Source organism: Phaenicophaeus curvirostris, chromosome 1 (genome assembly GCF_032191515.1).
Source record: "Phaenicophaeus curvirostris isolate KB17595 chromosome 1, BPBGC_Pcur_1.0, whole genome shotgun sequence".
NCBI classification, from domain to species: Eukaryota; Metazoa; Chordata; class Aves; order Cuculiformes; family Cuculidae; genus Phaenicophaeus; species Phaenicophaeus curvirostris.
In genome coordinates, this window is record NC_091392.1 from 86,911,857 (window position 1) to 87,039,911 (window position 128,055).

General features: G+C 44.4%; 3 protein-coding genes across 3 annotated transcripts; 1 reads left to right on the top strand and 2 right to left on the bottom strand.

Annotated features, from left to right (window-relative positions):
- The first annotated feature begins 15,477 nt into the window (after positions 1 to 15,477).
- B4GALT4 (beta-1,4-galactosyltransferase 4) lies at positions 15,478 to 36,113 on the top strand. The gene is made up of 7 exons (XM_069867161.1): positions 15,478 to 15,592; positions 21,507 to 21,975; positions 23,271 to 23,503; positions 26,978 to 27,165; positions 31,828 to 31,950; positions 34,607 to 34,711; positions 35,097 to 36,113. Exons 2-7 carry the CDS (start codon positions 21,708 to 21,710, stop codon positions 35,236 to 35,238), a joined length of 1,059 nt encoding a protein of 352 aa, XP_069723262.1. The 5' UTR covers positions 15,478 to 15,592; positions 21,507 to 21,707; the 3' UTR covers positions 35,239 to 36,113.
- Positions 36,114 to 36,717: 604 nt separating this feature from the next.
- LOC138725872 (beta-1,4-galactosyltransferase 3-like) lies at positions 36,718 to 51,141 on the bottom strand. The gene is made up of 6 exons (XM_069867174.1): positions 50,644 to 51,141; positions 43,121 to 43,356; positions 42,055 to 42,245; positions 41,203 to 41,325; positions 38,357 to 38,461; positions 36,718 to 37,530 (listed from the first exon to the last, which is right to left on the bottom strand). Exons 1-6 carry the CDS (start codon positions 50,879 to 50,881, stop codon positions 37,389 to 37,391), a joined length of 1,035 nt encoding a protein of 344 aa, XP_069723275.1. The 5' UTR covers positions 50,882 to 51,141; the 3' UTR covers positions 36,718 to 37,388.
- Positions 51,142 to 56,665: 5,524 nt separating this feature from the next.
- LOC138725925 (galactosylgalactosylxylosylprotein 3-beta-glucuronosyltransferase 1-like) lies at positions 56,666 to 84,890 on the bottom strand. The gene is made up of 6 exons (XM_069867287.1): positions 84,636 to 84,890; positions 66,897 to 67,046; positions 66,038 to 66,576; positions 64,424 to 64,720; positions 63,817 to 63,924; positions 56,666 to 60,113 (listed from the first exon to the last, which is right to left on the bottom strand). The coding sequence occupies exons 2-5, from the start codon at positions 67,006 to 67,008 to the stop codon at positions 63,838 to 63,840; spliced, it is 1,035 nt and encodes a 344-aa protein (XP_069723388.1). The 5' UTR covers positions 67,009 to 67,046; positions 84,636 to 84,890; the 3' UTR covers positions 56,666 to 60,113; positions 63,817 to 63,837.
- Positions 84,891 to 128,055: the final 43,165 nt, after the last annotated feature.

The window sequence follows — 128,055 nt, forward strand, 5'->3', positions numbered from 1 at the left end:
CAAATAAGATGACTTGCAGAGGAAAACATGAAGAGGAACTTCCATAAAAGTGTAGCCATGGAAGCATTTATATCAGTTGAACACAGTGTCCCATGGGCCATACATTTAATTTTAATTTAATTCTTTAATTTTAATTTTTAAATTTAATTTAATTTTAATTTAAATTTTAATTTTTAAATTTAATTTGATTTTTAAATACAAGTTAATTTCTAGTGTATTTGTTTTCACAATACCTTCACTGCAATAGCCAAGTTTCCTGCGTGTCCTTTATACCCTTGTAGCACAGTGTCCCTGGTACCTCCAAATCCACACCACACAGGAAGAACCTCTGCATGTCCAGGATTGCTTCGAGCATCTTCACACATACCTTTGGCCAACCTCTACTCTCCCCTTCCCTATCCTGCGATTCCATCACAAGAGCTTTGTGTCTCACTGTTTGCTGATCTATCTTTGTTGGCCTGGAGGATTAGTGAGAACGTGATTTGCCACACTGAATAAATCTGCAGTAAGCATGTGGACTGACAAGCTGGATGATGCCAATACACCCTCTCTGGGTCCAACAATGCCTAGCATTCTCTGCCACTCTCTCAGCAGAGCGTCTTCTCTTTCTGCAGCCCTGATTCTCACAGCGCTAACAAAGTTACTTAAGTATCTTTGAGACTGATGCTACTTCAGCAGATTTGATTACAATCAGCACGTAGCACCTGGATTTGACAATTACACATTATAGAACCGGACTAAAACTGTCAATGGATGTGACTGATATCATTAGAAAAGGTGCTCATACAGGTTTTGCTGGACAACTACTCATACATCTTTTTGAGGAGGCATTTTACAGAGAAGAAGGCCTGGATGCTGTGGGACTGATTGATACCGAGCAATTCTAACAGAGAACTGAAAGATAAACAAAGGCCAGTTGGGTGAGGAGAAAAGACAGCCTTCTGATAAACAAAGGCCAGCTGAAAGGAATACAAGAGCTAGTTCAGTGGGAACAAGTACCAACTGAAAGAAAAACAATGGAAGAGAACTATCAACATAGTTAATTTTAGTGTAGCTTGGTTTCTTAGCATGCGCGGTAGTTTAGCCAATAATATGTTAGTAATAGCATTATGGACAGCTACCTTTAGCCAATAATACACTGTAGATACCCTCATGGGCACCCAGTTATGTAACTAAAAAGGGTATATAAAGAAAGAGCTAACTCAATAAGATGTCTTCGATCTATCAGATTGAAGTCCATGCATTTAATCCCCTCAGATGGTGACCCTGACTGAGATGCGACTTGCAGCCTGATTCTGGAGAACGACTGGAGCTACTGAAGCTAGCCAGAGATGCTCAAGATGACCGGACCTCCTGAAGAGAGCCGGAGATACCAAAGACGATGGAGATACTGCGTTACGCTGGGAGATAGAGCACATCCTATCATGGTGTGTCCAGGGGGGAACACTCGGCTGACCGGTCGCCCAAGTAGACGTAGAGTTTGAGAAGAAGAAGAAGAAAAAAAAAGTCCTGGGACAGGTAGGCAGCCGAGATAGTACTCATAAAGAAATGGGCGTGAATATGTGAGCAGAAGAGAAGTCAGTGTTGAAAATGTTTAAGCATATTTTAAAGAAAGGGAGTGTGTGCATAGAAGGAAAGGCCTTAGAACTTTTATTGACATGGTTAAAAAGCAAAAAAATGCCCCCAAATAACTCTCAAATGTTTGATTTAAAAAAACATGAAAAGACACAGGAGGACAGTGATATTCCCTATTCGGAGTCGAGTGCAGGGCTGTCAGCGCCTGCCGATAATCCCTTTGATCTGGGGCCAGCAGCCCCTGAGAGAACTTTAATTTATTTTCGTCCGCAGAGGTGTGGTGACCTTAACCAGCTACAAACTTTTCCTGGGATTTGTTCATGGGAGGCTGGAGACTCGAAAACCTGTAGAGAAAGTACTAACTGCTCCACTACTGCCGTGGGGGGGGGGCGCTCGCTGCTGCCACCGCAAAACCCAGGCAGTTTTGGCATTACAGAAGGGACTGTTAACAGATGTGATAAGAAATGACTCGATTAAACAACGTTGGTAGTAGTTCAAGAATCAAGACAGTTTAAATAATGAGATTTTACAACAGGTATGGCCTTTTGGTTTATTAAACACTTATAAAGATACCAGATGTTGAAAGTTGAAACAGGCATGACCCATATATGGCATTTATAGACAGACTGAAGGATGCGCTTGACATGCAAGTAGACAACCGAGCAGTTAAAGAAGCCTTAATTTTGCAATCAGCGATAAAAAATTCTACTGACGAATATGGAAAGATATGGTGCGGCCTGAAAACTCCTACAACAACAGCTGGGATCATTTACCTATAAAGCACAGCTGATGGCTGCCGCCCTGACTGTACACCGGACAGAAAGACTTTTTTTATAAATGCAGGCTTTACTGGAATAATTCAAACAAGGGAAATTATATACGGGGAGATGGAGGTTTTGGCTCAACTGACCAGTCCGTGATTCTATGAACGTGATTCAAAAATCATGAACCTGCGAAGTATGACACTCACAGAGCAAAGAAGAACAATATATTACCAGAAGTGAAATATTTGTTAGACAATCGATATAAGCCTTACTAGATAATGCATGTACATATTTTAAGGATTGTATGTGCCCGGTACCGTGTGTAGTTTAAATATTAATGGCATCGAAAAATTGTGGATCCAATAGTGATAAGCAACATTGTATGAATGTATTCAGCTAACTTTGAAATGAGTGGTCATGTGTGTGTGTGAAGCACTTCAAACGTTTGTAAGACTTACAGATTGGTTTTGATTAATCTTGGAAGTACACCTTTGTGACCTTTCAGTCTCAAATGTCCACTAAGCCAGCAAACAGATTCACCTGGGGTTCTTTGGAATGAAAGGCTTCAGAAGGAAAAATTCTAAAATGCCTAGCAAAAAAAAAAAAAAAAAGGAAAGAGAGAGAAATTTTGGATTGTCAGTATCTTTCACTATTTACAAACAAACAGAAGGAATTTAAGACTCCTTCATTCTCCCTCAGATCTAATTTGTGACAGTTTTAGTGGAGGTTTTCTTTTTCTTGCAAAAACATTTGCAATATTTGACTTAATTTAATTTCTTACACTTTTAAAAAGTTTTCTCCTATGTAGTTCTTTTAACAAGTAATTTCTCACAACAAAAGAAGAATGTTGCCTTCTTCTTGAAGGCATTTTTAGTGCTTGACAGCAGATTCCCCTTAGATGCAGCTTCATAAGGACTGGGTGAAATTTTCCAGCTCCTGATGGGCATATCTGCAGGCTTACTCTTGAGCCAGGCAGACTCAGCAGGACAGTACTGTAGTCATCTGGACTGCTCCCCTGTTGCTTTCCTTACCATTGTCAGCGAAATGGCTTTGAAATGTTAACCAAATAATTTAAAATAACTGTTCCTTCTTTTGCGGATACAGAAAGTTTTGCATGGAAAAACAACAAATAATCATAGAATCATTAAAGTTGGAAAAGATCTCTTAAGATCATCCAGTCCAACCATCAACCTAACACCACTGTGCTTACAAAACCATGTCCCAAAGTGATTTCTGAGATTCTAAGAACTCCCCATAGAATCATAGAATGTCCTGAGCTGGAAAGGACCAACAGGGGACATTGAGTCCAACTCCTGTCCCTGCATAAGACAACCCCCAACATTCACACCATGGCCGTGGGTGTTGCCCAAATACTTCTTGAATATTATCAGGCTCAGCACCATGACTGCTTCCCTGGGGAGCCCATTCCAGTGCTCCACCACCCTCTGGATGAAGAGACTTTTTCCCCCTCTACTCCTCTCTTGTGAGACCCCATCTGGAGTATTGTGTCCAGTTCTGGAATCCCCAACATAAGCATATGGAACTGTTGGAACGAGTCCAGAGGAGGCCACAAAGATGATCAGAGGGTTGAAGCACCTCAGTTGTGAGGACAGGCTGAGAGAACTGGGGTTGTTCAGCCTGGAGAAGAGAAGTCTTAGGGGAATACCTTATAGTGGCCTTCCAGGACCTGAAGGAGCTACAAGAAGGCTGAGGAGGGACTTATTACAAGGGCAGGCTTTAATTATTACAAGGGGCAATGGCTTTAAATTTGAAGGGGAAAATTTAGATTAGACATTAGGAAGAAATTCTTCATGTTGAAGGTGGTGAGGCAGTGGCACAGGTTGCCCAGAGAAGTTGTGGATGCCCCCTCCCTGGAGGTGTTCAAGGCCAGGCTAGATGGGCCTTGAGAAGCTTGGTCTGGTGGGAGGTGTCCCTGCCATGGCAGTGGGGTTGGAACTGGATGGGCTTTAAGGTCCCTTCCAACCCAACTCATTCTGTGATTCTAAATATCCCCTGGTACATCTTCCTGCCATTCCCTTGGGTCCTAACTCCTGACAAACCCCATCTTATTTTGCTGTAAAGAAGCACTAAATACAACTCATTTTGAGGGGCTACGAAACTCTCAACTTCTGATGAGCACCGGCAACACAAATGCTGTGGCTTCCAGCCCCCGGGCACTTCAGCACTTCTTGGCAATGGCAGCATGTGACAAAGCTCTGGCAAGCAGCCACCAACACCCCAGGCACGCTGGAGCCATTGGCACTCTACGACCTGGTGCTGATAAGAGTTTTACTTCTTGAGTTTGCTCTGAAATCCTAAAACAAACAAGCAGATAAGGCCCGCACAGCCCGCTGCTCCCTCGCTTCTCCCCAGGGAGCTGCCCCAGTGGAGCAGGCAACCGCAGGGCCGCTGTCCCCTCTCGTGGCGAGGTCTCGGTGGCGGGTAAGGTGCCCACTTCATCCTTACACTCTGTGTTTGGTGGCGGGGTCTGGCGTCAGCAGGTTCACTGAATCACAGAATGACATGAGTTGGAAGGGATCCACAAGGATCATCGAGTCTCCTGTCCCTGCATTGGACAACCCTAAAATCTGCAGCATGTGACTGAGTGCTTCGTCTAAATGCTTCATTAATGTTGTCAGGCTCGGTGCTATGACTGGTTCCCTAGGAAGCCTGTTCCACCGTGCTGAGTGAAGAACCTTTTATCCCCCTCTATTCTGCTCTTGTGAGACCACACCTACAGTACTGCATCCAGTTCTGGAATTCCCAACTTGAGAAGGATATCAAACTGTTGGAACAGGTCCAGAGGAGGGTTACGAAGATGATCCGAGGGCTGGAGCACCTCTGCTTGAGGACAGGCTGAGAGAGTTGGGGTTTTTCAGCCAAGTGAAAAACCTTTTCCTAGTAGTCAACCTAACATCCCCCTGGCACATCTTCCTGCTGCTCCCTCTCATCACCTCTGTTTGCAGCCTTTCCTATTTCAAAGGCGAGGTCAGGCAGAGAGCTGGAGCCAGCTCCAAATTAGCAAGAATTTTGACTGTTGCAAAGCTTCATAACAACATTAAAATTAGACCTTGGAAAGTAAGAGGATGTGATCTCTGGGAAAATTTATCCACACGCACGTCAGTGGGAAACCCGTTCCGTCCCAGCTCCTGCCTGGCTGCACACATTGATGGAGCTGACCCTTCCCGCGGCCCGGACCCTATACAGGCTGCTCCTTTTCTCTAAACCTCCTAGACGAGTCCCGGAGAGTTTGATTTGCCGGCGTTTTCGGTCCCGCCCCCACCCCCCTTTTCCTGCCCCCGGCACGCGCCGGCGCGCCACCACGGGGCGGGGGGGGCCGGGAGGGCGCGTGCGTGATCCCGTCCTCTCGCATCCCATCCCATTCCATCCCTTCCCGGCCCCGCGGGACGGAGGAGTTTGGGGTAAGGGCGAGAGCGGGGGGAGAGGGGCCGTGGGCCGGAGCTTGACAGCGGCCCAGGAGAGGGGGCTGCGGCGGAGAGGGGCTGGGCACACGGTGGAGGGAGTGGGGAGAGGGACCGGGACCCATCGTGTAGGGAAGGGGGAGAGGGACCCGTGGTGGAGGGAGTGGGGAGAGGGACCGGGACCCATCGTGTATGGAGAGGGACCGGGACCGAACGTGGAGGGAAGGGGGAGAGGGACCCATGGTGGAGGGAGTGGGGCTGGGACACTTCGTGGAGGGAAGGGGGTGGGGGACCGGGACGCACCGTGGAGGGAGAGGGAGTGGGACTGGGACCGATCGTGGAGGGAGAGGGACTGGGACGGGGACACATCATAGAGGGAGAGGGACTGGAACCGGGACCCATGGTGGAGGGAGAGGGGTAAGGAACTAGGACACATTGTGGGCTGTTGGGGACGGGGACCCATCATGTAGGGAGAGGGGCAAAGGACTGGGACATGTCCTCGAGGATAGGGACTGTGACTGGGACCCATTGCAGATGGAGGGGGACTGGGACTTGGACTGAGACACATCGTGGAGGGAGAGAGTGTGTGACTGCGACCCATGGTGGAGGAGAGGGCATTGGGACCCATGGTGGCGGGAGAGGGGTGAGGAACTGGGACTGGGATACATTGTGGACTGTTGGGGACTGGGACCCATCATGTGGGGAGAGGGGCGAGGGACTGGGACACGTCCTCGAGGGTAGGGACTGGGACCCATGGTGGAGGGTCAGGGGTGAGGAACTGGGACACATCATGGAGGGGAGGGCACCAGGACTGGGACCCATCATGCAGGGAGAGGGGCGAGGGACTGGGATTGGGAGCCATGGTGGAGGGTCAGGGGCGAGGGACTGGGACACATCACAGAGGGAGAGGGGTAACAGATTGGGACATATTGTGGAGGGACTGGGACACATCTTGGAAGGGTGTGAGGGACTGGGACATGTTGTGAAGGGAAGGGGGCGAGGGGCTGGGACACGTCGTGGAGAGTGGGAACTGAGGAACTTGTTTAAGTTGTGGAAGGAGAAGGAGAAGGACGAGGGACCAGGTGATGTGGTGAAGGGAGAGGGGTGAGGGACTGAGGCACATCTTGAAGGGAAAGGAATGGGGGACTGGGTTACCTTGTGGAGGGAGGTAGGTGAGGGACTGGATTAAATTGTGGAAGGAGAAGGGTGAGGGATCAGGATACCTTGCAGAAGGAGAGAAGCGAGGGTGTGGGTTAAGTCGCAGAGGGAGAGGGGCGAGGATTACATGTTGGAGGGATAGGTGGAAGGTGGAAATGGGTGGTTGGGTATAGCTGAGTTCCAGAGGATGTTTCCAGTTTTAAATCCTTAGCTGAAGAGTGGAGAGGGGTTGCCTAGTTGTGCCTCGTCCTTGGAGCATCTGGTAGGTGGAAGAAAATTTGGCTTCCCTTCTGCCTTGCTTCTAGGCATCCTTCTGCAGAGGTCTCTCATGAACAACAGAGGCAGGGCTTGGGGGGGTTATCCTGCAAATAAATTGCTGGTGCCTTGCTTCATTGCAGTGTAGCATTGCTGATATAGTTGGGGATGGTTGCATATCTAAAAATTTTTGCGCCAGGTGGAATTACTTAGGGTATTGGGCTCAGAAATCACACACAAGTCAGGAGGACTGATATAGTGCACTAATGTTTTCATTCTAACCAAAGTTTTTCAGTGTTTTTCTGTTAAAGTAAATTCAGTACTTGGTATTCTTTTCTCTGTTTCGCACATGGAGAAACTGGAGCACAGGTGAGCGATGCTGTTCACTAAAATGATGACTAAATAACTGATGAAACAAACATCGTTGAACATTGTTCTAGGTGTTATTTTGGAGGAAACAGAACAGTGATCAGGAGGCTAGTGAGGAGAGTTGCACAGGTTCATGGGAGCCCTCATTTGATGAAAGTTCACCAAGTGTGGTAGTGATGATGGAAATGTGTTTATGGGTCTTGAGGTGAAGCAGAAATGCACCTGCTACTTGAGGAATTTTGGTTTCTGAGTCATAATACAAATGCTCTTATAGTATAGCTCTGATATGACTAGAAACTTAATAGACTTAAGATTTTTACAGTCCTTTAGTAATAATAGTCATAAAGGAGAATACATATATCTGATTTCTTATTAATACCTGCTTGTCACGTAGTGTTGACAATGAAGGTATTGATTTAATATTTGTTCCATCTTATCACTTAACAGCTAGGGAAGTTCCAAAGGAACAGCTGAGTCAGTTTCAAAGGGTTCAGTTTTCAACAGAGAAGATTAGAAAAAAGGAAGGTGAAATCTCAATGTCATTGAGATAACTAACATTAAAAAATTCTAAAGAAATAAATTTTATGATCCGTTCATTTTCTTTAAATATTTATCTTTTTTTATCAATAAGGTTGGTAGTTAAGTGAGGTGCTCTTTCTGTAGAAGATATTTTCTTCCCTACAACTCAGTAACAATTCTGTAAGGCTTTTGTTCATTAAAAGTACTCTGATTAAATTTAGAATACTGAAAAGCATGGTTTCAGGACTTTACATTATTCTCTGTCACCATTCAACTTAGATAACGTTTCATGAACTTCACTTTAACACTGTGAAGTATTTTCACCCAAGATGCTGTTACTGTAAATTTTTTTTTGTAAACATTTTAAGTATGATCAATCATGTTTTTGATTTATGTAGGTATTTCTTTGTCATTTTTATAACAGCTGTATTTAATTTTCACAAATACTTTTCAGTTAGAAGTAAGAAATTAGTTACTTCAAATTTGGAAGGCTTGGATTTTTTCTTTTTCTCTCTAGTTTGAGTTTCCACATTCTTCTCTTTTAAATGATAAGTAGGAAAAAACAGAAGTTGAGGTGAGGGGATGCTTGATTTCTCTTTTTCTGTTCTATGATCCTAAATGTAAGTTGCGTGAATGAGTTTTGTGAACTTGGGATTTGCTAGTTTGAAGGTGGTATGCCTGGAGATTCTGAAGCCTGGTCAAATGACTGCCTGCTTTGAGGCAGGAGTTCAACTGAAAACCTGCTTATTTAGGCAAATACATAGTCCAAAAGTCGCACGGGTATGCAACTGGGCTAGCCATTTTTTGCTTTAGAGGTTTGGGGTTTTTTTCTTCTGTGTATAAATGGGAGCTTGAGAATTTTGTAAACAATGGGAGAGAGCTACCATCACCATTTTCTTTATAGTTTTTAACATATTTAGGGGGTTTTGTAAGTTTTGTGCCTCTGTGGTTTTTTGGGTTTTTTTTTCTGTTGGAAGTGCTTTGCCATACCTACAAGTAATATTGTTTATAGCTATGACTGTGTCATCTTGGTGTCCTGAAATATTTTTTAGCATATATGGAATGATGCTGCTGAGAGCAACAAGTGGGTAATATTTATTTGTCAGGCAGTGAACTGTGGGATAAATTTATTGTATGTTATAATTCAGATAGTCCTTTTAAATGGCTATTGTGATGATTGTAAATGTATGCAATTATAAATACTAAAAAAATGTTAGGATCTGTTGTTGCTGGGGCTTCTGCAGTGCTACTCTTGTGTCTCCCTCAGTCTCCGGTCCTGTAGTTGACTTCTAAACTCTGATAACTAATTTTATTTGTCACTGAAATGGGGAGGGTCCATACCTGCACAGTAATGAGAAGCGAAGGGTTTGAATGGAACTTTGCCTACTCTACTTCTGAATTAAGAGTTATCTCTCTCGACCTTTTCTTGTTCCAGGAAAGAGCTAGAGCCTGGCTGCTGCTTGGGTGAGGACGAAGAGGATTGTAGCGCAACAGGAGCCCTTTAGCCCTGAAGGGGTAGGAGAGGTGGAGTCCATGTCACATCTCACCTTTATATCTACAGACTACCCAGCAAGATCCAGTGAGATGGGGAAAAGAGATTAGGAGCCGTGTGGGAGGAAGAGCGATAACACTGTCTCCCACTGCATGAAATATTACTGAGCTGCTTATCCAAGAGGTTTAATAGTATCCTGATTCTCAGGAGTATGTTTTTAGAATTACACAAGCATTTGATTAAAATTGCTTGTTAGTAGGTTGAACTAGGGTTGTTGGAACAGTTTTGCATTCTGTCAAATGCTGTTCTAGGCCATTATGCTTCCAAAGGATGTCAGCTAGAGCTCTTAAATTGTATGTTTGAAATTTTTCTCCTGCATAAAAAAAATAAAGCAGATTGGTTGAAAATTGGCATAGATGTAAATTGTATTCTAACATGGAAAAGGTCTTGTGCATTTAATAGCTTAACAAAGTCATGCCATCTGCACAGTTTCTTGGTGGATGTCTTTGCAGTAGGCACTGACAGTTTATAATCCTTACTGAGGACTGCAAAAATCAAAAAACTAAAATCTATTCATGCCGAAGGAGGCTTCAACTGAAATGTCTTTGGTACAGTTCTCGTGCTGAAGTGCCTCCATGAAAAACAAAGAATGGGATTCAGTTATGCTTTTATAGTACACATGCAACTTTTATTAGTTTCCATTTTCTTTTTACAATTTTGTTCATAGATATTTGTAAACTGAAAAGTACAAACAGTAACTACAGGTCTATACTTCTTACTTCAATGTCTGTCTTGTATTGCTTTAGCTGTCTGTTGTTGACACCAGTTGATAAAATGTATTTTGAAATACTTTAAACTAAAATAAGAATGTGCGCTGTTGTAGTATAGTGCTTTCCCAGGTGTTATTTTTTGTTCAGGGGAGAGGTGAGTGAGGAGCTTAACTAGAAATGCATTGAGGTTTATTTGTGAAGCGGGAAGGTCTGTGACATTTGTCATTCATACTGACTCAGGCCACTCCAGCAAGGCAGCAGCTGCCAGAAAAAGATAACTTATTGCTGAGTTGAATCATGACCTTAGCTGTCCCTTATGAGATCCCTGTGTTCACAGAAATCTGGTTTACTGTGTGTTTCTTCAGGATATTCCACTGACCTTGGAGGGAGAGGTGTTTTCTTAAAATACGCTGTGTTTCTTTAAAAGATATTTCTGTGTTAAGCAGTTACGTATGATACCAAAAATGCCAGGAAATAAAACTCTCCAAGGCTCTTTTTGGAGTTTTAGAAAGTGAACATCCTTTATCGGGCCTGGGTAACATGCAGGAGGATTCTCCATCAATCGTGTGCAGCCAGACAGGAGCTGGGGACAGAACAGATTTCCCACTCACATGAATATGGATAAATTTTCCCAGAGTTCTTATGCATATTCTATTACTTTCCAATGTCTCATTTTAATGTTATGAAACTTTGCAACAGTCACAACTGTTGCTCATGTGGAGCCGGCTCCAGGTCTCTGGTTGACCTCACCTTTAAGCTAAACTCCAAACAGAGGTGACTAAAGAAGAAGAGGCATCTGTTCTGCACAGATCATGCTTCACATAAGACATTACCGTCTTCAAAGGATGAACAGTGGCTGCAAAAAACCACCATTTTAAAAGAAAACCTGCTATCAGAGGCATATTCTGTCTAACTTTGGAAAAAAAACCTGCTTAGACAAAACTTAACTGTACTTTAGCTTAAACCAATATATTCCACTTTTTGTAATAGTTACTAATTGTATCAGATAGTTACAGGCTGTGCCAGTGCTGTTTGCTGTATGCCTTGCTCCATCTCTTTGACTGCACTCAGTCCGCCAGTGCTGTGTCTTTTACAGTGAGGTCAGTGGCTCAGCTGTAGTTGTGTGACAAGAGAGGCCATTCATAAATGTGCTTCTTGGCCTGGAGACATTAGATTGCATTTCCTCGTATAAAATCAGAGTTTGTTACATCTTGGGAAAGTGAAAACTATAGTGGAGTATTGGGGTGGTGCCTGGTCAGTTGGCCTGTGCTTGATAACAATGTCGGGTCATTTGCTGCAAAGGCTCTGTACTTGCTTAGTAAAGAAAGTGTAAGCTTTTCCTTTGGTCATCTTGGGAGATCTTAATGTGATGTTTTAGGCACTGAGTATTTGCCAAGAGCTGGGCCTTTGTTTTATAACTACAATGTGACTATAGAAAAATGCCCACTGCTTCCTCACCAAATTGTCTGGAAATGTTAAAAGTAGCTGTATATCCACTATCTTAATAGTTGAGATAAACATAAAGCTCTGTAACAAAAGTAATGCTAAAGCAAAGATTCCTCTAGGCCCCTGTATTGAGTGAAAATGTCAACTGAAATGTCTTCTGATTTGCATGGCTGTGGCAGAATAGTTGTACCGTGGAGCCGTGACTGTCTGGATGAGAGTCAAGAAGTGTCAGTCAGTTAATCTGAGGCTGTAGAAGTGTGTAGTTAGTATTCTGGATGTCGGTAGAGGAAAATGAAGCTCACAGTGCATGCTGTGGCTGGAGAGGACTCTGTTACCTGGGGATGCCTGTCAGAAAATTAGTCCCATTCTGAGCAAATAGGTATGAGTAATTTTACAGTAAATCATACACCTCAAGCAACATGCTGGTTCTTTTAAACCACTTTTATAGTTATATTTCCCTTCATCTAATGAAATGCTGTATCGGGTATAGCTGGCAAGGTGTGGGCAGGAGGGGTGGTGGTGCAGATGTGGCTTCTGTGAGGAGAGTCCAGGGGCTGCACCTGTGCTGAACACAGCCTCAAAACGGATCCACTGCTGGCCTAGCTGGTGGTGCATGGTGAAAGGTATTTAAGAAAGAGCAAAACGCTATGTAGTAGCTCTGAGAGGAATCAGGGGAGAAAGGGAAAGGGAAAAAAAATGAGAAACAGCTGTGTGAACACCAAGATCACAGAAAGAGGAAGGAAGGAGGCACAACTGGTACGGAGCTGATATCCACCCTGCAGTTCATGGAGGACACCATTCTGCAAAAGCTGGATGTGCCCTGAAGGAGGGTGCAGCCTGTGGAGAGCCCGTGCTGGGTCAGGCTCCAGCAAAGACTGCAGCTGGTGGAGAGGAGCCGATGCAGGAGCAGACTGGACTGGGACCGGCAGGGACTGTGGTCCATAAACACATGCTGGAGCACTTTGCGAAGGACCATACCCTGTGGGAAGGACCCACACTAGACTGGGGGAAAATGAGAGGAGGAAAGGGTGACAGAGAGGAACTGTTATGGACTGACCCCCATTCCCCTGCACTGCTGTGGGGTGGGGAGTAGAGGAGGTTGGAATGAGGAAATTAAGTTGAGCATGGGAAGAAGGTAGTGGAGGGAAAGTGTTGTGGGGCGTTTTTTATCTCTCACCATCCTACTCTTATTTTTAATTTGCAATAAATTAATTTCCCCCAAGTTGAATCTGCTTGCTTGTGACAGTAATTAGTAGGCGATCTCCCTGCATTTATCTTGGCTCATGGGCTTTTTCATCTTATTATCTCCCTCTGTCCTGGTGGAGAGGGGGGAGTGAGAGAGCGACTTGGGAGTGGGAGGGTGTCTGGCAGCCAGAAAATCAGTGGTACACATTCAAAGGACAATGGACTTCACACATATGGATGCTAAGGGACTGCTTCTTTTGTCCAGTGCATTCCCACGACGAGCAAGTTGTTCAGCTTTTGGGTTATAAACCAAAGCAGGCTGGAACACAGGAAGAGCAGTTTTTGTTTGGGGTAACAGCAGGCAGAAGGAAAATGGCATCCCTGTTGGGGATAAGCGAGATACTGAGATGCTCCTATTTTCTGTCCTGTGTGTCAGAGTTAAAGATGTATAGATGGTGTTCTTTCATTGCTTTGCTACTGTGATGTTCCTTTTGTATGAAATAGATTTATTGTATTTGCCTGCCAAGCTTTACCTCATTTATATGTGTTGCAATCACTTCTTTTGTGATGCCCACACTCACACAGATAGTCAGTTGCATAAGCTACATGTGTAGGTTCTCATAGAATCACTAGGTTGGAAAAGACCTTTGAGGTCATGAAGTCCAGCAGTACCTCTCCCCTACTAAATCATATCCATAAGCTTCATCTACCTGTCTTTTAAATCCCTCCAGGGATGGTGACTCCCCCACCTCCCTGGGCAGCCTCTGCCGGTGCACGAGAACCCTTTTGGTGGAGAAGATTTTCCTAATGTTCCATCTGAACCTCCCCTGGCACAACTTGAGGCCATTCTCTCTCATCCTATTACTTGTTACTTGGGAGAAGAGACCAACATCCACCTGATATTGTCCTGGTGAGTTATGTAATTTGGGAAGCTGGAGCTAGTTCAAGTTCAATTCTAGTTCAAGGCTGTTTGTAGAATGTTACTAGTTAATGCACGGAAACATATATTATCATCCTCCTTAAAATAACTGTTCTAGTCAACTGAAGGCTGAGTGGCTCTTTTTCTGCTGGTAGTTGTACCGGGTCTTCTGACATTCTTCACTGGGAAGGGTAAACTGAGGATCAAAGCTGGAAATGCTGCTTTCCTCCCGATCTGTGTAAGCCCATGCGTGCAAGAGAGCTGATGCCAGTGCACAGTGTCCTGTGTCCTGTTCCCCTCTCCTACTTTGGGGACTGGAGCAGAGAGGAAGGTGAGACAATGACAGCCAAGATCCAGGCTGGTCTGACTTTGAGGCTAACCAGTTAAAACACGCTGTAGTCTTGGAGGTTTTTTTTTCCTACATTACTAAGTGTTTGAAACAAGGAATTTTTCCACCAAAACTGTTGTGCGATACAAATAAATAAGACCTTTGTGGCATAGTAGAGGCTTACTGGGGAAGCCTTGAAATGTCTGCCTGCTTGGGATGTACTTAGTGCACAAAGAGTTCAAACAGGTTTGAGTTACAGGAGACTAAGACTTGTCATGAGACTGTAGCTATCCTTTCTCTCCCTACCTCTAGCAGTCTGTCTTAGCCACATATCCTTAGGCATCATCCTTTCTAGATGTTTTGTCATTGTCTGCGTGTTCACTGGAAGCATGAGAAAATCTCACCCCTTACCTGATATAGGCATGCTCATAAATTCCTTTTACCGTAGGTGCAGCTACTGAAGGAAGTGTTTGTCAGCTTAAAATTTCAGCAGCTAAGAGGAAGCTTAAGTAGGTTGGCAGCGAAACTCTTCCTGGCAGCTGCGTGCCAGGCTGGAACTCGGCCAGCACGGCTAATATTGTGGTGCTGCTGCTGCCCTGATAAGCCTGGTAGAGCTCTAGTTCGGCAAGATAGCAGAGAGATATCTCCACTGTTCCCATCCTCCTGATTTTGTGAGGTTGCTAGAGGAGCTTTACAGGGCGGAGTGGTGGAAAAAGCACCAGCGAGGGACAACCTTGTAATAGTAAGTTCTCTTTTGCGAAAAGTCCAGTCAGTGAGCCAGGTTGCTTGAAACACTTTTGCACGGAATATTACGCTTGCTTCTTCCGTGGTGGTGCTGTCGTTGGTAAGTATGTTCGGGCAGTGATAGAGAGGAGTGCAGTGCAAGCACCTGGTCTCCTCTACAGGTACGGAGAGGAGGGTGGGCAGCATGGTCTGTGTAAGAAAAGCAGTGAGAGCGCCTGGTCTTCTCCACAGGTATGGAGAAGAGGGTGGGCTTTGTGGTCTGTGTAAAAGAGTGGCATCTCTAACATTAAAGATCTCCAAATGGAGCAGATAGTAGGAGGACTGATTAAAATTGTGGTTTGCTTTCAGGAGCAAAAGCTGGAGCCTTTGTTTCTAATCATGCATTTCATTGCAGCAGTTCTTTGTGTGCAGCATTGCTCCTGGCATGGTGCTCTGTCAAAATATGCCTGAGTGTCCCTTGCTGGTGCTGCCACGCCAGGAGGGACGGAGAGAGCCTGTCTGCCCTCCCGGGACATGAGCCAAGGGAGGGACCTGGGGGACGGCACTGGGGAGCCTCTCGGGACTGGGGAAGGGCGACACGCCTTGCCTCTTGCGTGTTTTTTAAGTCATCCTGCAGGTTTTGAGTTGACTCATTGCATGTGGAGAGGTAACAGAGGTCTCTTTATGGTGTGGGGTTTCCTGGTAGAGTGGTGGCTGCTGCTTGCGTAGCACTTTCCATGCTGCCCTACAGGAATTGGGGATGTGGCAGAGTGGGGAGGGCTTGGATGCGCTTGCTTTGGCTTGAAGTCCTGCAGAAGTGGGGTGGAAAGAGCCTTTGAGGATTGGGTTTCTTTTGTTGTTGTTTTTCTGTTGTTGTTTGTTTTCTTTTCGTATAAATAGCCCATGACTTCATTCCTCAGTGCAGTTGGTGCTGCTTATAGCAGGAAGAGGTAATGGGATATAAAAGTGTTGTATAAAAGAGGTGTTAAAAACTATTAGCTTAATCCTCTGCTAAACACCTTATCTACTGAAAAGAAGGGAATGCCTGTGAAAGGAGTAGATTTAGACTCTTGTAAAACTTGAGGACTTGAACTGCCTTCCATAGAAAAGCTGATGCGGTTCTGTGATCTCTCTGCCTTGTCAGTTTTAAGGATTTTATTCAGTCTTGGAGGGTTTAATGAAGAAGGTTGCTATACTTCTTCACAATACTCCCAGCGCTAACCCACTGCTGCTTTATTTTTGGCCTAGATAAAATACTAAATAATAGTCTGCGTAGTACAGAGCTGATAAATTTCCTGCTTCATTTCCTGCTTAAACTTAGGAGAGTTTTTAAATTTAGGTTGAAGTGAATTCTTTTTGCTGCTGAACCTGTTTTCTGTCTATGGAATTTGTGTGTGCGCTTGAGGAGGTTTCAGGGGCTTGTGGAAAATCCTGCATAATGGGAAACCTGACCTAACTTGGCAGCGTGAGGCAGGTAGTGTCAGAAAGTTAGTTTGTGTAAATTAAAAAAGACTGTTCCATGCATCTGGAGCCGTTCTGCAGATGTTCCATACAGGGTGAATTATTTTATAGTCTGGGTTGGAAGGGACCTTAAAGATCATCTAGTTTTAAATACGAACACATGAAAATAAAATCTAGGCAGGAAGTATGTTCTCACTGATTATTTATATTGTTAAACATAATTTTTTTTGATGAGTAATCATGTGACTCTAGGCGTTAGCATAGTTATGACAATTTTTATTTAAAAACTTATGAGAGAAAGATAATGAATTTTTATCAACTCCAATTACGTAGCATTTTGATTATAAGATTTCTTTCCCTCTCTAATGTCTAGTTCAGGGCTAACAGTTGTCAAATTTTCCTGCTGATATCGTCTTTGTTTGCTTAGGAAATTTGCCTAGACAAAAATGAATGGCCTTTAATCTAGAATTTCTAGGTATGTCTGAGCTTGGCAGTGCTAGTGGCTTCAGTCTGGCTGCTAGGCAAATGCCTGCTGCATATAGTTGGATTAACCCTCCAGCCCTTGCATGGGGAACCAGCACACACATAGGTTGCTCGCTTGCTCTTTGCTTGGAGAGCATGTTGGGACTCCAATTCACATGCCTTTCTGCTCGGGGGGGGAAACCCTGAATGAAAACAGATGGCTTGATTAAGGACATGTCTTGTCCATGCCGGAACCTTGCTTGCTATTTGGGACTGCCTGGGTGGAGAGCAATTTGGGGCTTTGTGTTCATGCCAGCAGGCTCAAGGGTCAGAACTGAACCCTTATGTTCATGGGGTGAGTCGTAATAGCACTACATTTCTGATTGATTCCTACATGTAGCCCATTCTGAATAGTGCTACGAACCTTGCAGCAAGCAGGCAGGGTTTGGCATATGTTAAAAAACATAGCAGGCTACAGAACTTGCGTTGGCAGACATGCTACAGAGCACAGGGATAGTTATCAGTACAGATACGATCTTATAGAAGACAGATCATGCAGTATTTATGTGCCTTGAAATGATCACAGAGTGTGTTTGTAGTGCCTGTCTAGTATGTCTTCGTGTAAGTGGAGACCTTCTTCATTTTTCATTGTTTTTGGAATTCTGGCTGATGTCATAATTGGATAACTATGTTCCTGTTTAATTCTTTTTCATGGATCTCTAAATGAGTGTCATGGTGTTTATAACCTTGTGGCTCAAAGCACTGTGCCCTTGTAGTCAGTTGTAGCTTTCTAAACTAGGTTTGGTTATGCTTCACTGAGAATTTATTTTGCAAGGAGAGTTGTACTTCCTGTTTCTGTGCAAGTTTCTTGGTACTTTTGAAGGTCAGATGTAGCTAGAGAGAGGTTTGAGAGCTAGGAGGAAAGTTTAGTTGCACCACAGGTGTTCTCTCCCATATTTGACGGACAGACACCTTGAGTTACAAAGTTTATAGAATCATAGAATAACCAGGTTGGAAGAGACCCACCCGATCATTGAGTCCAACCATTCCTATCAAACACTAAACCATGCCCCTTAGCACCTCGTCCACCCGTGCCTTAAACACCTCCAGGGAAGGTGACAAATAAGGAAGAATTCAGAATAAGGAAGAACCGTATTTCCAGCATCTTGAGGATTGTTTGTAGCAAGATTTAATTAGTATAGAATTTTTGATTGAGTTATTGTTCGCACATGTTTTACTGTCTGACTGAGTGGCCTTATTTTTCACTTCCCTACCGATGTATCAGCCATGATTTAGGGATATCAAAGATGATGAGAAGGGCTTCTATAAGTATGTAGGTAACAAGGAGGATGGTGGGAGATGTGGGCCTGTTGCTCAATGAGATGGGGGACTTGGTTATGCAGGACATGGAAAAGTCTGAGCTACTGAATGCCTTCTCTTCCTCACTGTTTACTAGCAAGACTGGGATTCAGGAATATCAGGTCCAGGAGACAAGGGTTAAAGGCGGGAGTAAGGGAGATATACACTCGGTGGAAGAGGATTACTTAAGGGGTCAGGGAATACTTAAGCAAGCTGGATATACACAGGTCCATGGGCCATGGTGGAATACGCCCATGAGTGCTGAGGAAGCTGACTGATGTCATTGCGAGGCCACTCTTGATAATCTCTGATTAATTGTGGCAAGTGGGAGAAGCACCTAAAGACTGGAGGAAAGCAAATGTCACTAGTATGTTCAGGAATGGCAAGAAGTACAACCCAGAGAACTATAGGCCAGTCAGCCTCACATTGATACTTTGGAAGGTGGTGGAGCAGCTAATCCTGGAAAGCCTTTCTGGGCTTATGAAGGACACTAAAATCATGAGAAGTGTTCAGCATGGATTCAGCAAGAGGAAATCATGCTTGACCAACTTTATATAAGTTTCTTCACTGATTAAATGACTGGCCTGGTAGATGAGGGGAGAGCAGTGGGTATTGACTGCCTGAACTTCAGGAAAGGTTTTGACACTGACTTCCATAAGATGCTCACAGAGAAGCTGTTTATGCCTGGGCTGGAGAGTGAAGTGGATGAACAGCTGGGCCCAGAGGGTGGCTGTCAGAGGCATCGAGTCTAGTTGGAGGCTGGTAGCTATCGGTATACTCTAGGGTCAGTACTGGGTCCAGTCCTGCTTAAGGTTTTAATTAACGATCTAGATGATGGGTGTCCTAGGTTCAGCTGAGATAGAGGTAATTTTCACAAAAAGCTGAGAAGGGACACAGGTGAGGCAGCAAAAGAATACTTAATACCATGATGTCATATCCTGTATATAAGGAGATAGTTGTCTGGGGGCCTTGATAATCATAGCTTGGGTGTGCATCTTGGGATTCTGGACAGGAGCTCGTGGGGTGTTGGTTTTCTGGGCACCGTGTATTTTGTGCTATGTATCGTTCACTTTGTGTGTTCTTTTGTTTTTATTGCTTGTCTCCTCCTTTGTCCAGCTAAATAGTTTTTATCCCAACCCACAAGGTTTACCTTCTTTGTTTCCGACTCTCCTCCCTACCCCACTGAGGGTATGGGAGCATTATTAACTTAATTATTTTCAGAAACAAGCAGTTTGTATTTGTGAAATGTGTTGCTGACTGCCTGTCAAAGTTGATTTCCAGTTGTTCATTACAAGCTGACAGCATGTAGCTTAGAATTGCTGGTCCTCTGGATTTTTTTTTTCTTTCTTAGGTATATCTTAAAAATTTCTTTTTTTCCATAGGTCAGGTGGGTGTTGGGTGTTGCCTGGTGGATGGTGTTTTCTTTCCTGTTCTGACAACAGAGATAATGGCTATCAACAAGAGCAATACTATTTCTGTTCATTCTCAGGTTTACTTTTAAGAGTGGTAGAGATCCATGCTGTCTGTACTTTACAGGCTGTTCTGATGATTTCCCATGTGGAAAATCAGTGGAAAGGATGCAATTGAGAGCACTAAGCTAATTTTTACTGTGGATTTTAAAACAATGAAGCAAGGACTCAGGTGGTTCCCAGTGTTATTTATCTAAGAACAGAAAGAATTAGTTGGAAGTGTGATCTGGAGGGGTAGGGTACAAGGAGAGGAGGATGAAAGGAACTCAGGCTTCCCTGCTTGTTTGTTTTAGTGATTCTGTCCTTGTGTTTCTGAACACCTGAGGGGAAAAAAAACCCAGCAAAACCCCCACCAAAGCCTGTGTTTATTACTATGAGTGCATCTTTTCTTGAAAACCTGTCCCCTCTTTCTTTTTTTATTTCCTTCCTTCCGTTTTAAGTAATATTCTCTTTTCCGGTGTAGCCTCTTTTTCTTGTTTTTTTACCTGCATTTTTCTCTGTCATTGAAGTGGATGTGGAAATCCTTCGCTGTTACTGGTAAGGTGACTGAAAACTCTTCTGTTGCTTCCTTAGAACAGCACTGTCTGGTACATATTGATGGGGAGAGCAGGTTGGCCACTCCATATAGTGCCTGCCAGAGGGGACAGCAGCTGGTTATTCCGAATGAACCCCAAGAAGGTTGGGCAATACGTGGTGTAGTTCATCTTCTCGGAGCCAGACCTAGAATGGAGGTTTATCCTTGTGAATCAGCAAACTTTTTTAGAAGACACCTGGGCTAAACTAATGGGAATGCAGAGTTATGTTATTCCTTCTGCCTGCAATATCTCTCCAGGGTCTCATGTATATTTTGAAAACTGATGAAACAACCTTCCACATTTCTGAGTCTCTTCTCTTTGATCCAGCCTGTTTCTTGTGCATTTTTTTTAATCACTGCCTTTGCTTCACTTAGCCTCAATCCTTGTTCTTCTCACAGGTGGCAGTTTTCTTGTGTTTTCCATATCAAAGCTCTCTTTTATTAAAATTTCATTCTTTCTCTACTATGAGATGATAATAACAGAAAGGCATTGGCATGGTAACATTATAGTGTGATGGCAGTAAAAGGCTGTAGAAGAATGCAGCTCTTGAAAGCGGGCAAGAAACACAACAAAAGGTTGTATCCTCACAGCCCTTACACTGGAAAACTGAACCCTTCCCTGGAAAAGCAGGAAGCATGTGAGGAATGCATGTGAGGAAGCTGCTACTGCAGCAGCATGTGAGAGGAGAATACTGGGCAAAGACTCACTTGGTGGTACTGGCAGACAGCAGATACACAGGGAGGATTTCTGATGCTAGTCAAGTATTGTGCATTGCACAAAGCAACACAGCATCAAGAATACTGTCTTTCAGGAGAACGTAGCTTAATTCTGTGGACATTCTTGTGGTTTTCATTTTGGTGGGGGAGCAGACTTTACTCATAGCCAGCAGAATCCCTTGCCTTGCAGCTGTTGTTAATTTTGGTAGGAACAGAAATACTAAAGCCTGTGTATTGCCAGGCACTGTTCGCAGAAGTAACATGGGGTAGCGGTTGCACTTTCTGATCTGGGGAGGGCGGGGAACCAAAAAAAAACTGGGAGTGGAGAACAAAGCAGCAAAGTAATTTGTCTGGAATTATGTAGCTGGTTTATGGTTGAGGTAGCACCAAAGTTCAGTGTCTTAGTTTGTACTTGTCATTTCTTTCATATTTTGTCGTAAGTTCTGTTCATGAAGCCTGAGAAAGGTACACCAGCGGAGGGGGTGGTAGAAACTAACTCTTTCCTTACTTTGTTTTTTTTTTGTGTCTTTTTTGTCCAGGTTAAATCGTATTTTCTGATATTTGAAGAGCAAACATCACCATGGCTTCATGAATTGGGAAACTGCAAGAAGCGTGGTAGCCCTCCCTACCTCCAGCTTTCCTTCGTTTTTATCCGGACTATTGATTTCACCCCCAGTCAGTGTACAGTGGCCTGCCTTGGTGTCAGAGCAGAGGAAGCAGTCTGCGGATTAGGGAGAGCCATGGCCTCGAGCTTGTATGTCTTTCACCTCTTCTATAAGTTCAAAATGGTGCTGCTTGTCATTTTGTGTTTGATGGTGCTATGGGCTACGTTCAGTCACTTTGTGGACACCAGACAGGAGATTTCGAAAGCTTTGAGCATGGTGAGGGATTTCAGAAAGGTGGCTAGCCTGGAGGGCAGGCAAAAAGAAGAGAATTTTGAATCAACTGTGGAAGTTCCCGTGGTGAAGTCATTTCAGGATCCCTGCCCATCTCTGTCTCCATACCTGCGTAAGTGGTGGTCCTTTCCTTTCTAACAAGTTACGTTAGCTTTTGCGCCATTGAGGGTGGGAAAAAGGTTGGGAGTGGACGTAGCTGGGACAACTGACTCCCAACTGACTGCAGGGATATTATGGACCATTTATCCTGCTCTGCAATAAAAGCTCAGGGAGAGGAGAATGGGGAGGTGTTTGAGGTTACGGTGTTTGAGGTTACGGTGTTTGAGGTCATGGTGTTTGTCTTCCCAACTGCCATATTTGCTGAAGCCCAGCGTCCCAGGGTGTGGCTGAGCATCTGCCTACCAAGGGGAAGTAACGAAATTTCTCTTTTTGCCTTGTTTGTGCACAGTTTTTGCTTTTCAAATTCAACTCTCTATCTCAACCGCGGGTCTTTTCACATTCCTTCAGTTTTTTGATTTTTCATTATTAGATGTACTTTTGTCTCTATTTTGACAACTGAAGGACTTTACACCGGCGTTGAGTTTAACACTACGTATGGTGAAGGTTCAAATAGGTGACTGTTTCCTTGGTTTGGCCATTTTTATTAGTCCACTCTTTATTTGTTTTGGTATTGCTAAGCACCAGGCTTCTGATTTGGTGGACCATGTCCTTGAGTCCTTCCTTTTTGTGAACCTGATTAATTAGGGATTTGTTTAAGAAGATGGATTCTTCCCTCCTCTCTAATGTAGTCCAAAAAGCTGCTCTCTAGCTGCAAGTCTCCACCCAGGATGTATTTGCTTGAGCAAACACACTGTGGCTGTAGCCACCACAGTTGCCTGTATTGTTCTCTTTCATGGGTTTGCTCAGTCCAGATGGGCTGGAATGACAGCTCAGGAGGAGCTGTCAAGAGAAGTGATGGAGTTGGCTACAGAGAGCCTTAGTACATTTTTTTTTTTTTCCTTACAAATTTATAACCTTAAGCCTTTGATGCTTTTGTTCATGCTTTAAGTAGAGAAGACTTCTCACAGCCACAGTCCTGTGTCTCTTCCCACTTCCCATCTCCACTCCTTTGCTCTGGCAGCTGTTTCTGACCAATCCTCCTGCGGTAGGATGGAACTTCCCTTAAAATTTTTTTTAATATTTTTTTTAGTCATCTTTTCTCTATAATAAGCTTAAGCAAGTATGCTTGATATCCTGTGTCCACTGCCCAAGTAATCTCCTTGTAGCAATAATTTTCTCTTGGAAAAGCAGGGAAATCATCTGGGGCTTGAGCCTGGATTTTGTACACCAGTTAGAGCGCCTCATTAGGTGACTGTGTGAGCCACAACCAGGAACAGCTTAGGAAAGCTTTTTGTACTTCTTTGACAGGAGGTGCCTACAAACTCAACTTCAAAGCATCTCTCACACTAGAAGAAGTGCAAAAGGAGAACCCTCAGGTAGCTGAGGGCCGGTATCACCCTGCACAGTGCTCAGCATTACAGCGTGTGGCCATCCTCATCCCACACCGCTATCGAGAGAAGCACCTGCTGTACCTCCTAGAGCACCTCCACCCCTTCCTACAGAGGCAGCAGCTGGACTATGGCATCTACGTTATTCACCAGGTGAGGCAATTGCGTAAAGACATGTCTGGTTTGGGCTGATGTCAGTATTTTGCAGTTCAAAGAAAAGCATGCTTCTGCCACTGCTGTCTAACATCAGTCTTCCAATCCTGCTTCAAACACTTCTGCTGCGTGCAGCGGTGCATGCGGCCATTGCTGGTGGCACTACAGGATCTTAGCTGCTGTTAGCAAAGCTGGGAAGTGTTAACAAACAGCGTCTTTAACTGCTGTCCATTTCTCAGTCTAAGTAACATGATTTCTGAGTTAGCGTTCAAGGTTAAGCATCTTTTGCATTACTAATGCAACTTGCTTCTGTGGTGGTGCACACATATGTAACTAGGCTGACCTGTTTTCTGTCTAAATTTGGAGCTGTAAGGATTGAAGGCCTCGGTTTGTATCTGGCTCACCTCTCCCATCTGCTTGCCTGCTGTTGTGATTAATATATCACGTGGTTGTACTTCCTTCTGCTTTCACAAACTAAATGTGTCAGCTACTGCTTTGTAGGTGCTTTACTTGCCCAGGAAGGGCTGTGGGAAGAAGTGGTGACAGCAGAGCATTTGTTTCCTGTAAGATCTATTAATTTCTTTATTTACTCTTTTCGTAACTGTGAGTCAGTGGCTAACATTTGAGCACACAGGGTTGTGCTACATTGCCTTTCATCTAAGGTGCTTGTGTTCTGGTCACATGAACTAAAAGCAGCATAGATTTCTCTTTTGTAATATGTCATCTATTTCTTGATCCTTTATTGTTTTTTCTTTCTTCTACTATAATTTACCTACATGTTCTTCTTTGATGCTAAACAGATTTTTCAGACGGCAGGAGAAAAACGTGATAAATTTCTCTTTCCTTTTGTTTAAAGAGGTTAGAGTCATTCAATCAGTGTGAGGGAGTGTATTCTAGGTGAAAACTTACACTTCCGCTCAGTGGCCAGCAGAACAGCAACAAAAGTCATGGCAGGATATATACTTTGAATTGGAATAGACTGTTCTTTCATCCTGTGGCCTGTAGAGTGGAAAGACTGAGCCTTTTTTCCTGCATTACAATGTACTCTAATTACACATGTAATGACTCACTCCAGGTAGCAAACAATGGATTAGCAGTGAATCACCGGGAGAGTCCGCATGTATTCTTTAATTACTGAAATATGTGAGAGAATGGCTATTGTCATGTCAGCAAAAAGTAATACAGAAGTGGGAAATTGCTGCTCCAATCAGAGAAAAATGTTGACTGTGGACGTGTTCTGTCAGAGTTTTTACTTGGAAGACTGGAAGCTTTTGCTTAGTCTTTCTATGTAGCTAGACATCCATAGAAAGACTGGAAAGTGGATCTGGCAAAACCTTTTTATGCCAAATCCATTGTCACTCTCCATTTTTGATGTCATTAATTGTTTTAAGTATCTTTGTATCTTTTGAGGAAAGAAATAGTTAAAAACAGGATTTGATTTTTAAAATACTCAGAGTTTGCTTTAGAGGAAGATTAACAAATAGGCCTTTTACGTTTTTCTGTGAGCCATTGAAGGGCATATTCCAGATCTTTACTTTATGGGCTACTTGTAACATCTAGAAAATCTTGTCTCTCTGCACAAATGTGTGCGTGGGTGACTGCAGTGCTGAAAAAAAAAAAAAAAGTTTGCAGTCTTTAAGGGTGAGTAATTTCTTTCGCAACCTAAGTTTGTCTTGTCGTCAGTTTTCTTTTTTCATAGAAACAAAGGAGGACAATGCCGTGATAAAAGATGAGAGTAAACTTTGCTGCTTGTTCAGCATATGTAGCTTAACGTTTAAAACTGCCCATCTTGTAAAGCAATTCTAGCTATTGTTCCGCTGCCTTTGGTGGGGAGTAGGCTGCAGTGCCTGACTGTACTGCTGGGGGAGACCAAACCGCAGCAGGTGGTGAAAGTGGGTGCTGAACTAGGCTGGGTTTGATACCCGATACAAGTGAAGTTCTCCGTATGTTTTTTACCAATCATCTGAGTTGTTCTGTTTGCTCAGTAACGTGTGTTTCCATAATCAGGAGATTTTCTGTCGCGTATGTTCATACACAGGACACAGTAAGAAAAAAAAAAGTCAGGAATTTGACATCATAGATTTTGGGTGAATGTATCCATATTTTTCTTGGAAAGTGGATATCTTCCCTCACTGAGAACGGAAACAATTGATTATGCCTCTCACTTTCTCAGAGCAAGCTCTGGGCTGTCTTTCCTTAACTGCAGGTATGGAGCCATAAATCTTTGTGCAGGAGCAGACTGCTGTTAGTGATGATGAACAAATTGCTTCTTCAGAGCAAAGTTACTTTCTAGAATGTTAAAACATGCTTTGCATATAACTGCTTTTTCCTACAGCTCACCTTCTCTGACTCTGGGGAGGCCAATTTCCCTCTCATTTTCCATGGAGCTCCTTTTAGTCCAGGCACCTTCTATTAAAATTACCCATTTCTCTTGAAAATTGCTTTTTGTTACTCTTTCAAGTACATCAGGCTTCTAGTTCGGCAAAATGACTGTCCTATCAGCTTTTGGGAGTATGGGGCTTGGCTCTCTGACTCTCAGGTGGGAATTTGAGGCAACTTGCCACCTTGTGGCAGAAAGCCTTCTACAAGCTGGCATGTGTGTACAGCCCAGTGAATAATAAATAGCAAGTTAAGCACACCTGTTGCTACAGAGTGAATGGTGGCGTGATAATAAAACAGTCAGGGATGCGCATGTGTATATATGTGTGCATACCTAAAAGGTCAAAAATAATATTTTTGAAAAGCTGAGATGCACTAACTTATAGCAAAAGCAAACAACTAAGACTAGTAGAAGTAAAGTGAAGGTCTGTGCTTGAGAGAAGTCCCTGTACAGCATAATAATTAGGTTACAGATAGGAGTGAAAATGAAGAGATACGCTTTTAATTTTCCACTCTGCCACCTGCTGTGTGACCTCAGGAAATACAGTGAACTCTTGGAGCATTGCTGTCCTCTAAACTGAATGGACAAGCGTAAATCATCTGTGGCAGGTGCTGGTATCTATCAACCAGTTGGTATGGGAGTAGTGTTGGTGGTTTTTTGTTTTTTTTTTTTTTTAAAAAAACCCCTACCTTAAGCCTTAATGACACAGTTGTATGGAGTACCAATTTCTAAACTGTTTAGTGATATCGCTTTTTGTTACGTAGCCTGATGGGAACTCCAGGACAGGAGCAGCAATAGCAGGGAAATTGCATCATGCAGCATGCATATTTCTGGTGATCAGATAACTGTAGGCCCTCCTGACTCTGGCTGTGTTTGTTCATGACAAGTAGAGACCAAAGAAACACTTTGCATTGTTGGCCACTCTGATGCTGTATCTGATATTATGGGGTAATTCTTCATGTAGTTACAGCTGTGAAGACTGTGATGCATGAATGTAGTCGTGAACTCTGCGATTATAACAAATGCCTGGGAGCAGTTCTGGTTTAAAAGGTTTAACACCTTCTTCAGAGTTTTTTTTCTGTTCTCTTCCACAGGCTGGCAGCACCAAATTTAATCGAGCTAAACTGCTGAATGTAGGATACCTAGAGGCCCTAAAAGAAGCAAACTGGGACTGTTTCATTTTCCATGATGTGGATCTGGTGCCAGAAAATGACTTTAACCTTTACATGTGTGACAAACAACCAAAGCACCTTGTAGTTGGCAGGAACAGTACTGGATACAGGTAGGAAACCAGGAATATGGGAAGAATACCAACTGGGAAACATGAGGTTACTGATAATGTTCCTCCTTCTGACACCAGATTTCTGGTGGTAACGTTCTACCTGTCTGAAGCGCCTTCTGACAAAAGATAACTGTGTGGACATCATTGTCATCGTTCTTATTTGTGGGGTGAGGTAAAAGGCATTTTGAGACAAACAAAACATGACAGAGGTTATGTGAAGACCTTGAAGACCTTCTGTCAAAGCTAGAAATATGTTTGCAGTCTCCTGGTCCTGTGATTTGACAGTGTGATCTTACTGTTGTGCTAATAAAACTTGCCAGTTAGCTTTTGCTGTTGAAGAAGTAATGTCAGATATGGAGAACTTGGGCGTGAGAATGTTCCAAGGGATAGGAGTGTCCCTTAATTATTTGCTGTACAGCTTCTAATACAGGATTGTTCTGATTTTTAAATGGGTCCCCTAAGCAATAGTGTGACATAAATAATTTAAAGTGAAAAGTCAGGCTCACTCCACCTTAGAGAAAAAAGGCTCCTGTGCTTGGTGGATTTAAGGACTATAGTGGCTTCATTGAATATTTTCTTCAGGAGTCACCTCTTATGTCATGTCACTCTAAATATTAATTCAAAGTGGGCTTTTCAAAAGCTGACCATGGAGTACTTTGAAGTAAAGCTCTGCTTCCCTTCTCAGTTAAGTGCACGAGAAAGAGATGAGATGTTCAAATTCTTATACAGAGTAATAATCACTTCCCAGCTATTCAGTGAAAACGGGGACAGGTACTAATGAACTAGGTTCGTAACAAGGTTTTGTAGCCGTGTGCCAAGAGAATGCTGAGAGCCACAGGATCGTTGTGCACCAAAGCAACAGAAACATTGCTTTGGTTATTTGGCAGGTGTGTACAATCCAGTAACACGACACAAAACTTGAGGTGCTTAACCTTCTGAGCCTTAGTTACTGCAGGTGTTTAGCTTAGCTAAGCATGCAGGTGGACTTTTGATGGTGGTTTTTGCTTTTACTGAGGGGTTGTCTTATTCATTTCTTCAGGTTTTTCTTGTTTGTGGAGAGGAGCTGTTAGCTACAGGTCAGCTTTAAGCTTTGGCTTTAGAGAGTCTTACAGGGACAAAATGCTTTTGTTGGGAATACCCTCCACTAGGGTGTTGTAAATTGCCTGCACCTGGATACCAATTGGTTGAATTAAATTTAGACTTATTTTTCTGTGTCACTGCCTCTGTTTGCATGTCTTTAAAGTGGGGGTAGTAATACTCTACTTCCAAGGGAATTCCTGTGAAGGAATTTAGATCATGAGCTCAAGAGTGATACCTAATCTGAGCTGAGGTCACAGGTTGAAGACCCAAGTGGAGGACAGTGTTTTGCTTAGGCTGAAGTGAGCATCCTGAGACATGTTGCTCAGATGGCATTGAGAAAACTCATGTCATACATGATGTGCGTTAACACAAAATATTCTGGGCAGGAATGGGGGTTTTCTGTGGTTTTCTTCGGTTTTTCCGTTTGTTTTCCTTCCATGGGGTTATCCTCTGTGCTAATCTTAGCAGCTATGTTCCTCTGGAGAGCAAGTACCCTGTATTTATTTATACAAACTACAACTTGAGTTTAGATTCTTTAAGAAAAGGTTTATATGTTCAAAGTTTGAAGGTAAGGGCGGGAAAAATTTCCTAGCATAGCAAAGCTGTTTCCTTGAGAGTGCTACAATGTCCTTTCCTAATAACCATTTCTATTGGTATGGTTTCTTCTGTCCAATTTTAAAAATCCCAAAGGAGCTGATGTTCTGCTTGGGGAGGAGATGGCTGAGTGCTGTTACAGAGAAGCGTTTTTGCAGACGATGTCATGCAGGAGTGAAATATGCTCGGCCCCTGCCCATCCTGTTCTACCTGAGGAGGGTTGAGTGGGCAGCAATGTCCTGATTACAGCTCTGGCTCCTTCAATGCCTGCCTCTCCAGTGGTGTAGGGGAATCATGGGGTGCATAAGCAAGCAGTGGGGTGGGTGTATGGATGTGTGCATCGGGTAGTCAGTTCTCAAACCCCACCAGGTTGCTGGAACAGGGAGGTGTGGGTCTTTTGGTGCAACCTGAAAGCATGGTCGAGGAGGGCCTTTCTCTGCTGTTGCTTTTTGTAGGACCTCTTTGCTGTTCATTCTACCTATTCACTGCATTTCTCTAGAGCAGAAGTCTCAAGGCAGTGATGTGTAATTAAAACTTGATGAGGTCAAGAATGGTCAATTCCTATGTGCAGGAAGCCAAACCAAGGTGGTTGGAGGCCTGCATTGATGCACAAAGAGCTCCTGAGAAAACTCATATGGAAAAAGGAAGCATGAAAGAGATGGAAGCAGTCAGGTGACTTGCAAGGGCATACAAGATGCTGTATAAGCATGCTGGGATGGGGTTAGGAAAACCAAAGCCCCTCTGGAACTGAATCTCACAAGCAACTGCTGTAAAAGGTTCTGATCATTGGAGCAATGTCCAGCTAAAGGTCAATCACTAGTGATTTACTCTGGAGTTTGATACTGAGACTGGTACTATTTAATATTTTAGTTAGTAACCTGGGCAGATTTCACCCTCAGCAAGTTTTCAGAAGACAGAAGTCTTGGAGGAGTGGTTGGTGTATTGGGTACTTTGTCAGGTTGGAGAATGTGGCTAGTGGGAATCTAAAGAAGTTCAGCAAAGGGAAATACAGAGTCCTGCCCCTGAATCATAGAATCATAGAATAACCAGGTTGGAAGAGACCCACCGGATCATCGAGTCCAACCATTCCTATCAAACACTAAACCATGCCCCTTAGCACCTCGTCCACCCGTGCCTTAAACACGTCCAGGGAAGGTGAATCAAACACCTCCCTGGGCAGCCTCTGCCAGTGCCCAATGTCCCTTTCTGTGAAAATTTTTTTCCAGCCTAAACCTCCCCTGGTGGAGCTTGAGGCCATTGAAGAGGAACAACTCCATGCACCAGTAGGTGCGGGAGGCCAACTGTCTGGAAAGCAGCTTTACAGAAAAGGGTCTGGGTCAGCAATTTACCCATTTGATGAAGGCCGGTAGTATCTTGGGCTGCACTAGGAGGGGTGTTGTCAGCAGGCTGAGAGGGGAGATTGTTCCCTTCTACTCAGCACCATTGGGATGATACCTTGAGTGCTGTGTCCAGTTCTGGGTTCCCCGGCACAATAAAGCATGGACATACTGGAGTGAGAGCAGAGAAGAGCCATGAAGATGATGAAGGGATGGCAGTATCTGCTGTGTAAAGAGACGCTTTGAGTTCTGGGAATCTTCAGCCTGGAGCAGAGAAGTCATAAAATCACCAGGTTGGAAAAGACCTCTTGGATTGTCTGCCACTAAACCATATCCCTGAGCACCTCATCCACCGGTCTTTTAAATATCTCCAGGGATGGGGACTCAACCACCCCCCTGGGCAGCTTGTTCCTTGTCAACATGTGTAGATACGTGATGGAAGAGAGTAAAGAAGGTGGAGACAGACCCCTCTCACTAAAACAAATGCAAGAGGCAATGGGCAAAACCTGAAATACAAGGAATTCCATTTAAACGTGAAAAAGCTTTTTTTTTTATTGTGAGGGTGGTCAAATACTGGAAAAGGCTACCCAGAGAGGTTACAGAGTCTCCATCCTTGGAAATACTTAGAACCTGTATGGAAGTGGTCCTTGGCGATGTGCTGTAGCAGACCCTGCCCTGAGCAGAGGGGGTTGGACTAGCTGATCTCCAGAGGCCCTGTACAACCTCTGCAGTTCTCCCAGGATGCTCTGACTGGAGCAAAAATCAGCCAGGAAAAGTAGTCTATGAGGAAGGTTGTGTGTGGTGTTTTGGGGTGGGTTTTTCTTTTTGGTGTTTTTTAAATCAGATTCACAATAAACCAGGAATAATAATAAGCATTGCACCTTTGATTGTCTGGCATGTAAATTGCCATAAGAGATACTTTGTAGCCCTGGCAATTTGTTCATCTGTTTAAATTCATTTACATGTAGAAATCAAAATGCAGCCTGCAGCCATGTACACATCGCATTGGAAGTTGGAGGTGGCAGCGTAGTAGAGGCTGTGTTGTAACGCTTACCTTAAGAGCCAGAAAAGAGGAGGGCATCATAAAAAGCAATTAGCAAAATGGTATAAAAAGTTAAGTAAGCATGGTATGTAAATTACCTTTTTACAACAGATGCAGTTACCACAAATAGGAATGTATAAGTTAGAAATTAATCTCCTCTAGAGCTGAGCTCCATTACATGAGGCTGCTGAGTAACCTGCGCTGTACCTCAGCCTGGAATTGGTCCTGCACTATCCCATAGCACGTGCCCCCTGGCTGTGATCAGATTTTATTCCAGGTTTTTCAGATTCAGCTCTAAGCTATTGATGGCTTTGCTGTCGTCATTGCAGAGCTTCTGCTGTAGCTTGTTCCCTTTTCTACTTAGCAGAGTCTGTGAGGGGAGGTGCCTTTTTGGCTGCCAAGGAGAGTCATGCAGAGAGGGAAACTGTTGAAGAGTTCTGGCCTAAAGCAAAGCACTATCTTTTTGTGAAAATAAGAGGAGGAAAAAGATTTACTTCATGGATTTGTGCACCCTTAATTCTGTGAGACAGGTCTAGATCCAGAATTTTAGGGTCATGTTTTCATTGTTGGTAGAACTTATGTTCATTCTCTCTTCATGTGTACTTCTAGGTTACGGTACCGGGGATATTTTGGAGGTGTAACTGCTCTAACGAGAGATCAATTTTCCAAGGTGAATGGATTCTCTAACAAATACTGGGGTTGGGGTGGAGAAGATGACGACCTTCGAATCAGGTAATAAATAAATAAAAAGCTAGAGGGAAATGGGTGTGAGAGGGGAAGGCATTGCTTCAAAAACTCCACCTGCCCTCCAAAGGTGGAACACTTACAGGAGCCTTCAATTCAACGCAGTATTGGGGTGGGGATTTGGAGTGTCAGGATGCACTTCTATGAATGTTTTCCTCTTTGAAAAGGTTAGGCATGCCTAAGACCTGGTCCTCCTCCTGACAGCTTTCATCATTGGATGTGGGGTTTGTTGTGATTAGCTTTTTTGGGAGGGTGGGTGGTTTTATTCGATTGGGGTTTTTTTGTTTGTTTCAGCCACACAATATTCCTGTTCTCACTCAGAAACTGGTTATAACTGAAACAATAAGATTGAAGTCTGGAGCGTGGTTTGCCAGTGAGACAAATGTATTGAGTTCCAATACTTTGGAATAGCGTGGGAGGGTTTGGGTAGGACTGGGTTTTTTGCATTCATCGACTACTGTGGTTTATTGCAAGTAGGGCTTAGTTTGTATGTGGGTGGTGCTGATAATAGTTAAGATAGTGAATAACTTTAATTTTAGAAAGACTGCATGTATATGCACATGCCCTTTGCTCTTGTTAAAATCAGTTTTGCAGACATGTCTGTCAAAGTAGAAGGTTGTTAGTTAGAGTACTTTAGTGGGGACAAAGGAGTCAACAAAACTTTTATGCTGATTTTTTTACCCGTTTCCTAGGAGGAAACTTCTTATCTTGTGTTGTTGTTGAGGAAGAAAAAAACCAAACCCATAATCCAGCAAATTCTGCTGGCAGAGCCTGTCAATTTGTAACTTGGTGTACTCTGTCATTCTTAAGTGTTAAGCCTTTTCAGTTACTGAAGTATGCAACCAAACATTCGTGGGACATAGAAGTAATCCTCCAGCAATATTAAATAGATACACTGGTGACATCAAGTGTGTTAAGAACATCCAGCTGGAAGTTTTTGTCTGTGTCAGTTCAGCAGATCAGTCAGCTCTGTCTTAAGACATCTAAAACATCTGAAATGTGGATTTCTGTCCCTTCTTAATCACTACTTTCTTTTTTCTCTCGACCTTTAGCTAGACACACCAACTTCTTCTCTGTGGCCTCTTGGGAGCTGGCTTCTGTAGTGGTGGGGAGTGACTTGGTACCATCTTATTCCTCAGCTTCTTGAGAAATGCCACAGTTAGTTAACGAGTGAACTAAGACGACAGTGGTGTTTCAAATGTTCCTGTGGGCAACAGAGAACCAGTTGTGCAGCAGATCAGCAGGATTTACTGAGGGTGTCCACAGTGTTCGTAAGTGGTTGGAATCAAAAGCAATAATTGCCTACATGTGGCACCTCCTAACTTTGGAGCTGTTGTGGTCATTTGTGCGGAAACTAAATGGTACTACCCCGTGAGCAGGCTGTAGCTGGACTTGGTTCACGTCTGTCCTCTTGGATAGATTTTGGACTGGGCTGGTTAGTTTGTAGCAGTTAGGCAATGGGAAGCTTGCTGTCTTGGTGGGTTGTTGTATGGGGATCCTTGCAGCCTTCCCTTGCTAATACAGCAGATGGCAGCATCCCCTTCAGTATCTTCAAGGACTCGGGGCCGGGGTTCCTACTGTTTTGCCTTGATGCTAAACGCGGTCTCTTTTGGGCCCCTTCCAACGGTGTGCATCGCTAAGAGATTTTTTCAGATCATTTGTTTGATAATTTACTGCTACAATCAATCACTGAAAAGCTGTAAGGGCTTAGTTTCTTCAGTTCTTGGGTTGCTGTTGCTTTTTCAGCTGCTGGTGTGTCATGACTCATAGAATCACTAGGTTGGAAGAGACCCACCGGATCATCGAGTCCAACCGTTCCTATCAAACACTAAACCATTCCCCTCAGCACCTTGTCCACCCGTGCCTTAAACACCTCCAGGGAAGGTGAATCAACCCCCTCCCTGGGCAGCCTGTTCCAGGGCCCAATGACCCTTTCTGTGAAAAACTTTTCCTAATGTCAAGCCTAAACCTCCCCTGGTGGAGCTTGAGGCCATTCCCTCTTATTCTGTCCCCTCTCACTTGGGAAGTTAGCCCTTTCTGCTGACAGAGCAAAATTGACACGCTCCGTAGATATTCTCAATGCCAAAAGCTCCAACCAAGTGCCTGGTGTCAAACACTTAAATCCATGCATGGAGCATCATGTTTCTGGCACAGTTCGCATATAAAAGTTTTGCAGCTGTCTGCTAACTATCAAAAACGGAAACAAGTGGAGAGCTATCAAGTGTAGGGGCTTTATCGAAGGAGCTGAGGTGAACTTGTTGCAAAATGTGTGGAATCTTGCTAGAGACCCCCTCAGTTTAATACAGGGCTGTGCGAACTAGATGAGACAATACTGATTTAAACATACTCTGTTGTATAATGTGTGCTTAAAGCTCTACAGTATCTCTACTGTAGTAGTTACTGGCTTCTATTCAAAACACACTGGTATCTGTCACCATACTGGACCTGTTCTCCAGTAATGCAACTCTGAGCCCCATTTTTCTGGCAGACTGGGTTGTGGAAGATGCAGATGAGCTTTCTGTAGGTCCTTCTGCTTTCTTCCATGGCACCTACAACAGATGAAGTCTCCAAATGTTGGTGGTTTTTTTCCTTCAGAGCTTGTTTGTAGGTGATGTCTTGCTCACGGCCCTATTGCTTCTTCCAGGGTTGAGATGCAGAAGATGAGAGTGGTGAGGCCGTCTGCTGCTGTAGGCAGGTACACGATGATCTTCCACAAACGAGACCATGGTAACGAGGAGAATGGAGGGAGGTGAGTCAAGAATAGTGTTCCACCTGGCGTTGTCTTGGTATGTGGCTGGGAGCCAGATACCTGGCCAAGTTCTTCGCTCTTGGCCAAACAGGCATTTTGTGGTACCCAGAGGTGCTGGTTGCTCCCCTGTGACACTACTGTTCAGAGCTGGTAGCTGTTCTACATGAGATCTGCCTAGAACTGACTGTTCCTTAGTAACATCCAAAGTTACATGGATATCGCTTGAGCATGTGACTTCAGAGATTAAACAAAAGGACTGAGGGCAGGAAAAACATGACTTTACGTTCCTTGCAGAATAGCTGTAGCTCTGTCTCTAAGTTTACTAGATCTTGGAACTCCTCCTATCTATGCACGTCAGTGACCATTTTCTCCTCTTTGCCCTCAGGATGAAGCTTCTACGTCAGGTGTCAAAAACGTGGAAAACAGATGGGCTGAACTCTTGTTCCTATAAACTGCTGTCAGTGGAACACAACCCTTTATATGTCAACATCACTGTGGATTTCAGCATGCAGCCCAAGATCTCATAAGGGCAAACACTATACAGGTTATAGGAAATGGCAACAGATCTTTCTCGTGGCTGCTATTAGAGCAGGTGACTCCCAGCACTCTGCTTGAAAAAGTACTTCAGTAGCACAGAAGAAAGTTTTCTTCCCAGCATCTAATTGAGTGGTTGAGAATTTCCTTTGGGGTGGACTGGAGACACAGACTGACCTGAGGTCCTCATGTTCTTCTATGCACTTTCTGCTGGGACATTTGCAAAGGAGTCCTCGTTTGGGCTGGCCCAGTTGGAAGGGCTTCAACCAAGTCTCCTGAAACAAACCTTGTTCTAGCAACTCTTCCTGAACTTCTTATTCGTCATAGGGAGAAGGCAGCCTAGCGCTGCCAACGCCGCCATGACTTCAAAAGGAACAGGCCAGTCTTTTCTCGTTAAAAGCACAAGAATTCCTCACCAGCTACAAACTTGCTGAGAAAAAGCTTTGGTTTTTTCCAGCCTAAGGAAAAACTGCTTCTGTGCAAGGGAAGGGCAATGATGGGAATAGGCAAGGAAATGTGAAACATCTCAATAAATACACACATCATATTTAAAAGGCTTCTCTGGTTCTTCATGAGCTCAGCTCATCCTGCTGTGGGACTGCTGAAGGGTCCTGTGGCAAAAGGACAGTCTCTGATCCACAGTAGGCTGCAGCATATATGCCATCTGGAAAGATCTGGAAGGAAATAATGCAGTGGCCAACTACATCAGAGGGAAAGAAAGTGCTGTCTCTGTTTTTAATGCTTTGGGCCACACTGCTAACTGAGTGCATATTTGTATGCATACCTGGGCCATTAAAAGTTGTGATTCTTGTTTTAGAAGACTGGTGAAAGTCTGTGCTTAACCAACTGCTCCACTACTACCACTGCAGGATTTCTGCTAAAATCTTGATTAGAGCACTTTCCTTACTGTATTACATCTGACTTGTTGGATGTGCATCCCTTGCAGGTAGATGTTAAGCCGGAGTTGAGAAGGTTTCTCCAAAGACACAATATATTAAGAATTACATGATAAAACAATTTCTGCTTACTGGAGTAGTGAAGAATGGTTCTTTAGCTGGTTGATGCATTATTCCAGTAGAGAAGACTAGAGCTTCATATCAATTCTTAGGTGTTATTGGAATAGATGCAGCTTTTCAGTTAACAGGGAATTTTGGTGTCCACAAAAAACAAGCAAAAATACCCTGTGTCCTGCTTGCAAAAGACTTGGACGTGGTTGGCTTGTGCTACTGACTGACTTTCTGTAATCTTTCTCTATAAAGGGCAAGGTCTTAGGCAGACCCTGTCAGTCTCATTCAGGTAAGTACAAATGCATTCCTGCCAGGGTTGTCAGAGCTTTACTGTTGTTTGACTTAGTTTTGTCCCTAGTATTTAATTTCTCAGAAACTCTTAATGTTAAAGACAGAGCAGCCTTGAAAAATAAATGAATGTTTGAGTAACGGCTGAAATAATAGCTCCTTACTCTGAGCAGAAGGTTAGACTGAGTGGCAGCCTCAGGTTCCATTCAGCCTAAACTACTTACAGCTACAATAAAAACACTTAAACACTGATAGATCAGGCCAGAAAAAAACATGGACTTAAGCTTTGGTTTTGCCTGGTTTCAGGGCAACTTTCTCCTTTATCACACTCATTAAATATTCTAGAAAATCTTAGCCTGAACACATTACTCAATTTATTTTACTCAAATTAACAAAGGATATTTACAGAATTGCAACTGGCTTCACCACTTTCTGAAAATACAGCATGTAAAGAACTGTCTGACAGAATGGCTTGCATCCCAGTTAACGCTTAAGTAGAAAGTGGAACAGAGCTATTCTACTTTTGAACAAATGTTCCAGAGAACTTGGGTCAGCTTACTGTCAAAGGACACCTTGATCCATAAGGCCCGAGGGCTGGGTCTGGCTCAGCTGATAGTTTTACAGTGCTCTGACTGTTTTTACAGTTAACCACATCCTGTTTTTGAGCTATCAAACCCTCTTCCTGAAGTCTTTTCTTCTGAGTCTTAGACAAAGAAAAGCAAAATGCATGAGAGATGGAAGGATTAGTTTCAGGTGGTGCAGACTCCACACCACAACAGGAGGTAGAGGCTGAATGCCCGCATGCATGCTGCCATGCTGAGCCCAAACAGACGTTTGTTTTCATTCTTTTAAGAAAATGGGGGAACATATCCAATGTCCACAGTGATGTTGGTATAAAGTGGATGCTTTGTCCTGGAAAGGAGCTTGAACTCCAGTGAATTCATTCCATCATCCTTCCATGTCTTTCTGGTGTTGTGTCGGGAAGTAGGCCTGAAGAAGGAAGAATAGCTGCAGTTAGACAGAAGAGTAAAGGTGATAATTGTAGCTGAAGCTGCAGAAGAAATAGACTTCCAAAGGGGGTAAGGGCTTTGCAGATGAAGCTACTAGCAGAAAAGCCCTGAGAAAATTCTTCTCACATAATACAGACTAGAGAAAAGGCATTTTATAAAACTGAACAGATTAGAATAAGTTCATGCTGAGTATTCTGAACACAGAATTTGGAATGGAACCTAACCTGGCAGGGAGACAAGTGAGGCGGCAACTACAGGCTGCAAAAAAACCCAAGAAAGTGGCACCAGCTGAGAGATACCTGGGAGTGCAACACAGGCTTGCAGCAATGGAGTATATAGGCTGCTGTTGGCAGGCTTTAAGACAAGGTTGTTACAGAAACCCAAATGTTGAGATAAGAGGGAAGTCTGCAATCCTGGTATCAGAAGCCTCCACCACGCTTGACCCCACATCCTCTTCCAGCTCTTTTCTGTAAAAACTGGGTCTTTGCTAAGGTCTCCCACAGTACCTTCCTCGGGTCTTCAAACTAGCATGCTGCTTTCCACTATTTTAATGGTAAAATTGTAAATCCACATAGATTGAATAGCAAGTTTTTAGTACAGGGAAGTTGTAACAAACAGCAGAGGCAGGAGCAGAATGATTCAGTTGAAACTGACTGGGAACCTTCTTTAACTAGCCACATTAAAGTAGAAAAACAAGCAGTGGCATTAGGTACACTTACTGCCTGTTCTGAGGAAGGTAACTGCAACAGTCAACCTGCCATAAGGCAGAGAATCACCTCCTAACTGCTCCCCACCCCAAAAGTTACCTGCTCCAAGGCTCTTGTTTCTCTGTCTCTTCATTGTAGTCCATAACTTTGTAGCGTCCAAGCTGAGGTGATGTCCGGACTATTTTCATTCCTGCCAACTGAATCCTTTAAAACAACAAACAAAATACTTGTTTAAGCATAAAGTTGCCATTTCTAGGCTTAGTTACAGGGAAGTTCAAAGTCAGAGATGATTTTCAGTGTTAATGCAACCAAAGCAAAACACAGGAGCTGAAGGAAGCAAGCTTAACACCACAGTGCCACATTATCTTTAACAGGTTGAAACCAGGCTTGGGCAAGAAAGTTTCCAGCTGCAGTGTGCTCTAGCAGGGTACAAAGAGGATTATAGCAAGCAGGGAATGAACAACAGCACAGAGAACATTCAAGAGCAATTCCCATGAATCTGACAACTGAGCATTATTTTCACTTCCTTCTAAGAACAGCACTTTTACTGCCACGAGGTTCATCAACAAAACTTCAGAAAAAAACAAATGCTAAACTCTCAGTTTCTGAAAGGAATCCAGTCCTGAGTTTCAGATCCAGATTAAGCCCCTCTTGTTCTTTGAGAAGTGCCATTCATTCCGGTGGCCTGATTAGAGGACTGGTTTCATAAAAGATTAGTGATAAATACAGGTACCAGACAAATAGGAGCTGCTCAGCCTCAGGCCAGATAAAGAAAAACAGAACTGAAGGCTCAGAATTCTAGAACAGAGCTCCAAAAAAACAGCATTTTGTGCAACTTTCAAGCAACCTCTTGCTGGTGGCATCTGTTAGTTTACCAATAAAAAGTGCCTGTAATGCTGCTAGGGCAGCAAACCTGTTATCACAGGGCAGCTCTTACGCAGAGAAAATTCCTGCGCAGAGAATGAATGTTTGCTCAATTGAGGCTATCTAACTGGCATGTTTGCCACATTTGAGTGCCTTCCATTCAGATCTAGTACAGCAGCCAAGCAGCATCAAAGCAGGAATGTTATAAAGCTGAAAGAGGCCACAGAACTGAAAATATATGTTAATATTGAGCCATCAAACAATTACAATGCTTCATTGACAGCATGACATACTATTATTTCAGATTGAGTTTTAGACAAAGTTTCTTGTTTTCTGAATACAAGCTTAGTGCACATTCAATCAAAAAGACAAGAAAAAGCAAGAGCACTAAACTAGCTTTGCTGTTCCATTTTTTGCATTGCAAGATTAAACTAAAACCGTAATGTAAAAAAGTTAATACATTCATTTACTGTCAAGAACCCAGCAGGCTCTCCTTGTAGTTATTAATGTTAACACCTAAGTATTTCCAATGAAAGTAGTGTTTTCTTCTCACACAAAACAGATTTAGATGTTTGCCAGAAGTAATATTAGACACTACTGTAGTCTGCCCACTGTAAGCAGCAACCAGGATGTTTTTTTCACTAACTCTGCTTCAATAAACAGCATCCCAGAAAAAAATCTTGGGACTTTTTTTGACATTTCAATATCCAGTTTCAAATACTAATTAATTTTGTTGCTACCTGGTAAGAAGCACCTCCTAAAAACCAAATTCCAGGTAGGTGCATCAAGGTGGCCATTCTAAACCAGCCAGCTCATTCCCAATGTCAATATGTGAATAAATAATTAACAGGCACTGTCCAAGGCCTCCATGTACCTGCGGGGCCAGAACATTGCTAATCATTAGTACAAGTTCTCAGGGAAACAACACATGATTTACTTCCCTTCAAGAAAGGGCTCCTTTGGGATCTACTTGCCTGAAGAGATTTCTGTGAGGAAGTGCACTCTCACTTGTAACTGGCATGACTCTCTATCACTGGTTCGAAGATCACATTAGATGCCTAAGCTGTACAGCTGAAAAGACCCAGAACTGTGGTGTTTGATTTAAATATGTATTTTCCTGGCATTCTATTCTTTCAGTAAATGCTTAATTTCTAAATAGTCGTACAGCCTTTTAGTTCTCTTTCTCTGAAAGGAAAAGGAAGAATTCTGTGTTACAAAACCTGACTTTAAATTCTCAGAAGACGACTGCTTTGTAAGAACTCCTACAGTCCTCAAACAAATCATTCCACCAGAACTGTAACTTGTCAAATGGTACATGACCAAAATCCACACGAAGTCTTATTGTCAGTTTAGTTTCATAAACTCCGCATGAGCTTGCCTCCATGCAGGATGATGAAGGTGCACTGTGCAACTATAAAGCTGAATAGAGAAGCTACAGCCATGATTTTGTACTTGAAAAATTTGCATGAGGCAGAGTACGGGGAACTGAACTCATTGTATTCACTTCTATAGCACACTGCTGCCATAGCAACTGAAGTACATGAAAAAACATCAGATCTTGCTGTCACCGACTCAGTGGTACACGGGCTTCTCTATCACCCAACACTCCAGACAGAATTCCTTGTGGTCCTCAATCCCAAATATTGGTGATTAGATAACCTAGATGCCCAACATAACTTAAATTCCCAACTGTCTGAGAATTAATAAGTACCTTCTTGGTTTTCTTATTTGTCGAGCTTGCAGATTCTCTTCCTTCCCTCAGGGGTGTTAATGTCAATGGAATTACTTATCAACTACTGGCAGTTATAACCCCTGGGATGTGCTCCAGAGCAACTGAAGGCACAAGGATGTGAAGTCACATTCTGCCCTCCAGAGTTTGAGAAAAGCTTTGTCCTCCCAGCACACAATGACTGAATTCATAGACTCTGACTTCTTTTGACATTAACCATCTCCAACGCCAACAGCATTTTGGGTTATAATGCTACTGCAATAACATTAAGGAACAAGATCTTCTCAGGGTAACGCCACATGTTTCACAAGCCAGCCTGGCTTTATTTCAAGCCAGTCCTGTCCATTAGTACCTTGTAGCAATGTCGTCATTTTCACCACCGCTGCCCCAGTATGTGTTTGGAAACCCATTTATCTTCATGTAATGTTCTGGAGTCAGAGCAGCTACGCCCCCAAAAAAGGACTTATATGGCAGACTAAAAGAGAAAGAAAAAAAAAAGCATCAATGTTGAAGGTTAATTCCAGTCCTCCACAAACTAACAATGTTATCCAAGTCAGACATGTATTAATCGCGTATCTTACAGACAGCCATGACAGTGCCAAAACCCAAGAGACCAATGCCAGTTTAATTTCTACCATGTGATGTTCCCTCTGTTGTTCCCCCTGCCAGTAAACCCAAGTAAATCTGGTTTTGAAATTTACATCTTGGATTAGTTCAAAATACCTGCATCCTATCACACATCTTCCATGTAATCCAGCAATTTCCACCCTATACTTCTATTCTGGAAGGAAAGGCAAATAGAAATCTGCCAGTCATTTGCTACCAAGCCGAGCTAGATGTGGAACAGGGAATTGCTGGCAAGGAACTGTTTGAGATTGCATGTTTAGGTCAAGAATACCCTTTTCTGAGGAAGTCACTAGCGTAAAACAAAAAACCTCAACCTCTTAAAGGTACGTTTCACTGTCCCCGTTCATACTTTCTATGTGGAAAGTGAACCAATTAGGATAACATACATTGGTAAAGCATCAGAAGAGGCTGCCATGGGAAGCGGTGGAGTCTCCTTTCCTGGAGGTGTTCAAAAAACATGTAGACATGGCACTTTGAGACATGGATTAGTAGGCACGATGGTGTTGGACTGGATGACCTCAAGAGGTCTTTTCTAACCTTTATGATGCTATGATTCAAAGTGAATGGAGGCACTTACGTGTACTGAAACTTATCCATGGCACTAGCCATATGCTTGGGATAGTATTCATCACAAACATAGAGATTATAATCATTCTCAGGTACTAGGTCCACATCATGCAGGAGAAGGCAGTCCCAGTCTTCATCCTTCAGGGCTTCCCTGACACCAACATTGAGCAGCTTTGCTCGGTTAAATGTACCATTCCCCACCTGGAAAAGAAAACTTACATTTCTTCACTAAAACAACAGAGAGGATAACTCAATTAAAATTTATGTTAGCAGAAAAAGTCTTGTTGAGTTCAATGACACTGGAATGAATCAACGCTGGCTGCAAATGTCATGCCTCAGACTATGAAAATTTTACTCTCTCTCTTCACAATATCCTCAGCAATGGCAAGCTTTGCTGTGTCAGGGGCTACATACTATGGTCACCTGAAGGCACCTGACTTCTAAGAGCTCAGTAAGCCAATTCTCAGGTGTACCTCCTCACATCAACACTATTGCCCTAAACACTACTCATGAAAGCTTAGAAATAAGAAAACAGATCTTGATCACAATTAAAGCTGCTTCTCCCTCCCAATCAGCTATCAGGTTAAATTAATCAATCCAAAACTTGCTTGCTCACCACTGATCATTTGCAACACAAGACCAAATCAGTTAAAAATGGCTGTTTGACCTGCATAGGTTGACCCACAGCAGGGTCAAGTCAGATGATTTTATTGGATGCAGCCTAAAAATATCCAACTTCAGCATTTAGTCTCAGTTTTTCTCAGTAGCCACACTGACAAGCTACAGACAAACCCCATTCAACTCTTGAACAGCTGAAAGTACAAGTTACCACCTAATGACAACTTCATCACTAGAAGCAAAAAAACCAAGCAGAATAAATCAATACAGGAACTATGATCTTGACAAGTCGTATGATATTTCAATCATTACCAGCCACAGAGATGGGACAGCATAACTGACATGCTCTAAAACCATGCATAAAAGCATACTCCCATGTTAGAAGATTCATATTTCTTGGTCAGAGCTTTACCTGGGAACCTCAGCTTCACCACTAGGCACATCCGATTTAGATTTACCTGCTGAATTAAGTAGATGCTGTAACTGAGCTGCTGGCGCTGCAAGAAAGGATGAATATAGTAGAGAAGATGTCGAAGGTACTTTTCCTGGTTCCTGTAGGCTACAAGGATGGCTGATTTGTAGCGGGCCAAGCAGTGAGGTGGCCTGTAGCGGCCACCAGGCTGAACAAAAGGATTTTTTTTTATGATCTTTCTCTCACTAGGGAGCAACCTGAAGTTGATGGTTAACGGACCAACTGTAAGGAGAGACAAAGAACAAAAAAGTAAGGTTAGCAATGTTTCCCTTCCTTTGTTCAAACCTTCAGATTAGTTACATGTTTACGACTTATGACACCAGCCCTACCCTAGCACAAAACAGTTAACATCACCACTCAGAGGTGCCCACAAAATGAATTCCACCACTGCCTGCTGGCTACCTCCACACTCGGGGGTGCTGGACACAGCACCAGCTCAGCAGGGCACCTGCCAGAAAGGCATCACCCCGAGTCCCAGCACACAGCCAGCAAACTGCAGCAGACTCTTTCACAGCTTGCTTTTTCCTGGTATTGGCTCCCTACTACACAAGCAAACCTTCTGTCTTGTGTTGCTTAGATGAGATCCTTCAATAAATGCATTCACTATAAGAATAGTAGTGAAAATGAATCAAGATGAACAGACACATCTGCTTTTGCTACCCATATGGAAAAACTCTAAGCCTTTTTCAGAGGAGATTATGGAACAAAGATGTCCAAAATTACATTCAGCAGGCTGGGGCAGAAACACTTTAAAGGACAAATATAAATGCTTTAGGAAATGTTAGCTTTATTAAAAAAGAGTTTCAAGTTCAATTGGATATTATAATCACGTCACAAGGTCATGTGACACACGATGATAAAGAGGCAGTACTTCAGACTTTGGGAGAAGTAGATGACAGAACCGAGAAGGAAGAAGAGACACGTTACACATTTTCAGGAAAAGCCGCAGGGCAGCAAAAGAAACTGCATATTATAGTTCCTCTACTCAGTACCTTGATTTTAAATGCAAAACATATCCAGTGCATTAAACTGGTTTTACCTAATTAAATAGTAATTCTGCATTTTAATTTGCATTCTTCAGAGAGAAAAAGTTTAACAAGTCACAAGTAAGAAGCAATCAACACAAAGTGTCAATCACCATTTTAACACAAGTCCTGTATCATAACAATATGAACAAACAAATTCTATAATAATTTAAATGTCTGTCTTTCTCGGTAGTGAGAAAATGTTGCAGAACTAGCAGAAGAGTTGTGTTTGTACACAAATCAAAGTGTACACAAATGTGTACACAAATCAAAGTGGTTGGAAACCATTAAGACACGATCAACTTCTAAGGAAATAAAGGATAAATGCAGAACAAGATTAAAATCGATTCTGAAATGGACTAGGAAGAAACCTTTACCTAAATCACAGTTAAGAATAGATGATTTCAAACGACAGCTTTAAATAGGACTAAGAATTCTCTGCAGGCCATGCTACCCAAAGACAAAATATTATTGTGCACCAGAAGCCCGTCAGGCAAGTTGTTGGTTTTTGTTTTCATTTATAGCTATTTAAAAATGAAAACCAAATAAGAGTGGGCTTTTATCACCTCCCAAGCTCATACCTAACCCTATGGCTGACTTCAAGTCAGCTTTCCCTATGTTGTAAGTCAGACTCCCTCTTAAACCACTAAAATAAATTATTCTCTTAAAAAACTTATGATACTGAAGCCTGAGAGAGAAAGGGCAAGTATTTAGGCCTGGTGTTTAGCAGCTTTCTTTTGAGCAGGGAAAGGTATGGGTGTGTCTCAAGTCTAATTAAGTGCTTAAGCAGGTGAGTCCAGAAGATGCTTCTTCCAGCCCATCCGCCATTCAAGTCTCTGCTACAATTCTAACAAAAAAAACCCCAAACCTGAGCCTGCATTCACCCACATCCTGTTGAACTGACACACAAGGAAGCAACATCCCTCCACTAACAAAGCTCAGGGACTAAATTCAGCATAAGATGCAGCTATGCATTCAGAGCTGGGAAATGTTTTGCTGGCATGTGGAAGTTGGAATACCTCACATTTCTGATGGGCAAACCTATACTTGGTAAGGGTCTCCGTTTTTGTCCTCAAGGAACACACATAAAGGCATTTCCCTGAAGGTCAGTCACTGATCCCATTCCTCCCATTGTCAAAAACAGTCTGGCCACTGAGAATCTCACTTCATGGTATCAACTTTGTTGGGCGGCTGGATTTTTGTTCGCTTGTTTTTAAAAGGAAAACCTGAATTTTGCTTGTCAGACAGGCCTTGCAATAGCAGACTCTTAAGCATCACTTTTTAATCCTTCCCCAAGCATCTAATATGCAGGGAGTACTACATTTTGACTGTGCTACTCTCAGTAGGAAACTGGAGTTCACTGCCATACTTTTGTACCTGAAACAGAAGAGTAGTTCTTCAGAGAACCATGCTGTGGGCCCACAAATCTAGGTCACATTTACTGTTAAGATTTTATGATGTTATTACTTACTTCTATGCAGACAGTTTCCTGTTTTGCCTTTAGGGCCACCACATTTCAGCCCAACATTTTTTTTTTGTAACCTGTAATTTATGTTGTTTTTTAGATTTACAAACTCCCTGATTATCATTTTTTTTTAACTAAAGCACCATAAACCACTGATTTCATGACAACTGAAGCTTGCTAAATAAATGCTATATTCAGACTGGATTTCAACTACAGATTATTGCCTCAAGGAAAATATAAAAAAGGGAATTAATCCCTTTTATTCTCCCACAAAGGCAGGGTTTTGTTTTCTATAATACAATCAAGCTCTTTGTATTGCAAAGTAAGATTCTGTAGGCATAATCCTTAAATTAAAAAAATGTCATATCTAAATTTGGACATAAGGGTATAAGCAAGACAATGTGCAATAGTTTCATTCCTGTTGTCATCTTCCATACCCAAAAATATGATTCAGGAGGGCAATATCTGCATTTCTTAGGGTTTTCAAGATGTCACATTCTCCCAGACTGCCTGGCTCCCTACCTCAAACAACTCAGCTCAGAAACTCAATCTAGTATATGCCAAGGAAACCCAGAAAAAATAAGTTTGTTTGTGATTTATATTCCAAAACCCTCCAGCTTTCCTAAACTCCTTGGCTACGAGCTAAATTCTAGCTCTCAGGTCTTCTTCCTGCCTAACTAAAAGGCTAATGCCCTGTAATCCAATTAAATCCCAGATGGGAAAAGAGCAGTTGCAGGCTAGACCAAATAGGGAAAAATAAAACTGACGAAGTGCAGCTTTGGGAAAGGAGGAAACCCCTCTTAGGCATGCTAGAAAGCACAGGATCCCAATTCAGACAAACAGAGAATCAATAGCCTGAAGCGTCCAAGCAATTTCTCCATAGCCAGGCTCCTAAGCTTCTTTTGTGCCAGTACCATCACACAGAAGGCACTTAGAATCATAGAATCATTCGGTTGGAAAAGAGCTTTGAGAACATCAACTCCAATTGTACCTGTCAACTACTAAATCATATCCCCAAGCACTTCATCTACCTTCCTTTTAAACACCTCCAGGGATGGTGACTCAACCACCTCCCTGGGCAGCCTCTGCCAGCGCTTGATAACCCTTTCTGTGAATATTTTTTTCTTGATGTCCAATCTAAACTTACCCTGGCTCAGCTTAAGGCCATCCCCTCTTGTCCTATCACCTGTAACTTGGGACAAGAGACCAACACCCACCTCTCTGCAACCTCCTTTCAGGCAGTTGTAAAGACATCAATAAGATCTCCCCTCAACCTCCTGTTCTCCAGGCTAAACAACTCCAGTTCCCTAAGCTGTTCCTCATAAGACTTGTTCTCCAGCCCCTTCACCAGCTTCATTGCCCTTCTGTGTATGCGCTCCAGGACCTCAATGCCTTTCTTACATTGAGGGGCCCAAAACTGAACACAATATTCAAGGTGCGGCCTCACTAGTGCTGTGTACAAGGCGAGAATCATTTCACTTCCCTGGCCCTGCTGGCGATACTATTAATTAACATGAAACATCAGTGTGTAGAGTTAAAACTCACAATTCCCTGTCTGTATCGTCAGCTAGTGCCAGCATACTCCCTGCTTGGCAACACATTTGACTATTGAGGGATCTATTTGCTTTTGTCCACATCTATTGCATCCTAAGAAAGAAACTACATGACTTGTAAACTCCTTGTTACACATTTAGAGTTAGCAGCTTTAATTACTGAGTTCAACCAGAACAAGCAGCATTTACACTAGCTAAGCAAACAGGAACATGTAGCATGGATGAACATCACTGAGGAAAGGCGGCGACAGACCAACAGCCTTCATTTAAGCATCAGTTCCTAATGACAGAACACAAGGCCGCCTCAACTGCAGCTGAAAATAAATCTCAGCATTACTACCTTTTAACTTCTCTTTCAAATCCAAGAGAAGAAACTCTAGTAGAGCATTCATGAGGAAATGTAGCAGGAGCTACTCATTACCATAATACAGGAACACATTCATGAAAAAATTATGACAGATTGGAGTCAAAGAGAGTAACTACTATAAGAAGGGCTTGGAAAAAAATTCTTCCATAGCATCAGCATATTTAAAACAGCAAATCAGAGACAGAACTTTCAACTAATTAAGGTTTGGCCTCAAGGGCCAAACGGACTTGTTTAGCACAAACTATGCATGAAATAAGGGAATGCTTAAAAAAAAAAATACAAAAAATCAACAATAAAACCAAACACCTCAACCTCCTAGCATAAATCTTCCTGGTAAGCGGAAAAGATGAACTGAAACAAACAACAGATATCGCATACAATGCGAGAAAGTCACATTTTGAGTTTAAATGCTACTTGGTTATGTATGAATAAGCACAATTCCAGCAGGCAAACACTTTGCTTTTTCCAAAAACAATGGAGGAGGAAACAGGCAACTGGTTATTTGTGTAGAAACTTTAACCTTTAGAAGAACTTGAGTAATTTGTTCATAATGTTAACGAAGACACTGACTATCTAGTACAATGCTTTTCAAGGTGTCAATCACAAAACCTTCTGTGGACACCACTAAGCCTTAAAAAAGTAACATTAGTCACCAAGAGCCTAGATACTCCAAGGCAGAGCTGTTTGGCAATTCTACTTTAATTCTTACTCCACAGCCCTGGAAGAACCAAGATGCTGTAGATTCAGGAGGCTGGAAAAAGATTAACTGCAAGCTGATCTTACATTCAAATAGTTAGATCAAATGATCTACTATATACGTAAGTGGCAAAAATGCTGCACTACATAAAAGCCTTGATGCGAAAACCATTTAAGCTATTTGGCATTCTTCCAGTTACTTTAACACGCTTTGGAGTGGACATAGTGACTTATCACCAGCTCCGAACTGGAGATTAGAGTCCTCAAGAATCAATTTGGAATCCCATTTAATGGAGTTTATGAAATTAATATTAAAAGGCATCGTTCTCTCTGATACAACGCTTCTAAAAGAAATTAGTCCTGCGAGAGAAGATAACAGCCAAGCAAGACAACCAATCAAAATGAAGTATTTATAGATCTATTCATATGTGCCCATGACATACAAAACAAAGAGCAAGTACCATACAGACCAGCATCCATTTCTCGGGGGGCTGAGAGGGCACTCACCCAGAACTCACAACTCAGTTCACTCACTCACTTCTGGCATATCAGAAGGAATAACTTACTACTTCTACTTAAAAGGGAAATCTCACCGAGTTAAATTTAAGTTGTAGCAGAGAGATCATCTTAAGCTGGACCTGTATTGATGCTCCAAATGATTGGTGCCTCACAGCAACCATGCTTCATATGCTCAATTCTAATTTTTATGCAGCAAGACTTCCACAATTACTTTGCCTCATATTTTTTTTTTCTCTCCCAGTCAACTTTACCATTTGTTTCTTTCCATAACTAACATTCTGTTTTCATTTTAGCCCTGAAGTAAACACACGCAGGCCAACTCCTGTTCTCAGCACCCTCAGAGGTGGGCAGAAGAGGTTTTCCTATTTCACAGTCCTAAGAGCACTGGTTATTTTAGTGTAATTTTACTCTGTGCCTGCTTCCTCTATATATGTCACTACTCTTGCTTATCTGATGGTTTGCAGGCAAGCTGCACAGAACTGCAGCTAGTTTTGTTTGGTTTTATTTTTTTTGAGACCAAAGCTTTCTGACCTGACTCTTCAGGACAGCGGATTCTCATCAGTGGTGGACAAGCAGCATGCAGGCACATTTCTGCTGTTCTTTTTCAAATAAAAAAATTAAGTTGGAAACAAACTGCCCAAAGAAACTGACAGGCTGTAGCTAGTAAGGAACAAAGATTGCACTCGAACAATTACAACTGGCACCTGCACAAAAAGGCTCTGCACTGTTAGTATGTCCATATTTACCCAAGTAGAGCGGTTTCCAAGGGAAATGCTGAAGCATGTACCTCCAAATTATCACACAATTTCACCATACATGTATTTCAATTCAACTGCACGTATTTAACTCCAGCAACAGAAGAATGAAGAAAGCTTCCCAAAAGAACAAGCATTGATTGCAGTCTAAAAAAGGCTCATCCCAAAGCATCCCAGCAAAGTTCTCCAACCTAATGAAGCAACTTGCCACAAGTAGCCACAGCAATGGGTTTCCGTAGTATTTCCACCTGTGAACCAAGGTCAGCCATTTGCTCTTACTGTGCTTCAGGTGTGGTGACCACCTTTCCTAGAAAGCAGGGCAACTACTCAGTGGTGCTCCCAGACTGGTTATACGCAAGACTTAAGATACATAGAGACCCAAGCAGTACAGAAAACCAGACAAAGGAAACTTACTACACAGTACCCTAAGAAGCTGGCATTCCCAAACCATGCAAGTGCATGTTTAGAAAATTCACCCCTTCTTGGCTGGCTGAGCCAAACTGATTCGCTATTAGTGGAGATGCACCACTTTACTATCAACAAACTTAACTTGCTTTTTGCAAATTAACCTGCTACCGGACTTGTACGCCTAAAGGAGAAGTTTCTAAGTCTAAAGGATGCATAACAATCATAGGCCAAAAAAAAATGACTATGAAGAGCAAAGGGCCAAGCTACATTCTCACACAAACAACAGTTAAAGTCAACATAATCAATTTATACTGAACTACAGGCTTGCTATAAGGCTGAGACAAAGTACACAAGAGTTACAGGGAGATAAGAGGTTGAAATGACGCAGTCACCAAAGTACAATTGTAGGAATGTATTATACAGGACCACCAAGGAGAAAAAGTGTTAGTAACACAAACACCATGCACTGTTTTCACTCTTGTTCTACACCCTTTATGCAACCAAATCCTAACCATTGGAAGTGTATAGATAGGTAAAATACTTTTCCTCATAAAGCCAATAAGAATGAGCTAATTGGCAGAAGAAAGTCTTGTCACTGTCAAGTATTACATCAGTACATCACTTTTGAAGTGGAGAAGTCTGAAGAATACACAACTTACAAAGTGTTCAGAGTTACCACGCACTAAAGCGTCTGTTTCAAACCCTGCTGGTTGATACCTACCAAATATCGGTGACTGCACGGAGCAGTAGGGCATCGCGTCTTTGTTAGGAGCCGGGGTAAACAAGCTGAGGTTTGTGTACACATCCTTAGTTTTTGAGTAATCCAGAACCTGATGGGAGTCTGAAAACCCACGGAACACACTTGAAGGTCCCCCTTGGTAGATTATCAGGATAAATATCGCTTGGAAGACAAACAGAAACAGCAGAAAACCGGGATTGTCAACGCGAGAGAGGGACATCGTTTTTTAGCCCATGCTCTGCAGTCAGGCCAGGGAGGAGTTTGCCTTCCAGGAGACGATGTTCCACACTACATCGCTGGCCATGGAACACCTCCTCCTCCTCCTCGTCGTCCTCTTCCAACTCTCGGAGGTTGCAGCCCTGCTTTTCTAGCACAAACTGTCAGGACGATTCGAGCCAAACCTCCCCTTCCTTCCTGCCACAAGCCGGCCTGAGAGGAGGAGAAAAACTGTTCAAGGCTAACTGGGAGCCAAGGGGGTGACGGGGGGAAGCACAGAGGAAGTAAGAGGGGGAAGCAGAGGGGGAGGAAGGGGGTGGAAGAGGAAGAGGGGTGAAGAGAAAGGGAGAGGAAGAGGAAGGGGGGGAGAAGGGGGGAAGAAGGGGGGAAGGGGGGGAAGAAGGGGGGAAGAAGGGGGGAAGAGGAAGGGGGCGAGTGGCCACGGGGGGACCGAGGGGCCTCGGGGGAGCTGCAGCACAGGGCGCAGCGATTCCCTCCTCCCGAGGCGGCCGCGGGAAGCGGAGCCGGGCTCGCCTGTAACCCCCCCGGCCCGGGGAGCCTCCCGGCTTTCCCCTGCTTCGCCCGGGGTCGAGGACAGAGGAGCGGGCGGAGGGCGATCCGGCAGCTCGGGGATTCCTCTTGCCGCGGTTCGCAAGCGGGCGAAGGCGGGGTGGGGGGGGGCCTGCGCGCGTCCGGGCCGCCCGACGGGACTACAGCTCCCAGCATGCACCGCGGGGCAGGACCGGGGGCGGCCGTGCTGCGTCGCCGCGCGGCTCGCTGGGAAATGTAGTCCCGCGGCGGGGGGTGCTGCTAGGGCTCTGCTCCTGTCTCAGCCCCGGCTCCGAGCTGCTCAGTGAGCTGAGCGGGGAAAGCTGAACACGAGCCGGGACGCCACGCTCTGCCGGAGCCTGAAGGGACGGCAGCAGCGTGAGCTCTGCAGCCAGGGACCTCCTGTCGTGGCCTTGCCACCCGTAAAACAGAATCACAGACTCCCCGGGTTGGAAAAGACCTCTTGGATCATCGAGCCCAACCATTCCTATCTGCCACTAAACCGTGTCCCTCAGCACCTCATCCACCCGTATTTTAAACACCTCCAGGGATGGGGACTCAACCACCTCCCTGGGCAGCCTCTGCTAGTGCCCCATGACCTTTTCCATGAAGAATTTTTTTCCTGGTATCCAGTCTGAACTGTCTGGGTCTTACACCTGTCTCTTTAGCAGCTGATTCCTTGATGAGATGGGGCTTGTTCTGCTGTCAAGCTGTCTGCCCGCTCTTGGAACAGATTCTTAATGCGTTGCCCATTTTCACTTAAATTTGGAATCACAGAATCATTGAATGGTTTGGGTCAGAAAGGACCTTAAAGTCAACCCAATACCAGCTCCTCTGCCATGGGCAGGGACACCTCCCACTGGATCAGGCTGCTCAAAGCCCCATCCAGCCTGGCCTGGAACACTCCCAGGGATGGGGCAGCCACGACTTCTCTGGGCAACCTGTGCCAGGGACTCCCCACCCTTACAGTAAATATTTCTTCCTAATATCCAATAGAAATCTCCCCTATTTCAACTTAAAACCATTCCCCTGTGTCCTATCCCTGCACTCCCTGATCAAGAGCCCCTCCCCAGCTTTCCTGTAGCCCCTTTCAGTACTGGAATGTCGCTGTAAGTGTCCCCAGAGCCTTCTCTTCTCTGGGCTGAACAGCCCCAACTCTATCAGCCTGTCCTTGTATGGGAGGTGCTTCAGCCCTCTGATCACCTTCATGGTCTCCTTTTTACTCACTCTCACGGATTCATAGCCTTCCTGTGCTGAGCACTCCAAGAGCTGAACAGAGCACTCAAGGTGAGGTCTCACAAGAGCAGAATAAAGAGGCAGAATCCCCTCCCTCGACCTGTTGGTCACACTTCTAAGTGATGCAGCCGAGGATACGACTGGCTTTCTGGGCTGCAAGCACCCATTGCTGGCTCATGTTGAGCTTCTCATCCACCAGCACCTACAAGTCCTTCTTTTCAAGGCTACTCTCAATCCACTCTCCTTCCAGCCCATAACTGTGCTTGCGATTGCCCTGACCCAGGCGCAAGTTGGAGGAAGTCTTACAGATTTTTGATTCCTACAAGGCTTCAAAGAAAATTTAGCAGCTGGGTTTGCACTGAGGGAGCAGTAAAAAGGAAATTTGTGGGAGCAAGAAGGGGCAGGCACTGGTAACTCAGCCTCCTACCTTGCACCAAGACGTAGCTGCTGGCTGGGCTGTCGGCGCGTGTGCAGGCCCATCGGTCAACACACCTGGCCCCAAACCAGGCAAAACACGTGCTGCTGTTTGCTCTCCAAACAAAGTGGTGCGGGACAAAGATGTGGAGAGAGGGTAATAACATTTGTATAGGAGCTGGGACTACTCTTATTTTAGAGCTGCACTAAAATGTATGGGACACATGTATAGGAAACTTAACCTCAGTCATTCTGCTGCACAGAACAACCCGTTATTCTAATTAAGTGGATTGCTTAAGGCTTGGATGTAAATTGTCATCCTTTCATGTTTAATTTTAAATTAATTGCTCTTTAAAATGAAAAAAAATGCTTAACGTTTCTTTTGCTTGGGTAAATTCTTGCTTTACTGAAACCAACCCAATGCTGCTGTTGCAAAGACTGCTTTTCTCGCACACTGCTGTGAGTTGCTACTGTTTACATTCTTCCTGTGCCATTCCCTCCATGACTATGACAAACCCACCCTGCTTGTCCTATCCTCCATAAAGCAAAGTGACACTCAGGACTTGAGAGTAGCCTTGAAAAGTGTTCTCCTGAAAGCTCCATTGAGTAAAATGCCATGGACAGGAAAGAATTAATCTCTGTGTCAAGCATGAAACAAACAGAGGAACCAAGATTTTCATGGTATGACCAGGGGTTGCGGAGGACAGTTGTTTAGAGCTTTATGCTTTACTTGTGGTCCTCCCTCAGGTCACAGTAGGAAATTGCAATGTAGGAATAACTTGGGCAAGGCCTGTCTATCTTCATCTGTCTCGTAGGCAAGGAGAAACCAGACCTGCTAGAAGTGTCCTGTGCTGGCAGCTCTGCTAAATTCTGACAATCAGGGCTTAGTTAAAAAAAATTGTCACCTTGTGGCTGGTCCTGGGTATAACCAGCAGGTCAGTTGGAAAGGCAACAGCTTATCCCTAAGATGTACTTTTACCTGTGTGTATGTATGCTCTCAAGACTGGGAAACTACCATGCAAGATGAACTATGCGCAGAGGAACCTAACAGCATGTTTCTTTGCAAGGTGGGAGAGCTAAATCTCCAGGAATGTCTCTCTCAGGAGCCTTCCGAAATGAAATGCAGTTCTTCTCCTTCCTCTTCAGCAATCATCACTGAAACAGGTGGTTCAGAAATTACCTCAAGCCTTTTTCTCACAAGAGAACAAGCAAGTACGGACTGGAGAGCAGGATACAAATCAGAACTTTATGGTGTCAGTATGTCCAAGGCTTGTCAAGGTCACAGTGCTCCTATTGTAAACACAGTTGTCAAAAGCTGGGGGGTGTTTTGAATTAAAAATGAATAGGATTGCTTAAATGCAAAAAAAAAAAAAATTAACTGCTTCCACAGAAGTGTGGAAGGTAGGTGGTGGGCATTTTAGCAACCCCTGTGCATGGTTTTATTGAGGGCAGTGATGGAGGAAAACAATGTGAGAATGGATCTGTAAGAAGCAGGCACTGGACTGTCTTCACAGTCAAAGGTCTGTCTGCCTCATTTTCACATGTCTGCCTGAGAAATTAAATGGAATGCATACAAAAAAAAAAAAAAAAAGACAAACACCATCTTCAACAGAGCTTGAAATTGAGTTTGTGTGAGAGCCTTTGGATTGTCCCAGGGGAGGGGGCTTCCCCTCCCTCTAAGTGTAATTTCATCTCCAGCCAGCCCCAAACGTGATGTGAGACCGAGACAAGTACCTTGCGCTGTTTAATAAAATTCATTTTTTCTTGCTCTTTCCCCTTCTCCTCCCTGCCTTGTCTCCTGGGACCTGCACCAGATCCCTGTTGAAAATGCAGCAGAGTGGTTGGGAAGCTTGGCCTTGAAAACGCTGGGCCCAAGGAGAGGGGGAGCAATGTGCTGGTGTAACACAGTGATACCAAGCAAGCTGCTCAGAGAGTGCTGTTTCATGTGTCTTATCCACTGCCCTCCTGCTGCTTAGGGTTTCTATGAAGGGAAGAGGAAGGTAGCATTAATAGTTGTATGGGGGTAGAGGCTTTCAGCCATCATAGCCAAGCAGAGCTGTCCCTCTTTTTTAACGTGACAGTGTTTTCTAGTGGGGTGGACGTTTCAGGTGCCTTTGGCCACAGCAGTTCTTTCTCAGCCTTTTCCAGGACCTTGGCTTGTAAACTTCACATTGTGCTTTAAAGCACTTTGTAAATGTAATATTTTTTTATTACAAAGAGATGGATTTGTCTTGTACTCTAGTATGCTAAATTCTTAGCAATGCTTCCTCAAGAGTCTTAAAAGTGCATGTTTCTGGGAGGTGGGTTCCCTTGTTAAAAAAACTCAAAGGTAGATAGCCAATGTGGTGTACCTTGGCCAAATGACAGAGTACATCAGTGAGCACATTAGAAACAGGATTTGAGTCTACTAGCTTCTCCCAGACTCGTGGATTAGCCAACAGTATGCTTCTATCAAATAGTCTCCTCCATCCTCCTCTGGTCTGGAGAAAGAGGAAGCAAGAAACATGAATTTTTTCGTGACCTGATTCCACTGCATGGACATCTAGTGCCTCAGTGCACGTTCATATCTTTTTCCCAGTGGATTGTAGCTTATGGAGACTGGCAGAAGCAGAGACAGAAATAGTGTGCAGTTGGTTAGGATGATTAGACCTTGTAATTATTTAGCTTGTGCTTCCTTACCCTGTTGGTGCTGCTCCTGGGTGTCTCCCCCTTGCCCCAGGAGATGCAGTGGGGCTGTATTGCAGAGGGCCACAAGCTGCTGCCCTCCACTGCTTCCCATCATTTTCTGTCCTGAGCAACTGGTTATCCTCCAGAAGGAACGAAGTTGAAAAACATCTCTTGAGTGGTTTCATGGCCTCCAGAACCACTTGGGAGAGACTTTTCATGGAGCAGACAGGCAAAATGGATATATGACCTTGGATCATTTTTTTTCCTGAGACTTGAGATGCGATCTGTACCCACATTCCTGCAGGACATCCCTTGTGTCTTACCATAGTGCTGCTAGGAGAGCTTGTTCTGGCTCTTCCCAGAGGGGAGGATGCTGTGCAGGAGCTGACTGGCCCTACAGAGCTGGCATTGGTACCATGCATCCTGCAGAATAGACCTCATAGTGTCACCTAGCAGACCTCTGCAGAAATCAGGCAGCTTGCTCGCTGCCAGCAGCAGCCTTGTTTAGCCGTGAACATACAACACAGCTTGCCGTTGCAGTAAGACAGTTTACGACACTTTTCCCCTCTTCCTTGTGATGGAGAACTGCCTGCCTGCCCTGTATTTTGACAACCACCCACTTTTGAGTTGTGGTCAGCACCTTTAGAGGGCAATCTCAGTAGAGATAGTCGCCACATCACCAAAATGGCAACTTGATGCTAGAGATGCCATAAGACTATGGAGTCTAGGTTATATTCTCCCGTCTCCTTCTGTCTCTTTCCTCCATCTCCATAATGCAGGCAGCAGTCTTGGGGACCTGAAATGTTTTTGCTTGAATTTCTCTTGTGGCATTTGGGTCAGATAAAGACTGAAGGGAGTACACTTGAAATGAGATCAACTAAAACCAATACAGACTGTGCTTTCTTGGAAAAGAAGTAAACACACTGCAAGACAAGACAATGGTGCAATATCGTACTATTCACTTCATATTTAATAACGCTCTAGTAACATTCAATATAAATAAATAACCATTAAAAATTACTTTCTTGACATTCTCTTTCCTTCATCAGTAGTATTTTCTGCAACAGGAAATGTTAGTAATATTCATTGGTTGGTTAATTGGATGAATCTCAAGAGGGCATGAATATCAGATACTAATATGCTAGTAAAAACCAGGCGCTGGGATGCCTTCTCTTCTTTAAACACTTCAGGCTTGATCTGCAGCTTCCCTTCTTATTAATTCACTGTATTTGATTTCCCTAATGACTGTAACTCTGACTGTTGTTCCACTCCTGGGCTCTCCCACTCAGCTCTGCTAACAAGCAGCTACCTTAACTTGTGGTGTCTGTTATTCACCTACCCTTAGCTGATAGACCTTGGCCAGCAGCAGTCCTTGCTCTCCTTAGGCTGCTCTGCAGGGAAAAGAGTATTTGTGCTGAGCTGGTCCAAATGTCTGCTAGCCTGGAATATCAGCTGTGTACATCCACACTGTCCATACAAGATCTCAATCCTGCACCATTTAGTGACTGACAGAATTTCTTGATTCACAGGAACTCTTCCTCCATGGGGCCGGGCTGGGGCAAGAATGGAGATGGTGCAGTAGGGCTGGTCATGAGAGCAGGCTCTGACTGGCACTTAACTGACAGTTCAGCACATATCACTGAAATCTGGGTCCCTGGTGAGAAAAACAGGAACAATAATTTTGCTTTCTTATAGGAATGCAGAGAGAACAACTCCCTAAGAACATGTGTGTGCAGGGATCCTTTGCAATAGGAACAGACCCTTGCTACAAACACACACCATGAGTGCCCAAACCCTACGCTGGACCTGTGTGAGACTGACAGCCAAGGAATTAATCACCACATCCCCTCCTGTTCATACGGGCAGAAACCCTGCCCATCTCGGAAGGGAAAACAGAGGATCATAAATCCTTTATTCATTCACTCTTGCTTATTCATTGAAACTACAAAGGGGACTTAATCTTGGTTTAATGCTGGGTGGAAGCGCTGAGCTGACCTTGCTGGTGGCAGGGATGTATTGGCAAAGTCCACTGGAGTGCAAGGCCTGTTACCTCCTGCAGAGGACAGGGCACAAAGCTCTGACAAACGGAGAATGAAAAGTGTTTTATTGATGCTGGCCTTCAATCATGCTATCCAGTGCCAATATGCCAGAGCCTTGCTCTGTACGGACCTTTCTAGGACACCAAGAAGACACTGTTTTTATGGCCCATTCAGTATTACTTCATGCTGAGATGGCTGGAAGGGTGGCCTTGTATTGATGGGTGTGTTCCTCCAGAAAGACTCTGGCTTAAGCCTCACTAAACACAAACTCCTTTTCTCTATTTGCTGCCTATTCTTTGCTTTTTCCTGCCTTTCTCTCTGGTAGGACACATTCATCCCCTTTGCCCCCTCTTGTAGTTTAGCCCCTCTCCTATGACAGGTTGGGTAGCTGCTCGTTGGACTAAATCCCTCTCTCAGATACCCTTTAAAGAGTCCTTTTCATGGAGGCTTCCCAAGATCCTATGTAGACTATCTGCTGAGTGACGCACTCCTTCGCACATGTTTTTACCTCGCTATGATTGCTCGGGAGCCAGAAACTTAGTGCCACACACGTCTTTTGCATAAAGGAACTGTAATTCCCTATGCTGTACTCCCCCCCTTGCTGTGTTTCTAATTATTTTGCCCGTTTAAGATACCATTGGAAAGAAACCCCAGGGAGTGCAGAACATATGACATTCATCATTGAACGCCAAGCTCTGCTGTTCTTCTGTGAGAGTCTAGGGTGAGGGGGGGAAATATTCTTTCTTCGTGAACATGTCAGGTGATTGAAGCTAAAAAACAAAACTAAACAAGGAATAGGCAGAGAAGAATTCTAGTATAAATAAATCAACAAATAAATAAGTCTCCTGCCAGCCCAGGATTTCTTAGGTGGGAGATTGCTGATAACTTTCCCCCAGCTGTGAAATCCTCGATGTGCTTCGAGTGCCCAAAGCCTTGTTTCTCACAGCCTGAGTGAAGATGGTTTTTAAGATGTGCTCAGAGGGGTATCTGGGTTATTCAAGGAATCTTCCTGGAAAAGTCACAGTGACACTACTCCCCATGCATACACATGGTACCAACACTTGTGCTTTTAATCCAGTGCATCCTTCCTTCAGTCCTCATTTGCCACCTCCTCCTTTGTGAGCTGCCTTCCACCTGGCGGTCTTCCTGTTTTATTGAGGGAAAGGGAAACCTTTCCATATGACAGTCTCCTCTCTCTTCACAGCACCACACATACACATGCCTTTTGAAGTTCAAGTGGAAAACCTTGTCACATTTGCTATTTCAGTTGTCATCTATGTGCTCAAGATCTGTTTCCTGGTGATGTCTCTCCACACTCCTTGACATTCTCACCAGAGATGAGTGCAGGCTGAGGATTCCTCTTCTCTGAGCACTTCTCACCCACCTCCATCTCAGAGAGGTGTCTTCCTCTCTGAAAGTCTAGGAACCAAGTCTGTATGTGTGATTTGAGGCTGCTGAAGTGCCTTATGGTGCTGCAGCAGGGTTCCACACTAGAAACAACACTTTCGAGTCCACCCATATTTACCCACCCATATTTCTAATCTTTGCAGTGAGACTTGGAGGCATCAAGTTTGAGGTACAGTACCTGCCGGATCTCCCTAAGTGGGAGAGGAACTTTATCCAGAGGACTCTGAGTCTGGGGATCTGGGACAACGTTTCCAAAACAACCTGAAGTAAAGGCAGTTCAAGTTCTCAGCTGAGGCTTAGGCATCAAATCCCTTCTGAAATCTCAAACCCCAAATGAGGATTCAGAACAGCTCCCTTCCCAACATTAAAGGCTGATTCACGTAGGTATGCGAGTGCATCCTTCAGAGGGAGAGCCCCTCTCAAGCTAGCTTTATTTTTAAGCTGTATTGAGAGCCTCCAGCTGACAGGTTCACGTTTGTGCTTTTGTGACAACTCCTGTCCTTCAACTGCTGCAGCTCGTAGCTGCTGTACTGAAGCTCAGGTTTGATGATATGCCAGGAGGGGTCTTCAGAGGCACCCACACCCATCCTAGATTTCAGCTGTGGTACAGCCAAGAATGGATATTGAATCTAATAAATTTTAACAAATGGTTGAAAACACAAAGCCCACAGGGGAAGGGAAGAACTGCTCTTCCAGGTGGGGAATGGGAGCCAGGGCATGATGTCAAAGGTGAGGAGCTGTAGGATCACAAGGCACCACATCAGCTCTGTCCCCACTTTTGGGCAGTGGGAGCTGATTGGCGTGGCTACATTTGGGGGTGTTTATCATCCTCCAGCGGTGGAGCAGAGGGCTGGGCAGAACAGGCAGTGCGCGCAGCTGCTGTGGTTGCTGACAAATTTTGGGAAGGATCACTGCCCGCTGCCTCTGTCAAAGCAAACACAACGTGAGGTAAGAAGGAGATAGAGGTGTTAATACCACATACAGTTCAACAGGGCAGGACATACATTTACAACAAGGCTGTCCCTTGGCTCAGGTAGACACAAACCAGCGTCAGTCACCAGGTTACTCAACCACAAAACACACAGCTTCAGGCTGGGGATATGGCTGAAGTGCTGCTTGTTCTATCTGCACTACAGAGTTCTAGCCAGGATATTTCATTTATGAACTAGAAAAAAGAATTAAGGATTTTTTTTCTCCATAAAATCATTATTTTAACCTCTCTGATATTTTTTTAAAGAAAGAGCAGGAGGATGAGATTTGAGGACCCCTGTTCTGTCTCTCTGGAAGCTCTGGAATGCAGGTGAACTTTCCCTGTTTCCTAGCATGACAAGGCAGCAGGAGTCCTATGGTAACCTAAGCAAGCTCTTCTCTCATCTCTCTCAGATGCCTGTAAATAGATGTAGCAATAAAACCAGATAGTTTTTATGACACCAGTCTTGAGCTATAATTTTCAGAGCCTTGACAAAGAAAAATATGAAATTAAATTAATTCCTGTCTTCTGCTCTCAGAAGCCAAAGACTCTGTTTCTATGGGGTTTTAATACAGGCAGCTGGGACATATGCTATGATGGCTTTTGTTTGCACTGTAGCCCCTGTTGCAATACAGACAATCCCAAGGCCTTCTGACATCCCCCACATTCCTCTTCCTACTCTGCATGCCCCTACAGTGTTTCTCAGAGAACAGGCTTATGGTCATTTTCAGCAACAGCTCCATGGTGAAAGCCTTTGTTCAGCTAAAGATGGGCTCAGAGACCCCTTTTTGTCCCTCCTGCTCTTTCGCTTTGCACAAAGAGGCTGGGGAAGCAGCTGAGGAACTCATCCCCAAGCCTTAATCCCAGTATATCCCAGTACACACTAATAGTTCTCAGGGCAGCCAAAAAATCAGATTTGCTAGTGCAGAAAGGAAAAACACTTCCCTTTTTTAAAATACTGAGATTTTCTTTTTCTTTATGATGTCTCTTGTGAAAAGCAAAACCCCGATGTGTTTTATTGCTCCCCTTGTGCAGATCTGCTCTGATCTGGTGCATAGAGTTTTCTTTCCCAGACTCACAAACACTTCTGTGGTTGAGCTGAACACAGCTAAGAGTGGTGGGAATGCGAGCAAGGAAGAGAGTGGACTCCAGCAGGGACAAAATAACTGCTGTTTATGTAGCAGTTATTGAAGCCTGATCTCCACAGTTCACCTGATCAGCAGGTTGCTTTACATTGTTTCTGTGCCAATCCACTGAGAAGGCACGCACGCCAAAGAGCCACGTGAGTGGTCTAACTGGAGATTAACAGAATACCAAATCCCGCATCAAGCAATGTCTGCCTGGCTCATATCTGCAGGCATTAAAGGGGGAAAGAGGCCTCTGGGAGGTCTGGGATTTGACTGGCTTGATCTGATCCTCAACAAGGACAAAGTGCCAGGAGGGAAAGACAGAAATATTCTCCCTATTGTGTCTAAGAACAGAACATCCTCAGGGGAGCAATTTTACCTCTTCTTTTTTTTTTTTTTCTTTTTTTTATCTCAGCACTGGCTTATCTAGATCATGTCTGTCAAGGTTCTGAAGTTCAGCAGCTGTGATAGTAGGGACCTCCAAAACTCCCCACAGCTGTCAGCAGAGATCTCAATTTAAAAACTTTAAATGGGGGGAGGATCAAATGATTTTGCTTGACTGTCCAGTCAAGCAATTTACCTTGCAGGTGTCTCCTGGAGTGCATGCCACCTGCCCACTTGGCAGTTCACAACAGCTGCCCCACAGGGCAGAGAGTGGTACCGAAGGGACTGTGGTCAAATTCTCGACTAATGCAAATGGAAAGTTCCTTCAAAATATACAGACCTGGCCCAGCTAAGACTCTGGCTAGAAAGCACGCTGAGAGGATGGCTCTGGCAGCAAGTTCTCCTGGTGAATGGGTGGCCGAGTCTTGATCCCTTGGACTGGTCGCTTCCCTTTCTCACAATAAATGACTTATAAGGAGCCATTCTCATGAGAATCCATAGTAGATGTGTGGCACTTCTCATGGAGGATGGCTGAGTGTTTGGCCAAGGAGTGAGGGTGAGGACAAAAGTGCCAACACATAAATGGAACATTTATGAAAACATCACATCCACACTCTGCATCTGTAGTGGAGCAGTTAACCCCTCCTCTGACAAGTAGGCAAGGCAGATCTAATCTGTCTGAGTTCTTATAAGCCTGCTCATCCTTTACAAAGTAAGTGGTACTTTCAGACCAGTTAACTGGATTCTGAGTCCTTACAAGCTGAGTTTGGGCAATCATAGCTTTGATCTACTGTAGACCCAGCATGAACAGGTATGTAAAATGAGCCTGGTACTGCTAGTGGATTTCACAGAAGCACAGGTTAAAAGAGGGGCTGCTGCCTAAGCATAGGTGCCTGGAATAATTTACAGATCACTAGGGTACTTGAGTTATTAATGAAAAGCTGGTAGATATGGTACAGGGGGCTAGGTAGGCTACCCCAGGGTCCCATTCCCACCATCTGCTTCTGGGCGCACAGATACTGGGATTGCTTTGCATTCTTATGGCTGTCACTCAGAGATGATGAGATGATGTGGAAATGCTGTATGCAGCTACTAGCAATGAACACTGCAGATCAGTGCAGATGTTGAAGTACTCATGACTGCCTGTATAATAGCTGTCAGTTTTATTTCCACTAGCAGAGCTAAGGTGTATATTGGGGTCAGGACTGAAAGCAGCCCTGGAATATCTTCCAAAGTAGGAGTAAATCATTCAGCATCCTCTATCGTGCAGGAGATATGAGTCATTCCAGACAGAACTGGATACTCCTAAATTGGATACCTTTATTCTTTTGGGACTTCCGGGCTAGGAATCTGCCAAGGGCAGACATTGGGATCAGAAGGCATGGCAGCTGGCAGAGGAGGTCATAGCTTCCCTGAAGCCTGTTCTTCATCAGTCTCTACTTCAAAGAATATAGTAATGATCTCTGATACATTCCTGCCCTCGCCTCTGGTGGTTGTCATCATGCCCCCTCTTGCTGCTGAACACGGCTCTGTGGACCACAATGGCACTCCAAGCGCCTTCACTATTTTTCCTCAGCAGCAGATGTATTCTGGTAATGTTGGTACTGAGCCCCACTAACTTAGTGAGAGTCTGTGTAGGTTGCCCTTTGCTGGTTCTTGTTTTGAGGTGTTCTAGGTGTCCCTGCTACACCCACACCACAGCTGTTCGTGCAGGATGAAAGCTGAAGGGGGATGCACAGAGCACTGCAGCAGTAGCAGGGCTGCAGGGGAAAAGCTCATCTGTCTGCAGGTGCGTGTTCTATTTCCTTGCACTGTAGGACAACTCCCACACTAAAGAGAGTTTGTAGCTGGCAGAAATAGGGGAGCAAGGAATTTTGCTTGTCATTATTACTGAGTGAAACCACAGGATTGTTCTGCCACTTTTCTCTCTGTCTGTATGCAGGCAAAGCTTCCATGTGGATATTCCAGCCTTGAATGAGTATGAAATGCAGATCATAGACTGTAAGTGGGTAAACATGAGAATCTACCTCTTGTGCAAAGGGTGGCATGGTAAGAAGCCACTGGGACAATCATACATAGTAGCATAAATAAGGAAAGGGGTACAGATTTTTGCCTTGCCAAAACCAATAAAGACAAAGGTACTCACACTCTGGAGCTGGCTCTCTGCTTACACCTCTACTCTGGGGTCTGTAAATCCACGCTTGCCTTCATTAACCAGAGTGGGTCTCTCGGTTCTTGTGTGCCAGACCAACACCTAGAGGGAAACACAAAGACTTCAAGCGTTCTGGATGGCATGGGAACGCTGACAGCAGCACATTCATCAGGTGGGATCCTCACCAACCTGGGACTCACATATGTTTTAAGCATGTAATTCAAAGGGGTTGAGTCTGGGAGAGACTTCACAGGCACATGAAACAGTAATAAGGAGGAAGGATCATTCTGGACAGAATCCCCAGACTCAAGCCTTTGCCAGTCCTCCTGGATTTTGGAGAAGCAATTTGGGCACAAATTGTACAGGTAAGGCTTTTTTTCCTAGCACAGTTAACAGTGCATAGGACTGTCCCTCAGCACTCTGAGTTTCACATCTGTGAAGAATTTGGAGGTTCTGTCCATCTGTCCCAGCACTATTTGGTGCTGACATGTGCCAGCACAGGGCAGGCAGAGTGGAAGGTGGAGGAGCATGGCAGGAGGCTGCAAAAGCAGCCAGGACCCAGCAAGGAGAATGTATCTTCAAGGTCTCTTGTCCTGCTCACCTTTGTGCAGTTGGCTGCTTTGGGCTCCAGCCCATCCATAGTCACTAGATCCTTCAGCAGACTGGTTTCCTGGTAGCCTCCTTTAACTCCCTCCAGCTTGAAACTGGCCTGAGGCTTCTCCAAGATCAGCTTGATGCTGATAGCAAATCCAGCCATGTCAATAGCAAAGGGCCGGTTAGGGTCAAAGACGGTTTTCCAGCCCACCACTTTCCCTGCTGGGCTCACTTTGGGGGATTCATACCGCAGTCCCCCAACAAAAGCCACTGGCCAGACTGACACCCTCCTTGTGTAGCGCATCTGTGTGCCAGAAAGAAACAGTGTTGTGAAAATTCAACCCCATGACGTTTGTCCCACCCCATTAGTATACCATCCTCTGTTTTCATTGGCACCTGTCCTCCCCCATTGAATTCCCACACGATCACATAGCTCGAGGCAGCTCAAGTTCTTATCCGCCTGTGCTACTGCTTGCAGAGCTACAGCTTGCAAAGCCACAAAGCTATTTTAGCATGTTCTCTGAACATCAAACTCACTGCTTTTCCATACCCACATTCAGTCCTTCAGAAGAAGGAAAACCTTTGGTTTTCTGTTCTCTGAACTTTTATATTTTTTTTGTAAATTTTTTTATCATTTTTTAAAATGCCAAACACAACTTCTGCCAGGCCTCTAGCTCCGTTATCAAGTCTCTTCACTCCCAACTTCATCCTCATGCAAGTCATATTCGTCTCCAATTGATGAATCTTTGTCCTCATTTACTGCAAAGTCCCCCTACCCTTGTTCTTCCATCCATGGCTACTGCCTAAAGAGTGGAGGTTTACTCAAATTGTCAGAAAGGACCTGGAATGAAATAAGACAGGATAAGCTTAACAGAGATCTAAAAATTTCTGAAAACTGGAAATATGTTCTGATGCATAATTCTGTATTTGAAGTGGTGTTGTTCAGTTTGGCTCAAATAAGTGACAAGGGAGTTTACTGAATAATCATTTCTGTGAATTTGCAAAAGACTTGGCATCTCACAAAAGCCAGGTTTCCAGCAGAAGTCTGGGCAAGCTTCGATAATCCCAGGGGCACAGTCCTGTTGTGGTGGCTGGAACTCAGAGTACAGAAGGGCAGCCAAGGAGAAAAGGTGGATTAGAGAGTCAACTTTTCTAGCATCTCCCACCCATCACACCACTACAGCAGTGCAGATTTATGCTTTGGCAGAAGTTTGTCTTCTGTGCTTATTTAAATCAGGTCAACACTCCCTGAGGAGACGTATAAATTCTGGAATGTGTATCTTCTGTTCCCTTGCAAAAGGGGCTCTAGCTGGTGCAATGTTGTGTGAGTGGCTATTCACATCTGCAGCCCACACTGTGGCAGATGTGCTCTTTGGTCTTTCAGCCCTTTAGAGCACGGCTACTGGGTTTCCATAGCTATAGGTTTGCGTCTACCCTATACCCAGCTCCCATTGAGTGCAGGATGCATGAGAAAAGCTCCAGGCAGCATGCCAGAGTCCTTGCCTCCCAGTTAATGCTAAAAGTCCACATGGTAGCCCTATCTTTGCAAGCGCACCTGGCCTTAAGAGGCTTTGCAGCTGCATTCTGCATTTCTGTCTCAATGTAATATTGTGGTTCTTACCTCTTCAAAGAGCTCCAGGCTGTAGGTGTTATCATCATCAGCAAAATACACTACCCCTTCTGGTGGTGGGGTGTTGCTGAAGCTGTCCCTCAGCCAGTGTAGCCCCAGGTTTCTCTGCAGTGTCCCCCTTGGGGTGTGGGATGGGATCCAGGACAGCCCAACCTTCAGACTCTTGGGTGTCTCCACATTGAGGTGAGTGAAGTTGAGCCCTGCCTTCTCCAGCAGGTTGGATACCAGGTTGGTCCTCCGGGGTGAGTCCTCCACCACCACCCAGTGCAGGTTCTGTACATGTAGGAAGGTGTTGGCCAGACGGGTTAGCTCAGCTTTTTGCACTGGCCGGGTGTAGGTAGGGGTGATAACGAAGATGGTTGGCAGGGTGTGTGACCATGGGGGAGGCCTGGAGTACACATAATTCTGGATGACTTTAGGCGTTGCCCCTATGCTTTGCTGCTGCCGAATGCATGATGGGAGGCCTTCTTCTCTCAGTGCAGATGTGCCATTGAGGAGAGCTTTAGAGGTCACATTCTCATCTGTCTCTTCTGGGACAAAAGGAAGGAAAGAAGAAGAAAGATGTAGAGACCTAATCACTGCTGGGCTGCCTCCACTCCAGGGAGTGCTGGGAACAAATCTATCTGGAATCAGTGCTCAGCACATCAGCATCCTCTCCCTGAAGCCAGCCTAAGGTGCATGTTAAATGCACGCTTAGGAACAATTTGTGTGCCTGCTGTTAGCAAAACCCTGCCTTCAGGCAAGTTCATTTTTGTTTAAGCCATCCCATGAGACAGCGTCTCCTACCCAGGGTTTGCATCAGCAATCATCACAACTACCAGCACACTGACAGCAGAACTCTTGCACTTACTTCTTATAAGGCTGAGGTAGCGGGTGGTTGGGTACTGGTGCCACAAGGTTAGGAGGAGAGCCCATGGCAAGGCGATCAGGAGCGTGGTAAGAAGGTTACGTCTCCTCAGCATGCTGCAGAGAGCTTCCAATGCCCAGGCATCTCTCTACCCTTCAGAGCAGAAAAAAGAATAAGGCCTCTGAAGTATAAGTCACCACAAACATTAGGATGGTAAGTCTAGAGGCCAAACTAATAGTCGGAGTTTGGCTTGCTTGTAGGGAGGCATGATAAATGTCAGGTCTCAAACCAGCAAAGCGTTTGTCTATGTATAAGTTTAAAAGGAGCTCCATTAACGTTGCAGGCATGAACCATTATCCAGCTGCCCTGGTCAAGTCTTGTGCTATTGAATAGAAGCTTTTATCTATTTATGCTGCTATAAAGAACCTCCCGCTGCCCCATGATGAACCCCCTGTCCTTGACTTGGGGTCATTTGTGTTGTTGACTCTGAAGCCAGAGAGGACTGTTACTTGCCCCCCGTCTCTGGGGCTGGTATTCATTCCTTAGAGTTATGGTGACCACTTAATTTGCTTCTTTGTAGAATTTTTAAAAACTGTGTGCAAGATTTGTGTTACTGTATATGCAAGTGGACAAACCAGAAAATGTCAGAGGTCCTCAAGAGAGGCAGCATCTCTTTCACTGCAGTTTGAATTCATCCACTTTATGCAGATGCATTGAGGCAACCAGTGATGTATGCAATCATCTACAAAGTTTTCCACAAAATCCCTGCCTCAGTCATTCCACAGTGCTGGTGATGCCTGCTGAAAGTTTAATTATTCCACATCTCTTTCTAGTCCCAGCTTGCAGTGTCTGGCCACTGCAGCATTTATTTTAAATCACAGACTTCAGAAAACTTTAATTTCTTTCTTAGTATTTCTGTAATGCACATCATGATAAGATCTGAGGAACCACAACAGTTAACATTTGTTTTTGAAACTCCTTCTGTAGGGTGAGAGGAACTAAAGGAAGATAAAGAGAAATAAAAGACAAAAGTACTGGGCATAATCAACAACAGGGGGTGGCTTATTTACAGATGGTCCAAACTACAGTAGTCCTGTGCTTGATTTTTCACAACTGTTGAGCACCTTCAGCTCTCACCAGTTAATATGATTTATGAGGAGTGAGTCTGTCTGGAAATCAGATCCATGACTCCTCAAGGTAGCCATGCCTTCCACAAACTATCCTATATTAATAATCGGTTTGGAAAATACAGACCGATGTGATGAGATCCCAGTCCTGGTTCACCTGATTTAAAGACTCCAAACAGCCTGTGTGCAGAAATTCATGAGATCCTAGAGATGACTTCTGGAAGCCCAACATCAAATGGGCTTGCTTAGTGCATGTGCTGCCTTCTGTATGGCTCTGGCACAGTCAGTAACATTTTCCTACAACTTCTAGCTTCTGCTTTGGTGTCTCTCCAGGTATAAAATCTCCCAATACTGTTATTACACATCAGCAACAAAAGCACTGCTTCAGAAAGGGGGATCAGCTTCTGCTGTGGCAGAAGAGCAGCCCTCAGAAACAATGAAGGGTACTGAGTGAAGTTACTTGTTACTGTCCGAGGACTTTCTGCTATCACTGCAAGCAGGTTGCCTGACGTTTGATAGCTGGATTTTATTCCATTCTCCCTCCTGGTAACATCTCTAATCTCTTCTCTCTGGGTTTACCTTTCTGATGCCAAATACTTCTCCTGGTGGCCTTCCTCGCTACCATAGTGCTGCTTATTAGGAGGCTACAGGGAACATAAAACTTTCATTAGCCTCCTGCAGAGAGATTTCTGTAGGGAAACTACAGTCATGCCCTGGGAACTGAATTGCTGCTAAATGGCACAGCTCCATCAGGCCAAAAGGGCTCTGCTTTGTAGTGACAGCAGCCCCATGGTACTCTCGGAAGGTATCAGGGGATGCTATTCTAAATACATCCTCTGGGATCTTCTTAGGACCTGTCTTTAAATTTTTCCCTGAATTTTTACTTTGATGTCCAGAAAAAAAAAGGATTTTATGATCGCAGGGCTCAGTGCCCTACTGCCAATAACTATCAAATCTATTTCAGCCAAATCTGACAGAAGACTAGCACATCTCAGCAAGTCTTCTGGCAGGCAAGTAGATATTCACAAGCCCTATTAAGGAAATTGCTGCAACATGAGCTCATTCCTTGTTAGACACCAGCGGTACCACACCGGAGCAATCCCTCAAGGGAATCTATATCCACTGCTCTTCAAATAAACTGTTCATGGTGATAATCTCTAATGTTTCTTACCCCTTCACCATGGTGACCATTCCTCTACTTTCAGGACATGGAAAACTGATGAAAGATGGACCAAGGAACCTGTGTGGCTGGGGGCACACAGGACTGTTTGGGTGGTGCCAGCAGGAGCCTTGTGCAGCAAACATGCCGGCTCTGCACAACGTCATTGTTCGCTGATGGCTAGGTCCAGGGCATGTACAAGCGTCCTCCAAGCTTCAGGGCTGAAGGCACAGGTGTTTGGTAAACTACAGACCTATGCTGGATACAGGGCAGGATGGTGTGGACGCACATCATGGGCTGCTTGCTTTCCAGGATATCCATTCACTTACCAGCATAGCTGCATAGAGCAAGGCTTCCCATCGCTCAGGGACACAAGAGCAGACAGTGACACCAATGACACCCAAGGAAGACTGCACTGCCTCATAACAGCAGCAGACACCTAGGTCCACATGAGTCCTAGCTCAAGCGTTTCACAGCTCCCTGCTTCCTCTAGTATGCCTGCAATGACAAATATCCCTGCACTAGAGCCAGGCAGCCAGTGTTTTGTTCCTTTAATAAAAGCCCTGAATTTCACAGGCACAGTTTCTATGCAGTGGGCTTGCCATGATTGCAAACTCAGGTCGCTTCTGGAATGGAGGAGAGGAAGAGGTGGTGGCAGCAGCTGTGTGACCAAGAGAGCACAGAGGAGAGTGGATCAGAGTTAGAAGAGCTTTAACGAATCCTCTTTCTAGTTCTTTCTCCTCCTCATCGCAGCCAGCCCTATTCAAGCTTCCCGAACACTGCAAACAAGCAGAGACGCTGCCGGTGCGTGCAACTCCCCTGGTGCTCCCTGCTCATTTATTTCTATGTGTACCTTCTCTCTATTGCTTTTCCAAAGCATGAAATACTGAAGATGTTAAACCTCATATAAAGCACCAGCTCAACTGTGAACCTCACAGAGGAGTCTGACTTCAACCCATTTTCAGAAAATTTGTCTTGGAATATGTTATTTTCTCTTTAAAACCTTACCATCTCTCCTCAGCTGCCATCCCATGCATCCACCATGCTTGTGCTCTTCTCTGTTCCTTTACATCTTTGACCTGCCTTTTCTCAGTCTTTAAGTCTCTCTTCTTCCCTGTTTCCAGGGCTAGAGGAATCCCTTGGCTTACTAATAACTTTAGCATTCATGTTCTCTCCTTCCTCACACAAAAGCCCTTTGCATTTTCTTAAAGTGCACCCTGCACAGAGTATATCCCATTAAGCGGTCCATTAAAGCATCAGCCTATCCTTTCAAAAAAAACAGCATCAAAGCCCACTCATATGTCAATGCCTTTGGGTAGCCTGCTGATAGCCCCAGTGGGGCTTATGGAGGTTTACTGCACGTATTTGTACCTACTTTTTATAATTAAAAACCAAGTACCCTCAGTGACTCAGATTAATTGCATGCCTTGCTGGAAGGCATTACTGTGTGTATTCTTGGCACAACCAGCTACCTTCCTTCTGTCCTTAAACCCATTCAGAGTCGACCCTATTCAATGAGATTCATGATCAGAAGAAAATTTTGTGATCATCTAAACCCATTTCCAGCGATCATCCCGTAATTCCTGGGTTTAAACTGTAGAGGGCAGGGACTGTCTCTTAATGTGCTTGTACAGTCCTGCACTGATCCCAACAGGAGCCTTTGGATGCGACTGCAATACAAATATTATTGATTGCACTCTCTCGCTGGCTCTTCTCCTCCCTTGCTATTTCCCCTGTTCTGCCTATTCCCTTTTCTCTTCCCTTTTCTTTTATTCCTAGTGTCTCCTGCAGCCCTTGTTTGTGTTGCACACCCTTAACAACATTAGCTGGATGTTTGATGGATGCCTTCAATACACTGCCTGTAGCTTTCTTGAGCTGTTTTCCAATTACACATCCCTCTTCTTAATTTCATCCATCAATCTTCTGTTCTCCATTAAAAAATAAACAAACACACACACACACAGAGCACAAAGCTGAGTATGATAGGGACAAAAATGTTTCTCGTACTAATCTTTCTCCACGCTGCTTTGGCAAACTTCTTAATTCTCAGGAAACAACACTATCCAGTCTTTATTTAAGCTCATGTATTTAAATGCAGGGGGCATTAACCTGAAAGGATTCCGGAGAAGAGAATGAGAGAAGCACAGAGCAGAAAGAGCACAGCCCCAGCCTAGATGCCCCAGACTGATGCTGAAGAGAAGCAAGATCTGGCCGAGACTCAGAACATCACATGTGACCGATCCCTCCATCTGCTGTTGACTAACTACCAACACAGGGTACAATTTGCTACAGGCAGGACAGCTCAGACGTTGGGAGAGGGATAAGGATGCCCAGGCTGAAGAATGACCCAGGCAGCTTCACTGTTTAGATACATGACTTTCTCCCCCAAGTCTTGGAGTAGTTTGAAAGGACACGTGCAAATGAATAGTAGAGAAAGGTGAAAGCTAGGGAGAAGCCCAGCTGACTGGGGTTTATAAGGCTGACATGTGAGTTCAGGTGCCTGCAATTTTTCTACAGCCCTGTTAAAAACCTTTTCAACTTACGTCCTCTTTGATAACTCTGAAATGGTTAGGACCACACATCCTTTGGTAGTTCTGTCTTGAGGTCTCAGTTCTGCCCTCCACCCGTCTGATTCAGCACAAGAAACATACCTTTTGAAGTTTGCCCTGCAGGCAAGATGATTTTGCAGCCTCTGGTTCAGGGCAGCCAGCCTGTCTGAGCCAGGCTTACAAGACCTTCAGTGTTGGACCAACCCCAGCCTCAGGACTGTATGTGTGTAGTCTTAGACACAGACTCTGAACATCATTGTCTTCCCAGAGGGACAAATTTCAGAATTCAAATTGTCCCCGGGGAACATCCTGCCATCCAGTGTAGAGACTTTTCTAGGCAAGCACCCAAAGTAAACTCGTCTCAGCTAACGGAGACAAAAGCTTCAAGGAACACCCTCTCATTTTCGTTCGTACCATGTTTGCAAGCTTAAAGTTCTCTGTGTAGCCTGGGAGGAGACAGGCGTGGAGAGGGGAGGAGAGAGGGATGTGAGGGTCAAAACTGAAGCAGAGCTTCCGGCAGGTGCAGAAGACTTAATTTCACGCACTGAAATTGTCAGCAGGGTTTTTGGTTTGTTTTGCCTGCATTTTGCTTCCTCTCTCCATCAGCCCCTAGCCACCTTGAGGAAGTCCATGCAGATTTCATGAGTTCCCTCACTCTCGGTGTGGGAGATATGATGCTGAAGGCAGAGCAGGGAGCTTTCAATTATTGATGAGAGCGACCTCTCTTTAAACAAGGAATGCATAATTCATGGCAGCACCGGTATTTGTGGTGATCAGCACCAGCTTTCTCTCTGCTTTGCTCAAATCCACAGGAAGCTCCTGTCCCCTCTCCCTCCATTCCCTTGGGGTCCATCAGAGCCTTCAGCTGAAACTTCAATACTATTTAAAATTGAGACATGCCAAGATGCTGCAGCACTTCCCCTCGCTGGGCAGCCTTCTGCCTGTTCGAGATGCACACAATAAAGTGGGAGGATGGAGACAAAGGAATCGCAGAAGTGGGTGGAATGGGTTATTGCTGTGGGATAAGCAAGGGTAATTACTGTGCAAATGCAGCCATAACAGGACATTTCTCAGCAGCGGGACTTCTCTGACCCTGAGACAGGTCTGCAGGAATGGCATTGATGCAGGGCAGGAAGGACAGGCTAGACCTAAAGAGCAGTGCCTGAGGGTCCTTCTCCAGCTATATTTCTTGTGAGGGTGGGAGACAGAAGGGGAAAAGGGAGACTTGGTTTTCTGCCCAGTAAGTAGCAATTTCTCCCCTAAACTCAATTGGAACTGGGTGGCTGAAAAGAGAAGGAGGGAAAAAAAAAAAGGAAGAGTATTTTTTTTTCTAGGAAGGGAAATTTTAATGATAGAACAGGGAAGGGAAAGGCTCTTTCCTAAACCCACAGCTGGGATCTTGACCTCCCAGTAGCACAGGCAATGCAGGCCACTGCAGTCCCATCTGAAGGTGGAAGGGTGCCCTTCTGCTAGGGGTTTTAATTGTCCCTCTGCTGCAGACCTTCTGAATGGCAAGCGATGCCTGCTGCCTGAATAAGGTTAGCAACCCCCCTACGTCTTGTGGGGACAGAGGCTGAGGCAAAATTAAGTGAGTCTCCTGGAGAGACAAAACCCAGATAACTACAAATAATAAAACAATGCAGGGAAGGATGGTCAAGTGCTTCCCCAGGGCAGGAAGAGTGGAGCTACCAGCAGCTGTGGGGTTTCAAGGTTCGGCCCCATCTACACTTTGTCACTCTGCGCACTAGCTCCTGTGGGGACAACTTCCCCAGGAAGTGAGTCACTCTTAGTGAAACAGCTGCCCTTCCCAAGTCCCCACGCTTCTTCCTCAGATGTAAAGAAAGGCTTCATTCTCTCCCTGCCAGCTCAAATCCTTTTGCCACATGGGACTGCAGTTACTTCAGCTCAGAAACCAGGCTCATCCTTGGGGAACGCGCTGTGCACCCCCCACAATCCCTATCCCTCCACCATCTGTGCAAATCAAGTCAAGCAAACCTCCAAACTTGGTCTGTAAACAGCTCGGCACGGTGTCTTTCCTGAGAGCATCCTTATCCCAGATATGTGGATCGTGTCTGAGCACTACAGAGTAGGGGAAGGTTATGCTTTATACAAGGCTTTGTCCCCAAGTTAAAAAAGAAATCAGAAAAAAACCCCAACAGAAAACAATAGAAGAAACGTTTATGATGCTAATTAAATCTGCTGGCTAGGTCCTGCAGGAGCTGATACTTTTGAGACAGCGCGTGGCTCAGCCTGCTGTCCCCAGGTACATCAAGGGTATCCAGGCACTATCTGGGCTATCAGCAGGAACGGAGATAACCCATTTCGGATATAGACTAGACCTTGAACTTGGCTGCAAAGCCCAGCTATGCAGGGAGCCTTCTGGAGCCTGCAAAAGGAGGTCTAAACCGCACTATTTTTAATCAGCCCAGACCAAAACGTCCTTCACAATTGACCCATGTGACCTGTCACTGCTTACCCATCCCCCTGGGCTTTGGAGAGGGTGGGCTGTGACTCAGAGGGACACAGCCCTTCACCTCATCCCAATTTCTCTGTGCCTGCACTGCGGTGCCGTAATGCAGGGGTGCCAGAAATACCTAGGGAAAGATTGGCAGCTCAGGCCCAAACAGAAGCAGGAGGTACCAAAAGTCTCTTGAGACAGCCAGCTCTCTCCTGAGAGACCTCTCTGCTTGGAGTTATCCTCTCTTGAAAGAGAAATCAGGGGCTTACTCAAACACCAACTTCGCCCCCCTGCCACTGAGCTCTGACAGAACTGAGATCCTTTTTAGGCACTGATGACTATTACTGAATAATCATTTGTGAATCAGCCCAATATCTGCATTATCAAAAAAATCCCAACGTTTCCTTTTTTTGAGGAGGCAACATAATTCTAAGGAAGCAAAAACAATACCATATTGTTCCAAAATATCTGTACATTTCATCCAGATCTTTCCCTACTGAGCCGATACCTGTTCAGCAGGAGTGGGAGCTGTCACTTCACAGGTTTCTTACAAAAGCAGAAAGGCAAAACCCATAGTATTTGCTTCCAAAACATTTTCAAAGATGGAGGGGAATTACCTTTTCAGAGAAACAGGCATTAGGCATTATTTGATGGATAATTACATTTCACAGGTGCTTGTTTTGGAAAAAAAATAAATCACATTGATCACAAGTTCCTTGTAAAGATATGGGGCCCAAAGGCCAAAACTATTCCTCTGGTAGCAGCTACAACACAGAGATGGGCTTTGATCTTAGCTATGTGTCAATATGACATCAAATGCAGACCTCCAGAGGAACATACTGTCACTAATGCACATTCTTGATTGATTTAGACAGCTACTTTTCTTTCTACTTTAAAAGGCAATGTCAAAATGCTCTTCTCTGCTGGACTTCCCGGTTACTCCTAAGGAGGGCAAAAGAAATCGAAGGAGAAGCTGCTTTGGCTGAAATCACACTGCATACGAGCGGAACAGCAGCTATGCCAGCTAAGACACAGACAGAGATAAAGATGTCTACTGTCCTCCCCAAACCTGTGGAAATACCGACATTTTAATGGCTACACGTGTATGTTGGTGCCTTCATTGCCTGGAAACAACTGTGGGCAGAGGATGCGCATGGTATATGGGCAACAATCCCCCAGAGGTTTTACTTGGGAATGCTGGCTGAGTGATACGATCAATAAAAGCATCGTGCAAACAGCAAAGCTGGGCAGAATGTTTTCATGGGTGGCTGCTCCATAGATTAACACAGTATGGATGCTGGCCAGCACTGATGAGTTGCCACTACATCACACAAATGTTGGTTAAGTGAGAAGTGGAAAGAGGAGAGAAACATCACCTTGGTGTTCTTGATGGACATTTTTGCTGTTGCAGCTCTCTGAGCTGTGTGAAATATGCTCATCTAGCATAGCTAGCTGAGATGGTCCAAAACGCTAATTCTGATTTCTTCCTCCGAATAAATCATCAGCACTCATTAGATTTGCCACTTGCTGTGAGGCATCCAAGTGTCATGCAGATACTTTTAAAAACAAACATGGATCGAAGAAATAAAGTGTCACCTAGAGAACTGTCTTTTGCCATAGATACATGTTTCAGTCTGCTGCTTGACTTCTACCTTAAATGCCACAGCTCATCTGCATAGCTTGATTTAAAGAAATATCATAATGACAATTTGAAAGTCAGAAGACTACAGTGTTTCTTCTCCTACCCTCTGCACGTGACATGAAAAGGGAGGAGGGGATTGAAGGAAAGAAGGGTTACGAAGGCAATGGCTAGTGTCCTGCTGAGGCGGTCCTTCTCTGTCCCAACAGAGAAGCTGTTGACTCCAGACCCAGGCAGGTGACATCCAAATGAGGTGCCAGGGCATCTGAGATCAAGACCTATATGCAATGCCCATCTTCTGGGAATGCCAGGGGAGCAGCAAGCACGATAGCTGAAATATCTAACTTGTGCACCATCAGCAGCTGCCAGAAGATAACCCTACATCATGACAGACAAAGTACACAGTGGATGCATTTGGGTGAACAGATGGAGATGAGAAGTAGCAAAAGCCAAATGCCTCTTTCTGACAATGATCCAGTCCTACTAGAAAGAAAAGGTGTGGGTTTTGGGTTCTTTTCTTCCATATCTTGTCCTGTTAAAATGGAAGAGGCTTTGTTGGCAAGGTAAGGCAAGCTGTCAGGGATTTCAGGGCAGATATACTCACAGCACAAGAAACAAACTTTGCTCTCTCCCATGGAGTGCATAGGGCTTGTTTGCGTGGGGATTGCTCTCTGCTCTGCCCCTTAATCATGAATGAAAGTAACGTGGTCTGAAACTGGTCTTTGTATGTGGTATCTGTAAACCTTCTCTTGGGAGGGTGGTCAGCTTATGCTGTATTGTACTTGTGGGCTTATCTGTGAACTTGTGTGTTTTAGGCTGCTCCAGACCTGGATGCAATAAGGGGTTGATGCTACCCTCCAAGCTGGTAACTTGCCTGCTCTGTCTGTCCTTTGAACTTCGAGAGTGATCTTTGCGCAACTAACAGCAAGAAAATACTGGGAGATACCTCTCTCCATCTCTTCCATCTCTGCACTCAGGGCTGCTGAGGAGTGCTGTCCTTCCTCCCTCCCTCCCATGTGCACAGGCTGCCAGTTACCCTTCGGCAAAACAGCTGAAGGAACAGATTCCTCTGACTGGAGGAAGGAGAGGTGAACTAGGCTTTGTCTGAACCCTTCTCTACACTTGGAAAGCCCTTAGAGCTCACTTCAAAGGCAGACAAGGTTGGCCTGAAACATCGGGGCAGACAAAGAGCAGTCTCTCCTTGAAACAAGAAATGGGCTGCTGCTGTAAATCTTCGAGGTGAATCAAAGTCTCTCATGCTTCTGGAGGTGAATCTGGCTCTCCCCTTGTGCTGGGAGGAGGAAAGCAACCTCTGGTTATCATAAAGCTTTCTGAGCATTGAGTCAGTGCATAGTCTCCCCAGACAGCGATGCTAGTAAAAGCTGCAGAACTAGAAACTGGATCTCTAGAAACTCAGGAAAGCCTTACAAGGGGGGTAGGGAGAAATGCTGGCCAGGCTGAGATCTGTCCCTTGGTAGTACTTGGCAAAATGCAAATCATTTCTCCTTTCTAAAGATCTGCCAGGGGACACCTCAGCTACCTGGAGTCAAAGGTTAACACCCCTACCTCCTTTCCTATTGCTCTACAGAGATGAGAAGCTGGCACATGTCTGATGGAGGAAAGAAACTCGTTGTGCACCTTGGAGCTTTAGAATTTGCCAGCTTGCCTCTGAATGCCCAGCCCTCAGATACAGCTCAGCTGTAACATGCTTAACTTCAGCAGATGCTGCCTGTGGGCTCTGTAGAGGTACACAGGGATAATCAGGATTTGGTTTCTGTTTGCTTGCTAATTTGAGCCCCTGCTGCGAGATTTGGATGTTTCCGAGGAGTCTATATTAGCTTTAATGATTAAAAAATTATTTCAATGCTTAGTGAAGAAGATGCATGATCTGTCATTGAAGCCGCTTAGCAACAGGACTCATTAAGACACGTATTAGTACAGAAAGATACCCTTGCCCCAGCACCCTCTTGGAATGACTATCCACTCATCTAAACAAGTTAAAGGTCTTTGCTGGCCTCCTTTGAGGCCAGAGGATAAAGCACTCAACTGTGAAACAAGATTTCTTGGTTCTTTTTCTTTCAACTACATGCAAGTATGTGAATCTGGGCAAATCATTTCACCTGCTTCAGTGCCTCAGTTCCCCCCCAGGTAAGGTAAGCACAACAATGTATAAGCACTCTGGGGAAATGACTTTCAAGTGGCTAAGCTCATTAGAAAAAAAAAAACAACAAACCCTTGCAGAGAGTAAAAACTGTCTCAGCTCCTTGATGGTAGGTTACACCAACCACATGGTTCACATCACCATCCTGAAGCCTGACATACAGTTTGTGAACTATAGAGGAGAAAAAAAATATCTCCTAGTGCCTTACCACCTGATGGTAGTGAATTAAACATGTTAAAAACCTGTTATCTGTCTCAAAAGAATTCATTTTAGGCAAAGCCTGGTGAAGTATTTCTGGTTATCCTTCAAGGAGAAAGAGGGTCCACCAGTGCTGGAGCAAGATCTACTTTTGCTCACAGGAACACTGTTAAATACCATATCCGAGAGAAGAACAGTAATACTTGCTGGTTTTTTATCCTTGAACCTTCCTTGAACCACTAAGGCAGCACCACTCTCCTTATGAGAAGAAAGGGAGGAAGGAGGAGGAAGCAGGTATAAAAGAGCCATTTTGGTCCAGATGTGAGACTCGATGTGTTCCTAGCTCTTGGGCTTGCATGCAGGGCATTGAACTTCATATCTGAATGCTCAGACCTGGGGCAGACCTTAGCATGGTGGTGCAGTACGGGCAGGACAGGTGAAAGAAAGATGAAGGAAGAAAAATGGGTGTAGGTGAGATATTAAGGTGTGACTGAAACCGATTCCTGAGGGAATGAGAGAGAATAGATGAGGTTAATGGAGATGAGAGAACAGGAGAAAAGAGGAGGAGGAGACCAAGTGGGACAGCAAGCAGAAGACACAGTCAAAGCATTTGAGCTCTCTCTGAAGCGATTGCCTATATTGCTTTTGCCTTTTTTGTGTGTGAGATCTTGCCTTAAAATTGCAGGAATGTGGCAGCACAGCACTGGCATTCTGATTTATTAATTCCATCCCGTCCCACCAGCCCATCAAACAAAAGCATCTGTGTTTGCTCAAAAGAAGCACATGAAGGGCCTCATTCACTTCAGAGGTGGAAAGGGAAGCTGGCAGATACAGGAAAGTCATGGGCATCTCCTTTCCTTTTCACCTTTGTGTAGATCTGGGATGGGGGAAGGGCTGTAGGGGGGAAGGATCAAGAGAATGGGGTATCAGGAGGGAGAAAGCTAAGATCACCCTGGTGATCCATGGAGGGGAAGAAGGACCTAACAAATGCACTAGACTGGGCCACCTACAGTAAGGAAGGTGCCCCAGCACTGCAGAGGGGTTAAGATACCTTACTGCCACCCAGGCTCACCCAGAATTGTTCTCCAAGGAGTCATTTTGTGTGGTTTTGCCCTGATGAACTGCATTCCTGTTCTGCGATCGCAGCCAGGGCTTTCAGAGAGCCCAGGACTGGTGCCTGACCTGGAGCTATGGACATAACCATAATAATAAATTAAACGGCCAATCACAGGAGAAATATCCCCTTACAGCTGTCTTTTAGCATGCTTTTGGAATAAGGAAGGCTCAGAGTGAGATGAATATTACCTACCCTACTTTAATGACTGGGGCATGGAGGGGGAGAGGAGCCAGCAACCTGTACTCCTGCCAGGCAAGAATCAGCTGTGTTATTTCAAGAAAGAGGAACCAGGAGACTGCTGTCGGACACAGAGGACCTTGATGAAACCACATCTGTAACCCTGCAGCTAGAGACAGTGTCTTCAGAAGCCAGGCTTCCCTGCAACACCACACAGGGAGCATCACCTCAGGGGAAGCAGGGTCTGCAAACTACTGCTGCCTGCCTAGTCTTGGCCTTTCCTCCAAGTTCTCCCACACAAGGACTGCCTAGGAGCAATCCTGCTTTGCTAGCAAAATGCAGTTCCCATGTGCCCTGCACACCCACACACAAACCCACCGTGAACTTACAGAATAAGACAACATTGCTGCTCTGAAATCTTTTATCCAGAGCTCAGATTGACTGCTAACCCTGCTCAGCTCCAAGTAATCCCAGCACTTTGCTTAACTAGAGGCTGGCTATACTGGGAATAAATGTCCTTGCTCTCGTTGCCAAGGGTTAACATCCAAAGAATAGGAAAATACGGTTTTCTTTTGTAATGCAGCATTATTCATAAACCAACACCACACAAAGTTGCCAGGATGCTGGCAGTCTATTAAAATCAACAGCACAGGCAGGGGAAGTGGCAGCTTAAACACCACTGGACCAGCTCAAATCTCATCAGAACTTAACCCAAACCCACTCCAGCTGACAAAACCCGAACCTATGAGAGCTAAGCATCAGCACATAGGATGGAAAACATGTATTTTTGCTTCAGCATGGAAATGAAAATATGCCCCAGTGATGATCTTCACTCAGGCATGTCTGCCTCCTTTTGTCCTTTGTCTCTCACATTAATCAATGCTGTGGGTTTTGGAAGGTACAAGAAATCCTATGCTAGACAATTGTGAGAGGTTGAAGCCTGAAGATTTAGATCTATTTCAAATGGACTGTCCTGTCCAGCAATGAATTATCTACTATCGATCAAAATGTCTTTTTTTTTCCTGAATCCTACACTCAGCACTAGCAGCATCTTGTAGCAGTGAGTTCCATATGTCACTACGCACAGCATGGGAAAATACTTTTATCATCAAATTGTTACCTTTCACATTTTCCTGAATATAATCTAGTACCTCTACTAAAAAGAGCCATGTAGAGAAGCATTCATTCTCCCTGTTGCTGATGGCTTTGGTTTTCACCCCAATGTCCCTCCTCATTTGTCTCCTTGAGCTACCGAGCCCCATGTTTCCAAATGTCTCTATGTGTATCAGGCATTTGTGGTATTACCTGTTCAGAGGAGAGATGAACAGCAACCAAAACCCAAAGGTCCCTGTGCTGAAGCTGTGGATCCCAGCTCTGTGTCACAGCTCTCTGGGAAGCCATGTCTCCTGAGGAAACTTAGCTCACATTTTATAAATCTGAGAAAATTGCAGAATGCAATGTTTTTATCCCAGGGAGAAGGATCTCAGACAGCCCCCTGTACCACGCGGCGGAGGGCACCAACAAGGCAGTTGCTTGAACACTTGGGAACACCGGCAAAGTAGTTAAATTCAACTCTTACGGAAAGACCTTTGGGAGCACTAATGTCACATAAGAGTGAGCTAGAAGAAACTTCAAGCTCTTAATTATGAGCCTGCACAGCTTAAAACAGCATGAAAGGATAAGGGACCAAGTTTTTATAAGTGTGCTGACCACGAGGTAGGGTGCAGTTTGGAGATATACCCCAGCCCGGAGGAATCAGTGGGGTCTGACCAGTGTTCCTTTCACAGTGTGGACTGTAGGTAGTCATGCCTGTGTCTGAGAGAAGGGTCCCAATAGCCACGGGTCTCATCCACATGCATGTCTTTTATGATACTGGTAAGTTTTAAATCGCAGTCCTCTTCGGCTGAGCTGCTTCCCAGCAAGTGCTTCTCAGAGATGCAGGGGCCTTGTCTGGAAGACTGACGATCTGGGGCTGTTTCAGCACTGACGCTATCAGCTGCAGTGTCTCCCTTGTAAAGGGAGGGTAGTCATCCTGTATGTGGGCAGGGAGTGCTCTTAATCACGTATGCAGAGTACTTCAAGATCTCGGGATGGGAAGCGGTGCAGACAAGCATCATGCTTATTATTAGACAGAAAGGCCAGGAGCAAAAAGGGCAGAGAGATTCTAGACTTCTTGAGGGCCCTGCAGGTGTCGGGGACCTGGCTTTCAGTCTGTCTTATTACCACCTTTTAAGGCATCTTCTTTTATTAGGAACAATTAAATACAAGGAGGAAGGGGACAGATATCATCTTTTCTGTGTACATTCTGCAGAATAACTGCAGAGCTTTCCCAAAGCAATTTCGTATGCTTAGTAAAGGGCATCTTTGGAGCCTATCAAATATCCCATCCCTCATAGGGATACACGTGAAAGCTTGCAGTCCAGATATCTCTTTATTGCTGCTAAATACTGCCCTGGTAGGATAGGAAAGACAGCTGGGAGTGATGAAGAAGAGGAAGAAGAGGCCTTTGAAGAAGCTCCAGGAGGTGGATGGGTTAGCTTCTCACAACATTGCCTCCTGAGGCATTGGTGGGAAGCCAGAGGTGACTGTTCCTGCAGAACCAGCATCCCAAGGGAGAGGGGCAGTGAGGGACAGAGCCATGAAGGCAAGGGGTGTATGTAGGGACAGTGCTGCTGGCAGGTGATTGCCACAGTGGAGGGGAGGAATGCCATCCAAGGGTGCAGGTGGAGTGTATCCACTCCAGGCTCCTGTCATCAAGCTGTCCGCTAGGTATGACTTTGCTCTCCAACACTAAGGACATTTCCTGGTCTGCAGCTGAAGCAGAAGGAAATTCCCTGCCAGAAAGCATCTCGACCCGTGTTTCACAGGCAAGAAGAAAAGATGCTGTATATAGCCTTGAGCCGTCCAGTATCACCTCAGACACTCTGCAGGGAAGATGCCATTAGAAGACACAAGTGCTAATCACAAAGACATTCCCAAACCATAGAAATAATGTGAATTTAAGAGCTATACATTGCAGGAGTATATTTTCTCTTACATACATTTAGCTGCTCTATAGCTCTGTACAGCTCCCTAGGCAACAGTCTTCCCAAATGACACCATAACAAAGCCCAGAGGTGCGGGAGCCTCACTTATTAAAAATCCTTGCTGTTGGAGAAAGTGCTCTCAGCTCAACTGCTTTACTTTCCATCCTGTGGCTACTAAGTGTCTCGCAAGTCAGGCTGGGGCCCTTTCCTATAAGGGTGGCTGCATCTCAGCTGTGCTCCATGTCAGCTGGTTAAATTGTTTTGGGATTGCAAGGTTGCCTAAATGGTTTATCAGTTATTGTAATTATTATTATTATTACTACACTGAAAATATCAAAGAAGCCAAGGGCTTTAATTTGATCTTACCCAATTCCCAAAATACTCAACGCTACATGTTAGCTGCTCAGCACATCTACCTCTGTTCATTAACTGCCCTGTGGAGCCTGAAGTGCCCTGAAAGTGATACAGAAGTCGTTCCTGGAAGGAGGGAAGGAATCACAGCCACCAGGCTCCTGGCCTCACACCAGGCTGGCACAGCATGCACTTGGCTGCCAGTGCTCACGTACGGTCTGTGACCCAGCCATATCCACCAACAGGTAGCTTCCAGGAAATCACGGAGCAGGCACTGATCAAAAGCCATCCCGGCCCCTGCATCCTGCCTCAAGGCACAGAGAGAGGGGGATTGGTGGCATGCGTGGCTGCAAACAGATGTGACACAAGCTGTCACACGCAGCTCTGCCAGTGCTCCCCTCCAGCCCTGTAACCCTATTACCCGAGACTGATCTCCCTATATCGTCCTACCAAGGTACCCCATTTCAGAGCAATGGTGGCCTCCCTTCTGTAAGGACCCCATCCTGCTGTCTCTGTGCACCCATCTCCCAACTCTCTGTCTGGCCCCTGTTCCTAGCCCTGTCTGTGGCTGTTTGGCAGTCCAGGGATGTAAGGCATGAACTTCACCGCTCATTTTCCCCTTGGCACCACACAAAATTTGAGTCTGAGGTGGGTGATCAGAGTCACATGTGAAGCTCTGGTCCCCCGCTACACTCTCTGTATACAGGCTTTGCAGAATGAGGCCTCCTCTGAGTCCAGGAAAAGAGCTTGAAAGCACCTGCAGAGCCTGCATCGTTTGTGCTCCCCGACTTCTCGCTGAGCTGTGTGGGGTTCAAGTAGCTGGACAGGTATTTACTGCTTGTTATTATTACTCTGCTATGGGGATGCTTTGTGCTGCCCCCACTGATCCAAACACCCCTTCTCCCAAGTGCACGCAGAAACTGCACCTTGGCAGCTTTGCCTGAGGAACCAGCTGCTTCTCTCCAGATTCGCAGCACCTTGGGCTTTTCTCCCTCTCCTGCACCAGCTGCTGAGCCTACCCCTCCTACCCTTTGCCCTTTGGCCCTGAGCTGGATGGGCCAGCGGCAAGACCAGGAGGGTGAAAAAAAGTACTTTCCAACTCACCCAGGAGCACCCACCCAAAACTCAGCTCCAGAAAACCAGCAGGTGCATCCTCAGCAGACACCTGTGTGCCAGGCAGGGGTGAAAAGGGGCAGAGACTTTCCCCAGCCCCCCATCTCTTCCCCTGTCCTAGTCCACCTCTTTCCAGAGAGGGGCCCCGAGGTCCTCGTGGTGATGCCCACTCGAGGTCTGTTCCCAGCAGGGCTGTGAGTGCACAAACCCCACGGCCCCTCTGTCCTTTACCTTCCCTGGATTCTCTCATAGAGGCACAATAAAACCTCTCGGGGTAGGCAGCGATGTGACCGGGACCCGCATTTGGGTTACCTAGTCGGAGATCTTCCCGGTGTTGACACGGCGGCTGCTGCAGCCACGGGGGGAAAAGGTACCCGCGCCGGGAGCATCACGGCCACGGGGGGAGGGAAAAGGCACCAGGAACCGGGAGCATCTCCTCATACCTGGAAAATTCTAGTCCAGGAGTGAGATGTTGGAAGGTGCCCGGGACGGCGAGGGGGGTACAAAGACACGGGGTCCCCCGAAGCGCGGAGCCGGCTGGGGCGCTGAGCGCAGGTGAAATTTGGGGACCCCTCCCAGCGCCGGGCAGCCGGGGGACCGCAAGGTCACTCCCGCATCCCAGCCGCTCCTCCCCAGCCCCGGCTCCCGGGGGGAGGCTCCCGCTTACCTGTGGGGATGCGCCGGTCACGGCGGCGACGCCGGGGGCTGCCGGGGGAGCATGGCCGGGCGGAGGCGGCGCGTCCTCCGTGCCGGGACCGGGCTGGGACCCGCGGGTGGCAGCGCCCGCCCTCGGACGGCGCCGGCGATGCGGGTTCCGCGCGGCGCGGAGCCGATTTAAGGCCCCCCCCGCGCCGGGGGTGGGGGAGCGCCGGGGCCGCCCGCTGCCGCCTCCGGCATCCCGCGGGGCCACCTTAAGAGGGGAAGGGGCTCGCGGGGGCGCGGGGAGGGACGGCGAATGAATGAATGAATGAGCGAGCGGCGAGCGGGGCCGGGCATCGCCGCGGCGCGGGCTGCTCTCCCGCCGAGGGGGAGCTTTTCCTTCCCCGGTGCCGGCCGGTGAAGGGGAGGGGTGTTTTCTTCCCGCTGTGCTGCTAGCGGGGGGCCGGGCTGATTCCTCGTTCCCCACCGAAGCTCCAGCTGCTCCAAGCGAGAGCCACCGCTACGCGCCGGCTGAAGATGAGGAGAGCCCCCTGCCAGAGCAAGGGGGGAGTCGCTGCTCGCCTTCAACAAGTGCGTCGGAGGCTGGCGCTCTCCTGCCCTGGCACCCCAGGCTGCCCTCGCTAGGAGGGAACCATCTATCGAACCATCCATCCTCCCCCCCGGCCACCCTCAGTACATCCCCAGGTTGTACGATAAGACAATAAGGATGCGGCCCAGAGCCAGGAGCCACAAAGCTTCCAGGCTTTGGTCTCAAAGCCTGATGGCTCACATTGCTGCTGTGTGCCTCAGTTTCCCTTCTAGCTCTGTGGTGGGCAAGGAGTGTTAATGCAACCGCTTCCCACTGCAGTGGCAGCTGGGTGATGTCTTGCTTTGGCCACACGAGCAGCCTGCAGCCTCTGCCTACAAGCGAATTATGCAGGAACGGTACACAGGCTCGCTTTGGTTTTCCCTTTCCCACCTCCCTTCTGAGCTGTGTTTCCTGGCCATGAAGTCGCCGTGCTGCCTCAAGGGGTGAGACGTGAAGCAACTCCTCAGCATCTCAAACTGAGGCTGGATGCGCAGAGGGTGGAAGGAGAAATCAAGGCTGTTACTCCTCAGCCCTGCTCTGGGAGACTTCTTTCCAGTCTTACCCTCGTCACATCAAGCTGGGCAGCACGTGTCTGTCCCCTGCTTATTCCCCTGAGGGTTGTGACTGCTGCATGCCAGAAGTTTCTCCTAAAGAGGTTGCCACAGCTTTCAGCAAACCGTGAGGCACAGCAGGTAAAAGAGTCTCAGGCTCAGGTGAGGACTTCATAGAATGATAGAATCATAGAATAACCAGGTTGGAAGAGACCCACCGGATCATCGAGTCCAACCATTCCTATCAATCACTAAACCATGTCCCTTTGCACCTCATCCACCCGTGCCTTAAACACCTCCAGGGAAGGTGACTCAACCACCTCCCTGGGCAGCCTCTGCCAGTGCCCAATGACCCTTTCTGTGAAGAATTTTTTCCTAATGTCCAGCCTAAACCTCTCCTGGCAGAGCTTGAGGCCATTCCCTCTTGTCCTGTCCCCTGTCACTTGGGAGAAGAGGCCAGCACCCTCCTCTCTACAACCTCCTTTCAGGTAGTTATAGAGAGCAATGAGTTATAGAGAGCAACTTGATCAAGTTTGGCTTCAGGTAACAAAGCTGTGGGATGCACTAAGCAGGGCAAAACATTTTTGGATCCTTGGCCGTAAAGTGCTCCCGGAGAAGTCTGTCTTCTCGGGTTAGCTGACAGGTCTCGGCCACGTTTCTGGAGCAGACATTGCTGAACACACCTCAGAAAGAAAGACATCAAGTGACATTTTACAGCCCGAATGACATTTACAAAGTGCAACACAGAGGCAAACCCAACATGGGCACAGCAGCAGGCATGTGCGTGCCAGTGCCTTTGCCCTTCTGCTTCTCTCCTTGCCAAAGGGATGCTCTGAGCTGATCACATTCACCCTCTGGCAGGACCTGCTGCCACGTCCATGACTACCATGCTCACAGCTGTGCACACCCACTGGCTGGGCTCTTACGCACCTCTCCCCCTGCCAAAGCAGGGGTAAATGGAGGGAATTGCCTCTCTCCTTCAACAAGCATGTTGAAGGCTGGCATCATCTCATCCCAGGCTGCCCTCACTAGGAGGAAGCCATCCATCCATCCATCCATCCATCCATCCATCCATCCATCCATCCATCCACTCACCCACCCACCCAGCCATCCTCAGTGCTGGAGGCACAGAATCCCCAGGTTGTACAGTTGGCCCAGAAGTGTCCTGTGCTCTCAGGGCTGAAAGCCAGTGTGTGGGTGTCAGGAAATGCTGAGCTGCTTCCCTGCAGATGGCTCAGCAGAAGCCTGGATTAATTCTGCGCTACTGGCAGAAGCCTTACTCTGCTCCAAGAATTAGCTAGCTGGGGTGCTCCAGCATCTTGATTTTAGGCAAACCCACACCAAAGCAGCTGATTGTCTTCCCCTGCAAGGCACTGAGTCTCTCCGCATCCCCATGGGACAGGGCAGAGCCATTATTATCCTTTTGTGTCTGGGGAAGGGCTATGTTGAGGAGATAACTAACACAGACATCTTGTGTGGTCAGTGAGCCGGACCCAAGTCTTGGGTGAACCCACTAACCTTGGCACCCCAGAACAACCTCTAGAAGAGGTTGTTTTAAAAGGGCTTTGACTTTTGGGATCTCTGCTGTGGGCAACGACAGGAAGAAAACATCAAATACAAGACTGCTGGCAACTCTGGAAGCCTAAACACTCAGGCTTTGCTTACTCATGGTCCAGGCTCTCTGTTTTTATGTCCACAGCTCTTGACATAACTGTTTGACTGCTACACGCAGAGCTACAGTTCTGCGTATTGCATCCCATGGTTGGACTGGATTGGAGGGACTGAGGGCTGGAACAGCAGGAATATGCTCCCCTCACCTGATCAGAGCTGGCACACTTCTAAACTGGGGCTCAGATCTGGGGAAGGTGGGTCTGTGCAGAGACATTCCTATTGGCTTAAACAGCCAGAGGGGACAGTGGGTTAGGTATCCAGTGTGCCATAACCTTCCTTATCCCTCCCAAAAGCACTGCCTGGGGCAGTCTGTGTTCCCAGCCATATGGCAGTGGAGTTGCTTGAACTGGTAAGTCCTTCCTCCACCATAGCTGCCACCACAGCTGTGTCCAGCCCAGACAAATGCAGCAATCTGCACTCCAGAGCTGCAGGTGGCAGCTCTCCCCCAGCGTACTGTGCCATCATAGGCCATCTGCCCCTACCCCTACCCACACTTCCTCCACTGAAAGTACGACATGATATGAAAAGGTCCATTAAATCTCCATCCTCTCCATCCTGAGGCCACCACAAAGCTAAGCTCTTTCCCCAGCTGCAAGTGCTTCGAGATCCCAGAGGAGATGCTGCTGGAGAAGGTGCCTTACTGCTGCAATGTGTACACAATTTATTCCTGCAGTTTGCTTTTCTTGCCTTTTCACTGCCATGCCCTAAGGGACCTGATGCTGTGTCAGCTTTGGGCAGACCTACAGACCACATCCCTGAGCCTTGCAGCCATAAGTTGTAGGAGAGGAAAAGCTGTGGAAAACGATCACCACCTCGTGCTGCAAAGGAATAAGCTGTGCCTCAGTGCTGTGAGCCTCCCGAGGTCTTACTCCCTCTGCGCTGAGTGGTTGCAGCTGCTTTCTGCTCTCCCAGCTCACCCCTCCTGCTGCTGCTCCTGCAAGCAATGCACGGCATTGTGAGTGTCCAACACACCTTACAGGACTGGGGAAGTGAGTTGTTCACGCTTCCCTCTCTTCCTTTTGCCAAGGGATCTGGCTACAGGGCAGCAGGGACCTTGGCATCATCCTCTGTTGCAGGCAGGTGAGTGATGCTGTGCTGTGGGTACCTCTCTATAGCAGCTGTGCCGAGAACTCACTTCTTTGCGCTCAAGGTAGGGGAGAAACAAGCAGAGCTGTTGCTGGTTTCCAGCTGGTGTGGAGTGTTTCACAAACAAAAGGTAAGGAAAAGCCACCGGCAGCCCTTGAGGAGGGTAGAGAGAGGATAAGGAGGTGGGAGGGAAAAACTACTTGAAAAGGTCAGTCAAGATTCATGCCTGCAGCTGACGTGGTCTGTAAAGCATTGCTAGGGAGTGGCATCACACTGCCTATGTAAATACAAATCTCAAAACACCGCATGTAATAAAGCAAGTGAGACTTTCCTTGTGATCTGAGGAGGTGGCATACCATTTCTGCTGAGAGTGAGGATGAGTCCTGGAGAAGACAAGCCTCAAAGTCACCCCTGAAATCTGTGTCTGAGGGACGCAATGAGACACCAGTGGTCTTTTCTGGTGAGACTACAGCCTGATTGTATTTCCAGAGAGCTTGTAGAACTATCTTCTGCCTAGACACCCTTCTGCCTCCAGGACAGACATCCTCCCTGCACCCTTCTCCCAAACTCCTTTTCTTCCCAGTCTTCTGGATGTGGTTGAAGGAGCGATGGTAGGAGGTGAGAAGGGAGGTCAGGTGCATCTTTCCCAAGGTCCAAAGCTGTAGCAGTGCCTCTCTCCTCATTGTAAATCTGCCTCAGAAGATATGTGACAGAATAAGCAGTCCTTGATCTAAAGCCTGCCATTCTTTGAAGAGCCTGTGCTTCAGCGAAGCAGCCGGCAATTGCTGCCTGAAGAAAGCTGAAAAGCTGCTCTGCAAGCACTGCAGTTTCATTTCTCTTTCCCTTGAAGCACCAGAACTGTACACTAATCAAGCTATTTCTGCTACAAGATGGATTGGAAAGAAAGAGAGATTGTTAGTGTTAATGCTATTTTTAAATACTTTGCAGGCTCTTGAATAGGATGATGATGGGGGCTGTGCAAGGACCCAGACAGAGACAGCATGATGTGTGGTATACACATCTGTTATTCAACTGGGAGGCAGCTCCTTTGGCTGTGCAACTCCAAAGGTACAGCAAGGAACCACTGTGAGGGCTGGGCTCACAGCCTCCAACAGGGACTTTGCTCAGAGCTTCCAGGGCTCTCTGCCTCATTCCTAGCCATCCACAAGGCACTGTTACCACAGAGATGCTCTGAGCTCACAACAGCCCCCTGGGAGTTTACAGCATATGTGAGGGATGCTGCATGCTTGCCAGAGCCTTCATGTACCTTCTGTGTGGGTTTAGCAATTGACTGCCTCTGCGTGCACCTTGCGCCCTAGGGATGGGGTCTATCCATGAAAGTCTTGAGAGAATCTGAATGACTGCCTTTCCCCCAGGGCCTAGGAAACTAATTCACTCCTGCCCACCAGCCAAAGAAATGCAGTACAAAAGAAAGTCTTCGGCTTTGGCCTCATCCCAGCAGCAAGGAATATTCCCACGGAGTGGTGGTAGAACAGGATGGGAATAGGGACCCAAGAGGAAGCATTGTACTCATGGATAAGTTTAAAGAAAGCCAAGCTCAGGTGAAAATAAATCCCTAACTTCAGTAGCAAGTGAGAAACTTCAAGATACATAGCCATCACCCGAAGGCAGCCAGCCCTTCTGGTCTCCCTGAACTATTGAGCTATTTGGGCAGGGGCAACATATGCACCTGGAGGATGGCACTTCAGCATTTTACCCCTCTGGAAGAGTTTTCCAGAGGGAAAATATGTATTTACTTTTCAATTGATTTATGAGCCATCCCTTAATGTTGAGCAGGGAGCTATATTCTTGATGACTGATTTCTATAGGATGGCTTAAAAAAAAAAAGTAAGTGATTCTATTGAAGTGTCAGCTTAAAAAATAATTTCTATGCCATTCTGTCAGTCTCATCTCTGTTAAATTCGATAAGGTTTTTCCATAGAGGTGAGTAACTGCTTTTATAAGAAGCTACTTCTTAAGTGAGCTATCTTTTGAAAGCACGGGCCAGATCCTCCATGTCATTATACTGGATTGATGCAGGTGTAGCTTTTCAAAGTGCTGTCATATAGACCTTGATCTTGCTGAGGAGATGCTGCCACTCGACACGTGCTGACCACAGCAGGTCTCTTTGTGCCACCATTCCTAAGAACCAATATTAATCTCACATCCAGATGAATGCAAAGGGCCCTGCTTTCCACAACTGTCGTTCTGACAGCAATGTCAAGTCCTCCTTTTTCCAAAAGCGGATCATGACACATCCTTTGTCTGTTCTCTTTGGGAGGCAGAAGGGGGCTGGGGGTGGAGAACAGAGGGCAGTTGTCACCCAGCTCCTCAGCTATATTAGAAAGTGGCTTCTGTTTCTGAGCTTCCCTCCACTCCACATCTTTCATCGACATCAAATTAAACAAGACTTTCTTTTGTACAAGGGGAATGAATAGTCCGCGGAAGGGTCAAATAGCACTGCCTGTACAGGCTGGAACCTGCCTCACACAGTATGGGCTTGTCCTGGAGGCACACAATTGCCATCAGTTGTATGTGCCCCCAAGGCTGGCTCCCCTCCTGGCACTGGACACATGGGGGCAGAGTCCATACATCCAAGCAGGGAAGTACTGCCCTCTGCAACATCCACTACTGCATCTGTGCAACATCTTGTGGCTAAGCAGGGCTTTTCTGCGCTTGGTTTCTCCCCGTCACTGAGTTAGTGCTTGGATTTGAATCTGAGCGTGCTGGCTGTTTGTTGGAGTCGCAGCTGTAAAGTCCTGTGTGAAAGACCTACGCTTGGAGGTCAGATGAGAGATGTCTCTTGAAGTGGTGGTGTTCTGATCTGAGTAACAGCTCTAGCTGTGAACTTTGGTCTTTAAAATAAGAGTCAGCCATGAATCCCTATGGATTCTCTGAGTCAACTGCATGCCTCCTTCAACACAAGCGTGTGAAGAGATCTCACAAATGCAACAGAAGCTTTTGATCACTGTATGCTAGAACAGAATCTGCCTCCTGCTGTGGGTTATGGATACACAGAAAGATGTGTGCTGGTCTCCACTGGTTTGCACCTAGATATTTGTCCATCCAGTCTTGTCGTGTGTATGAGTCCCTCTGGCTATGACAACTACTGACACCAACATTGTGAGGTTGGGGAGCTGAGTCTGGACAGAGCCTTCCCTCACAGGAGGTCTGAATCTGTTGATGAGAGAGTAGAATTTGTCAATGCAGAGAAGTACCTGGTGTGCAGCTTGCTTTGCAGTGTGGTTTGTCTAAGCCTATGATCTCTCCCACAACGTGAACAGCCTTCATCACTCTAATAGGGTCCTGCTTGGGAGATAGCTTGACCATTATTGCTTCAATGCATTTAATATTCCTCACTTGCTTTCTGAAAATCTCCTGAGTGCTGTTCAGGCCAAGTTGATTACAGCTGTGTTGAGTGGCATGGTGAAAAAAACCCGAAAACCAAATGCTAAATGTCAATCGGCAGTGAAACGTGTGTCCGTGGGCAAGCCCAGGGATTGAACAGGACAGCAGGCTACAAATGCAAGGTTTTGTGGTCTGTGGAAGTGCTAAGGGCTCTTGGTCACTGCTATATTGTGCTGTGGTAGCAAATGGAAAGGCCATTGTGCTGGGCTTTTTGTTAAAGGCATCTCAACCTTTAAGCTGTCACTTTTGAGTGCTTGTAATACATGGCCAGTTCAGTAATTTTTGTAACAAGTAACTCTTTCTGCAGTCCAAAACAAAGCATGACAAAGTGGCACTGGGACAACATGATGGTGCCATAAAAAGGCTCAGAAAGCTTTCAGACCCCTGGACGATCTTCTGCAAGGGTTGTGCTGATGAGAAGAAGAGGCAGTCCCACCCAACCTGAAACAGGTAGGAATACTCTCTATGCAAAGATATGGGATGAGCTCATGAGCACTAATATGGAATTCCCTTCCTTTCCATCCTCCTCCATCTGTTGACCTCATCTCATTGCTGAAGAGGCCACTCTGCGTGGGAGACTCAAATGGCAATTCAGACTTTGGGCTTGTTTGGCTCTCAGCACCTCGCCCACACAAATTCTGCCAATAGTCATTATTGTGATGTCTTCAGAGCTACTTCCAGTGAGAAATATTGGGAGAAAAATGATGGGTGGATGTAACACAATGTGCTGACACCATATTCACCTCATATCCCCTCCTTATTTCAGTCCCATCCATGGTGAGAGGCCTCCTTGTTATTTCTGCACTTCCCATCTCAGAATCAGCCAAAGATCAGGCCAGGGACATGAAATAGGCATGCACGTACAAAGGTTCCATGTACATGAGCACACGTGTGTCTGTACATGGATATATGTGCACACCGATACCAGTTCTGCTCAACAAGTAAAGTCGATGTTAACTCCTTGAACAGGCTATGGTTCATCCTTCAGCTGTCTTTGGAGATCTAATTTTGTCATGCAGCACTAATCTCGTCAATAGGGCGTTTATATGCAGCATTGACCTAAGGAGAACTAATACTCTCAATAAGAAAAAGAGTATACATTTAATTTGTATCCTTTAAGACTTGACTATACTGGGAAGTTGAGTAGTGTGGCAATAGGATAACAGTTATTGCTCTAGCTATGTTATTTTAACTCCCTCATGTGCATAATCTATTCTGGAGTAAGAGTAATTACTCTAAAGTAAAAAAATGCTTTTATTCTAGAACAGCATTTCCCTGAGGGTGAATTATACTAAGAGCAGAGAATGAACTAGATTTTCTTTCCTTAATGAACTCCAGGATGCAAAAATTGTTTTCTGATCTGCACCAGAATGAAAGTCAGATTCTTTTGAGATTTTTCAGGGAAAATAAATTGGAGAGGTCAGAAAGAGCTCATCAGCAGCCTGCTGATAGGAGTATTTCCTATGGGTCGAGGATCCACAGTTTGAGGTGCCGTGACTGTCTGGTTCATGGATGGATGTTTACCTAGAAATCTTGCTTAGATAGAAATATCCTGAACATTTCCCTATAATAAGAGTGTGTTCTGACGCTCATTGTCTTTTTTAGTTAGTGGAAGTGTGATTGTCCTTGAGAAAAGTTTTGTCTTTGATAAAATCAGCTGATATTTTCCAATGAAACACTGGTTTGTTAAAAAATTCATGACTAGCCTTAGTAGTATTAGCATAGTTTTAATGGTATAATTATCTAACTATAGTTATGCTGGTCAGTTCCCTGAGGTACCAAAGCTCTAAGCTCATTTTTTTTTGTGTGTGTGAGCTCATATGATAATGCAAGTCAAGTAATCCTCTCCCCAAACACCAGCATCTCGTCTCTCTTCTGAAACTACCCTTGCCAGCAGTGCTTGGTAGCACCTATGCCATCCTGCTTGTGCAGCCCCCTGATCTCCTTTCCCTGAGCACCCCCCCATATGCTAATATCTGTTGTAGCATGGGATGCTCCTGAAGTTTCAGTAGCACCTCACTTTTCTAATATGCAAAATCCTCACACATTACAGGGCCTTAACCCCTTGCTCTCTGTTTGCAGCGTTTCTAGCACCCGGTACTGCTCTCAGGCTGGTGACCTTGAAGCAGCAAGCGCTGTTATCTTGTCACCAGCCTGCCTGCCTGCCAGCTTGCCTTTGCCTTCCCACTGCATCCTCCCCCTCCACAGGCACACTTTGAGCTCGTTGTAGCATCTGCTGCCCTCTCATTTGGAGTCTCACAGTGAACGCTGCTGCCCTCAGCTAACTGTCAGTATTTATCATGACATCCCATTAGCACGATCCACACTAATGACTGTGAAAGATGCATCCATTTCCATTTTCTAAAGGGCTTCTGCTGGCTGAAATCCAGCTGCAGGGTGAGGCTAGGGAGGGTAGCAGGGGGACAAATCTTTGTGTTGACAGAGCAAAGCATACACATAATTACCAAGTCCTCTTCTCTCTAATGTCTCGGCAGCTGTCCGGCTAGGGAAGGATTCCTTTCTTGGCAGCTCAGTACTCAGTCAGGGCACTGCAAAGTGTGAACTGACTGGGCGAAGTCGGGGAATTGCCTGCCTTTTGCCATCTGGGTGGACAGGGCAGCTTTCCAGTTGGCCAGAACACAATTATCCAAAACTACCACTTCCCTCTGAGGCATGTGTTAAGAGTTAAATCTGCAATTTGCAGGCCTAGTGTGCAAGAGCCAGGAGATAGGATGCAAAATGTTAATAGGCAACCCTTCAGGAAAGGGGTGTATGTGGTGGTGAGAGAAGGCAGCATTGGAGAACCATGTTGCAGCCTCTACTTACCCTACAGAGCACTCAGTTCACCCCAGATGTGCTGGTCTCTGCTCCTGGGGTCTATGTCTGTATGGTCCCACTTTGAATTTTCTTCCCCAAATGGCCCCCAGTGAGGAAGTATTCACTTCTTCCGTACATCCACCATCCTTCCCCCACTCTATACCAATATCTCTTAATCCAAATACTGTTTGTGTCCTTTCATTTAGCTGAATGGCACTTTACTGCAGGGGAACTGAGCTACTTGATTAACTCTCTTGCTTGGAGAGAGGAAATGGGTCCACAGGTGATACTCGTAGCTCCTGCTGTGGTATGTTATTCTAGGTAGAGATAAGTCAGTTCTGTTACCATGAGACCGAAAAATGAGGGTGATGAGAAATCAGGGTTGTATTCTGAGCCAAACTCTGACATCTTGCAGCAGTACCTGGTGCATGTTTTAGTTCAGGTGAAGGTGGAAGAGCACATGGCAGGCAGAAACCCAGGGCAATCTAATATAGTGGAACTACTCCCTTCTTAGGACCTGACACCATCTTCTCCTTGCCCCTCTCACATCCTGACTCCAAAAACTCCCACTCACTGCTGGATCACTCTGTGCTACCCAGCACAGAAGCCACCCACACAAGTGAAACGAAGTAGAGAGAGCTGCCATGCTTGCCCACAGCAAACTCTTCCATGGCCTGGTGCAACTTTGGCTCTGTAACTTGCCTGACACCAAGTCAGAAATATCCTTTTCTGCTTCTACTTAGGCCAGCTTGTCTCTCTGCCTCCTTAGCAGCCTTGCCCTTTAGCTATTGATGAATAGCTGTGTTCACTTTTGCTCATCTATTATCCCACAGATATAGATTTAACTTCTGTAATACTTGCTGTAAATTTGACCTTCTAGCCCTCTGACTGATCTCATAATTTTTCTCTGATCTCCAGTTCCAGAAACTGCCTGAAGTGCTACAAGTAAACAGCTGATGTAAACTCTTGCCAGAGTCAGATTGTTCCCCATCTTTTGTTAAGCACCCCAAGCAACAAGGACCACATCCAGTACATTTTTAAATTAAAACCTTCTGTTTAGTTGTTGCTTCCTCTCCCTAGGACTTATGCTGTTACCAGAAACATTTCACATATTTTCTACTTGCTGAGTATGTGCTAGCAATATTTTAGCCTCGGCTTTTTAAAATGAATCCCATCTGGACATTTCTTGCTGAGGTTTCCAATCTCGCTTGCTCTGTTCCTTGTTTGCTTTGGTCTTCATTATTTCATCCCCAAGGACCCAAGAAATGATTCTATACTCCTCCTTTGATGTCTATCCTTGTCTCCACTCCTTGTATGCTCTCTTCTTGCATTTTAATTCATTGAGAAGTTCCTTGCTTACCCAAGTGAGCCTTATGCTGAAATACCCAGTCTTGCTGTCCAATAAGATTATTTGTTACTAAGCTCTCAATAATTTTACTTTAAGAATCAGTCAGTTCTCCTGAGTATCTCAGTCCCTCAGGGCAGCTTCTCAGGTGATTCTGCCTAGGAAGTCTCTGAAAAAAAAAAAAAAAAAAAGCAAAGTTTGGTCAGTGAAAGTACAGAGTATTTAGTGCTGTTTACCATCTCAATCACCCTCTAGATCTTAAACTCAATTATTATACGATTATTGTAGTCCAAACTACTCTCTGTGGCCGCATTCACCACTCTTGGTCAGGTGCTTTGTGATGGGATCCCAATACAGCATCCCTATGTCTCTTTCTCTGCTCACCTTGATTCAGAGACTGACATTTCATTGCAATTCTGCACAGTCAAGGAGCACTTTTACATAGGACTGAACTCCCTATCCTCTTTTCCCCTGCCCGTCCTGCCTAAACAATCTGTAACTCGTCTATGGCCACAGCTTCAGCTGTAACATCCCACCACATCTCTGTTATCGCACATGATCCTCCCTTGCTCGCTGCAGTCTGAAAGACACAGAGAAAGCTGGATGCAGGCTCACCCTGTTCCTCCATGTGACTTTCCTTTGAGCAAAAATTCTCTCAGTTGGTTCCTGACTCATATTTCCATACCTTATGATTATCTGTACTGTGGTACTCTAATTCCTCTCCTGCTGCAGTCTGAAAAAGTCTGGTGTTACTGAGCAGAATAAAGTGTTTTCTGATGCATGATGGTAAAAAAAACCCTAAAACAAACCCAGAAACATAGATTTGGAATTATTCAAATTCAGAATACGGGTAAAAAGAATAAAGAGGCCTTAACAACAAAGCATTTTACAGCTATAACCTGCTGTTCACTGCTGCCCTGTAGGATGGGTTCTACACATTATATGCTGTGACAGGGTGGTCTTGCTGAAAGCAAAATGATGTGTGATGTGAGTGAGAGATTCATGGTGCATTGGAGACTATCTTGTCTCACTTGTCTGGCTGAGCTTTGAGTGAAACTGATACTTGCTGATTATCTGTGATAATATGACCTGATGGCCAGAGGGAGCTCCATTACACAGCACTACAACAGAAAATGCTCTGCAAGACTTGGTTAAGCATTTCTGAGTAGGCTGAGAAACTCTGATGGAATAGAGGAGCACTTCCAGGCTTTCTTTGCCCCCTCCCCAAATCCATTTGAATATCTTTTGATCATCACTGGATGAGTGAATTAGTAGAGAGGATGAATCAGGCCCTAAGAAGAAACATAAGCAGGTGAATGGATCTCAGGTGATTTTTGTCCTACATTTTGTTTGTCCAGTGGAAAGTCAGACAGGATGCAGCAGGACCTTCTCTATTTGCTGTACTGAATGGCTGACAGCCTCAGTCCAAATCTTTGGACCTCAGTCCAAAACTAAACCCCAAACATTTCTACCACGGCTTAGAGATAAGAGAGAGAAGCTTGTAGGGGAAAATCTCAGACAAAAGCAGCAAGGCAGACTGGCTGATAAAACTAATCAGGCTGGCAATGAGGAAGAACTTTGTTGTTACTACCTGCAACAGAAGATAAACTACTGGGAAGACGGCAAGAGCTGTTTGGACTAAGTGGGGAAGGGAGGATGTGAAGATTATGGGATGAAGCAGCCTGAGAAGATTCTTTGAAGTTGATTTACTATGGCTCTGGTCTGAATAAAATCCCTGGAAGCTCTGAACTGTACTTCAGAAGTGGAAGAAAAAAAAAGACAAGACTGACCCCCGTTTTTAAATTTTTGTAGGTGGAAGGACAAAGGCATGGGGGGAAAGGAGGGTATGCAGCCAATGGGACAGCTAGCAGGAAGAAGTCACAGCCTTAATTGGTCTGGCAAAGTGTTTGTATGTAGGCAAAGGCAGACCCATACAGGGCACTGCATGATATCAGGAAGATATGCCATCCTCCAAACCGTGGGTGAAGAAAGGAAGCAGCGTAGGTGTTGGCGTCCGCAGCTAGTAGAATCATGGCCTTTGCTGTCTGTTCATATCAATCCCTGCTTTCCAAGAACTAACTTCTGCATTGAAGGACAGCTACCCTGTGCTTCACCTAGATGATCTGCTGTATCATCTGGAATGGTTGGACTCGATGATCCAGTGGGTCTTTTCCAACCTAATGATTCTGTGCAACACAGTGCAGATAAACACAGTGCCAGATAAATCACCATACTAGACCTTGCCAATGTGTATGGCTGATTGTCCTAGGGGAAGGTTGCAAACGCAAACCTGCTTTGTCACCTCTGAAAAGTCACATGTTCTCTGGATGTTGGGGTCCACAGGTGGCCTTCCAGCATCTCATGGATTTATTTCTACAGCCCCAACCAGAGACTACAACAGTTACTACAACAGTCTCTAGTTAGAGAGCAGATTGATGTGCTATTCAACCTCAGCGAAATTAGTTAAAAAACTAAGAAGTCAAGGTATGGATGACTCTCAGCTTTCTTATTCTTTACCTTCCCTGATAAACATACAATGGCTGGTTAAGAAAGTCAATACAAAAAGTGTCTGCTGGGCACCAGGAAAATCAAAATCAAATAATTTCTAAAGCTGGAATTGTAGGGGAAGTGCAGAGCTCCTAGCTCCAAAAAGCAAGGCAGTTTTAGGGACAGAGGGTTATTATCAGAGTCTATTTTTGAATTTTTGCTTATTACTGTGTCCCTCTGACCAATCTGCTGAAAAAAAGCCAAGATGGAAGAATGTCAATGCACCTTTGATGCAATAAAAGAAGCGCTGAGCCTGAAGCCAATGTTGATAAGCTCTGATTTTAGGAGTCCATTAATAGCACAAATGTATATGACCAAAATAGGTCTGGGAGCAGTAGCCAAGAGAAGGACATGAAGAACAATGTATTTTATATCAGGAAGAAATTGTGCCCTTGGGAGCCACAGTACAGTGCTGTCGTGAGCTGTCTGGCAGTAATGCAGTTCTGCAGAGCCTTCAGGTCTGTGCTTGTAGTGAGAGGCTCTGCCTTGCCTAAATACACAGAGTGACAACGGGTCACTCAGTATTGCAGCCCTGAGGTGAAAAAAAATGATCGAGAAGCCACGCAAAAATGGTTAATCATGGAGAAGATGAAATCCATGCACACGGGGAGCAACTGTGCATGTGCACCGCACAGACCGAGGGAGGCAGGACTGGCTGGCCGTGGTGGCAGTGTGATTTTACTTCCCCAAAGGTTCAATAGTCCTGCTGAGGAACTGGTGGGCTAACCATGCTGGCAGGCTGCCTGACAAGAGAAATCTAATTGCCCACTAGCTCCTGTGTGGCCAGCAGTGAATGAGAGAGAGAAGGAAGTGCTAGCTCTGGGGTGGGAAAAGATTTGTGTTGCTTCCATGAGGCAATTAGAAGAACTGGAAAGTTGTTCTGATTTATTATTAATATAAAGCGGATCACTGCTTCTCAGGAAAATAAAGAATCCTCTGATTGTATGGAGCCAGATCTAACACTGAACTCTGCCAAACACTACACACAAACATACACCATATTATTCAACATCAGCAATGATATTTTGCACACAACAGTAGGTTTAGAACCCACATCTTGCACCTAGCTATGCCACTACTATCAACCCTAACACACATGCAGGAATACAAGCTCAGCAAAGGGAGGTGGTTTGCCTGCAAGGGTCATGCAGTAAGTCAGCCTCAGAGTTTAATGAAAGAATGTGTGACTTTCTGGGATGGGTGTCTGGCTCTACCTCCTTTCCAAATCTGTCCCCAGGCCCTAGGTGGGATTTCTTTCCTCAGCCAAGGCAATGCATTGTGTATGAGCAGAGAGGGGCCACAGAGAGTCATTTTGTTGATAGAACACTGCTTCACCTGAAGGATGCCAGAATTTCCCCTTTCCTGCATTGATCTTCTCCTAAATGACTCAGGAAAGAAACAGCCATGGAGGAAATGTCAACTACCAGGCTAAAACCCTTGATGCAAATGTCCAAAGCAGCCACCTCTGTATGTCATTAATCCTTTCAATGAAATATTGCAGCAATAAATCTATGTAAGGAGTGGTGAGGTCTGATGTATGAAGGCAGTTTAAAACAACTAAAGATGTGTACTGTATCTTGCCTGAACAACTCACACCTTCCAAGTGACACCCACGCATTTTAGCGTACCTGTCAGTTTGCCCAAGTCCAGAAGGAAAAAAAAAGTGTATTTTTTTCCTTACTACTCCTGTTATTTTCCCTCTAGGGGTTTGCAGGGCAAGTGACCTCCCTTCTCCCATTGCCCCATTTGCTGAGGTAGATCTCATGTGGAGATACTACGTCCTCAAGAGAGGTGCCCTGTCAGGTGGGGTGGTTTTGGAAAGTGCCTAGATGAAGGGTAGTAGACATGCAGTGAGGAGTCATTGTACTACGGCTCCTTTGGGGTAGAGTAGACAGCAATGATAACTTCAAGAAGTGGTACACAAAGCTCATAGTTTCTTGCAGCTATGACCTCCTGAGACCAAAACTTTGGGCCAGAGAAAAATTTTTTTCCCAAACCTTGTGATTCTTGTCTGGTTGCAAGTCCTGTGGCATTGATACTTGTCTGAAAAGAAGCCATGCCAGTGGCATGAAGAGCTGATGTTCCTCAATGTTGCCAGCCTCCTGGAGCAGAAAAGGCAATGAGGGTTCCAGTGAGAGGCAGACTTTGTCTCTGCCCCCTTTTTCTTTCCCTCTCCCACACCATCATCTTCTCTCAGGAAAGGAGGAGTTATTTTTCAAGGGAGGGGTAGAAGAGAGACAAAGAGAGAATTCATCCACCTTCCCTCCCATCCTTCCGAGTACAGAAAAATGCAATAAGACTAAAACATGCCCAGAGATACTCCCCCTTTTAGGCTTGGGAAGGGAAAGAGGCTATTGCTAGTGCTGCCTTGAGGTGCAAGGTTTCAGAAAGGGGAGACAAGTTCAGCAGGAGCTGCAGGAGCAGATTTGGAAAAATGAGGTTGATCTGGAGCTTAAGCTTTCCAAATCATCTGCAGGAAAAGCAAGGGGTGCACATACAGGATTTGGGGGTAACATGAGAAAGACTACAAGCATTAATTGGATGAAGCTCTGAGGGGAAAGCTGGGAACTCTTGATCTTTAACAGAGGCCAAATCCCTTTGGCTTTATGTATTTTGAGAGAATGAGTGGCAGGTGTTTTTCTCTTAATCTACCTTGCATGTAGATGCAGAAAGAGGGTGAAATCCCTCTGCATGTGTGTGTGCGAGAAAGAGAGAAAAAAGCACAATCATCTTCTTTGCTTGATCTGAGATACGTTGGAAGGAATCTGACTCAGCATTTGGGGTTAGGCATTCCACCAGAAAACCAAATAACTCAAGACAGAAGTTGGAGGATGGTGCAGTTTCAAGGAATTTAAACCTAAGCAATATAGGGGCTTCATAAATACTATTCCCCTGATTCTCAGATTGACAGCAGGTTGAGCTCCATCTAAAACCAGAGCAGCTCAGAGAGGTCTGGCTAGAAAACAAGAGGAGGTGGTCCAGCAACCTGGCTTAGCACTATATCATTTAAACAGAACTCTGCATTCAGTTCTTCCTGAGAGATTTCATGCAACTGATTTAGCATCCTAAATAAGATATCAAATATTAATACAAAATATTACCTCTACCTCAGGGACTCACAAGTTGTTCTTGCCATATACTCAAGGCTTTCATTAAATAGGCTGGGGCTGCAGCTGCAATATTCTTATAGGAACAGAACACTTTTTCTGTGTCAGGGCAGTGCTGTTGTACAGCTATGGGAGGGAATATGAAAGAAAATAGTGTGGAGCAAAAGAGGTGATGGAAAAGAAGGAGAAACAGGGAATGGAAGCTGGAAAATAGGAGTTGGGGAAAGAAAGATCAGAGAAAAGAACGAAGGTGCGTGATGTTGGGCACGGGGAAAGAGGCAGAAGAATGGAAAAATCTGTGGCAGAAGTAAGAGAAAAAGCAAACCTTAATTCTGATTCATTAGGCTAAGGCATAGTCCTGAGGGGACCAAGGAACTGCTGTGGAAATGCTGGGAAACCGCATATGATTAATAATTAGCTGCAAGATGGAGTTGAGTTTTTTTCCCTTTGGCTTTTTCCATTCTTCTCTCTTTGCTCAGACTGAAGGGAGAAGTTAGCCAGTTTGACCTGCAGGAGCCAGCCCTTTGGCTGGCAGGCAGAGAAAAAGTATGCAAGCATTCATTCCTCAAATAGGAGGTGAGGTGCTGTGTCCTCTGGCTAGTGGGCACTAGTACATGGTCTGCCAGTGGTGGAGATACCCCATAAATCTAGGCAATTCTTACCCTCCTGAGGTCTATGCTATGCAGTCGCTCTGACTCAACAACTAAAACAGCCCCAAACTGTTTTGGAAGCATTATCTTGAACTGCAGTGCTGTTTTGTCCTGGGAATTAAAGATTTTTCATGTCTCTGCGGCTGCCTGTAGCTGCTCCTGCATTGTACAAATTCTTTCCCTGCAACACTACAGCGCAACACAATATAGCTGAGTAATACCAAAAGGTTTTGGTTAAAGACAGTCTTCCAGATGAGAGAAATAGTTCAACACTCCACAGTGCTATGCCACAGATAATTTTGTACTCATGTTTTGCTGATTTTTAGGGACTGCTACTCAAACTTCTAAAATCAACAACAAGGAAGACAGCTGAAGGAGCAGCACAGTGTTAGTTGTGCTTCTCCAAGCTCCCCATCTGCTTCTACGGAAGATGGTTAGTAGAGGGAATAACAAATTTGCAGGTGGCAGGAGCAGACCTTCTCTGTATTTCTTAGAGGTCAGATTTTTACAGCATGCCTCATTTTACCAAGTGAATGCAAATGCAATTCCTGGGTCTGCCGAGTTTCACACTAAAAGGAATCACAGTTTGATCAAACAGCCTGACCTTTCATGCTCCACGGGTCTTTTGCATTCTTACTCCACTGCCACTGTAGATGACAGGAAGAGCTTGTGTCTGATGAAAACATCTCCTTTTCAGATGAGTATTTAGCCTTGATTTAAGGACAGCAGCGGATGGGACATCCATATTTTATGCCAGTGGCTGTTTCTTGATTAACCACCCTCCCCGTTGAAATTAATCTCCAGCAGAAATTTGTCCAGCTTCAGTTTCCAGTCAGTGACTCCTACTCTGTTTTCTTTTTCTGCTAGATTAGAGACCTCTTTAGTACCGGGCATTTTCTCCCCATGAAGATACTTGTGCACTGCATTTCAAGTCACAACTAAATACCCGGATTCAGATTCCTCTTGTAAGACACTTTCTACAACTCTCTAAACTTTTTTAGGGGCTATTTTCTTTCATCTTTAATTTTTCAGCATCCTTTAAAGGATGGACATCACAGCTGAACACGTTTTAGACTTAGTCTTGCTAATACTGTTGTACAAATATAAAATAACCTTTCTCCACAAGATAAGCTAGAAGCATTTTTTTCTTTTGCATTCAAGGGTCTTATTAGCCCCTCTTATCATATGATGGTGTAAGATGACCAGCTGTCATGTGGCACAGCTGCTACATCCTATTTGGAGTTAAGATGTTCTAAGGCACTTCTGGTAGGAATGGGTTGTGATTTTTCTTCTTAGCTTTGCATTGAACCACATCAAAATGCATTCTGTCTGTAAGCACCCACTTGCAATTGAACACAATTCAGAGTCCATGACCATCTCTTGTCTTGTATTTACTATTCTGCCAAACTTTATGTCTCTATTAACTTTACTTGCTGCAATTTTTTATTTACTTCCAGATCATTAGGCATCAGGCCCAGTTCCCATTGTGAATCTGTGTAAAACACCATCCCCATTTGAAGAGTTGTTCTTCATAACAACTCTTTTTAGAGGTCTTACAGCTGTTTATTCTTAATCCATTTATGATGTGCTTTATGGATGTTGTAAAATTATCACCGGCCTGTTTTTTAATCAGAATATCATGTGCTACTAAGTGAACAGAAATCTCTGAGGTTATCTTCATCAGCTGAACTGGCACATCCAGGAAAATCACAAAAGAACAGAGACATGTTCTCTTTCAGTAAGAACATGCTGATTGGCATTAACTATACCTCTGCTCATTACTTTGTCAGCAGCTGACGACTGGCTATCTGACCTACCATTACCTGGAAAACGCTGCTTGCATCTTTTGTTACATTAGCATTCTTCCAGTCTTCTGAGATTTTCTCTCCATGTCAAGACTTGTTTACAGTAGGTTGCTGTCTCTAATCAATAGGTAAAACAGCAAACTGTTTAGGGCTCTTGGGTATAAGTCATTCAGATCTGGAAACGTTAAAATACCTAACCTTAGCAGGTGATGTTTAACATCTTCAGACACTAATGGACTGGAAAGTATTTCTTCATCCTCTTATGATTTTTTTTTCTTTTAATACAGACCAGACAAGGTACTTAAGTCAATCTCCCTTTTTCCAATATATGAAAAAATATAATCTCCACTAGTCATGAACTCGTGCAACTGGCAGTATTTATTTAGATCCTAATGCACTTCAAATTCTCCTTATTGTCCTTAGCTTTACCAGTCACTTGTTTTCAACTTGTCTTTAGTTTCCTTTACCAATTTTCTACATTCACGACTTCTAATTTATAGACTGCCATCTATTTCTTGAAACAGTATAACCCATTTATTAGATATCTTTCCAGTTCCTGATTGCTGCTTTGACTTTGCAGCTGAATTATGATGATGAGCTCTCAGCCAAAGCATGTCTTTTGTTGATTGCAAAGCCATACTTTTCTCTCACAAACTCCTCTGTAAGACCTGCCAATTTTCCTTCATCTTTCATGCCTAATTTTCCCCCATTAATTTCACTTGTATTTTTCTTCTACTGTTGAGAAATTAGCTCTTTGCAACTGCCCTATGTTTGCCCACATTTAGAGTAATCATCTCATAGTCATTATCATCTGCAGTTTTAGAAACCTTTAAACTCTATCAGCTCCAGCATGTATCTTTACAATCAAAGGTCCTCAAAAAGGTGCTTTCATTTTTTCCTTCTGCAGTAGGTATGAAGGAGAGACAGGTGCTTAAATAATAACTCATTTCATTTTCTGTGTTGATTTAGCAGTCTGGAGCACTCCTGTACCACTGTGCTCCCTGGGTTTTATTAGGTTAGACGTTAATCCGTATGCATTCAACATCCTTTGGTTCTGGATTATCAATAACTCTGAATCAAGTAATGATGTCTTTAATGCAGACTGCCACCTCTTTTGTCTACTCACTTACCCCAAAACTGATTAAACCCATGCATTTTAACATTCTGGCCATGTGAATTGTCCCACCGGGTTTCAGCAATGCCAACTATATCAATGAGAATGTTTAATTTCTTTTGCTTGTTACAGAGCCTCTTTGCACCACGACATGAGCAGCTGAAATATTTCTTCCCATATATGCTGCTGCATCAATGCAGTTTATCTGTGATGAGCTGAGTTCAATATCAGTTTTTTGCTCTTGCACACTGTGGCTAGACTCTCAGAGCGTGGAGCATGTGATCTAGTATCAGGATTGTATCAGCATCCTTGTTTTGTAACAGTGCTAGAGGCTAGCTTTGAAGATGGCTTGCCTTTTTTGCCCACAAGAACCACAAAAACTACTGCATTGGAACTTGGCACCTGTCAAGTCTGTCTGTCTTCAGTAAGCTCATGATATGATATTTAATGGCAAGACATACTAAATAAAGGAAGGCAAAAATGTCTTTTCTTCTTGTATTTACAGCTCTAGGGAGTTTTTCAGGGAGTTAGTGGAAAAGTTATTTGTACTTTGGTCCAAAGATGAGGAGATAAACAGTCCAGGATACAGCTGAATCTGTACAACTGCTCTGCAGGGCAGGGAGTCCCTTAGCTAGTAGCCATAAGGCAAGCCAGATTATTTCCCTTTATGCTCCAGCTAAATGTCTTCCTTGCCCGAGTTACTCTCCCTCTAGTTAAATATTGCAGGGTTCATTGAAATTGGGCTAGTAGTGCTGGCCATGTCACATGCATTGTGGTTTAGCAATAGACTGGGAATCAGTGACATCTCTCTATCTTCCCCAGGGTTTTCAAATGGTAGTGTACTAAATTGTGCAGGCAGGAGCTTCCAAGGCAGATGAGTAACTGCCTATTTTAACAGCATGTCTCTTCTGTAGCCTTCTTGGGGTGTGTGTTACAAGGACTGTTTGCTGAGCAGGGAACAAACAGTTAGATGGGAGAAAAATCTTCACAGCAGAGGACCTAAAATACCAAATAATATATTTGAGACAGGAGATCTTGGAATGCTGATAGTCGCACACATACCGATAGAGTGATAACATAGATTAAAATTTCAGTATAATCCCTCAAAAAATTACTTGTTTTTATAAAGACCCAGCCCCACAGATGTTGAGTTCTCACTCCTCGGTTTCAAATCACCAGAAAAGAGAAGCTGACTCAACTGATGAGTGGTTTCCCGGCCCATAGCAGGCTTGTTGGGTTCTCCTGGAGCAGGCTGCGGGGAGAGAGCTGATGTTGGTTCCTCCTGGAACATGATAGGCATCTGTCCAGCCAGTGGCTTCATTTTTTCTATAAGGGAAAGATTCATTGGTTACACTGCTTAGTGTTCCTCCAGCAGTGGCTAATAGGGAACAAACCAAAGCAAAAAAAAGCAAACCCGAATCTCACTAGCACAACACATACCTTTATCAGAAACTTGCTCTTGGTCCATGCTTATCACCAGTTTAGTTTCTCAGCCACGATCTCTGATGCTTTTATCACTAAATGCAACACCAGACAGAACATCAGAGATCTTGTTTGCTCATATGCCTCAGCTTGCTCTTGTACAGCATCAACAAACAGGAAACATGCACAAGGGCAATGAGCAGTTTATCTGGGGAATGCAGTGTGTAAAATGGCAATTACTCTAAAATCTGACTCCAGTGTCCATTTCCAACACAGTCTCTCTGCAAAAACACATAAGATATTGTTGTCCATAGTTTCCATTGGCACTGAACATGAGTCACGATAGTTACCTTATTCCTTTGTTCCACATTGCAACTACCTGCCTATGATTCATCTCTTCCTCTGCCACATTCAATACATGGTGAGCATCAAGTCATGAAGTACCAGCACTTGTGTCACTCTTGACTGAGGAAAAGCTCAGGTGCCTGCTCCAACGCAAATCGTTCAGGAGGGGCTTGGTTACCTTTCAGGTGAGTTAAACATTTAAAAGAGGATACATCAGAGGAAGGAGCACATGAGCTGTTTTCTCAGCCTTTCATATTGCTGCCTGCATGATTAAATGAAAGAGGACCTCAGCTCCACCTGAACAGTATTGATCATAGCTGGATTATCAGCAGTGCTACAGACAAAAAGGTTTCGAAGTAGTGTGGAGAAACACATTTATCACAAAAGCTTGGGTCTCCCCAATAGTGACAGGTGGTTCTGGAGTGAAACCTTGGGCTGATGGGGGTATGGTGTCAGGTGGCTGTTACCTTTCCTAGTCCTCAGAGTCATGGGGTGCTGATATCCCAGTGGAAACTACAGACAAAAAAACCCTAAGGCATTGCAGTACAACATGTCTCAGTGGTGCTTAAAGAGCGATCTTGCAAGGAGCCACCTCAGGACATGGGCTCCACAGTTCATACTGCCTAAAGCTCTGAGCAAAGCGTGATTTACAACCCATGCTTCCCTGTGCAAATGTTCTGCATGCCTTCAGGACTCAAATGTCAAGATTTATTCTACCAGACTCTGAGATAATATGACAAATTTGCATTTTCAACTAGGTTTTACAAATTGCACTACTTCCCCCAGCATGTAACTGTACTTTGCCCCATCACTAGTGACTCTCTGTCCAACAGCACAGCTGAAAGAATAAGATATTATTAATAATGAAGAAAAGAAGTAGCAGATAACACTTAAGGAAACTAAGATGAGTGAATTGTTGTATGGGTCAGATGTTCAGTTTGCAGCAGAGAGAACCAGGAGTATGACCAGAAGTTTAGCTTGCAATGGGTTAAAGTACTGCAGGATTTCATATAAAACACACATTACTAGTTAGTTGGAAAATTCTGCAGCTAGATGTGCAAGTATTTAGGAACATATGAATGCAAGGGTTCTCTAACATGACTGAACCTAGCCCTTGCTAACAAAAGCAACTGTACCACAATGCTTCTTGTAAACTGATCAAACCCTAAGCAGCTATGTGGCTTGCCCCTCACCCCCTTGGACCCTACATACCATAAGACCAAAGACTATGAAAGACTTTGATGCACCTGAACAAAAAGAGGCAAAACCTGCCATACTAGCAGAGAAAGTTCAGCTTCTGAACACCGACACTTTCAAAGGAATTATCTCACCACCCCTAAAAATTAAAGGACCTAAATTATCTGTCCCCAATGATATGGTTATTACTGACAATTTCTGCTTCACTGTAATGTTAGTCAAAGACAGAGAAGGAGAGAGGGAGGAAGAAGGATACAGCACTTGGTAGAAATGTTTCTGGAAACTCATGTTTGTGGTTGCAGAATTTTCATTCCAGGTTGGCTTGTGCTGACCAAGAGTGGTTACAACTGTCCTGCAGGATGGTGAGTCTGAATGCTGAGTAGGTGCTTCTTGTCCTTAAGTCTATAAAGCACACAGTTTTAAATGATGATGTATTAAATAGTAGTTAATAATATATAATAAACAACTTGCAAAAAACATGCAGGTTGGGAATGTGCACAGTGTTTGCCTTAATGGGGAGAGTCCCAAGAAATGGTATCTCTTGTTCCATTTGCTGTTTTATATTCCCTTAACCTAACTATTCTTAATTGTCTCTTCTTTAAAATAAAGGATTGCATCCTTCTCAGTCTTTCTTTGGCAGCAGCCTCCCAAGCAGATAATCACCCATGTCACTGGTCTCTGAACTTCTTCCATTTCTACTGCAGCCACTTGATGGCTGGTGACTAGGACTGAACACAATATTCCAAGTGAAAGCACACTATTGATTTATTGAATGGCTTTATATTTTCAGTAATCTCTGTCACACACACTTTCTTGCTACTGATGCCAGAAGAATAAATGGGTAAAAAATGCCTCTCAAATGCACTAAAATGGAAAATCTCAAGTACAATCCCTTCCTTCCCCCTGGAAAATTAACACATCTGGCACTCACTGTGCTGCAGAAAGTGTATGTCCATTTTGTCTTTTCAGAGAAGTGAACTTTTGACTTTTGATGAGGCTTTCAGGAAAGCTCGCATTTATTGTGCTACTGCATATTTTCAGAGCACCTGTCTCCTATCTATAGAGTTTGGATTCAGTTAGCTGAAAATGTGAATATCTTTTATTGGGTTGAGATACGTTAAAGAAGGGGATGCTAAAAGATTTTTCTTTGCCAGCAACCATTTCTCTAGGTGGATTTTTGCATTAGGCATCCATAACTGTTTTAACAAAGGATTCTTTTTTATTATATAAATTATATGGATCATCCATAATATAATGTCTTAAAAATACGATGGCAAAAAAATGAATACCCCAAACTGCATTTCTGAAATCAGGCCCAGAATATGTACAGAAGCACTCATAGAAGGTATCAGAAACCTCTTTTCTTTCAGGGACTTTGTTCTGAAATTTCTGTCTGTGTAAGAATGACCCTCATGAATACACTAGCCCTTGGGACAAAACACATTAGAGGATTGAAAGTTTGTTATGCCCTAAAAAATCATTTTAAGGGAGGCAGAAACAAATACTATATCATGTGGAAAATAAAAATCAAAAACTTTCAGGAAGTCAGGAGTTACTGATGCCTTTTGGCCAACTCTTGGCAAACTCTTTGCCAGCTCCTGGATCCCTAAAAGGTGCAGCTGGACTTTAGGAGAAGAGTGAGCAGGCTCCTTGTCCCTTAATCAGCAGTGCAGATACCCTCACAGACAGCTTTGGATTGAGGGCTGGCAGCCTTCCTGCTGACTCTGAGCTTTTTCTGCTCCTGTAAGGACTTAAGAATGAAGCTTCTAGACATAGAGGCACTTAGACTCTATCTATCTTGGCATATGCCAGTGTAGATAAAAGCCTATATTTGCTGAAGCCGCTTGCTAGAGCCAATTGACAAAAATAAGTCATCACCAAGTGTCTTCTAGATAATGAGGATCACCCTTACTGACCAGGAGCACCATGAAACAGGCAGTAAAATGACTTTGCATCCATTGTTCCATTTTTTGTCCTCTCCAGTGTCCAATACTACAGTTTCTCAGTGTATAGCTGTACTGCGTGGTCCACTAATTAATTTGGGAGTTAGTTCCACTAAAAATAGGAAGTTGTTTGAAAAATGACACATTTACACTTTTTTTTTTTGGCTATTGAAAACCACCTGAATTTATTTGCACTGGTTGAAAATCAGTCCAATCCTGGAGAGTAAACCCAGCTTCTGTTATAGCTATGACTACAGAAATGAACATTATGAACTTGCAGAACTTTACCATGCACTTGCTACAACACATGAGTTAGATGGGTATCCCATAAACAAAGATTTTTCTCAGGTGCTTAGAACAAGCATTGAGCTATTATAATGGACTTGCAAGTATGAAATATAAACCTTTAACACTGAATGTATCTCTGGGGTTAAGAGCTGTTGCACCTCTGAATTCTAGACTGCTCACAGCACATATTTGATATCAGCCTACCTATCAGCAAGCAGCATGGGTGATTAACAGACATGGATCTAAAGAAGTCATGTGCAAGGAGGTTAGGACTTCATGCAAATGCCTGTGGATTAAACAGCATCTTAGGGAGTTTGCTAGACATGATGCTTTTTGAAGTGACACAGAGAGCTGCTCAGTATGTTATTTGATCTTACTTGTGCTTGTCACCAAAGAATCTGAATATTTAACAGTGAATGCAAGCAAATCCTGCAGTGAGACAGCAGGGAAGTCATGGTCAGTCAGTAGGGTAGTTATCTGTTAGAGACATTTCCTCTCTGAACAGTTCTTTTAGTGTCCCTTTCTCCTGCTATGATCAGAGATATTGCTGTGGTGGGAAGATAATCAGATAAACAGATGCATAAAATGGATGATATGGTTTGGGATAATATAGTTCAGATCATTAACCATTAGTTTGATGGGTCAAGCGCAATTTCCAGCCTTGGAGATTTTCAAGATCAGACTGGACAAAGCCCTGAGCAACTTGCTCTGATCTCATAGCTGACCCTACTTTGAGCAGGGAATTGGACCAAATCCAGATACCTCCTGAGGTCCCTTTCAACCTAAATTAAATTAAAAGCTACGATTATTTATCTATTTATTTATTTATTTATTTATTTATTTATTTATTTATTTAAACATGAGTAATCTGCATTACCTAAGAGTTTGCAACTCAGTAAAAACCACCTGACAAATCCTGTTGCCAGGGTCCCCAAACCAGTGCTCTGATGCTGGAACATCTTCAAAGTCTGGCACGCTTTCTTAGCTGACTGCAGTCTTCCTATTAGTTTCACTTCTTGCAATGTACACTTTGAAAGCATCCTGTGTTCAATGAAGCCAAAGGTCTAGAAAAAGAATATCATCAGGGAGTCTGTAACTGTGAAATGCACAGTCAGGGGTCAGACTAAAATTGATGAACAGTAACTATAAACGCCCATCACTTTATCCAAACACATTTACCTTTCATTAGGACTAGCAAAATATGATGGCTGTTTTCCACACATGACATCCACACACAAATACATCGCTTTCATTTTTTTTCCAAAGTTTTCCCCATCCCCATCTTTGTTTCATTTAGTAATAATACTAAATCACAATTTGTTTCATTTCAGGTGGGCCATCCTTCTTCAGTCATATCAAGCAATTTCATCCTGTTTTGATTCTAACAGAAAAATGTGTGTTTTAATCCCCCTTCCTCAGCCTAAACAAGCAAAAAATTTAAGAAGAGTCAAATTCTTTTTTTATTCTGAAGAATTAAAATCTCTAAGGGAACAAACATTTCTCATGAGCATACGTTCCTTTGAAAACTGGGGTTGTGCCCAGGAAAAAAAAAAAGGAAAAGCAAGCCTTTGATGAACGTATTGGTGGCTCACTCTAACCACAACAATAAAAGAAAACCTTAGAAAGCAAAATTAACCAAATAGCCCCTTAAAAGAAATTACTGCCTGTGATGGATTTTTATGGACTGATGAACTTGGCACAGTAAGCTCCTACATTGCTTCCGCAAGACAATCTCCCATCTCCAGCTCAGCGCTACTATGCAACCGAAATCCCTGTGCCGTGGCAGGAATCTCTCTGTGAATGGCTGCAATGCATATAGGGGCTATACATAGCCTGAAATCAGGTTAATTGTCTATAATAGTATCCTTCACTCTTTTCGTCGAATTTATTGTTGCTGAAAGATGTCAGTCTGACAACTGCTGAGACTGAAATTCTCCATTTTCCACAGGAGAGTAGAATAGTCTGAATGTAGGACAGGCTCCAGAAACTTTTCATCCCTTCTGATGAGACTGAGTATAAGGGAGATATTTGTGGTGACAGTTTTGTGACCTGGAAAGTTCATCAAAAGCAGCAGGGCAGGATCATCTAGGAAAGATAGCCACTGTTAGAGGGTAGCCACTCTTGGTTACTTTTGAGTGGAAGAGATTTGAGGTAGTCATATTATTCTGAAGTCAGAGGCTTCACACATTTTGGTATATATGCAGGTTTCTGTATCTTTTCAGGTCTCTGAACTCCTGGTGCAATACTGAGAGTAAATGACAACTCCTTGGAGTATACTGTTCATGGCATTAAGAAACTGGGGGATAATATAAGGAAGGACGAATGGGTAGACAAAGGTGATCACATCATCCTCACCAAACAAGCACAGTCCCACAGCACCCAGCAGGGTGCTGGTAGAGGCAAGGTCCACTGACAGCCCCCAGGCAAGGTAAGGTGATGAGTCCCTCCAGGGAACAAGACAAGGCTTTCTACAAGGCAGATAAAGCATGTCTCTGGAAATACAATTAATTAAGCTCAGACCTGAGCACAGGTACACTGGCAAGTTAGCTCAGGACCTTTATTTAAGCTCAGGGCTGGGCTAACATGCAGAGGATGTATAGGTAAGCCAGTCAGGGCAGTTAAAATACCTTAGTGATTTCAAGGCATGGTGGAGAGAAGGTTGTAAATAAAGGGGAGTATCATTATGAAGAGAATGTGAATACAGAATCACAAGGAGTTGGCTCATGGCATTTTATGAACAATTGTCTTAAGGCTAAGTGTTAATTGATTATTCCCGATTTTTTGTGGTTTTCTTTCTTTTTTTTTTTTTTTTTGTAAAGGGCAGGAAGTATCTTTTTTTTTATTGCATTGGGCTACAAACAATAATACAGGGGCACAATGGATACACATTGCTCATCAGGACAGCTGTGGATTCAACACAAAACACTAAGGTGTATTAGGGAGATATGAAGGGCAGGGGAAGGGGCAGAGGTGAGCCCATGCAAAAGAACAGAATTTGCAGTGCTACCTAGAAGGTCAGAACAACCATGGCTGCCAGTTGTCATGTGTCAAGGTCTAAGTAAATCACTGGCAGAAAGGTACTTCTTTCCAAAGTAAACATCTGTGTTTTAGAACACATCTGTCTGAGTAGTTTTCAGGAGTGAGTACTGTGATAGGTGATGAACAGAGCTGCTCTATCATGAAAACTGCTATTCCGCTGGCTCCTCTGGATATGCCAAACTGCATGACCCAAGGAGCTGGGGCTGGTGGAGCCCTATCACAACAAAATGTTTCACCTAAAGCACAAAGTGTGAAGATGAGGCAGCAAGGGGGATTTTGATGACCAGAAGGATTTTTATTTCTGTCTGGAAACATCATTAGGAATTGTTAACTTCCATGGGCCAGACCCTAGAAAAATGTGTCATATCATTGCTCCCTGCACACACTTCAGGGGTTATTTGGACATGAGGAGACTTCCACAGCAGATGATGCAGAAAAAAGGGCATCAGTGAATATTTACTCACATTCTGCACAGCTGCTCATCTCCACTCCTCCCCCAACTCTCTTTTGTTTTTTATTCATGAGAACTGGTATGAATGGGGTTCTTCCTGGCATGTATGTTTGGGACACAGCTGTGGCAGGGGTATTTTCTGCATGAGGAAGGAGAAATCTTGTAATTAAAAGCATTTTGACGTGCACATCAAGAGCAGTAAAGCACAGCGCATCAGCAAGGGAGCCTCTTACTCAGCCCGAACAGGAGAGTGGAGCAAGCTGCAGACACCTCCCATGGACTGAAGATTATTTGCATGAACTATTCATGAAGTAATTACCAAGAGCAACAAAAAGCAAAGTCTGTTTGCTAATGATTCATGAGCTGCATAAAGGGTTGAATTAGTTGGATAATTTATTTGCAAAAATAATCTAGCCAGCCTTAATTAGAAGTCTGGATAGAGTGATCTAGAAAGAGAAGAGAAACATTCCCAACAGCACACGACCTTCCAGGTGGTATTGTTGTTTTTGAATGAAGCGTTCCCATGAACCTGTGAATTTGCCTGGGTGCAAGGTATCTGGTGGAGGACTAGGGACTAGGATGGTTTTTTGCTTTAGTGTAGGGATCCTTTCCTTTCTTGTCTTTGGCCTGTTTGAGCAGCTGGTGCTATTCCCAGTGGCTTTTGGGTGTAGATCAAAGCGTTGCTGAAATCACTTTCAAGTCAAGCAAACAGCATTTGGAATTAGCAACTAGCTTAATTTTAAAAGAGTTAGAGATTTTCTGTTGAGAAGAAAAATGTTGGGTGGTTTTTTTTTGATTGTTTGTTTTTGTTTTTTAAAAAAATATAGTAGGGCATTAACTTTCCTGGAAGTCTCCCCTTACTGTTCAGGTCTTCTCCCAAACGTCTCTTTAGCTGCAGAGGCTGAGACTGGGATGCACTTTATGTGAAGCACCATCTTCTGGGAACAGTGCGTTGAGCCTATGGTGAATATCTACAGGCTGGTGTGTGATCGATCCCAGCACTGCTCATTTCGCTTGCCAAAGAGTTGAGCTGAAACGATTCCTTGTCTGTCAGCTGACCTGACTCTGACACCAGCAGTGGAGGCTGAGAGCTCTCCCTTGTCCTTGGCCTCGCTGCAGGGCTGTTTTTTTCTCAGCCAAGCAGGGAGTATGGAGGACAAAGAACTTGGCTGATCAACAGGAGGAGAAGAAGGGGGGCACAGGCAGGTAGGAGGCTCTCAGTGGTATCATGAAATGGGGAGATGAGGATTTTTTATTCCTTTATTGCTTTGTGCAGAGCATTGCCATGTCTTCTTTACACAACCAGCATTTGCTATGGACCTTCCCCTGAGCAGCCACCTCATGTATGCGCACTAACATCCATCACAATGGTGGAGCAGCCCTTTTGGATGTTATCTGCCTCACCTGGGCCACTGAGGTGTTCCTCTCTGAGCACTATCTCCTGTTTCAGCCTAGCAAGCTGTGTGACCTGAAGCAGGACCCTCCTCTGTCAAAGGGAAAATCCTCTGGACAGAAGACAAGCACTGGCTGACCTGAAAATGAGCAGTTGTGTCAAGCTCACCTCAGCCGGTCTGTTGTTTAATCATCGCTGTCTATTTTTATTGACCTTCTCTGACGCCTTTGGAACAACACTTAAAGGGGCCTTTCCTTGAAGCTGCACTGAAATGTTAAAGGGACTGTTGCAACTCTCCATTGCATGATGAAGCAACAAGAGAAGATAATATGCTAGCTGTGCCACTGGTTTTCTAACAAAGGGATCTCATAAGTGTTCTCCCTCTAAACTATGCCATGTTTTCCCTTGTAGCAGGACAGGAGACAAAACTCTCTTTCATACTCATGGGATGCCTCAGCTCAAGCCAAGTCCTTCCTGACCTGCCCTTGCTGGAGGGAGTTGCGTACAGCTGCCAGGGAGGGCAAAGACCCTCTTGGTGTCAGCCATAACAGGGTGAAAGCTTCACATAGGGGTAAAAAGGACCTCACATGGAGAAGCCTGGTTTTGAACAGCTATGCAAATTGGTGTAATCATTTAAAGAATCTTGGAGATTGCTCTTCTAAGGTATATCTGGGAGCCACAGGGGATTTTTCATCTCTCCCAGGAGGAAAGTCAGTAACATTCAAAGAGAAGCAAGTCCCTTAGATACTGAAAAGCAACTGTTTGTTGCCGTTCATGTAACAGGCCTGTATAGAGGGACTTAAGAAAAGGACAGGTGGGAAGGGTGTCCACTGTTAATCATCAGTGTCACATTGTTGTGAAAATGTGTAAGATCATACTAAGAACTTAGTATGGCTAAACTCCTGCTAAAACTTGGGAAGTAATCCTTCAGCTCTGGTATAGCTCAACAGCTGGTACCAAACTTGAAAATGCTTGTGGATCAACTGGGCAGAGTCTAGAAGAAGGGTGCCAAACAAAGTCAATAGTCAAGAAAAAACAAGATCTATGGGAAAAGACAGAATGTATGGGGCTAGCTTAATCTAAAAAAGATCACATTGACTGAGGAGGAGGATGTGATGCACGGTTTTCAACACTTAAAAGACCCCTATAAAAAGATGGGGATCCGTTTTTGATATCTATACTAGGGAAAGGACCCATAGTGAACTGCAGCAAGACAAATTCAAGCTGGACATTCAAGTTTTATGGGTAAGACTAAAGACACACTGAGACAGGTTGTCTGGGAGTGGTGAATTTCCACCAATGTAAACTTAGATAAATATCTGCCAGGAATGACTCAGATATCGGTAGTTGTCTTTTGAGCAGGAGGTGGATAAAATTAATACTTGAGGTACCTTTTATCCCATATTTTTTCATTAGTTTACAATCAATGTGATAAAGCCTCACAATAGCCACACACAGGGGATAGAATTTTGCCACTGTAATGTGGGGAGAAGGAACAGACATTTGTTCCACAGGTTGCTGAGCTTTGAGAAGGGAATCAGACTTTCAAAGTCAGAATATAAGATCTGAAAGGATTACTTTCATGCATTAGTATGCCCAGCAGAATGCTGTCCACACATCATTAGGAGTCAGGACCTTTAAAGCCTGCTCTACACTGGCACTGAAACAAAATATTGCCCCAGTAGCCTGTGTAGAAATAAAAATAACTCCCTCAGGCCCAGCTCCAAAGCACTGACTGCTGAACACCATTTGTTTGTCACCCTCAAGCCTGGTGATGGTTGCCTTCCAGCAACACTGCAAGTATAGCGGAAAGGTGTGCAGAATACTTCAGGAGAGAAGTTTCTCCCTACAGAGCCATATGGCCACAAGCAGATAACGCTGTGAGCAGCATTCATTAACAATTTCCAAATCTGCAGCAGCTGGAGCGTGGGATCATTTAAAACATGACTGATTTACTTCCTGCAGCCTTGAAAAGGAGGGATCGGTTGGAACCCAAATGCACAACACATTTCTCTGGACTTATCAAATGAAGCCACATGCCTCTCATTACCATCACACACACACTCACTGAAGTTACCTCCTGGGGAGGGTGCTGGAGAAGCACACAGGACAGATGCTTGATGGTGCATTGGCAGGAGACCAGGTATCCCAGTTGCTGGGGTGGGTCCAGAAACTGAGCAGAATGGAGCAAGAGGAAAGAATATCTGTAATAATCCTGATGAAAACAAAGTGTTGGTCTACAAGTTTATTTTAGCCACAGTAAGAACAACAATAAAAGCTGTCAGAAGCAAGGACCTTTCTTTCAGCAAAACTGTCCTGTGAAGGCTTGTAATGAGCTGTACTCACCTAAAAATAGTGTTCAACTTAACTTAACACTGTGTACCTTAATTTGTGGGATGGTGATCCATCTCTGCACCCACCAGATGTTACTGCATTAATTATTGACAACAATGTAGAATTTCCATAGCACTTCATAGTGTTAAAAGAGCTTTATAAATAGATAGATAAAAAATTAATCAATCAATTTTGTTAGACAATTAACTAGCATCTACCATTTTAGTCTGAGATGATGCCAAGATGATGATTTTTTTTAAAGCGTGCAAGAAGGGAGAGACTGAGCTTGCCAGAAAAAAAAGAGAAGTGCTTCCAACCTAAAAAATGTGGGATAATTTCTGAATGTTAAGCAATAGGGTTAAATGTTTAAGGCCTCCAAAAATTTTGGGCACTGGGAAGGAATTCATCTCCTTCAGCTTGATTGAATACAGACGTTTGCAGCTAGGCTCATCATCACGAACTCCCTTTATAGTCAGCAAAAAGAAATGAACCATGCCCTTCAAGTGCCTGTTCCTTTCTGTTGATCATAAAAAGAGATATTGTAGATGACAAGCTCTGACGTAGGCATCATACAGCTGGGGGAGAAGAATCCTCCCCTGACAGCTCCTTTGAAAAATCTCTCAAGAAAACGTTTCAAACTCCAGCCCTGGAGCTGCTGCAGTTTAGTTTCTTAAAGATGAGGTGACATAGGACCTCAGGAGAAGGATTGCTGGGCACATGGTGGGCATAGGCCCTGGCCAGTGCAATAACATCACTTCTGTTGCGAAGGTGTTGCATTATGTGAGCACACATTACAAGTCACGGAAAGCTCTGCTTCTCCAGTATCTCAGCATGGGCTTTGCCCATGAGCTGCACTGCTGCAAAGAATAAGTGTTTGAGGTCCAGTTTATGAAGAAAACTATTCTCCAGAAAAACACAGGCTGGCTTAATATGGTTGTTTGGTTTGTGTTTAAATTGTGGTGATAGAGCTCTTGCCGGGATTGCGCAGGGGATGCTGGAAGCATAACGGATAGTGGTCACTGACTGCTGGGTACCCTGCCATCCTGGTTCTGTGTTCTGCACTGCCTCTGTGGGTTCAGGGGGCTAAGGAAGCCATCACAACTGCAAGCTCACTGAGCATTGCAGATAAATAGGAAAAATATCCAGAAGTGGATTGCAAAACCCCTTGCTCTGTTGTCCCTGTAAAAGGCATCAGAGCTGCTGCTACACTGCAATACCTGGCTTTTTTCAGCCATTTCTCAATAGCAAGTAAACTGTTGTGTGTTTTTCCGTGCTTTTTAGGATGTAAGAGGTCAGCTGGAGAACAGGAACATAGAGAGCTGATATTGTGCAAGCAATGCAGCATGACCTCAAGGCTAAGAGACTTGCAGTGTAAAACACCAGGATGAGGATCCCTTCTCTAGACAGCAAAAGCCAGCATTTACCTGATTATTCAGGATTTCGCCTTCCCACTTGGAGAGGACTGTAGTATCTGGCTGATAAGGGAGACATAATGGGAGGAGAAAGGGGAAGGGAGAACTTCTATAAGCAGGGTTGAGAATCCAATTTCTTCCTCCTGTTTTGAAGGCCAAGACCAGGGCAGTTTTCACCCTGGGGACAGCAGCATCCAGCCCCACCAATATTTTATAAATTTCACTAAGATCTTTCCTTTTCATTTTGATTTAACACCATGTACAGTTGCAGCGCCATGCAACAGGTATCTAAGGGAACAATGTTATAGAAAGTAAGAACAGCACTGGTTATCATTATCCAGATAATACCAGCAAGACAAGAACATTTTGTTGTGATATGTTGGAAGACGGAAGACACGGCAGTTACCTTGTAAAGGACTAACCTTTACGACTTTCTCCTGTGCAGGGTTTTTTGGGTTCATCTGAGTTGCTACTCTCAAAATGTTCAAGTGCTATTTAAAAAAATATATCCATGGAAACTTGTTAAGAGTACTCATAATGAGTTCCCATAGATTTAAATACTTTCTAAATAATGCTTTGACATTTTAGACTTCTGCATTTATATTCCTTTGCAGTAGTCCTCTGTGAGGATTTCACCCGGGCTTAGAGATGGACATGCAGCAACACAGCGTGATTGCAAAGATGGGACATGTAGGAGAAGGCTACAAGGTCTTTTATGAAGTAATGGCCTTTTTTTTTTCTATTTTTCACCTCCAAAAGAGCCCTATACACTTTCACCTTGATAGTAACATCTTGATTATGAATAACCTGTGACTGTTCTTGTCTGTTATTTTTCCTTTAAACCTCTATCACATTATATATATTTTTATATATATATATATGTATTGACTAAAAATTTTTCTTTCAAGATCCCTGACAGCTAGAAAATCCTAGAGCTGCCAATGGCCAAGATGCTGATTCTTTTGCCCTGGACCTTCTGCGACCGCTGGGCTTTCTCCTTTTTCTATAGTAGTAGTTTCCAGTGGCAACATCACTATGTTGTTTGTCATGTGCCTAAAATGTTTGTGGTACCCTCCCAGCAGATAGACAGACATAGTACTGCCTAAGAAGCTCTTGACTGCAACTAGGTTAAAAAACAAAACACAAAACCAACCAACCCAAAAAACAGAGAGAAAAAAAGTGACATGCAAGGCTTTAAAGGAATTTCTTGTGCAGATTTCCCCTGGTCCAAGCTAGGAGGTGATGCTCCATATCTCTCCTCAGAATTAAAGATCTCATTAGGGAAACTATACCAGCTCACCTGACTGAGGAAGCAATCAGCTGTAAAGAGGATAACAAGGCTGTAAACGGAATCTGAAGCCTCGACTGAGATATACTCAGACCTTGTGGTTGTTCATGGTGTGTGAATGAGCCACAGAGAAAGAACAGGGTCAATAGAAGATTTTCCTTAGCACAAACCAGCCTACTGATGCTTCTTACTCCTTTCTGCCTCTCGCACCTGGAGACTTTTGCAACCTGTTAACTTATTTTGAGGAGAAGACCTGGTTCCCATCCACCTGCCAGGGGAAACTAACTCATCCTGCCTCTTGAGCCAGCAAGGCCTTTTGCCTGACTTACTAAACAGATGAATACTTCCAAGCTGGCAGGCTGAGAGAGGGCCAAATATTTTGGCATTTTCAGTCGAAAACCCCCATTTGCATCTGTTGGACACTCGCAAATCTTGGGTTTGTTTCTGCCAGGGAAAGGCTGAAAAGGCAATTTTCAGGTGACTAACTGAGCTACATCCTGGGGGGAATTAAAACTGCACACTTCTACACACTCCAGAGACTGAGAAATTTCTCCTCAGGGAGCAAACATCATTTTACTGCATCAGAGAGTGGTCTTCAAATGTGGTTTATATGGTAGCACATAGGGTTCACAAAATGATAGTGCAGACACTGGCACTACACCCTGCCTTAATGCACACAAAAATGGATTTAATTCCCAGAGGGAGAATGGAATCTTTCTACTCTGCTACATCTGGAGGACAGAGTATGTCATTTCATCAGTTCTGACCCATAATTGCTATTCTGATTTAAGCATTACTTTTTTTCTCTCCCTCTAGAAATAAACAGAAAGAAAACAATTGCCCCAAACGCTCCAGAATTCTTAATATATTTTCTAATTAACATTATATGTTTTGTTTTGTCAGTTGTACACCGTGGGCCAAACTAATCCCTAGTGGTAAGTTATTACTAATCCTGGTACACCAATTTAAAGTAATGTTTCCAGGCAGATACAATTATTGCCAGATCACTATCTATCTGTACAGGTTGGTAAGAAGCAGATCTTGCAGATTTGCAGGATCTGTTCACCCTTGCAGTCCAAGCCAAGCTTATTTGAGGTAGAAATGACCTAAAAGTTTTGAAAGCATACCATGTCCCTATGGGATTTTGAGTGTAGGTTGGGTAAAATAATTTTTCTGAAGGGCTAACAATACTTTCCCATTTAGATTGCAGGAAATGTGGAGAATTACAAAACTAAGGAAGATTTCAATCTCTTTGTAACCTTCCTGAATCGTTAGGCTGGGCTGCATCTCATGTCACATGAATAATTTTACTCTTCTCTATGTTTTCTTTTAATAAGGATGTCACTAACTATGCATTCATTATTCAGTTCCTAGCAGCAGATCAGCTCCACATGAGTCTCCTGGTTGCAATCATAAACGGCACCAATCAAACCTGAAGATGAAATATCCCAAATTTCTTTAAACTCAGCCTCCTAGCAGACTTCAGAATTAACTATTTGGACATCTTCTGTTGCTTTACTTGGGTTAAGACCCTCCTGCTACCACTGCATTGGCATAGTAAAAACATGCATAATGATCCAAAAGATCATAAGCAAAGAGATCAAAACACAAATCTTAAAAGATGTTGCTTTTCTGGATAAAATATGACCTGAACCTACCTCTTAGCTGTTTTTCTCCCTTAATCAAATGTCACTGCGGGATAAGAAGATGCATAATGCTAATGTGTGTGGCTGTACGTGTAGCATAGAAATGTATGCTGATTGAGGGACCCTTTCCTGATCCTTGCCGGATCCAGGACCACGACCCTTGCACTTTCTAGTGTGAGCTCTGTGATTATACCACACGTTACCACTAGATGTCAAACTGTGTCCCAAATCCCACATATGCCTCCAGCATCAAGTGTGGAGGGACCTACATGCTGCCTCTGCTGCAGCCATCTTAGCAACAGTGTCAAGGTAAACTTTAATTTTTCCTCAGAGGAAAATGATTGACATGTTCAAAAACTTCAGCTACTGTAGACACAGAGATTTCTAAAGGGGTACTTTACCCAGAGAGGCAGGTTCAGGTGTTACTAACCTACTAACTGTGATCTTGTTCAAAAATTATATCTACCTGCTGACGTCATTCTAGAAAGAAGCGATTAATGTAGGTCCATAGAGAAAAGGTTAACTTATCAGCAACAGAAGCTGTATTACTTCTATGTTCCCTCTTCGCAGCCTGAGTTGCTTTCAAAGCAAAATTAGTAAGAGAAAAAGCTGAGGAGCCTTTAGCTTAGGACTGCTGCTCTAGCAACACGGGTAGGCAAAGCACAGAAGTCATTATCAGCTGATTTGAGTGGCTTAGTTTGGAAGCAGTAGAGGTCCTTCCCTTTAGAAGAGCTGAACACTGAAGCCTCTAATGAAGGGTGTTTAGTAGAAATCCCATGTTTTCTTCCTCAAAAAAGTTCTGTGGCACTGTTACTATGTGACTAAGTTTGAACTCACTACCTTCTGTGTGTTTGATTTCTCAGATGCGTGCTTCTTTTCATCACCTTTGTGCATGACAGCTCTGTTGCTGCCCAGATAGGGTTGCTTCTCAGCAAAAAGTTAAGAAATTCCCATCTAACTAATGCCTCTTCCACGAAAGCTGTTATATAAAGGATGAAATTTTGCTTTTACTATGTGTAGGAAAACATAGTTTGTTAGGTGTAGACTTCTGAAAGGACACCACTTGGGTTCTTTTTAGCCTCACCAGCATCCTTCCTGTTTCTACCAAAAAAAAGCATTCCAAAACTTTTCTTCTCTAGCATTTTTAAACTTCCTTGGCTTTGTCACAAGTTGTGTCACAGGATGTCCCACATCACCACAGCATGACACAGGCTGAGATCAGCTCAGACCTCTTGTGTGGGGAAGTGGCTGGGCTCCTCCTCTTGCAGTTCCTCATCGTCATCTCCCAGTGGATCAAGCCTGACCAGGTACGCTGAGTGCCGAGCCAGCACAGGCATATCCTCCCTCCATAGCTTAATTGGGAGGATTTAATCTCCTTGTTTTTACTGTTTTGTTAAGCAATGGTACCTTACAGCTCTGAAAGTTGTAAGGCACCCAAGCTCCCTCCCTGCATGCAGCCACAATCCTTTCCCAATCCATCCTACATAGACACTCAGTGTGAAAGCAAAGTTTAGTCGTGGCTCAAGTCCCTTATCAGTTCCTCCCCAGTTCCCTTCTCTGTCATCCTCTTCCATGACTAACAAGCTGGTAAGAAGCCTAGAGGCACAGCTCTGTAAGGACAGTGGGTCTGTCAGACGTGTCAATGGAGGTTCTAGCTGCAGCTGACAGACAAAGAGCTGTGTGGGAAAGAAAGGTTGTCTTAGCCTGAAGTCCTTCAGTCAGACCTGTGGCATTATCTAATGGCCACAGCAGATCCTCTTTGGCAGTCCTGACTTTGTGTATGAAGCAGCAGGTCTGAGAGGAGGGTCTCCTTAATCAAACAGGCTGCTGAATAAGCATGGATAGAAAAGCTGCTAGATCTGGTTACTCATCCCCAGAGCTATCTCATCAGCCAGAAAATTTCATCTTGACACACAAGGAGGGCCTCCTCAGCAAGTGTGATCTATCAAAACTAAGGATGAAAGGGCCCTGTGCCAACAAAACCAGGCCAAAACTATGTAACCAGACCTCCAGCACGTTTAAAAATATCTCTGAGTCCCTGCACATCCAACTTCTCCTGGCTCCCTTTCTCGCCTGCTTCTCAATGCAAGGAAGGACTCTGTAGCTAGCTGGGGTTTGGGATGTGGTTGCAATGCTCCTGTGGTAAAAGGGTGGAGTTCCCTTGTTTTCTTCTTTTTCTCCATAGCACTCTGGCTCCCAGTCTCTTCGAAGAAACCATCACTATTCCTCACCACTCCCTGCCTCTCCTTCCCTCACTGGAAAGGTAAATTAAGACGTTCAGGGATGACGGGTGCCTGCAGCAAACCTGCGCATTCCACCAACCCTGTCATTACAGCAAGGTGGGGACAGAACACAACCCAGGAAGTCAGCCAAGACAAGCAAGTCCCTTCAAAGGCTCTCCTTCATACCATACCAATGTTAGGACACCCTTTCACAGGATTTCCTTACTATGGTAACCCATAGCCACATGGTGTTTAGAGGAAGAATGGTTTTGTTTTGTTTTGTTTGTTTTTTGCCTGTGTGACTACCTGCTCCACTTGCTTTCAGAGTGGCCTCCTGCAACTGAACAACAAATTGTCAGGGGCTGGGATGGAGACATGGAAAACACCGGTGTGTCCCAGGAAATGAAGCGACTATTGGCAACTTGACAATATAATTTCTCAGTCATCATTTCTTTCTCTGAATTTTGTATCTGAGACTATATCCTGTCCTGAATGCAATTCCTCTTTGTTGACATGCAGACCTATACTTAAATGATTCTCCCTTCAGTATCCTTCTTTCATGTTCACTTTCCTTAAGTGAAAGATACAAGTGTAAAAGTTAATAGCAGCTGAAAGTAATAACACGGAACATTTTGCAGTCAAACATTGGCACGTGACTATGCTCTCAATTTTTCTCAAGTTGTTCCGTCACAATCATCACAATGTGCCCGAAACTACGACTAGTCAAATATCTCCCTCGAAGTTCGCAGACAATCCATGGCTGAGAATAAGAAACTGCAGAAAACTTGCCAGATAACATAAGATAATAAAGAACCTGAGGAAATTGCAATCTGCTCTGGGATACTTCAGAAACTGAAAAAGAAGTAAGGTTTGCTGAACAAACAATTCATTGCAAAATTATTCACTGAGATCTAGGAACCAAATAAACAGAGGGAGAGCGATCCGGAATATGTTACGGTAATAGAAGGTATGATAGTATTGGCACAGGAGAATTATACTTCCCAGGAGCAATGACAAAGAGGATCTGTCTCCTTATTGGCATTTTTCAGAAGCTGAACAAGAGGTAAGACTCTAGAAGAAAAATAGAAGTAGTTTTTGTCCACATCTCATAGATCCTGGGGCCCCAGAGCTGAGCTGTCACTTCTTATTTTTATATCCTATTCCCAGTGTGTGGTTGTTTTACCAAGATGTTTTCATTTCTCCCATTTCATATTTTCAGCAATTGCTATTGTTCTGCAGCCTACAAACTGGCTCTGGGAACCCAAGGACAGCATGAAAAGCTGAAGTATGGGAAACATTCTACCAGGAAAGGGCAGAGTAAGAGGACTAATAGGGGTGACAGAGACTCCAAGGTCTTCTGGAAATGCGGCACCTAACTATCCCTGATGCAAGAGCTGTACTCAGATGAATGGCACTTCAAGGCAAAGGCGTAGTTCAAAGAAGTTTTATAAGCCTCAGGTATTGAGTGACTGTGGCTGCACACGGCTGTAATAAGCAATAGGTAGTGTTAGATTGCAGTGAACAGAAGAAGTGTTGGTCTTTTATTCTTTTCTTTAGAGGCTGTTAAGCACATACTGTGTTGTGGGTCTCCACTGCAATCCACTTCTGCTCTGGCCACCAAGAATGACTGAAACCAACAAACACAGGAGAAACTCTCTTGCTTACTTCAAAGATTAACCTGAAAAGAGATGATCTGGCTAAAACTCATTTGTTAGTAGCCCAAATAGTTTAAAAGGGAGACAACTCTGTGTTGGCACGAACTGGGATATCTTAGAAAAGCATTTGCAAAGTTTCTGCATGACTTATGTTGCTAATGTCTGTTCAAGATGGTGTGATTTAAAAATATCAAATCGTGAAAAAGGATGATTAGAGCAATCTGTTTTAATTATGCTTCATATTTGTAGTTATTTCCAAAACCCCATAAAAATTACCAGAAAACAAAACTCAACTAAACTAAAAAGGTTGCTTCCTGTTAGCTGGCAATTAAAGCATCCTGATTTGAAACTAAATATAGCCTTTCCACTAAATGTGGTAACTTCTTGCTAGCCTGGGCTCTCTGCACATGTAAATAGAACAATCTAATCGCTCACATTTATTCAGATCCATAATTTGCATTTAGTTGTGTTAGAAAATAGTGAATGGCTTTGCTTATTTACATGATAATTATTTTTTTTACTTTGATTTGTGTCAAGCTATTTTTAGATGAGAATTGGAATTTAATTAAGATGCAGAAAGCCAGCATTTTAATTCTGCTTTTTATTAGATAATGAAGCTACACAGTAGCTGTGCATGATATACAAGACAAGTTGATCAAAACTGATTAAGCAAGGAAAGGACATATTATTTTCAGGCAGTGAATTCAATTGGTTTTTTTTTGGTCAATATGTCTTACAAGGTTTTAGAGCTAATACATCTCAGCCTTTCAAGCCTCATTTACACTGAGACCAGAAAAAAAAATATAGTCTTCCTTGGTTTTACAACTTGCTATGAACTTCTTAGTGCTGATTAGAATACTAGTTATGGAATTTAAAAAAAAAAAAGTTGAATAAATTTATGAAAACCTCTAACAATGTTCAGAAAAAGCTGCAATTTGTAAGGAAAAGAGCTCTTTGACTCCAGCAAACTTCTCCTAGGCTTTGCATTTCTGACTTGCCTGACTTTGCTGGTGTGAGATTAGGCCTTTAATACACGGCGTCAAAATTTCATGTACATTTTTCAAACAGCTTCACTTTCTAAAAAGAAGATCTATTTCATTTAAAGGCTAAAAACATAACAAGAAAAAAAGCAGCTGCGATTTCTGCCCAGCAGTCCTGCCATTGCTCCTAGTCCATTACACACCTAAACAAAACACACCTCTGCAAGAAGCTCGTCCTACAATAGGGTCCACCATGCAAGTACTAAACACAGAGTTTTGCTGTGGGTTTCTCAGAGAATTAGCACCACCTCAGCAGCCATTTCCTTGCCGTCCCTCAGCTTCTCAGAGTGTCATCAATTCATGTTCTTCCCCTAATCCTCCCTGCTGGTAAGCTTTTCTGTTTCCTATTCAGCTCAAGTTCAGGACTTCCTCCACCTGACCTTGCTGCCACAACGGGTCACAAAAAGAGCCCAAGAGTAAAATCTCCTTGGCTGTTTAAGCAGTCGCCCAGTGGCTTTCTTATAGGTAAAGGGCTGCAGTGCTATGTTAGGGAAAGTCAGAAGAGGGAAGTGGCTGCAGGCCAGTCGTTCTTGCATCTCCTAAGCAACCGCTAAAATAGACGAACAGTCTTTGCATAATGGCATAGTGATAAAGTGATTTGGCAAAATGAGAATATAATTTCCTGTTGACTATTGAGGCTCCACAAATGATCCTTAGTCACTGAGCACAGTGGATCTGTGTTCCGAAATAAACAGCAAGTATGAAATAACCCCCGTTATTATTGCAACATTAACCAAGAGGATACCAGATTTCATGGCCAGCCTGTGTGTAGCAAGTCAGAAACTGCTGTATAGACAGGCCTTTGTTTGTTATCCTGCCATCTAAAATTTTCTGAGCTTTTAGGGTTTTAAAATTTAGGTCTTTAAAATTTCTCTGTGCACTACTGAAGGCTGTAGTTTTTTTTTTTTGGTCCAATTTTATAAAGCTGAGATTCTTACAAGAAATCCCTTGACCCCAGGAACCAGGACTTGAAGAGTGTTGCAATGTATGACAATAGTATTACAATCCAGAAAAACCTATGCATATGAAACTGCCTTATTTCCTATTATAAGGGCCATCTCCAGTTGACTCCTCCAGTTTTGT

Coding starts and splice junctions, on each gene's coding strand:
- LOC138725925 (XM_069867287.1), bottom strand. CDS start 67,008: ATGCTGAGGAGACGTAACCTTCTTACCACGCTCCTGATCGCCTTGCCA. Junction 64,721..66,037: donor GCCTGGAGCTCTTTGAAGAG/GTAAGAACCACA, acceptor TCTGGCACACAG/ATGCGCTACACAAGGAGGGT. Junction 63,925..64,423: donor AAGCAGCCAACTGCACAAAG/GTGAGCAGGACA, acceptor GTTTCCCTCTAG/GTGTTGGTCTGGCACACAAG.
- B4GALT4 (XM_069867161.1), top strand. CDS start 21,708: ATGGCCTCGAGCTTGTATGTCTTTCACCTCTTCTATAAGTTCAAAATG. Junction 23,504..26,977: donor GCATCTACGTTATTCACCAG/GTGAGGCAATTG, acceptor TCTCTTCCACAG/GCTGGCAGCACCAAATTTAA. Junction 34,712..35,096: donor AACGAGGAGAATGGAGGGAG/GTGAGTCAAGAA, acceptor CTTTGCCCTCAG/GATGAAGCTTCTACGTCAGG.
- LOC138725872 (XM_069867174.1), bottom strand. CDS start 50,881: ATGTCCCTCTCTCGCGTTGACAATCCCGGTTTTCTGCTGTTTCTGTTT. Junction 43,357..50,643: donor CGTGCAGTCACCGATATTTG/GTAGGTATCAAC, acceptor CTCTCCTTACAG/TTGGTCCGTTAACCATCAAC. Junction 41,326..42,054: donor ATGGATAAGTTTCAGTACAC/GTAAGTGCCTCC, acceptor TTTCTCTTTTAG/TCTGCCATATAAGTCCTTTT.